Below are 144,179 nucleotides of genomic sequence, written 5' to 3' on the forward strand. Positions count from 1 at the left end.
ATGAAGTTGACTGAATTTTTGAGAATTATAAATCAGTTTTGAAGCTTTTGTTTAACAGGCAACTTCAGCAGAATACGGTCAATGGATTTGGTCAGTTTCCTTCTCTGGTTTGCGTTTATCACAGAAGTTGTATTTTAGATTGTTTTATGATAGGAGGTCCAACATCTAGTATTGCTTTCGGTAATAAAACCGGATGTGTGATATTTTATTTACATTATACTTTTTATTTGTTTGCATAAATCCATTACTTGTAATGCTAAAAAAAATTTAATCGATTCTGGCAATAAATCATTTATAAATAAATAAAAACTTGCTAAGTGGTTGAATGTTTCCTGTCTTCCCCTACAGAAATTTTACAACTCTATTGCACATTAATTTTGTTTAATGAATCAACAATACTGAAGTCATATAACTTATATGAAGTTAAGCATATATAAAAATGCAAAAAATTAACTTTATGAATATAAATTTATAAAAAGAGAGTGTAAGACCATATAAATTTACATAAAAACCATATAAATTTTACATTGAAATACTCAATATATAAATGCTCTAAATAAACCACGAAAAGATGATATAACACTGTATATACTACATTACTATAAGACTCAATATATAAATGCTATAAATCAATCATGTTGGATAACATAATATGTAAAAATATGTTAATTTTACTTGCTTTTATCTACACCAGTAAAGATTAAAGTGTCTGGAACAATAACAACCATACAATATTCAATTGGTTTTCCCATTGATTTCGCTAAAGCTTCCAGGAGCTCATTAGCCATCTTCTCCTGATTGAATGACTCTTTTGAAACATTGGTTTCTATTCTGAGACAAGGCATGGTAGTTTATTAAGTAGTTCTACAAAATAAATATGGTAACTTTTATTTAACTAAAAATGCAAAATTTCCATAATCTTTTATTTCATTTAACATGAAATAATAACAGAAATAGTGTAATAAAAGCAAATATATATTTAAAAAGAATAATAAAATAAAATTACAATAAAAAAAATTTTCAAAATAAATAAACATTTTTTGAATTGTCTGAAATAATGAAAAATATTGAAATTTTCAGCAACTTTATTACATTGGTTTAGGCCATTAAAAAATAATAAATTCTGCCTTGCTACGTTTTATTGGTGACATGTAGTAGATTATTCAGACCGCCTGAATTATTCCTTTACCCTATGAAAAAACTCAAAACGAGATTGCGCTTTCGGGTTATAACTGTTAGAAGTGTACCTAACACGTCCGTACTGTCTTATTGAACTTAAACAAGAAGAAAAAAACCTTAAGAGGTCAAGTATTCTAGAAATCAAGTTTACTTGAAAAGTAATATAAGAAAGACGATATAAGAAAAATTAATACAAAATAAACAAATTAGTTATTTATTTACATAAAAATATTTTACAAAAACTTTTATTATTTGAAAGCGTATGTAAAAGTAAAATTCAGAAGGATATAAAATATCTGTCTGAACTATTTACCTCCCCTTGTAAATCGCTCTATAAGATAGTCTGATCTTTATTAAAGGATAATGATTGAAACTATACAACTATAAAATAATTAATAATTAGTTGATAGTTGTATAATTATTATTTAAACTAACTGATTAAATTAGTCATATAACTATGTAAAAATAATTTATAAGTATCTGTCTGAATTATACCCTCCCCACCCACCCCCCGAGTAAACTACTTAACTTGCGTCTGAATTATCTCTTTCCTCCTAGTAAATCATTCGAGAATTTACGAGGATTTTTAGGAATGAGCTCTGAAACATTTGAAACGTCACATACCAAAGTATTAAATATTGTTAGAGTCAATACTACATCCATTTCCTGACGAGAATCTGGTATTTTACTACGTAATTTACAATTTATTTTTAACGCTGATAGTTTTATACTTTTTTTTATAGTAATTCACCGCGTTATCATATTTGTTCCTTATTATAATATGAATTTATTGTTGCTGTTTGTTATAGTACTGTTGTTGTTGTGCCTAATAATAAAATGAGTAGTTTTGTAATATTATGTTATTTGTTCATCACATTAACCTCAACACAACGATGGCAATCACAATTAATTTGGTTTTAACATTTAAACTACTTATAGTTATTCCTGATTTCTTATTAACTTTTTTCTACCTTATATATCATTATATTTTTATACCTTATATATCCGCCTATTAATGCAAATTTTTACGTAAACACAAGAAACAAGTTCTGTTATTTCTTTCTTGTAAGCGGGAAGTTTTGGGTTGAAAGTGTAATATCTTTTTTTCCCATGTATCAAATTTACTACGGGCCTTAAGCGTTCAAATTATACAAACTAATTTTAGATTAAAAGAATTGGACTGTACTGTATAAATTAGTTAACTAAATAGGATGTGATTCAGACAGTATATTTGTAACTCATTTTTACATAATTTCATAACTTATTGATATGTAGTTGCATAATTCCTATTACTATCACTTTATACCATTGTCACACCGTCTTACATTAAACAATTTACTAGGGGAAGGAAATAATTTAGAAACTTAAAAAAGTATTTGTAAAGTATTTTCAATTAAATATACAACTAAAAGTTTATAGTTGTTTACTATTTATTATATCACTCAATACCATTATCACATTATCGTTTATTGAATGATTTACTAGGAGGAAGGAGATAATTCAGACGCAAGTTTAGTAGTTTACTCGGGAGAGGATATAATTCAGACAGATATTTGTAAATTATTTTTACATAGTTATATAACTAATTTAATCAGTTAGTTTAAATAGTAATTAAACAACTATCAACTAATTATTAATTATTTTATAGTTGCATAGTTTCAATCATTATCCTATAATAAAGATCAGACTATCCTACAGAGCGATTTACAAGGGAAGGTAAATAATTCAGACAGATATAATTTATATATGTCTGTTTTACTTTTCTTAATTTTACTTTTACATATACTTTCATATAATAAAAATATTTTTAAACTATTTAAATGTAAATAAATATTTAATTAGTTTAAAGTTGTTTATTTTTTATCACTTTTTCTTATATCGTCTTTCTTATATTACTTTTCATGTAAACTTGATTTCTAGAATTCTTGACCTCTAAGGTTTTTTTCTTCTTGTTTATGTTTACTAAGGCAGTACGGACATTTTAGGTACACTTTTAACAGCTATAACCCGAAAGCGCAATCTCGTTTTGAGTTTTTCATAGGGGAATGAATAATTCAGGCGGTGAGAAAAATCTACTACAGTTAACCAGTCACTTTGTAGACTTTTTGAGTTAACCAGTTCATTTTGAAGCCATTATTTGTCTTCTTTGAAACGAATTTTAGAGTAATTACATGTATGCTACTTTTGTCGAAGATGCTTTATGAAATCAGACAAGTTATTATTTACAGTTAAGTTCATGTCATTTAAAACTGCATTTATTATTATAATTATTATTTATTATAAATTTTAAACTTATAAAACAGTATAAATATACTGTAAATATTAAGATCGGCTAACTTTAAGTTTTCTTTTATTATATACAAATTAATATCAATATTTTTTATTTTAACTATATAAAAATATGATTTGCATTTACAAAACTATATAAATAGGTATTTTAAGAAGCATAAATATTAAAACAAGTTTTGTAACACTAATCTAGTCTCACTGATACCGAATTATTACATAACCATTTAGTATAAAATACACATGATTTCGTCACATAAAATCGGATACATAATTTAGACCACGCAGACAACCGCAGATTATAATAAACCACATCAGAGTTGCTAGATGGCATTATAGAATGCAAGTTTGACATTTGGCTCGTGGCATTATGTCATTATTTTGGCATTTTCAAAAGGTTTAGACTAAAATTTGTAAAAACTTTAGGTAAATGCGAAAAATTCTAAAGATAGATTTAAAACATTTCATTTATTTTTCATTCACGTTGATCTAACCAGAGCCCTGGCTAGGCTCCCCAATAGGAGAGGGAACCCAACAAATTTACGAGCATCATCTGCAAATTTAGGGGCCCTTCTGCAAATGTAACAAGCTTTTTTTTTTTAGTAATACCTAATGGAAATGTTTGAGGATTTTGGGGCCTTTATGACAGATTTTTTATTTGGAGGAGGGGGAGGGACTTGGGACCCTGGAACTCCGTCACTGGATCTTAGCCAGCGTAGATAAGGAGAATAGGGGAGGGGGTTGCCGCCTTAATGAGGCAGGGGGTTGCGTTAGAAAAATTTCAGTCAATAAATGTTTTTGTGCCATTAGTCGACAAATTGAGACCTTTTTGTAACTTCAGTCGGCAAATTCTGGAATTTTTTTTTTCTTAACTCGGCAAATTCTCTTACGGTACACTTTTGGAAAAAGTTAGCGCAAGGCTTCCTCGTCCCCCCGTAGTCGTAATACCTAATATGATAACAACTATTTCTAACTTAGTAGATTAAAAAAACTGTTAAAAAAACTATTAAACCTTAAATGATTCCATAAAAATTTGTAATAAAATATAAAAAGGTAGCTTACAAAATTGGCATTATTTTTGACATTTTACAACCAAACCTTTAGCAATTAACATGTAGAAAGTTATGGCGACCCGAACCTACTTGATATCAATAGTATATATACTGAACAATCTGTTTCAATATATATACAATCTATACAGTCTGTTGTAAATTATTCTTTCAAGGAGTTTAGATAGTATAGGGAGATTTGAGATTGATCTATAATTGCTCATAACAGATGTTTATCCACCTTGATATAGATACGTTTTTTGCTACTTTTAATTTGTGCAAAGTAATACAATAAAGTAAAATAGCATTACAATTTTTATTTTGAGAAGATAAAATGAGTGTTAAAAACCAACCTTTAATTATGTAGTCAAGGGTAACTCGCCGAAAACTATGTATATACATACAAAACTGTATATACATTAGGGTGGAGCGATTTTGAAAATTTTTGAAATTTGATTTGCCTGAGCAGCAAATCAATATCTTTTGGTGAAAAAAGAACCTTACTCTTTTTTTTTTTTAGTTTAGATGAGTTCTTGAGGTTCCTCTTTGGATTCTAAATTTTTGATGGGTCCTAATATTGTTTAAATTTTTTTTTTTAAACTATATCAACTTGATACTTAAAAGAAGCAAAATAATATGCTGATTTTGAAAATAATATTTGTTTTTATTAAAAAATTAAAATTAAAAAAGTAGAGTTGTTTTTTTCATTAAAAACCCCCGTCCTCAACAAAACGGGGGTTTTAAGGTATATTTTTGCAAGTATTTTTTTCACTAATAAAATTTTTTAATAAAATTATTATTTATAAAACAAGCATTTTTTTCTGCTTTTTTTGAGTCCAAGGTTGATATGGTTTAGAAAAAAAAAAATTCAAAAATATTAGGAACTGTCAAGAATTAAAATTCCAAAGAGGACCCTCAAGATCTCATCAAAATCAAAAAATATTTTTTTACTTTTATCTTATAATTAATAGACATTGATTCGTGTCTCAGTAATATTGGTTTTTAAACTCTTTTTTTTTTTGCTATGAAAATCGCTCCACCCCACAGTGGGCCAGAATGCACTTTTACTGGACAAAATTCATAACTAATTTAATATTAGAGCTATATTCACTAAAATTAGTATGAGTACTAATATGATGTCTGCGCTTTTTATGAAGGTAATATTTTTTTATTTCGTTGCTATGGATACCTTTATTTTGCTTAGCAACAACCTACTTTTCTTATCTGCAGATATTTTATAAGTGCTATATTCACTAAATTTGGCACGAGTACCAATATGAGATCACACTTCTTACAAAAGTTATAATTTTTTAAATTTAGTTGTTATGGATACTTATATTGCTTAGTTACCAGATACTTTCCTTAGTTACAAAGTGGTAAATTGATATTTGAATATCTTATCGGATTTTTGACCCACCTATATAGAATAAAAATTGAGTATTTAGGTAAATAATGTTTTAGGAATAATAAAAGCAAAAAATAGTGCAAGAAAACGTTATCAATTTTAAATTACATCAAAAAAGTATAAAACAATAATATCGTTTGAAGATTGTTTAAGTAATTGTAAAACATCTGAAGGAAATGCTTTATGATTTGCTTGGTGTGATGTTGATTTACGCAATGATGAAATAACAGGATCACTGGAAACTAGGAGTCTATTGATAAGATCAGTATTTGTTGCTTTTCTGGATGTTTTTCGGCTGAAATTTTCGCGATAAGATTTAAAGTCTTTATTTCTAGCCTCTTGAGCTTCCTCTGACATAAGTCCGATGGGTAATGTAAGGCTTTTAATTATGTCATGTCCATGTATCAATACTTTGTGAACTGATTGAGCCATGTAATACCATGGATAAAGGGACACATATAGTCTAAAAGTGTCAAAACAATAATCCTTGAACTTTAAGCAGTCTATTTCATATCCTGAAGAGAGCGTTACCAAGATAATGTAAAATCTGAATATAAGGTTTTGGTCAATACCCAGAATTTCAGCTGTTTGTTCATATGCTGCAAAAGCACGCCCTGAGGTATTGCCATCATTACTTGTTCCAGAACCACCAATTTTAGGGAAATCAACAACAAGTCCCATTTTGTTCATAAAATCGGTCTGAATCTTTTGTTTAGCTACAGATGCCTTTTCTTTGTGTTCTTTAGATCTTGCTTGCCACTTTCTTGTTTCTTTTTTATATGCAATGTGCAATAACATCTCAAAAAATCGAATCCATGCATGAAGACTGGAAAGACCATATTTGAACTCTCTGTTAGTATAATCTATATTAGGGATATCAAGACTATTCATATTTTTTGAAGAGACACCACACACTGAACAGCATTGGTATGAGTTATTTTTTTCAGATAATATTGTTTGAACCTTCCCATCAATCATTGTAAGTTCAATAATACAATTCACTTCAATAGAAGATCCGCAAACCTCTAATAAAATCATACCCAAGCTTTCTATCTCACTTTTAATGTACTGATCTTCTTCAATCACAGATTCCTTGGATTCCATTTTGTATGCAAATCTTATGGGTCTACAATAGGCTGTGGAGGACGACTTTTGATTTCTCCAAATAGGCACCTTTTCGTTGCTGTTGTTAAATCCAGTCAAATCCAATGGGACAAGACAAGTAATAAATAATGATTCTTCACGCTTTAAATCTCTGTTAATGTCGGGTTCTGATAAAACTTGTTTATAAATGCTTTGGCCAGTAGCACCATCAAAACCAGCCTTACACGTTAGCGTCATTGTTTTTATTGCTTTGTCGTTCAATATCAAGTGCCTTAACACAGGTTCCTAAACTGCACAGATTCTTTGCAAAGTATGAGTCATTAAATCTTTTAAAGGAACTGAAGCTGAATAGTCCTCCACTGTTATGTTTGCAGGATAACATTTCAATTTTGCATCTCTGACATCATTGTAAGCGGGGTAGATGTTATATTCTTTCTCCAAGGCTCCGCTTCTAATCAATTGATAGGAAGCTTTTGTCAGACTTGCATCAATTATTAAAGCCAGTGCTTCGTCTGCTGAATATTTAGTTGCTTTATCTGTATTTGATATATTTAAAACATTCTTGGCAGCAATAACAACAGATTCATCTCTAAATTTTTTATTAGCAGCAAAAAATAATTCATTGGATGAATGAGATTCAATTAAACAAGATACACGCCGTTTTTTAGTTTTATTAGAACTATTATCAAATGCAACTGGTTTTCGACCACGTCTACTTGCAGTTGGTTCATTGTCTTTTTTTCTGACAATTAAATATTCATTAAGCCAGTTCACAAACTTCTTTTCAAAATTTTTCACAGTATAGTTTGCAGATTTCCACTTTTTTTTATACAAGTAAACAAATCGTTGAACATGCTGGTCTAAAATCAACGTCTTTAAAATCAGCAAATTTTGGCTGAATAAATTTTAATATATCTTCAGTAATATTTTGTTTTGAAATACTAAGATTGTTTTTTTGGAGAAAATTATGAATGTCTAAGTTTAACAAAACCATATCTAAATAATTATTGTAACAAGTATTTTGTATTTAAAAGTAAAATGTTATAATATATATGCCGCCTGGACTACTAATACTTGTTAGTAATTAAGTTACTACAAGTGTTAGTAATTAAAATTAAAAGTAATTAAATTACTGTCAGTGTTAGTAATTAAATTACTAACAACTACCGAAAATATGTTGTTGCTATGTTATGCAAAGTAAGGTATCCATAGTAACCAAAAAAAGTTAACCTCATAAGAATTCTGAATCTCATTTTAATACATACCCCCAATATTGTGTATTTAGCGCAAGTAAAATACTGTTAAAACAACGTTAATGTAAAAATGAGTTGTTGCTATGCAAAATTTAGTACCATAGCAACCAAGTTAAAACATACATAAAATCTGAACGGGGATTTAAGGGGACGAGCAATCAATTAAAACTCAATTGAAGCATCATATAGCTCAAATAAATATAAGACAACACATGGCAAATTGTGGTAATTATTAGTTATTGTGCGGCAAAAAATAAGTTTCTTAAGAAATTTTTTTTTTAATCTGTGATTTTCAAAGTATAGCTGAGATAACATGCTATGACAAATTTATTTCACACATTGGTTTTTCTTATCTCTAAATACTTTAGAATAACATGTACTAATTTTTTGTTTCAAAAACGTAGATGTAATTGAAATATAACACAACGTTGATGTCACCGTTAATTACTTATTTATAATTTTTATTTTATTTTATTTTATCTCAATATTCAAATGCTTAGAGTCCTGGTAACTAAGGGATTTAATATAAATAAATTATCAATAGATTTCTCCTAATATATGTAGATACTAAAATTAAATAGGTTTTCAAGATTAGACAACTAAAATTTTTCCCATTTTGTCCACCTACTGGCCCACTGTGCACCCTAATATACATACTTGCTTATATATTTAAGTTTTGGACTATTTTTTAATATATTTTTGGTATTTTAATTACTCTTAAGATATTAAAAAATTTCCATATAATTGTTAATATCTAAAATAAGATTTTTTAGACTAGCTTTTAAGAAATTAATATTTTTCAGAAGAGATAGTTAGGAATTTTTCACAATACTTTGTTATACAAGCAAGGATTGCGATATGCTATATAGAATTCTGAAAATTTTATTTTTTTCAAGGGTACTATATATAGTTTTCAGCAGTGTTGTATAGAAATGATTACCTTTTTCAAATTAATGGCAAAGTAATGATTACTTTGTGTATGTGTGTTTATATATATATATATATATATATATATATATATATATATATATATATATATATATATATATATATATATATATATATATATATATATATATATATATATATATATTGTATTTTTTATTTATTCAAACAATAATGTTGAATACAATAAATGTTGAATGACTTTTTAATTTTAAACACCGTTTTTAACATGCTAAGCCTCTTTTAAATGAAATGAATATTCTTAATATATCAACTTAATATTTTTGATGTATTGTGTTTTATGTTTAAATGTAAAACATTTTTATTGAAAAAAATAGTTTTAAAACTTTTTGATTTTTCTAAAAAATTGAACCTTTTCTTATTTAAAAGAAAATATTAGTTTAAAAAAAAAAACAAGTAGTGGATCAGAAAAAATTTAGGAAAATCTACCATAAAATTTTGGTAGACACCCTATATAAATATTTACATATATAATATTATACAACTATATAATATATATAATTATATAATATATATATATATATAATATTATATGATATATATAAATATTACTTTGTACAGACACTTTTTTATGCAAATTTTAGTTTGACTTGTTTGTGTATTTTTTTGTATGTGCAACAAATATTATACATCTTTCTGTTATATTCACATGATTTATATGTATAACAAAGATTTGTTAAAAGATTTATACAAAGATTTATACAAAGTTTATTTTTATATATTGATCAAATCATTATATTTCAACCAATTTGAAGAAAGCTTTGTAGAATACTGTCTCTGATTTACCTGATTTTTTACCTGATTGGTTTGTGGCATATATTGGAAAATGTAGTCATTACTTTTTTTGGAAAGTAACGAGTAATGGTGATATTAAATTAGCCATTACTTTTGTTTTGTCCCCTATTTTTGGAACCCTAACTCTGGTTAATATATTTCTCATGTCATCATTAATACTCCTGATCCAAAGACCATTTGATTTACATTACCATTGTGATAGCTAAAGCTATATAAGGTATTTAAATATATTTAGTAAATAAATATTATGGCAATGAAAGTTTCATCGAGTGGTTGTGATAAAAAATGGGTCATGGCATACTAAGGGCTGTTTTGAATTTATTTTATCTGCTACACTTAAAGCAACAGACAATGTTGCTGGAATACGCAAGCTATGCTTAAAGTCAAAAGCATCTAAAATATCTGGTAGAGTAGCAGTGTCATCAAATTTCAGAAATCATTTGAAGGTCAGTTACACGTGTTTATGCTATTATTTTTATTAACTAAAACCATCGAATTTTTGTGTACATAATTTTATTTAATGTTATTAGTTTAATAAGTTCTTTAATATTTGCAGTTGAACTAAAATATGAGACTTGAATTAATGTGTATTAATTATTGACGGCTTTTCTTTAATTGTAGACTGCACATCAATTGAAATTATTTGAATTGGAAATTAATCTGAAAAGGAAACGAACAGAAGATTCAAGCAGAGGTACAATCAGCAACCCAGCAAAACAATTTCGTCTAACAGAAATTGGAAAACCAACAGTAAAACATGTTTCGCAACAAACAGTTAACAAACTCATTCAGGATTTTATAGTTGTAGAAGTGAAATCTCTCCGTACTGTCAAATGTCTTTCTTTCAAAGCGCTGGTGACTGGATTGTGTCCATCTGTAACTGTGCCTAGAGTCACGTTGATAGAAAGCATAAGTCCGAATATGACACAATGTGCCTTGCAATCAAGGAACATCTATGCAGTATTTATTATGTCTGTACTAATGCTGATATCTGGAGCAGTCATAGCCAAAGTTTTCTAGGAATGACATGCCACTGGTAAAATCCTGTTACTTTGGAACGAAAATCTGTTGCTTTGGGTTGTTTGCGATTTGAAGGAAAACATTCGTTTGATCATTGCATCAGCAATACATCAAGTGCATGCACGTTATGCTGTTGAGCAGAAAGTTGTGAAGACGTGCACGGATAATGCATCAAAAATAATAAAAACATTCTGTATCTTCCAGAGTGTCGATGTTGGTGAGAAGAACGAGAATCCGGGACCTGGGGAATCAGTTTTGAACTTAAACGGAAATTCGAAATCAGAGAATGACGACGAGGACACTAGAGATTTTTTATGAGGAAGTTGCATGTTTTGACAGTGCTTCCGATTTAATTCTTACCTCAACAAACGACACTGATGTTACATTGTCCTCACACATTAGATGCTGCACACATTCTTTGAATCTGGTGTCAATCACTGATGCTGCAAAAGCATTAACAGATAAAACTTATAAGCGCATTCACAATCAAGCAATGGCAAAAGCAACAGATCTATGGAACTTAACAAGTAGTAGTAAAAAGACTGCAGATTTAGCATATGATCTGTTTCAATTTCGGTTCAATGTGCCTTGTGTAACAAAGCTGCTACAAACGTACTACAAAGCTGTCAAGAAGATTCTTAAAGCCGAACAAAAACTGAATATCGTCTGCTCTGCATTAGAACTTCCAGTATTTTTGCAGAAAGATATGGCTATTCTGAAGGAATATGTTATGTTGTTTGAACCTGTGGCAACTGCTATAATAATTTTTGCAAGGTGAAGCCAATTGCTACTTGGCATACGTACTTCCAAAAATCCAGTTAGTTCGAACAAAGCTCCAAAATGCAGAGATCAGATATACGGCACCACTAAAAGAAGCTCTTCTACAAGGAATTGCGAATCGCTTTGATTGTTACTTTGATGATCTAGAATTTCTCCTGGCTACAGTTTCACGTCCAAAATTCAAGTTAGCCTGGACACAAAATATAGCTGAGAAGGAAAGGTCTATGCATTTATTAAATGCATAAGCTACAAAATTTGAAGAAAAAATTAAAGAGTCCCTAAAAGAAAAAGATGATCAGAACGTTGAGGTTTTATAACGTTGAGTTATAAAACCTCAAATTATTATAGTTTACAAGTTTCAATGTTTTGCTTCATGCATCTGCACTGCAGATGTCAGCTTCGTGATAAGCACAAACAGTCCACAGACATACATACTTTTATTAAATACCTATTCTAATTATATGGCACAGCCATAGATGATAGAATATTATATGTATTATGTATTATAATGCATAATTTTTTTTTAATTCTTTTATAATTGTTTTAATTTTTTTCGTGCGTCTTTTCAGCGAATAGTAATGGAAAAATAATGATTACATGTCAAAAGTCATGGAGAAGTAATCATTACTGCACCAGTAAAAAGTAATAAAGAAAGAAATCATTACTTTTCCAGTGAAAAGTACTGGCCAAAGTAATGGTACAACACTGGTTTTTAGTTGCTCTAGTGCTAAACTTATTTATATTAGTTTTAAAAAGTTATTTATAAATTGATTTGGAAGATTTCTCATTTTATGTTTGGACATAAACAAAATATTTTGATATACATATTGATTTGCTTTTTTAAGGTATGACTCTTGAAGCGAGTTTCTGTCGTCTATTAAAATAACTTAATTTAGTTTTATGGGTACTTGCTCATGCTATAGCAGTGTACTATTGGCGTATAACAGATAGCTGTGTATGAGGAAATTTCTTTATTAGAGATATAACACATCGATAAAGTTTTATATAATATTGACAAAGTTTTTAGTTATAAAGTTGTTGTCGGTGTTATTTATTATTTTATGTTCCACAAAATAAGCTGTGATAACGGTGATACTTTTCCGTGGTTTTTTGTAGTTGTTGTTGTAATAAAATTTTTGTGGCTAGCTTTAAAAAATTTGAAGTATTTTTTTAAGCATATGACAGAGATTTTGATGATGAAGAATTTTTATTATTATACAGCACAAATATTTTTTAAAATTAAACTTGTCATTTGAAACTATAAGTCTTTTGATCTAGATAATTGTTTAAAAGCCGAATTTCACTTTCTAAATAAAAACATTTTTACTATGTGACATAAAATTAAACGTAGTAATGGGTTTTAAGCTTACGGAGTTTCTGTTAAAGACTAAACGCTTTGCATACCCATGCAGTCAATACGGACATTCCCAGGAAAAAAAGTTAAAGAATTTCTATAAACTTTTGAAACAAATGGCCAATAAAATTCTATAGAAATTTTATAAAATTTTTATAAAAAGTCTATTAATTTCTATAATTAATTTCTATATTAATTGCAATAAAACTTTTTTTCTATCGAAAAAAAAGTAGAAAAAAAAGGTCTATAGGAATTTCTATAGAAATTACCAGATTCTATAGAAATTCTATAAAATTTCTATAGGCTATATGTTTCAAAAGTTTATATATGAAATAGAAATTCTATAGAACATTTTTTCCTGGGTTATGCCGAGAATTAGGCATTTATTCACACAGTTAAATATATTGAGCAGTATGAAGCAGCGGAATTTTTGCTACAAAAGATGGGGTGAGATACTTAAACAATTAATCAGCAAAGATTCTCTCTCTTAAAGTAGTCCATATTTGACTCCTAAAAGAAGTGCTTTACTTGGTCGTTTGGAATCAAATAACAATAATCTTCAACCGTTTAATATTTCTTAAGGAAGTAACTAACTTAAAAATCACCTTTTTTGGGGGAGGGGTGAACCCCCATTCTCTTCACCCCTAAAATTGCCTCTGTCTATATGATATACCAAAATGTCTTTTTTTTTTAAATTATTCATTCCTCTGTTTCGTTAACATCATTTTAGTTTGTTCCTCCTTGTGCAATTTATTTCTTTGCATTATCAAGTTACTATTATTAAAGTTTTTAATATGTTTTGTTAACCCAATATCAAGTTCATTTTCCTTTGAAGGGAAATCGGAGAATTCCACTGGCTTTAATGCCCTCCTTTTTTAAGTTATATATATTTTATTTTTTCTCCAAAAGTTTAAAATACTTCAAACTGTTTGGTTGTCTACTCTCTCTATAGGCTTATTTATATAATTCAAATTTTCAGCAATTTGTTTCCAAATCATACAGAAGCCATGTCTTAACAATTCTAATCTAATGACAAGTTGCCCCATTGTGCTTAAAAATATTACATTTTGAATCCTTCACGAATATTTTTTTGAGAAAGTTGTGACATTTTCGAAAGGAATTAAAAATATTTTCCATCGTCTCCTAAGATATAAAAACACATCTCAGCCTGTAATAAAATTTAAAATTATGCAGCATCTTAAAACAATTATAAGATGTTATTTGTTATTGGAAAATTATTGTCCTAGCTTGATAATTAAATTGTACTTTTTAAAGTAAAAGCAAGATTCATTTGCATTTTATTTAAAAAAGTTTTTTTGATATCAAGAGACCTATTGGAAGATGCAATAGGAAAGTTTCTCAGCGGAGCAATTTAATTTTAATAACTTAAAAATGTATAACATCAGTTGTCCGTTTTTGAAATAAAGGTTTTTAAATGACTCAAGAAATAATTCTAAAATAGGATGACGGCATGCAAGCTAGAGAAGTGTTTTTACAAATTTGGATTGCAAAAGTATTTATAGATTTTGAATCTTAGATTCTTAATGAAACTGAATTTCATCAAACCATCTATGCTGCCTATTTCTACAGTTTCAACTCTACTTATGAAAGATGCAAACTAGACAATATCTTATTTTGCATCAGTCTGCTTGTAACAGTATTTCTAATTTTGAGAACTAATATAAAAAATAATATTAATTAAAGTCTCAAACAAGAATTTTTTTTTAAATGCTATTTTATTCATTCATATTTTCACTGTTGTATAGGAGATACCATTGTTAAAATAGTCTAAATTTGTATTAGTAATGCATGACTAATATAAATCACTACCAATACAATGGTGGTATAGTGATAGAGCGCTCAAGTGATTTACAAGGCGCCTTTAGAGCAAGAAGTTCCGAGTTTGACCCTACCACGCCCCTGGTTGTACCGCACTTAACTTGTTTCTCCGCGCAGCAATCTTGTTTGTCACGCATCGTGTTTTGAAGTTAAAATGTTGAGAGAGGGTTGTAATCACAATTTTTTTTAAAAAAAAGGAGCCTGCTTAACTGTAGAGGCCGTCTTGATTTCTGCCGAAGTTTTTAGTTAACTTGATACATAAAACTTTGGGTTTTTAATATTTAAATATATTTAAATTTGAATATTTAAAATTTAATGTTGTTTATCAACAAAATAAATATCGTTGAAACAATATTATTAAGCAACATTATTGTTGTTTAATAAATAAATAAATTTATTGTTAACTATGAAAATTTTGTTATTGATGACCCCTACCTTAAAACCATTAAGTAAGAAATGTTTATTTCTTACTTAATGGTTTTAAGGTAGGGGTCATCCATAAATGATGTCAGTGTTTTTTCTCAATTTTTGACTCCCCCTCCCCCTTTTGTCAAACTCTGTCAATTTTTGGCCAACCCCCCGTTATATATGATGTCACTTTTATGTACTCCTCCCCTAAATTATACATTTATATAATAGTAGATCTCACCAAATTATATTATATAATAATCGATACGTCATTAAATAATCAACTAAGCAAATAGTATTATATACCATTAGTATAATCTTCCCATGGGTTGTTGTAGTGATCATTGATTGAAACAATTGGTAGTGAATGTTCTCCGCGCTCTAAGAGGATACCGTATTCTTGAGGTACAATCAAATTTGTTGCGTCAACTTCATTTTCTTTTAACCATTCAGCAGTTTCCAAATTCTTCTGCAATGCGATGAATGCCAAAAATTTTGTCTGACGCTTGGCAGCGATACGAACAGGTTGGACTCTTTTGATTAGAGGGACCTTATAGCAGATGAATGGATAGAAGCGTGCTTTTTCAACATAGCTTTAGAGGCAAAGTAGATATTGCACTTTTTACAGATTCTATCAGCTAGGCTAGAGTGAATTGATGGACAAAACGCATCATACGGCAAAATTGGAAATCCTTTGGCAGTACGAGGAAGAATACTTTCAATGTTTGATGCAATGAGCATAAAGACGGATAATGGAAACAATTCTTTTACTCCTTCTGAGATATCTACTGCTTTCAGCCTGTCTCTCGTTTGGTTGACAGGCACAGGTGGTGGAAGAAATCTTGCTCTAATTAGAGTAAAGTAATAGCTTCTAATAGTCCAACAACAAGAACGATTTTCACATTTCACAATTTGGGTAAAATATTGACTTGTACGAAGATGATCGGCAATCGAACGTTGATCTTGTAATAAAAGGCTCCTTGACTCTAGCTCTGATTTGTCTAGATCAATATACTCTGCAATGGTTGGATAACCGTCAATTTGTAGATCAGACCAAATATCAACCAAAGCCTGTCCAGCAAAATCAAAGTTCTGTTTTTCTAAATTTTTATCTATTGTCCTGCCTGATATAAAAAGATATGTTGGTTATTATAGGTTAAAAGTTATATTAATATTTTTATAAATTAACTTTTGTCAATGTAATTACCTTGAGAATCAAGATGAGTTCCGTAATGTTCGTGCGGAAGAATCACCCAGATAATTCTTTACTTAGAGGTGCCATTCGTCGCTCAGCTCCGTTGAATGCACTGCGGCCTGGAGCGTTCGTCATGATGAAAAGAGCGTCATGGTTATTCTTCAATAAATGGTGAATCCCGATTTCAATTACTTTCAGGTATCTGGGATTTTCGTCGGGTCCTCCATCGACGCTAAACACAACGATAGGCTTAACCATATTAGTTTAAGGATCTCTGGTAATAGAGTCGAATTCTTTGATATCCAAGAGCCGCTGAAAGTCTAATCCATGAGCGAAGGCGGTCGAGGATGCGTGTTTTCCTGACCAAACAGCAATGTAGGTAGGTCCAGAATATGTAACAGCATCTGTTTTTCCGAGACCATCTTTTTTGATCGTAGTTCCCGCGTATACAGATGGTATAAGCTTGTGTTTAGCAGCCACGACCCAGTCGTGGTCCGGGAGAGTTACCCGATACTCCAAATGCATCAACAACGGCGCCTGTTTTTTGGCTGCTATGATTCCAATTGACACTCTAGCCTTGTCGTCTTGGCTAATGAAACACACTTTATCTGGCCCTAAAATAGAACAAATAATTTCCTATAATTTATAGTTGAACTGCAAAAGATCCCGTTAACATGTTTTAAATGAGATTCATTTTGAGGACTGATCAATCTAACAGGGACTGTTTTGACGTACCTTTTGCCTTCTAATGTTCCGTAACTTCTCGGAAATAGACGATCATAGAGGGCGCTCTTGCTGATTGCAAATCCAATTTTGTTCATCTCGGATATCAATTTGTCGGGAGTTTTAATGCTCTAAATAATAAAGAAATATATTTGGATATAATTAACTTTTTTACAGAAAACGGGATTTATTTCGTAAATTATATTCAAATCAAATCTTGAAATTAGTTGTTAACATTTCAAGGATACTTACAATAGTGCAAGTACTAATTAAGAGTAAAATTCTAACAAATACAATATTAACAAACATAGCTAACCTATCATTACCCGAAGAACCTCTGACCGACGTCTTTCATCAGCGGACGAACCATGGAGAGCAATATCCATAATCGCCTTCAAAAGAAGAGGTTGATCTACTTCTATTGACGGTCGACCAGGTTTCTTTCTGACTTTTAGTTTTTCTTTGACTTCTGGATGCTCTAAGCAGATTTCCTCCATTCTAGCTTTTTTCAGTTCTCTAGTTTTCTTCTGTTGAGCTTGATCATACTTTTTTTTGGCCAGTTCTTTACATAGATGAGCTAGTTTCTTCTTTTTCTTTTTCAAATCATCCTCTTCAGCTTCAGCAATGAATCCACTTCTCTTTCTAGTCTTCAGTCCAGCAACTTCACAATTTAAAGCTGTAATCGTAGAATTGAGTCGATATTGAGCCACTGTTCTTGCATTTTTTTGATTTTTTGTGGTCAACAAACTCAAAGTTAATGCGCTTTGTTGATCATCAATAACATATCGCTCATTGGTGGGCTCAACAAACTGTGAGGAATTCTTGTCAAATTCAAGTGGAGTATACGTAGGGGCAGACTGTTTTGGAGTATTGGCCCAAAATGATAATTGCTTGCTTTTGAACTTCATTGCCTTTTCATTAAATAAATTGATTAAATACATTACTCTTGATTCAAGATCCTTATGCACCAGTTTTTCTTCTTCTAATGAATTATATATACTATGGACTTCTTTCTGGATATTAGCCTTTTTTTATTTATCGGGATGAGCATTTCCATACGAGACCATCAATAGGTTAAGTAATGCGGTTTTATCCATATTTTAATATTGATTTATTAGTATTGTTAACATCGCAATCAGAATAATGATTTTGCTTATCGTTAGCGCAAGCTTTTTAAAAGAGTTTCTTCAACCCGCTAGGGAGAAATTAGCGTTTCGAATTATCAATAGACTTTATGTGTTTGCATTGCATCACGTTTTACCATCAACTAGGGAGCAATTAGAGTTTCGTATTTGAAATAACAACAATTTAATTTCAAAAAATGACAAATTTATGAGTTTACTTTTATGAGTTTACTTTGAACCACATTTTATAATCCGCTAGGGAGCGAATAACGATTGTGAATTTTATATACAAAGAGTTAATATTTCTAGCATAATTTGATTCGCAGTCAAATGGTAATATTAATAAAACGATATTAATAAAACGATATTAATAAAACGATAGTAATTTTTATTTTACGTTAGTAGTTGTTAATTATTTAATGTCTCTGGAAAACTTATTATATTAATTTATAATATTATATTATAAATAATTTAATAAAATATAATATCAAACTCCCCGCATTTTCCCACAAACAAAACATCATTTCTATACCAATTAGTAGATGTAAATACCGTTAAAACCTGCTCATTAAAACTAAAAAAATAATTTAAACTGACATCATTTATGGATGACCCCGTAGCTTATAAATATAAGGTACTAATAATAATATTAATAAGCTTATACTTACATAGTAACTTATACTAGACTATTTTAAAAGAACTTTAGTTTCGCAAAATAAATAGTAAATACAAAAAAAGACAAAGAAGCAAAAAAATGTATTGTAATATGGTTTTAATTGATAATTTGACAACTTTCGGAAATTTCTATTATCGCATTCTGTAAGCTCTTGATATTCTCCAAGAGTTGGGTTCCTCGTATCTAAAAATAAAAAAAATATTTCATACAATATAGATCATAAAGGTCGACAAATTTTTTGGTGTTTGTATTCTACTCTAGTCAAAGAAATCCTATAAAAAATTTTAATAAAAGCTATATATGACATTACTTTAAGATATTGGAACAGGATTTTGTACTTATAACCTTATCGAATAAATCTTATAAGAATTCTTTTAGGTTTAGGAACTGTACAAAATTCTTTTTTCAAGTTTTACAGAATTGTCCTATGATAAATGGTATTTTTGTATTTTTATAGAACACCATATAAAGGAGCAACCAATAAGTTTGAGTTAGATTTCTCTAAGACCAAAGTCTTAAAGGAATCTATCACAGTCCTGTTCTAAATTCTAAAGGAATTATATATTTATTTTACATCCATATATAACTTGCAGATTATAAATTGTTGAGATATGGACGTAGAATAATTATTTTATTATAAATAGTATATTTATCTATATAAATATATAATAATAATATATTTAGTTATATATTACTATATAAAATATTTATCAATTTATAACAGGAGGATCTATTTCATTTATAAATACTGCATTAGATGTAAGTATTATAATTTTTTCTTTATAACGTTTGGATTCATTATTTTTCCCTCGCTAATTTTGTTATAAACATTTCTAGCGAAAAAAAAAAAGATGTTTTAAAACGTGAAAAATTTTATAGTGTGTATAAAATGGACTTAAAACCCTATAAAATTTAACAAGTTCTCTAATCAAGTTGTTCATAAATAGTTCGAAATATCTAGCTTTTTAATTTATTTTTATATTTTTAAGAATATTTCTTTCATTATAAGTTTAGTTTTTGTTTCGTTGTTAAGTTTTGAATTAATATCCGAATGTAAAACATTTGATGTTTTTACTAAACTATTTTTTTTTTACTGAATCACTCAAACACTCACAATTCACTTAATTATTTAAGTCAGTTGTTAACAGAAAGTAAACAAAAAGAAAAAAAAAAGTTCACTGAAGCGGTTAACAGAAGACTCATGAAAAGATAAGGACGTGAGAAAATTCCGAAAATTAGACTTAAAACGAGATCTTAGAAATTTGATGATTAAAAACTCAAAGACCTTTCAAATAATAAAGACTGATTAGAAAATAGTTAGAGGTGTCAGAGTGTTCTCCAGAACCACAGATGCAGTTTTCTAACAGGTAGGAAAGCAAGATTCAGTCAAGCACTTATTGAATAGTCTAAAAAGAATTAAAGAAAGGTCTTGGGAACACTTTTATAAGATGATGACAGGAATGTTGTCTGGAAAAAAAAGGTAGCACACTGAAAAAAACCTTGTGTCAAAAACCAACACTTAATCTTGTGTTGCTTTCATTAGACACAAGTTAATGTTAAATTTTAAAAATATTGTTTTAAAGCGCATGCATTAAATGCAAATACTACTTTTTTGCTGAACAAAGATTTGTGTTAAAAATTTCCATAAAATGCATGCGTATAAGCTAAGAGATGGAGTTTTGAAAAGTCATTACTTTAAATCAAAAATTTGGATACCTTAAAAATTGTGTAAATTATAAATTAATGTTACTTTATAAAATTAGGAATAATAATAAATATTTATATTATATTTTATTTTATTTTTGAAATTTATTTTGATGCAAACTATATAGTTTTAGATTGGATATTTATGTTCTAGCGTTTTCCGTTAGTATTTTTTTCTTTAACAATAGTTTATTTTTGTGTATTTTGTGAGTCAATTTTAGAATCAATATAGACTGTAAATCATCTTTTGAAACATTTTCATTATCGCTATGGTATTTCTTCAGCACAAAATTGTAAAATTCCTTGCAGACAAGGTGGTTGTTGCAGAACATATGACAATGCCCATGCCCTTAAAATTCATTTATATAGAAAACACTATGTTCCTTATATGGAACATGGAAGTATAAATATTGATCCTGTGACAAGCAATAGTGAGCAAATAGATAACCAAGATATATACATTCAACAGCACATATTGATAAAAAAAAACAGTAAATATATTTTTTTGAGTGCATTAAATGAGGAAAAGATGAAAGAAATGATTATAGATGTTTTAATGACTGTCAGATTAGTAAGTGACTGAGGCCCCGGTCCGACCTAAAAATAAGACTTTTTGCGAACCCAGCCCAGGTCCTCGAAAAATTACAAGATTTAGCAGGGGTTAATAGCTGGGGCAAGAAAAAAATTTATAATACTTAATTTATTATAATTTTATGCTTACATTTACTATTTATTAAATACTGGCATACATTTGTATATTTTTAAACTCTAAATTACTTCCAACAAAATTGCAAGCAACCACTATTAAGTTATGATTTACTTTAAAATAGAGAATACGTTAAAATACTAGAAAATATATAACTAAAGACTTAAAAAGTTGTAAGTTGCATAATAAAGAAAACATGAAGATGGGTAAGAGTTATAAGGTTTTTTTGAAGTTCATGGAAAAAAAACTGGAACAATAGTTTTTATAGCATGAAGGAACAGATACAGTAAAAAGGATGCAACTTGTTGAAAAAAAAGCCAAGCAAGAATGAGTTTTGGTTTATCGTTGTAAAGATGATATCTCGTTTGAGCATAGATCATGATTGTATTTGTAGAAAAAAGCAACCTTACAACAATGGGAGAGTGGCTCAAGCTTGGCTGATAAAGCAGATCTAATTAAATTTACAATGTGCTTTTAGACATTGTCTGAGAGTAAGAGGGTTGTTATTTGTCTATATAGGAGTGCCAATGATATTGCAATATTTTTTGCAGTAAATAAATGAGTTTTGTTGGCTAAAAAAATATGATCAGACCCATGAATTAGAGATTAAATGTTAAACTTACTTTAGTTAATGACACTGTTGAAGACTAACTAAAAGTCTCTAGAACCTAACATCTGAGATAAGATACAAAATTTAGTAAACTGAGAATAACAGAGCCTAACATCAGACAGAACTTTTTTACATAAGCTTCTTGCAATAATAAAAGGACATAAGTTCTTAAGAGAGATATTCTTGTAAAAAAGATGAAAAAAATGATTAATTTTTAATAAAGCTGGTAATTTTTAATCAAGATGGTGAAAAATGTGGAGTAGAATGAGACTTGACTTGATGTTGAATGAATGAGGCTTGACTTAAAACTGAAGAGAAGTAATAAAAGCTTCTAAGATGCGCTTATAATATATGTAAACATATATGTTTGCTATATATTTATATATTTAGCAAACATATATAAACATATATGTTTGTTATTTATTTAGATGCTGGCATACAATATCTTTTCATTGTTATATAAACTTTAGCACTTTTATTGTGAAGTATTTGCCGAAAGAGAAGATGATCAGATGGATGTGTGGTGTGACTCTAGCAAGATAAGAAAAGGAGGCATACTCTTAGACAGATTAAAAAAAACCTCATATCAAACAACATTTGATGGAAAAGATTAAAGTAATTTAGGTACCAGCATGTATAGAGGTACCAGCATATAGATAGGTAGCAGCTTTAGTAGAAAATGGTAGAAGTAAGAAAATTTTCAAAGTTTTAAAATTATTATAATAAGATACAGGAGTTGCACAAGGAGATGAAAACCATGGAGTAGAATGAGGCTAGACTTAAAATCAATAAGAAATAAAAGCTTCCATACCTGCTAGAATCCACAAAGCTAAGTAAAAAGCACAGTTATTAGCAGAGAGATGAAAGATATCAGCTTAAGGACCATCACAAAAAAAATTATGAAAAGAATTCCAGTCAGCTTCAGGGTAGTAGTAAATAGTGTGATGAGTGAGTTTGAAGAAGAGATAGAGGATTTATAGAGATCATTGCATGGTCAGAACCACCTAAAGAAGAACAAGGAAAAAATTGAACACATGCTAGGGTCAGTGACAAGACACAAATCATATGAGATAGAGAAATGCAATAGTTATGAGCTTAAGTATCAGGAGGGTCAGTGGTGCTAGAGCCAAACTATTCAGTGTAATGAGCATTAAAGTCACAATTAACAGCAATATTGATAAAATCTCTCTAAAAGCTACAGAGTTCAGAAAACTTTACTACCAGCCTGCCTAAGAAACATTAAACTGAGTTTTAAAGTTGGACCCTCATTAGGAGATACAGGAAGAATTGCATAGCTACTTAGCTAACACTACACCAGAAGTTCAAATATAAGAAAAAAATATACATAGCAACTTATGGATGAGAGAACACCATGCCAGAGGTTCAGACAGAAAACATGCATACATATATAGTAAATTACAGGTGAGTTTATACAGCAACTATATAACACCTCCAACTATATAACCGACAAAAAATGGATATCACTGTAGACATAGCAAGTTTAGGGATAGTGAGAAAGGGCTGGATCAATTCAATCAGAAACAGCATTGAAAAGAGAGAAATCTTAGAAAGAAAGAGGACAATAAAGAACAAAAAAAAAAGAGGTGATTGAATGATAAGGCGCTAATGGAATCAGTCTTTCTGAAATCACAGAGTTCTAGAAACCTCAACAACAGGCGGCCTCAGAACAATTAAACTGAGAGCTGTCCAAGAGAGTCCAAGAGAAGATTTCATCTAGCATTCAATTATTCTTACATATATCAAACTGTTTTTGCTTCCTACAATATTAGATACAAACATCTTGAAAAGCAATACTGTCCAGACTTAATTCCACGCTTATATTTAATTTAAAAGAAAATATAAAAATTCCTAAAGTAAAACTCAAAAAACTAAGTTACATTTTAATCAAGTTTGAAATAAATAACTTCGAAACACGTGTATATCCTTTGAATACTGATACTTTAACCATAATTTTTATTTTATATAATATATTTTATACAATACCTTGTGTTTTTACTAGTTAAAAGCAACTTATGTTTTTCCTTAAATCAAATTTTTTTAGAATTTTTAATAATTCATTTAGTTATTTAATTTTTTAATTGAATCAAACCAATTTATTGTTAGAAATTTCCAAACCAATTTATTGCTAGAATTGCTTTTAAAAAAAGCAATTTTAACATTCCACCTTTTATACATGGTCTGATCTTGTTACCACTTTCAATGATGAGGCAGAACAACTTGCAAAGAACTTTTTCACTAATTCCATTTAATGAAACTGTTCCTTCAAGCTTAAAATCTTTTATATAGTTTTTTCCTCAAATATTGTTACATCAAAATTTTCTCCTGTCCTTATCTTTTCATGGGTCTTATAATTTACAGTTTTTTAAGGCTTCTGTTAACATCTGCCTAATAAAAAAAAAAAAAAAGAAGCCTTTACAAGAGTCCTAAGACTAAGAAGGGGATGTTTTATGTTAGAGTTAACTTGTATTCTTAGACTAGAACAGCTAATTCTTACAGGCAGCAGGACATAAGGAAGGTTGTACTAGATTATAAGTTATGAGACTGATCATGAATCCTGACCTGATGGTAAAAAAAGTAAATAGAAAGCAGTATTACTGGAAAGAAAAACTGGAACAAAGTAATGGACATATTTTTGAAACAAGTTACAAAGATATACTAATGGAACTAGATAACTTAGAGTTGAAATGTAAAGTATTTGATGTTTTTATCACACTAGATTCCTTAGTTTGTTTAAATATTTCATTCAATATTTAAATGCAATAAAAAACTTTTCAGAATTTAAAATCAAAATACAATTATGATATTTAACATTGCTTTAGTAATTTTGTGTAATAATTTCAACAATTAGGTAAATACAAGTATTTAATCTACAAGAAACACAGGTAAAGACCAGGTTTTTAAATATATGTTGTTTAAATATAGAAATATCTAAAAACCTATATAAACACAAACATTGAGGCATAAAATGTTTAAACTCTAAATTTTCTTTGACATAAGTAAACGGGTTATTCTGAAACAAATATAAACTTTAAACATCTAGTTGACAGTAGTAAAAATTTTTCTGATTCTATATTAAAAACAAAACCAAAAAACAAACAAACCACGATTTGATTTGGAAACATTGAAAAGATGTGAAATAAGCGGAAATATATAGTGGAAATAAGTCTACATTATGAAATATTAAATTGTAACACACCTGTTGAACAATGGTTCAATCCTTTGTTCGCGTTTTCTTTTACTTAACTTGTTTTTATCAGCAAATTTGTAAAATGCAGGAGCAAATTCAACGAGCCATTTAGGATCAACTGATGTTACTTCTCTCATGTATTCTTTAGTTGTCAAAACAAGTTCGTGATAAACAACCCATTCTGGCTGCCTGTTTCAAGTAGAAAAAATATTTTTTATGTTAATTCACCTCCCAAAAGCCGAGAAAGCCACTACAGATGAGGAGGCTACTTTTAATTGTGGTTATTTTATTAATATTAATATACTATTAATAATATAAATAATCTATATAACAAAAAAAAACCTGTTAAATAAGGCACTCGAAGGATGTATATAAACTGCCTGGTTATCAGTTTGGGTTTTGTAACCCTCTTGAGGATCTTTTTTAGCAGCATTTCTGAAATAACCACTGACAATAGCTTTTTGAGCCCTTACAGTATTTTTGCCGCACGATACTATATCAAGCTTGTGTCTATAAATAAATAAACATTTATAACAAACTTCATATTTGATAGAAAAAAACTATTTAAAAAATATATAAAATTACCTATCCATTATACCAAGTAATTGTTTTCTAACATCCTGTGCACGCTTCAGAGATCTTGCCTGAACAAAGTTTTCAAAGCACCATGCATTAGAAAATTTGCTATTCTTCCATGCATTATATACGGCCAGCAAAGTCATATGATCACCTTCAATTTGATGAAATTTTGCTTTCTTTTGATCAGCAATTGCTTGCTTTTCCTAAAAAAAATTAAACCATATAAAAAAAATGACTTACTAAAATTATGTTAAAAAGAATGAAGTGTGTATCAATAGTGACGGGGGCCCCAGCCCTAGTTAAAAATAGGACTTTTTACAAACCTGGCCTGGGTTATCTACCCCATTACCTCCAATATGTTATTAACAATAAATGTTTTAATTTTGCTGGGTTTTACAATCTCGGCAAAATTATTACATTTAGCTGTACTGAACACTCTTTTTGGCAACCAGCTGTACATCTTATTTTTGACAGCGAGCTGTACACCCTTTTTCTGGCAGCCAGCTGTACACCTTTTTACTGACAGCCAATTATACACTCTTTCTTTATTAAACTGGTGTAAAGATATCTTTTTATTATCTATTTTTGGTTTAAATATATAATTCTTACATTGATGCTAAGTTTTCTGAAATTTAGGTAACTCTTAAAAAAGCTCAAGAACATCAACCGTAAACATTAAACACCAACCATAATTATTTTTCTAAATTTTAGTAGCAATTTTTTTGTAATGAAATTTTCAAATTAAATTGAAATTAAATTGAAAAAACAAATCACTTTTATTAAGATATAAAAAAAGTCAAATTAAATCAAAGGAACACAAATTAAAAAAATATATTTTAATCATAAAAATTGAAATAGTAAAAAAGCTTATATAAGTATGCAGAATAAGTAACTTAGCTTACCTTTGGCCGGTAGAACACATTTTGAACTGATAACATAGATACTATAGAAAGAATTTCATCACTACATGCTAAGTGTACAGACTGAATGAGCATCTTAGATAGCTGAGGAGGTAAAGGAAATTCTGCCATTCGTCTCCCTAGCCGAGTTAAAAGACCTTCGTCATCAAGTGCACTTAAAGAATGCAAAGCCTCTAAAGCAGTTGTCAATGTCTGAATGTAAAAAAATCTGAATTTACACATTATTTTCAAATAACTCAAATGTAAAACTTATATGTATAAATTAAACATTACCTCCATTGGTGGAGGATCCATAAAATCAAAAGAAATAAGATCATTTATCCCCATAGCTTTTAAAGTGAGGATAACACTAGCAAGATTTGTTCGCTGAATTTCAGGAACGTTAGTTGAAAGCATTTCATCTCTGTATGCTCTTTCAGTATATAACCTTAAATAAAACATATAACAAAACTGATAATAAACTAATGATATAACAAAAAATAAAGGTGCAAAATATTTTCTTAACAATTAACTTTAAATCTTTTTTTTGTAGAGTTTTATGCATTCAGACTATGTATGTATGTATGTATGTACAGTGTTTTCAAAAATAATAGGCACAGTAAAAAATTGAGTATATTGTCTTTTTCAAAACATCTTAAAATCCCATTCATATTTCCAAAAGACTAAATTTTTTTTTGAATGACAGGAAAATTATTTCTCTACAACTAACATGTCAATAACAAGTTTATAAATAGTTTTTTTTTACAATGTTTTTATTAACTCCTTGTCTCTTTTAACATCAAATCTTTTTAAAAAAATCATGTGGAAAAAATAAATAGAAACGTGGACCAGACAAAATAAATAGAAACAAAATGTGGACCAGACAAAATAAATAAAAAAGAGAAATAACTTTCAACATGTAAATGAAACATGTTCTATTTTGTAGATGAAGTATTGAAACTGTATTTTCTTAATCTTAACACCCTGTTTAAATAAAAAGAAGCTAGCGATGACCTTATTTAAAAAATAAGTGGTATTTTTATTTTTTGTTGGTTTTATATAACTTTATGTTAGATGTTCGATTATGTTTTATATGAACAAAATTATAAAGGACAGTATTATTATCTGGTGATATTTAAAAAAATACAGGTTAGTTTTTATAAAGTTTATTTTACTTTTAAAAAATTTTTATAAACTTTACATATGCTTTTTTATTTTTTAATATTTTAACAATTTTTGTTGTTGTTCAAAATGTTTAAAATTGAATAGCATTTCTATTTATTTTGTCTGGTCCACATTTTGTTTTTATTTATTTTGTCTGGTCCACATTTCTATTTATTTTGCCCACATGATTTTTTTAAAAAGATTTGATGTTAAAAGAGACAAGGAGTTAATAAAAACATTGTAAAAAAAAACTATTTATAAACTTGTTATTGACATGTTAGTTGTAGAGAAATAATTTTCAATGTTTATCGGAAAAAAATGTTACAATTATCTAAATATTATTACTCCAGTTAATGTTTAATAAGCTTAGTTACAACTGTTATAACAAATGTAATTAGCTAAAATAGAATCTGCTAATGTGTAATTTTTATGAAAATTTTTATGAAATTGGTTTAAATTTTATTTATTAATTTATTAATGTGCAGAATTTAAATATTTTTTAGTTATATTCTTTATTTTTTTTAATTAGTTTTTATTTTTATTTTCAGTTTGCAGTTTGTTTATTTTTAAGCAATTGATGATAAATTTTCTTCAAATTTTGCATACATACTCTTGCTTGATGACAATTCAATATTCAATAACTAGTTTTGCAATAAGTCATCTAATTCAGTTAATTTTAATTAATTTTATTTTTTATATGGGAAGAAGAAGAATTTTTAAAATAAGTATATTATTTGTACCTGCTTATACACACATTTAGTTTATTTGGATAAGGCGTTGACTTAGTAAACGGAATGTCTGTGGTTTGAAACCCGACTTTTCCTGATTTTTTTTTGTTTTTTTACACACGCATACAACCGAATGTTAAAAAAATAAAATGTTTTTAAATGTCTTTAAAAACTCGCTTTTAATTTTACTAGTTACTAATTTAGTTTTTTCAAAAGAATACAAAAAATATACCAGAAAAGATTGTAAAGAATAATAGGCACACAAATTTTAAAATTGACTTCCATTCTACTTTCTTGTCAACCTAACTGTTATTCATAATTATTTTATTAATTTATATGTTAGTTTGATAATTTCCCATAAAAAAGTAAGCTGAAGGTTTCTGAAGAAATCTGTTTTACGGCACTAAAAAGAACTGTATGTCCTAAAAAAATATCCAATATTACATAGAAAATTTGCTTTGGAATTGGGATTTCAAGACAGATCTCTCTCATTTTACTCACATTTTTATTGTGGAATTGTTTTCTGCTATCCTTCCTAAACAATTTTATTTCTATATCAAGGGTAGATACAACAAGCTTAGCTTCATTTAACATTGCTTTCCAACTGTCACAAATAGCTACTAATTGTGAATGTAAGTTTTCTATTTTTGAAATTTCTATCTCTAAAGATGCGTTATGACATTGTTGCAAATGTCAAATGGAATTAACATTCTGTGCCACATGAATCTCATTTCTAGTTTTTGGAGTAAGATTTAGCTGGAGCAAGTCTAAAAAAGCCAGCTTTACTTCTGGAAGGTGAGCTACAAATGGTTTGACACTCTCTATTCAATCTGACCACCTGGTGCCAGATATGCCGGGAATAACAAGATTCATGGCGAACTAGGTAACTTAAATGTTGTTTGCTCAACATATGTTTTTATAATGTAAAATAAATGTTGTTTGCTCAACATATGTTGAACAAACTGCATTTACTACTTAGGATCCTGTCTTTTATAAAATTATAAAACTTTGTTCTCTGTAGCTAATCATTAAATTAAAAAAAAATTATAAAATAAAAGTAAAAAATAAATAAATACATATTATCATATTTAAAAAAACTAATGATAAAAGTTTTTTCCATTTTTAATAAATTCTATCGAAATTATTGATAATCCCAACAGTCTTTCTTGTAAAATTATTGACCTCAAACAATTTTTATTTACTTTTAATTTCGAAAAACTTCGCTCGCCACTTACAACAGACACTAGAAGCGTTAATAGTATTCTTAAAGAAATACATATATTTGGTTTTTTTACATTAGTGTGATTTGGTTTTTATTGAAGGTTTAAAATACTTTTTTGCAAAATTTTAATTTATTTAATTCTATTTAGAAACTTTTCTAAAACAAAATTAAAAATTTTTTATAAGATGTAGTCCAAATGAAAATCATAAGATCCTAAGATACTATTTTAATCATAAGAGGTTTTAATAATAATAGCTATTTTATAGTTTAATTATAATTTATTTCATATTTTTATTTTTACATTATCTCAATCAATCTATTTTTTTTATTACGTCAAGAATACATGTTCAGATTGTACAAAGTATATATATATATATATACAGTATCGGACAAAACATGGTGGACAAACTTAAATTTAGAACAAAAGTTGATCAATAACTAAAAAAAACTAGTAAAACAATTAAACATATTATTTTTTAAATAGTTTATTATGTTCTCAACAAAATTTAAAATGTTTGAGTTATACTAAGAATCAAAAAAAAAAATTTATAACACATTTTTCTCAACAAACTACATTTTTCCTTGGACAAAACAAGGTGGACAAATCAAAACGACTTTATTCAATTTACCATATTCTTTTGTTTTCACTTTTATCATAACATTACTCTAAAATAATAAAATAGATTTTGGAACATCTGACCAATTATTTTTTCAATTTAACTAAAAATAGATTTAACTCGTGATATATGGCGTATATTGCAACTTAAAATGGCTTACGACAAATTAGGAAGTGTTTTACCTGAAAATATTATTAAAGATTTGAAAAGCGGAAAAGGAAAAATAATTGGCAAAAAGATTGAGCGTACAAATGTGAAGACCAGTGAGGAATTATTTGAACAAGTCGAGAAGGCCTGGCGAGAGATTGATATGAGAATTGTTGACTCATTAATTGAGTCTATGCCTCAAAGAATGAAAGCAGTAATTAAAAGTCGAGGAGGTCTAACCAAATATTAAGTTAATTTTTTGAAGTTTTTCGAAAAATAATAAGTTAAGTTTTAAAATTATTTGAATTTTCAGTCGATTTTTTGAATGTCCACCTTGTTTTGTCCAAAGAAAAATGTAGTTTGTTAGGGAAAATGTGTTATAAAACTTTTTTAGTGATTTTTAGTATGATTCAAAAGATTTTAATTTTGCTAACAACATAATAAACTATATAAAAAATAATATGTTCAATTGTTTTACTAGTTTTTTTTAGTTTATGATCAACTTTTGTTCTAAATTTGAGTTTGTCCACCATGTTTTGTCCGATACTGTATATATATATATATATATATATATATATATATATATATATATATATATATATATATATATATATATATATATATATATATGTATATATATATATATATATATATATATATATATATATATATATATATATTTCAATCTTTTTTCTACAAATACAAATATTTATAAAATAGCATCTTCTGATTACATATGAGTTAGCGCAAGCAAAACGAAATTTTAAAACGGTGAAAAATAGACATTTTTCATAAAATCTTACGAATGTCTATTTTACCTTTGTTTCAGCAAAAATGTTCCTATTGTCTGAAAGATAATTAAACAAGTTTTCCAAGTCTGAAGCTGCAACCAAAAACCAGTTGAAGACATTGGAGCATTTCTGAGTGTTTGCTGCAAGTAACCATGCGCAATGGTGGATTGTATGCCTAGTCCTCCAAGTAGTTGAAAGTTCATGAGAAAAAATCTGATCAGTGTAGTAAGTGACCAGGGTTGATATTTGACAGGGGCCGGGTTTGATAAAATATAGCTAGAGCCGGGGCCAGGTTTTTAACCGGGGCTGCATAAACATTTTATACATCCTAATGTATATTTTTTTAATTCAAAATTAATGTTATATTTTGTATATATATGCTTATATAAACATCATTATGATCAACATGATTATCATAATTGTCATTATTATCATCTTTATCACAAAGATAATCTTCATCATTATTATCATCATGATCATGATCATCATCATCAACAGCATAAAAGAGGAAGGCTAAAGCCATGCTGATCATCATCATCATTATCAACATCAGGCTTTAACCTTCCTCTTTTATGCTGCTTCTCTAATATAAACAATCTAGAGCATTTTGTTTTTTAGCTAAAGCTCTATCATACAATATGTAAGGCATTCTTCAAGTTTTCTTACTTACTACTTCCATTTTCTACTGAAGCTGCTACCTATGTACATGCTGATACATAAATTACTTTAATCTTTTCTAACAACTGTTGTTTGATACAACGCTTTTTCTAATCTGTCTAAGATTATGCCTTCTTTACTTGCCTTGCTAGAGTAACACCACACATCCATCTAATCATTTTCTCTTTTGGCAAATACTACACCATATAAATACAAAGTTTATATAACAATGAAAAGATATTATATGCGAGCATCTAAAAAAATAGCAAACATGTTTATTTCTATAATATGTATACATAAAGTGCATCTTGGAAGCTTTTATTCCTTCTCTTCAATTTTAAGTCAAGCCTCATTCTACTTCACATTTTTCACCATCTTGAGCAGTTGCTATATTAAACATTCATTTTTTTCGTCTTTTTTACAAGAACATCTCTCTTAAGAACAAATGTCCTTTTATTATTGCAAGAAACCAATGTTAAAAATCATGCCTGATGTTAAACTCTGTTATTCTTAATTTACTAAATCTTGTATCTTATCTCAGATATTAGGTTCTAGAGACTTTTGGTTAGTCTTCAACAGTTTCATTAATTAAAGTAAGTCTAACATTTAATATCTAATTCATGGGTCTGATCTTTTAATTTCTTCCCAGAGTAAAGCAGAGTTATTTGCAAAGATATCTTACTCTAATTTGACTCTTGAATATAATGGTCATACTCTTTCTGACAGCTAAACAGATTAACCCATTGTTAAACATCAAAATCACTTTGGCTTTCAATGCTAAAGTTAATTCTGAATTAAACACTTCTACAATTTGTGTCTCAGAATAGATTTCCATCATAGTCTTAAAAAAGTGTTCTCTAGAACTCTTTTCAATTTTTGCTAAACTTTAAAAAAATGCTAAATAAGCGATTCCAATTTTTCAAAACACTTTGATCTCTCCAACTATCCTACAATTAGTCTTTAACCTGTTATTAGTTTCTTTATATAAAGATTTTGAGGTTATTAAATTATTTCTTTCTAACTGCAGTAGTAAAGTTATTCTTGAAGGCCTACCCTCTTCTTTATTTCAAGTAACTTTAAGGGTACCACAAGGTTCTATCTTTGCTCCTGTATTGTTTCTTATCTACAATAACGATCTTCATGAAATCTATAGTGGCTCTATTTGCTGATAACTCAACTTTATACTCTTTTTTTGACTAAAAATTTTCACTTTTTAATTGCTTAGAACAAGCAGCCGCTTTTAAATCTAATCTCCCTCCTGTAACAACTAAAGACTTGCAGTGGCTTATGGATTTAACTTCTGGACTTAAAATCCACAATTTTTGTCAGACAACAAAACTCATTTATTACTGCAAAAAAAAAAGTTGCAATTTTGTTGGCATTCCTATATTGACTAACAACCCTCTTACTTTTAGACAAAGTCTAAAAGCACATTTAGCAAATGTAATTAGACCTGCCTTCATGCTAAAAAAACTTTTATTAATCCAGTTTTTTTCCTTGAACATCAAAAAAACCTAATAACTCTTACCATCTTCATGTTTTCCTTTTTTATATAACTTACAACTTTTAAGTCTTAATTTATACATTTCAAAGTATTTTAACTTGTTCTCTATTTTAAAGTAACTCATAACTTAATAGTGGTTGCTTGCAATCTTGTTGGAAATAAATTAGAGTTTAAAAATATATAAATGCTATAAATATATAAAACCAATATTTAATAAATAATAACTGTAAGCATAAAATTATAATATTTTGAGTATTATGAATTTTTTTCTACCGCCGGCTATAAAACCCTGCTAAATCATAATTTTGCCAGGGACGGGGCCGAGTTTGCAAAAAGTCTCATTTTTAGACGGTGATGAGGCTCTTCACTTACTAGATCAGTGCAAACTTTCATTACATTCTCAAGAGAAGTCTGGGTTCCTAGTGCAGGATAATGATTGATGATGAATTCATAAATAAGGCTACAATTTTTAAAGTAATAAATGAACATTAGAGAAACGACTATTTAGTACATGATATTACATAATTGGAAAAAAAATTGCGTTTTTTAACTTTAAAGCTACATTTTAGGCTAAAAAGTTGTAAACTCAATAGTTTATGAATTAATGTTATACTTAATTTGATTGTGTGGGAGCAATTTTTTGAAAATCATAAAAACACCCATTTCCAGCATTTATATGATTCAACCTGGTTGCAAAACTTTGTAAGAATTAGGGAAAATAGGGAGGTGCAAGGCTTCAGTGAATAAATCAACTGCTATAGAGAGAACATGCAAAGGAGTTGTTGCTACATTGACTGAGGATTTAGGTTAAAGTAGCAATAAATTTGTTCATTATACTTCAATGATGAATGCTTTTTTAAACTTTTCAATAGTTCTCAGAAAGTTGATTACATTAGCAGCTGTAAAATATCAGAGTATTAACAGTGCTGTGTTGTGTATGAATGTTGCATTATTAAAGCCACTGAGCTCTCTGTTACAAATTAATGTTGATTAGAAGAAATTTTTCAATTTGATCAAAAATAAAATCAAAAAGAATGCAGTCTTGGTAAAAAGAATTATAGTAAGAGGATTCAAACCGGTTTCACAAGAAATAGGTGAATTGATACCTAAGTATATGCTGAGACCAGGACCAAAGTATGGTGTACTACTTACCCTAAGAAATAAACCATGAAGTAGTCTAATTTCTTCTAATTAACTTAAATTTGTAACAGAGAGCTCAGTGGCTTTAATAATGCAACATTCATACACAACACAGAACTGTTAACACTCTGATATTTTACAGCTGCTAATGAAATCAACTTTCTGAGAACTATTGAAAAGTTTAAAAAAGCATTCATCATTGTAGGCAAGAAACAATGCAATGCAGGTTTACATCAACACTAGTCTTTTAGATGAAATAGAGGTGTGAGTCTGGCTAACAAATATTTTCTGTTTACTCCTAAAGTATTTGCTCAAGAACCTTTTTTCAAGAAAATAGCTGGATGCATTTTACATCTATTTAAAATGTCGAACATTTTAAACCCGATCTCTAGTTTTTACTTAACATAGCACTTGTGGAGTATTTTAAGTCAGAGTTTCTTAGAAGTGAGGCATACAATTCAGCATACAATCACATACATGATTGATTACAAATCTGATACATGGCAGTTTTTAATGAACTGCATGTTACCAGTCGAAGGATGTTCATAACAGTCTTGAACTTACCTGAGGTCAAAACCATAATCCTGACATTACATGTATGCAAGTGAGTTAAGATGTGTATGTTATTCTTAAATATGATGAAAAGTTTAATAAAATTATTGGTTTATTTTTGTGCATATCCTTACCAAAACACAATAATTTATTTAAATTATTAAATTTATTTCAATAATGTAAAAAGTGCTTTTAAAGTATTTTTTTTTAAACTTTTCGATTTCATTAGTGTTTTTATAAATTAACGAAGGTAGGTGGGTAAATTCTAGAACATTAGTAATTGGATTAAATAAAGTAACTAAAAAATCCTGAATTATCATGTTTCTCTAAAATTCCCTAATATCAAATGTATTATCTTTGTTTACCGTAAACAATATGCAAAGCATAATAATTTATTTACTTTATAAATATAAAATGTCAGACAATGGCTCAGAAATCAATACTTTTTATTCTTATCTTTTTCTGTTGCGAAACATTCGCCAGCTTTTTTTTCTGCAACTTTTTGCATGATCAATAATAGATTTTTTAAACTATTTTGCACAGTTTTTGTGATTATTTCTTTTTCCGTGTTGAATTTATATCAAAAAACGCTTCCTTAACTTTTCTGTTTTTCCAATGGAATTCCATTTTTTTAATAGTGTTTGCTTGCAGTTTGCAAATGACCACAGTTATTTTTGTTAACTGAGTCATGCAATATATCCCATATTTTAAAACACCCTAGCACTGTGGTCTTGTTTGCTAACAATTGATATTTAACTGAAACTATAGCAGAGTATGTTAAAGTATCAAGATGGTTTGTCTTTTTTTAACTATGGTGTTCATCATGCTGAATGATTGCTCAACGTGAAGACTACTGAATATACTTAGGCAAGCCTTGATAATTTTGCTAACCTTTAAATATTTTCTACACTTGAAATTTTCTGCCCACCAATATAATGATGCTTAGTGTTTTAATACATCTTTATTAACATTTTAGCAAAAAAAAAAAAATCATACGAGTATATAAAGAACCTTTTTACTTTTTGCCGAGAAGCACTCATCTATGTTGAGAGAAACTTTTTTTTATCTTAAATCAAAAACGAGCTCAGCATGAAATGCTTCATCAATATTACTGGCAACTTAAGGGTCGTCCATAAAGTACATACGCTTTTATTTCGACCACCCCCAGCATTTTGCTTATACGCTTTTTTGAGTACTTGCCACCTCCCTAAAAGTATCTACACTTTTAACATACCTACCTAACATTTTATGATATTTTTTTAACTTAGCATCTTCTTACTTTTATAATAGATCACCTGCCCACTATCTCATATATGCCATTAGCAGACCCCCTCTCTCTCATCCAAGCGTATGTACTTTATGGACAATCTCTTATGAGAAGCAGTTATTCTAAACATTTTAAAGTTTATTGAAACACAATGATTTTAGGATCTCTAAAACATATATAAGGTTTAATGATAGGCTTTACTCCATTTGTGAAAGTACTGTCAATATGCACGTTATCCAGAGTGCCGTATGGCAATATAAGTGTATCTATTTGTTTTTAATTAGTAAAAAATGACAACAATATAGCTTCGTTTGAATTAATCTTTGCTGACTTAATCATCAACTTCTTACGAAATGGAAACTTAATGGAATTTTAAGTGAATTTCCTAAATTCTGGGAATTCCTGGAAAAAACTCATCTAGATTCACAAAAAATTAAAAGATTTTTGACATTTTTTGATGTTGAATGAAATTGTTTTTGTTTATAATATAGAAGTTGAAATTACAATATGATTTTTTAAAATGACTTTTTATCTTTTATAGTTATTTAAGATTTTTTATAGTTTTTTCATATAAGATTAGCTAGTCATCTCTATCTGGTAAGAATTCATTTTAGAAAATAGAAATAAGATAGTATGCTTTTTTAAACTTTTCAATAGTTCTCAGAAAGTTGATTTCATTAGCAGCTGTAAAATATCAGAGTGTTAACAGTTCTGTGTTGTATATGAATGTTGCATTATTAAGAATTCATTTAAAAAAGTCAAAATAGAAAACTTCAATATCTGTTATTTCTAAAGTGCATTTTTGTTTCTTGCGTGTAATATAAGTAACTTCAAATTTAACAATCAATTTTTGAAAGAGAAGAACTGTTAGTGTTCTTTTAATGAGTTTTTTTGGAAATATTGATATAAAATAGTGTTATTATAATGATTATTCATGAGTAAGGGATATAGGCCATAACTTTTTTTTACTTCCAGTAAGCCTTACGGCCTTGGGTCACAGGTGGCCACTACAAAGTAGTCACCCAAAGTTGTTGGGTAAATAACATTAAAAATAATCACCCAGTCTTTAAGTAATTAAAAAATATAGTAAATATAATAATTATGGTAAAACTCCACCACCTTTTTTAAAAACCACCTATCTTTCTTAAAATAGTTTTTGAACTAATATTAAACCTGTAACATTTTCCTGGTCCAGTTCTTCCAGCACGACCAGCTCTTTGTTTAGCTTGCGCCTAAAACATTATTGCATAAATGTCAATAAAAATATGTCAAATGTTTTTAGTTTATAAAATCTAAATACATTGTTTATTAACACTTTTGCATGATACATAAAGCTTTGTTATCAAGATATTTTTTAGTGCATATACATGGGGCCACCCCACTTTATTTGAAATCTAAAAAGTTCTAAGTTATGCTTCTTAGCCAGGGGATTGATCAAAAAAAAATTATTTTTTAATCCTATTTTGATACTCAGAGAGCGCTGCCATGGCAAGTTATAATTAGAAAACGCTTTTTGATGGTCTAAAGTAAAGTTTTGCTGCTTTTATCTTATATTGTTTTACAATCCTAGAGGAAATGCTTTTCTATAGGTTCAAGTAGATAATATTGTTTGTTACTTAAGTACTAAATGCCATGTTCAATTAGTTTACTCTCAATGTGGATTTGTTAATAGATGACATTTTGCATGAGGCTATCAAGTCTTGTACCTAGAACCATATAGTTTGCTTGTACCTAGGGCCATATGTTTGTTTCGCTGATAAAAAATTTGTTTGATCCTAAAGAATTTGTTTGTTTAAAAACTAATGTAGATAGTGTAACTCTTGTTGCAAAAGCAGTAATGAAGGATGGATTTCCGGTTAGGACTACAGCACAACATTTTAGTATCAGCAGAACAACACTCCAAAGACATATCAACTTTTGTCTGAAGAATAGTTCTAAAAACACTGAACCAAAATATCAATATTTTAACCGATGTGCTGTTTGGAATGTATTCTCTAAAGATGAAGAAAAAGTCTTAGTTGAGTACCTTGTCATTGCGAGCAATATGCATTATGGACTGTCAAAGCCACGGCTTAAAAAGCTTGCTTTTAAGTATGCAAAAGCCAATGCTAAAAAATATCCAACCTCCTAGGATAAAAATAGTAAAGCTGGTGAGCAATGGTATTTTGATTTTATGAAAAGAAATAATAAGTTTCTTTCCCTAAGGAAGCCGCAAGTCACAAGTTTAGCAAGTGCCACCAGTTTCAACAAAGCAAATGTTTCATTTTTTTTTTCAAAATATCTTGAAGACTTCTCAAAATATATGTTTTTGGCTGAATGCATCTTTAATGTGGATGAAACAGGTATTACAAATGTGCACACACCTGTTAAAGTTGTAGCCCCTAAGGGCAAAAAACAGATTGGGAGCTTAACATCTGGTGAACAAGGAACTAATATAACTATTATTAGCTGTGTGAATGCATTTGGAAATTCCAAACCCCCTATGATTAGTAAGCGACCGGGGCCAGGGTCGGGGCTAGGTTTGATAATACATAGCCATGACCAGGGCAGGGTTTATGATCAGGGCTGCATTAATATTGATAGATCCTATAAAAATGTTATTTTTAATTAAAATTAATGATATGAACTTTATTTTAAAAAAATATTTTATAGGATCTATCAATTTTAATGCAGCCTCGGCCGAGTTTATGACCGGGGTTGCATTAATATTGATAGATCCTATAAAAGTATTGCTTTTAATTATAACTCATATCATAAATTTTAATTAAAAATAACATTTTTATAGGATCTATCAGTATTAATGCAGCACTGATCATAAACTCATCCCCGGTCGCAGCTATGTGTTATCAATCCTGGCCCTGGCCATAGCTCCGGTCGCTTACTAACTATGATGATTTTTCCAAGAGTAAACTTCAAAAATCATATGCTGAAAGGAGCACCTCCAGGAACTAAGGAAACAGCACATATAAGGATGGTCAAATGTCGAAATTTTTTGAGAGTTTTTGAAACATTTTATTTACCATATCAAATGTTCTGTAGATCAGCCAGTATTATTACTATTGGATAACTATGAAAGTCATGCCAGTATTGAAGCGATTACTTTTGCTAAAGAAAATGGTATAATAATGCTTACTTTTCCTCCAAATACCAGCCATAAGCTTTAGCCATTAGACAGAGGTGTTTTTGGACCTTTAAAGAAATACTACAGTATAGCTTGTTGTGATTAGATGCTGTCAAATCCAGGAAAGCCAATCACCATAAATGAGGTTGCAGAAAAAATTGGCAAATGTTATCCTTTGGCTTTTACTCCTTTAAACATTCTAGCAGGTGTGTCTGGTGTATGGCCAGTTAATCAAAACATATTTACTGATGATGAATATTTGAGTTCAAGTGTAAACGACAGACAAGATCCAGCATTAAACTAAATCTAAATAATTCTATTTCTGACAAATTTATTATATATTTCAACAATGCGATGATCTCTATAAATCTTTTATCTCATACTTCTTTTTTGGACTTGCCCTATCATCTCACTACTTATTACTACCCTAACAACGATCCTTGGGCTGATGTCCATTTTCTCTCCACTTATAAATGTGCCTCCTACATAACTTCCTGGATCCAAGCAAGAACGGAAGCTTTTATTCCGTCTCATCTGTTCCAAGTCAAGCTTCATTCTACTCCATGGTTTTCACCTTCTTGTGCAGCTGCTATACCTAATTATAATTTTTTTTATCTTCTTCAAAAGAACAATTCTCTTGTCAAGAAACAACTATTTATTATTGTAAGAAATCAATGTAAAAAGGTGCTGTCTGATGCTAAGCTCCATTATCATTCATGAGACTGATCTTATTACCTCTTCCAAGGATAGGGCTGAACTATTTGCAAAGAACTTTTCTACTATTTAATATGACTATTGAATCTTATGACCATTCTCTTCCTTCCATTCCAGTAAAACAGGCTTATTGATTGTTAGACATTCATATCACTCCAGCTTTTGTTGCCAATGTCATTCTAAATTAAACTCTTCTATGGCTTGTGGTCCAGACAACATTCTGGAAAATAACATTTGTGGTTCTAACTTTTAAAAACTTTAGTGAACATTCTGACCTCTCAATATCGTCCTCAACATCTAAATATCGTCCAACCAGTATTATATCTTTCCTATCAATGATCTTCCTGACAACCTTACATCTAATTGGCTTTATTTGCTGATGACTCAACTTTATACTCCAAAAAGCAATCTTTTCGATTGCTTAAAACATGCATTCAACCTTGAATCTGATCTAACTTTTGTAACAGATTAGAACTGGGTTATGTGATACCAGTAGTAGGGTGATCATAATGATCCTGAACTTGACCTGACCTAGAATATAAAGTGTGATGAATATGAATGAAATATCATGGATATGTATGATGAAATATGGAATATAAAGTGCGATGGACATATCATATGTACCTATGTAGTACAATAATAATTATATTATTAGTATGAAAACTCAAACTGCGCTTTTTTAAAAAAATTATAAAATTATAAAATAAAATTCTTGTAAACTAACTTGAGATATTGGTGTGACAACTAACTGATCAATACCACTTTTTGAATTGTATACATTTTGCTTTACAAAACCTGGATCTACCACATAATGAATACCATCTATAGTAAGAGAAGTTTCAGCTATATTTGTAGCAATTACAACCTAAAGAGAAAAGGTAAAATTAGTAGATAAAAAATTAAGAAAAACAGTCTTTTCTAAATATAAATAACAGTAACCTTTCTACTGCCAGGAGGTGCAGGATCAAATATTCTTGTTTGCACCTCACTAGGAAGTGATGAATACACAGGTAGAATAACAAGTTCTGGTACATCAGGGCCTAAAGACTTCATACGTTCATATAGAATCTCACATGATGTATCTATCTCCTCTTGACCTAGAATAACACAGAAAATAGTTTATTGAAGGTAAGTAAAATTGAAAACTTTTAATGTCATAAATATTATACAATCAAGTTTCAATGTTTTAAAGTTAATAAGAGAAACTAGAAACAAGCCAAAAATAAAGCTGATGTTGATGGTAGCACCAGAAACTACTATTTTGCAGCTTAACATGGCTAAACCGAATTTAAAAAATAACCTGTTAAAAAAACAAGAATATCTCCTGGTGGTTCTGTCAAATGAATCTGCATAACAGTGATTAAAGCTGCATCAAGATAATCAGTCTCAGCTTCTTTTGTATATAAAACTTCTACAGGATAAGTACGACCAGGAATAGTAAAAATAGGAGCTTCAAAAAAGTATGTAGAAAATTTAACTGCATCCAATGTTGCAGAGGTTACTATAAGTTTTAAGTCTTTGCGTTTAGAAATAGCTTTTTTTAAAAGTCCAAACAAGACATCAGTGTGTATTGTTCGTTCATGTGCCTCATCCAACATTATTAATGAATATGTTGAAAGTTCACCATCTAACAGACATTCTCTTAACAACATACCATCTGTCATGTATTTTATCTTGGTTTCAGGACTAGTACAATCTTCAAATCGAATTGTATATCCTACTTCTTGACCAAGTCTACAACCAACTTCTTCAGATACTCTTTTTGCCACAGACATAGCAGCTACACGACGTGGTTGTGTACAACCAATAGCACCTAGGGTAGTATAACCTTCTTCAGCAAGATACTGAGTTATCTGGGTGGTCTTTCCAGATCCAGTTTCCCCAATCACAATAAGTATTTGGTTGTCAGAAACAGCCTAAAAAACAAAATAGATCCACAAAAAAAAAACTAATAATAAAATAAGTTAAAAACAAACCTTTAAAGAACAAAAAAACAAAAACAAACAAAGCTGAAAATGTAAAAACTTTACCTTGACTAACTCATCTCTAAGTTTATAAATTGGTAGACTTTGACGCTGCTCCACAATGCTCATTGTTGTTTTTCTGCCATAAGAGCCACCCTTTCCACCAAATGTAGCTTTTTTCCATTCAGGAACTTCCTGAGATAGTACACCACGCATGTCTTGTGCAAATATTGATTTTTTATCTCCCTCACTTGCTAAAATAAAATTAAAAATAACTAAAAATGCCAGCATATTTTTTGATATAAAAAACATTTTTTCTAAAAATTGAGATGTTTTATAAATATTTTAAAGCATATAGTAATTTAATAAAATCTACAACTGCAAAAACTTTCTTTATTTGTTAACCCATACTTGGTGACTTACCATGTTGAAGCAAAACCTAGATCCAAATCTGTAAAATTAATATTGAATAATAATGATGTATCTATTTTGTTAGAACCTATTAAACTTCAATGTACCGTTTTTAAAGACTTTAGGAAAAAGTACAATAAATCGAATTTGTTATTGCTGGTGTTATTAACAAACCAGAGTTAATGATATTTAACTTTTTAGCAGTATCGATTAAAAACAAAACAGACAAAATAGAGCTCACATTTTTGCAGATCTACTCACCACCCACCAATATATCTTAAAGATTATCTCACAAATTAACCTCACAATATTTACATTACAGAATGGATTCCTAGCAAGCTTAAATCCTTAATCTATAATTTGTTATAAACAAAAATATCTCATTTGTTTATTTCAAAAAATGGGTGAGCCATTTTAATAGGAGTCCTGAACCCTATAAACACTAAAAAAACAAAATCATAAACAGCTAATCAACCAAGAAAACCAGGTTTTAAACAGTTTAGTTGAAACACATTACAACTGCTTGCAACTGCAACTACTCGCATCTACAAAAAAATCTAAATATATTATTGTCTACATAACTCCTTCACACTAATGTACTTTATTAATTTTTACAATATTTAATTATAATTATTACATAACTATATTTTACCGAACTTTATACATAATCAATCAAAACTTGTTAATCATACTATTATAACACATCTATTCCTAAAATATCTGTTACCCATATGCATGTTACCCATGTTACTGGTCAGACTAACATCTAACTACAGGTGCCACTACAGTAAAAAAAATTTATTTTTTTGTTGACTGTGAACCTCTCTTTTAAACCTTTAATTTAAAAAACAACAAGGCTAAACAAGGATGAACAAGACATACAAAGAAACTAATTAAGTGTGCTCAAGGTTGCTACATTTTAAAAATACTTTAGTAAAAAATAAAAGTACTATGAAAGAAACAAAGTAAAAATAAAAAGTACTACCAAAATGCATACATAAGTAAAAAAGTACAGTCTGTTGAAAGTACTTTTTAGTTACAAAGTAAAAAGTACTTTTGCTGGTCGCAAAAGTGAACACATCAAGAAATAAGTTTTTAAATCATCTTTAAACTTATATTCATCAATCATCAACTATCAATCAATTATTCAGTTATTGCAAAAGACTGGCAGATTTACACTAGATTATGAGGACTTTTAAAGTAGCTTAATTTCTTAGCAATTAGCTTAGTTTTGTTCTATTTAGAACATGTGCCGTATTTATAAACATGTGCCCTTTAAAAGACATATATTGTAATAACAACTGCTGTTTAAAATGTTCATAGATGAACATTTTGACCTAGAATGTCAGATCACTGATTTTAGTGTGGTTTGGCATAAGCGAAGAGCCATAAAGGTCATCAAGTGATAAATTGGTGCTACTGATGAATCTTGAAATAATATCAGCAGCAGTTCAAGTGTCATGTGGCAATCTAACTTGAAGAATTCATTTTTAATTTCAGACATGGCTGCTTCATATGTTGAATTTGCACTTGCACTGTCACTTTTTTTTAACCACCTGCTACTGCTGTTAAATCTTGTTCTCCAGGAATTCCAGATTAATTGTTTTTGTTCGCTGTCTTTGAACTCTTTTTAGTTTGTTGTTGATCAAAACTATCCTTCTGAATAGAGAACTGCTGCTGTTAATAATTATACATTCATGATACACTTGTTGAATCTGCTACCTATGGCAGCATCCTTATCAGTTATCAGCCTGTTCATTCGTTTCACAGACAAGTGCATTGAATTTCAACTCATTTAATTAGGCAAAACAAACTACAGTTTTAATAAAACTAATGATTTATTAATAACTTCTGTAGATGTATTACTTTGTGACTGTTTGATTCATAACACCTGACATTTTTTTAACGTTAACCAATTTTTGTGAATGCGGCATCATAGTTAGCAGCTACAACATTATTGGTAGCTATTAAGTTCATTAAGTGGCATGCAGATCGAGGACAGGTGCAATAGCCTAGTTGTGTTTTATAAACATTTTTGAAAGGTTTTCCAAGCCGTACTAATTTTGGTTTTGTGATATTGTGGGTATTATACAACTAATTCAAAAAAATTTTTTTTTCCGGAAGTAATTTGTTACAAAGTAAAAAAGTAAACCTGAAAAGTAACGAAAGTAAAAGCACTGCATTGTAAAATCATTACATGTAGAAGTACTGCAAAAAAAAAAAAAAAAAAAAAAAATAATTAAATGTACTACATTACACCCCAACCCTGATGGTTCCCAACTTGAACTGGTTTTCATCTTGTGTCTTGAACTGGTTTTCATAATGTTATTTTTTCACTTGATATGGCATTATGGAAGAGTTAAAGGCAGTTTTTACGATAAGGATACACTTTCTAGCATTCTTTGCAAAATAGTTTCTTAGACTATTTTAAAGACCACAACTGAGTATTGTTTTTAAGATACTACCATTAGAAAGATTACCACTCAAGGTTTATAGATTCTTCCTACACTCACCATTAAATTTTATATATAAACTTTGAGCAGATTTAGGAGCAAAATCTTATTTAATTCTGATTGTCTTTATCTAAATTGTAAGTATACTAGCTCTAACATACCATTTATTGTAAGTATACAAGCTCTAACATATCATTTTAACTACTACTCTAAAATATTACAACTAAAAGATAACACTGTAAGTAAACTTTTTAAAAACTCTGAACAAATATGTGTGTTTACCAACCCTTGGAATTAGGAAAAATGAGGTTGGTAATAATTCACTAACTTTAATCTTTTTGAGGTCGGCAAAACAAATTTGGTACAAAGGTCTTACCTTAAAACATAGAAACAAGGTTGCCAATTTTTTGCCAACCTCAAATACCTTTAGGTGTTGCTGAATGCCAACCCTCGGAAATTACGAGGGGGTTGGTGTTTACTCATACTTATCATAATTACTTAAAAAATAAAAAATTACACTGTGGAACAAAAAATAAAAAATTACACTGTGGAACAAAAAATAAAAAATTACACTGTGGAACAGGATCAATCCACATTTTGGCAATATCTTTTGGAATACTTTCTGTGTGAGCCTCTCGTTCTTGTTGTTTTATCTCTCTCCTTTCTTTTGCCAGTGCGGACTGCATCATTGCAGCACGAGGAAGTGTACCATCAGGATTCTAATGTGTAATTTTTGAAATTTATCACAATGCAAAATGTTTTTTTTAAAAATACACAAAAACTTTTTTTAAATATAGATAACTTCAAATAAAAAAGTTGGTTTCATCCATTAGCACAATTATACAATATTTAAGTATTATCAAAATGAAATTCAACAAATTATCAATCTACTTACTTTAACAATTTTGATTGGACTGACATTGATTGTAAGTTTAGTTTGTCCTTGTAAAAATGGAGGTTCTTCTTCTACTAATTCAATTTCCACTTCATCATCTAATAACACAATATCATAAAGTAAAAACTATTTCCAACAAAAATAAAATAGGAATTATTTTTTTCCAAGAAAATTAAAACATATTTTTTTAAATAAAATTATTTATTAACTATTCTCAAATGAAATTATTTATTCTGCTTCTTAAGTAAAATTAATCAATCATAGTATATTTACCTTCATCATCTTCTTTTGGTAGAATTCCAGTTTCTTCATCGAAATCTGGATAATCAGCCTTGTCCAGCACACCAGCTGATATTAACTAAAGTATCAACGACTCATCACACAAGCAAAATGTTTTTATTTCACTTAAAGAAAAAGATAAAAAAAAAATAACTGATAATTACGCAGCAGCTCATTCCTATTTGCGTAATTACAAACAAAATAACATACTTGCTTGATTTCCCATCGCTCTGGAGAAGAAATCCTTTTAAACTTTTTTCTTGTATTATCATCTATTGATTCTTCATATGTTGGAACAGCTGTTGTTGTAGAAGGTCTAAAAAATTTGAATTTAGATTGAATTGTAAATCAATCTAAATAACATCTTAATAAAATTTATATAAAATGTTTTTTTAGAGAGGTTCCAAGTTCCATCCCCACCACGCCCCTGGTAGTACAGCGCTCAACTTGTTTCTCTGCATAGCGACCTTGCTCGTCAAGGTACGTGTTTCGGAGTTATAGAGTTAAGAGAGGGTTGTAACCACAACCTTCAGTTTTCTTTTAGATTAGAACTTCAGTTCAGAAATTCAGTTTTCTTTTGAGTTCTTATAACAATAATAGTTCTATCAGTTTTGCAAATTAAAAATATTTATATATTTACTTAAATTAATATTTAAAAATATTTATATATTTACTTAAATAATAACAGTTCTTTCAGTTTTGCAAATTAAAAATATTTATATATTTACTTAAAATTAACATCTGCAAATCACCAAATATTAAAAGCTTTGTGCAATACTTACTTACTTTTTCATTTATTGCTTTATTTTCATTTATATTTTAAAGAAAAAAGTATATGTAAATAAATTAAAATAAATGTAATATAAAATTTTTATTAAAACATGAAACTTTGCATTAAAATTCTTTTAAAGAATACATCATAACATATACCATGTTTAAATTTTTATAACATTGACAAAAAAAATGTCCACATATTATAGAATGCTTTAAAAAAAAAATTACTTTATTAAATTGTTATTTTTAGTTTAAAGGACAATAGATGAACAGCTTCAAACAATAGACAATAGATGAAAAGCTTTAAACATATTCTTGACAAACTTTTGATTGAGCCATTTTCTGAGAAAACCAGTTGAAAGTGCTCAAAGGTTGGCTCAAAAGTTATATCCTTCAATAATGCTTAATTTTTTATGTAGTAATGCTAATTGAGTAAGAAAGAAGCTTGCAAATTTTTTCCCTCTAAATATCTATAGTTCCTGAATATCTTCTAAATATCTATAGTTCCTGAGTTATGGTCAGTCAAACTTTTAATCTTTTAACACTTGGAGAGTCATTTTTAGGATTTAGTGATTTTTAAACTAAATTTAAAGGGTAAGGAGACAACTGCATCCTAAGTTTGCTTTTATATTAGGGATGCATAGATAGAACTATCATAAAATAAAATAAAATCATAAAAACTGAGAAAAACCCTTCCTTAGTCCAAAAATCATAAGTCGAAATCACAGATTTTTGAATTTGGAGCCTACTTTAAATACATTTCATTTATCTCAAAACATAAAAGATTCCTCGAAGGTATTTTATTGTTTTTGGAAAGGTATCTCAAAGTAATTTTAATGGTTTATTTGAGTCATCAAAACTGTTTTAACTAGCGCTCAAAAATCAGCCATTGTGAGAAATGGTAAAGGTCCCATGATTGAATGTATAGAATTAGCTACTACTCCAAAATACCATAATTTAAATAAAAAAAAAAAAAAAATAAAGAGTTTTGTTGTGGAGTTATTTCATTGTTGAAATAACTCCACAACAAAAAGTTAAACTTTTGGTATATTAAAAAAAAAAAAAAAAAAATACAGCAGAATTACTCATATTACTTTTCTTAGTCATTGTACGAGTCAGTAGATCCTTTAAAAATGACATTTTTAAGCATTATGCAAACACCTAACATAAATATGTTCATGCTTATGTCAACTTATTTAAAACTTCTTTTTAAGTTTTTAAATACATTTTTTACACAGAGCAACTGTTATGTTCATTAGCTCTTGTAATTCGTATTAACATTGGATATTGGGCAATACATGAGAAACAATTTCAGACATGCATAAAATGCGGTAAATACATTTATTAAAGAAACTTTATTTAACTTATTCGTTATTAACAAAATTTATTAATCAAATAATATTTTTTACAAATAAATAACAATTTATTTTCTTATTTTCCTATTATAAGTATTGAGAAAGACATTAAAGCGAACAAACGTAAGAAAAAAAATTAACAAAATTTCTTATAGTTCCAGCGATATTATATGGACTGATAAAAATCGTGAATAAATTGCATATCGAAACTTTCAATTGTTGTTAAAATGTTATAAAAAATGATGTTTTTTTTAACAAAGACTCTGAAAAAAAGAATACAAAAGTTGTATAAAAATTTCATAAAAAAAAAAAATATACTTTTCAATTTACTTTTTTAATGATTATATTTTCTAGTTTATTTAATTAAACTTGATGTTTCGTTACAATTTTGTTTCTTTTTTTTAGAATTTTTTTCTTAGTAGATAAGTTTAGGTAACTTAGATAACTTGCGGCTTTTTGCCGCAAATTATTAAAACGTTTTATAAGTTAAAAGATGCAAACTGCTGTGGTCAGAAGACGTGCAATCGCATGCGCTTCCCGGGAAGATTTGCATAACTTACTTAAGTTTGGAGTTGCACAAAGTTTGAATGTGTCATTGCTAAAACATCTTTATTTAACCATCTGACAAAAGTAAATTTAAATAAAATTTACTTTTGTCAGATGGTTAGTTCACCTAACCATCTGACAAAAGTAAATTTTATTTAAATTTTAGTAACAATCAAAATGTTTGCTTAATGCTCGAAAGATACTTATTTTCAAATTGAATAAAAATCAAACATTTTGGCAATGGTCTTCCAACCAAAATCTAGATTTTTCATCAAGGCTTTTAAAAGCAAAAACTTTGAATTTTTCTATAGACAATCACACATTAAATTTTTTTATAATTAATGATTATAAAATATTTCTGAATCATATATCTTTTTCAGCAATTTCATTATCATAAAACATATCCATGTCAATAAAACTATCTGATGCTAATCTTTTTAGCTGAACAATGGATTTGCTCAAAATTTTACAACCATTACAAATCCTACCATTAGGTGCTATTTAAATCTGTTCAAATCAGTAAAATTACTTAAATCAAATATTGGACAGTGGGAGAGTAAAGGTTACACTTCAGTTGAACTAGAAGTTAGTTTTGTAATATCCTATCAATGTTCAAACATATTACTTTTTGTTCTCGAACTTCTAAGATAAATTTTGTAACTTAAAGAAACTATTTATATCTACAGCAGTAATATCATAGAGTACCGCTAAAAATTTTTGTCAAGATATTTTAATTGCATGAAGCATTTTCTTTACATAAACTGCTATCAGATTATAGATAGTAACTCTTCTTTGCTTCTTTCTCTTCTGCAAACTTCATTATAAAACACAAATGTATGATGCATTTCAGCAGTCAAAACTCGACGAGATATTTTCGCCATTACACTATTTGTAAACTGCATAAATTATTTTGACGATACATCATTTGAGTCAACTTTAATTTTTGTGACTCATTATGCAACAACTTGGAGAAAACTACTATTAAATATGAAATTTAGGATACATTCTTTTGTATTTGAAGCATGCATAAACTTTCATAACCAAGTTTAACTAAAAACAGAACAATATGTTTACCGGAAGAGTCACTTTCTTCATAAATTTCAACAATTTTTTTAGATCTTCAGGTACCATATGATTGTTGGAAGTTTCCAAAGATTATATAAAACATTTGAGATAAAATCTTCACTCTAATTTGATGTGGATTGCTTCTGTTAACTTGTTACCAATAGATGCAGCTACTTCAAACATTTCTTTAGAATGTTAAGTTTCTTACAGTTCAAAATTGAAATCAGTTGTATCTTAAACTAAATATTTGGTAGTGGTAGTACTTGCTTTAGTTTGAGCACACCCGAGCTTAATCCAACATCAGCATTATAAGAGGGTACTCTATTCTAAACAATTCAGAAGTAATTAACTAAAACAAAACAAACAGATTTAGCATCATTTTGATGTAACATTATTTCAGTATTACAATATCACCCCAAAAATTTTTTTGCATTAAAACAATGGTATTATGGAATAATCAAAAATCTATATAATCTTGAAACCTTTCTCATTTTTCATAATGGCTGATTTTTGAATGCTAGTTAAAATAATTTTTGACAGTTTGTAAACAATACCCCCTCAATTTTTTTAAACCATTTAGATTACAATGAAATACTTCCTTCCAAAAACAATAAATTACCTTTGTGGAAACCTTTTATGTTTTGAGATGAATATATTTAAAGTAGGCCTTAAATTCTAAAGTTTGTAATTTCAGCTTATAATTTTTAGACTAAGAAACGGTTTTCCTCAGTTTTTTTTATTAACTTTTTTGAAAGTTCTAAAATCTCTAACTTCTCTAATATAAAAACTTAGAATACAGTTTTCTTATTGCCTTTAAACTGTGACAAGTGATAAAAGGTCAAAAGTTTGACCTTTAGTATTACTATATAAGAATGGCTCAGAAAATGGCTCTTAACTACTACATTTTTTTTCTTCTTCTTAACCTTTCCAACCACTCAGCCAGATTTTGATGACTCATCTAAGTTAATGGTACTGTTATGGAATTTTGTTAATAGTAGCATCAATTATTGTCATTATTATCTTTGATTGCTACTATTTCGTTCATAAAAAACTCGACTAAATAATTTTCTAATATTTTTAAAATATAAATTATTACCGCTTTGAATGACAAAATAAGTCATAACACAAATAACTTTGAATTGTAGCTTATTTTTAAAAAGATTTGAACTACTCTTTTAATAAAAGCGTTCTTAAGATCCAATGCATTATAATTTTCTTAAACCTTTCTTTAACCATAAACCTTTGTCATCAGCTGGTATTAATGATGCTTATCTCCAACAAGACATTTGTAACCATCATATTTATAACTATCATATTTTCAATAATTTTCAATTGAAGTTTGTCATCATTAGTTTTTCTAAACTCTTTTTATAAAATCCACATAAGATTTACAAAATTTTTTAACATTTGTAAATCTTGGAATCAATGTTTTAAATAAATGCCAATAAGTTTTAAGTCTGAAATTCTTGTCTTAAATTATTTTTTTAAATTTTAGAATAAAATTTAAAAAAATAATTTAAGTGACAACTAATCTATAACTCTAATCAAATGAAACTCAGAGCAAGATTCAGAGTTCACTAACTTCATTTTTATCTATAATTCATCATTAAAAATATCCTAATCATTTGAAATTCAACTTAAAAACAACAATTTGTAAGGTAAATTATCTTGTTAGATAATTTATCTTGCAAATATACACTTTTACATAAATTACTTTTTAAATAACCTTTTCATAAACTACTTTTTTAAATAACTTTTTCATAAATTACTTTTTAAATAACTTTTTCATAAATTACTTTAACAACTTTTTAATTAACTCTAATTTTTTAAATATTAAAAATATAGACAAATATAATGTTATGTACGTTATTATGATACCATGTATCTATGTTACTATGATATTGGAATGTTACTATGATACCATTTTGCTCATTTTAAATCTTGCTTATTTTATTTTGTTTATATTATATTGTTGTTATACCTGTGATGCTATTAATTTTTAAAAGGTTTCAAAATTACGACTATTACAAGAACTTAAAAAAAAAAACTTAAAACTTAAAGATACAACTTGGAGATTGAAGTCTTCAACTTGAAGATTCCAAACATTTTTAATATCTTTTAAATTAAACTTGTTGATAGAAGTTTGCTTATTTTATAGATTTCTTAAAAGGCATTTTTTAGAAAAGATATTATTTTAAAACTTGAACTTTTACGATAAACGTTATTTTGTTATATCTTTTTACATAGATGTTTTTAAAAAACATGTTTTTGCCACACAGAAGATTACTTATATTTGTTGAGAAAACTTGTCTTGAATTTTATTTTGAATATTAAGTATTGATTTTATTAGTTTTTAATAAGTTATTTTTTTATCCTTTATATTTTTATTCTTTGTTGCAGAGTAGTACTACTACCACTTTAGTAGTAGTTAAATTCTAAAAAAATACAATTTCATATTTTTAGAGATTTATTTTAATTAAATTGTTTTGAATTGTTCATTTTAATTTGTTAGTTAATAATAACTTTGAGTTAATAATAAAATAATAAAATTGAGTTTCAAATATTTATTTCACTTCTTATTGAATATTTAATCTTATATTTTTGTCAAGAGATAAATTTTAGCAGTTTAGTGAAAAGCATAACACACGTGTTATCATACAAATTTAAGTACACATTTAAATAGTTTTGAGTGTTTAAAACCAATCAGCCATCACAAGTTTTAAACAAATCTACTTTTAAAATCTGAATGTCACACACATGACACACACAGATTTTATTTATTTGATTTTTACTTGTAACTAAATGGAAAAATAAAGTTTGCGAACAAATAATAAACTTTGATTCATCTTTACTAGAAATCACTTTTAATTAAAATTTACAACTAAAATTTACATATAGAGGTTCACTATTAACCCAATATAAAAACAAATTTTGAAAAAAATCTTTAAAAAAAGAAAGAAAAAATGTTTAGAAATTTAGACTATATATAAAATAAATTTTCTTCAAAATATTCACCTATCAGGATTTCTTAATGGAACTTCACTATTAACTGGAAGACGAATACCCTGACCAGGGTTTAAGTCTTCACCTGTAGCTTGATCTACATCCTGTAGATCAAAAAATTATAAATTATTACAAATTCAATTTAATGAAAAATAAAATTAAAATTTCAAGAAAAAAACCTATAAAATAACTACTTCATTATTCAAATAACTTACCTTCATTGATAAACTGATTTTTTTTCCAGCAATAGAAAGAACTTTAACTTTTACATTCTGACCTCTTGTAACCACCTCCTTAACATCATTAACTCTTCCTTCTTTGCGCAACTATTTATACAAAATAAATTTTAGTACTACAAAAAAGTGTTCATGAGTTTTATAAACTTGTTTTAAACAAGTTTATAAAAGTCATGAACACTTTTTTGAGTATGAACATTCTTTTAAAGAATAAAATTTTTCATTATAAATATTAAGTTGACATTATCACGCATCAATTATTTACTGTGCTCATAAAACATAACCGATAATATGAAAAAAAAGTTTACAGAACATATCATTATCTTATAAACATATCAACTAAGAGTTTGAGCAGGCAGTATTTAATATACATATATTTATATATACATATATTTAATATATAAACATCAATAAATACGAATTCTCTCTATACTATTTTTTAATTTAATCTAAGAAATTTTTGCTAGATTTTTGATACTAGCATCTTCAGCTTTAATTACAATTTGTAGTTAAAGCTGAAGATGCTAGTATCAAAAATCTAGGGAAAATTTCTTAGATTAAATAAAAAAATAGTATAAAGAGAATTCGTTCATTGATATTTATACCGTCGCCGTGGCTAATGATGTATTTTAAAAAAATCCTCCTCGTTTTTATACTTTATAATTATCATTATATCTTTATAACGATGTATTTAAAATGGAAGTTATATTTTAATTTCCACTTTAAATACATGGTTTGTATTTAAAATGGAGGTTAAAATACTTAATTATTTAATTGTTGTCTGACACATTTAATGTTTATGTAAAGCTAAGGAATTAAACGGACTTGAAAGGAATGAATAATGCCTGTAGATTGCCTATTTAAAAGCACTATTAAGAATATTGTTGTTGTTATTAGTTTTACATTTTATTAAACAAATTACTATTGATCATTTGCAATTTAGTTGAATTAATGCCATAATAAAATCATTTGTGGTACTTCCGGTCCTACGATTATTGAAGGGCTAGACAGTCTAAATTAACTAAAAATAAAATAAAAACTCTGGCGTAGGTTATGATATAATTGTTTAACTATTATTTGCTAGACTTTAATAAATGACCTTTTTTGTCAGCATGTATGAATTATATAATAACATAGAAAAAGCTACTTTTAACGGAAACAATTAAAAAACAATGGCCTTGTTAGGTGTAATTAACTGCATCTCCAAACAATATTAGACATCCTTATTTTACAAATATTGATTTCGTGGGAGCACGTATGCGTAGCGTGCGTACACGTAAAAATGGTGGCATGCACACGTACCGCATGTAGGCGCGTAAACTCAAAGTTTCAATTTCGTGGTGGGCAAAAACAGCAATGATGGTAATGTTAAAGTTAAAAATAAAGAAATCAACAGCAGCCAATATGAGCAAAGTAAAAGGCTGTGAACGGTTCAATCATCATGGTTTAAAGAATATACTTAACTTCAATATAACAAAATACTAGAATTGTATACGTAAGAGATAACGAAAAAAAGCTGTCTGGAAGAACTTAATAATAAGGGCAAAAAAACTAAAGAAGTTAAGTCGAACAATGAAATTCAGCATGTTAGGATTTGCTTGAATTGCCATGAGAAGCATTATCACACTCACCAATTAACAAAAAGTTACACACCAACAATAAAAGAAATGAAACTACATCAATTTGTGTTTGGTACTATATTATATAGACTTGAGAGTAAGCATTGCAAACTGACAAATATACAGCACGCCCTCGTGATGCTCAAAACAACTATATCAGAAACCTTAAAACCACATTTGCAATTTTTGTTTCAAAATATATATGGCGTGTTGAAAGAAGGAAAGCCATTTTCTTGGATTGGATAGGATTTTGGATTAGCAATATCATATGTTTCTTTAAATGAATTCAGAATGCAATTCTCAACAGCTAAATTTTTTAGCATTATTGTGGACAAGTCTACTGATGCTTATAGACTGGAGCAAATGGTTGTTTACCTATATTACTCAGTTAATGAAAATATTATCATTAGATTTCTGTCAAAAGACAGTGTCACACGACCAAACGCCATCCAACTTACAGCCTTTATGTTAAAACTTTTAAAATCAGAAATGAAATGAGATCCCCCAAAAAATCCTTTAGGAATAGCTGCAAATATTGATGATGTAGAATCAGATGAAGTAGTACTAAAGAAGACAAAATCTGCAATAAGTTTAAGACTATAATGAAAAACAGGATTTTGAAGGTTTCATGAGGAAGAGCCGGACGAGCATAACAATCAGTTATCAGTACAAACAGAAAATGAAGCGCCTCTCATGGTAGGCATAATAACCGATAGTACAAATGTTTTAACTGGACGAAGGCATAGTGTAGTGCAAAAGCTTCAAATTACTTAATTAACTTCCTTACATGTACACATTGTTTGTCTTATTGATTGCAGTTGGCATTAAAAGATGTTGCTAGCACATTGAAGGAGCTCAAATCTTGCAAATATTTTGTGAGCAGCTCTATGTCTATCATAGAAATTCAACCATTAAATCTGCAGTTTATCGTAACGCATGCAAAGTTTATGCTGTAAAAGGTATTTAAATAAATAAGTTTTGATGTAATACCATGATGATTTTTACTTTAAATTTAGTGTTTTTTTAATAAATAAATTATAATATTTCTATTTGTCTTAGCGATATAGGCAATTGTTGAACAATAATATAATTCATTATTTTGTCTGTTTATTTTTTTGCAGGCAAGTGCAGTTTAATATGTGTTAACAATGCTAGATGGGTGGCACATATGGTAAATGCGTTAGAGAAAATTTTTAATGGTCTTAAAGCACATATTAGTAGTTATAATACCATCAACTTGAAAGACAACTATAGAAATCAAGGGTTATGTTCTTTGCAAAGAAATTACAGGATCAGCATTTTATGTCAGTAGCGATATATACTCTTGATGTGTGTAGAGTAATTAAAGTTTTTTCAAAGGTATTAGATTTAATTAATTCGAAAATTGTAAACTTGTTTTGTTGCTCTCTCGCTTTGAGTTTTTTAAGCATTATTTTTTCATAGTCATACTTTGGTAGACTACACACACAAAGGATTTTATTATTAGAGCTTTCATTATAGAATAAATAAAAATATTTATACTATATACAGTTCTAACTTTTATTATATTTATATTTTAACTTTATTATTAAATACTGCTTAATGATGTACAATAACAAATGAAAAAAACAACAATAAAAGTTCATTATATTTTAGAGAACAAATAATTAAATTTTGTGCATAAATATTGGGACCCTAATGATGGATTTTGGGCGGGCCTCTGACATCCTAGCCACTGCACTGGCCCCCCACCATTTTGAATGGCATTACCTCGTGCAATCAGGATATTTGCCACTATAGTTATTTTGCATAATAAAAAGTTCCTCAATTTTAAAACGGCTTTTAATTCTTAGGTGGCTTCCCGACATTTACTTGTGATGACTGTGGGTAAAGACGGCACTGATACTATACAGTATTTAATAAAAATATAAAAATATTATTTAAAGGAAAACTTTAGTGTAATAAAAAATCAACTGTTTTCCAATAAATTTAAAAAGCAGTTATATTAATAAAATATTTACAATACTTAAAAAATAATATTGTTTATGATTTTATTTACAGGTAACACAAGAAAAAAATGTATCGATGCTTGAAGTTTAGCCTTTACTCGATGAGGCAGTTGTTAATTTAGAAAGATTTGAAAAAAATCCAGACTCTGGTTTTTTCTGGATGAAGCGCTTGTTATACGGAGTTGTAAATTCAAACGAAGTAAGAAAATACAAAGCTCGAGTTCGTATTGCAACATCCATGAAAGAGTTTATTTTAAAACGATGCTCACATGCACCCGAGGTGTTTGCAAAGGCAGGCAATTTGCTAAACATGGCTGAATGGACAGATAATGAATTCTTCACGACTGAAAACAATAAAAAGAAACTTAAAAATGTATAAGACAATAACATTCAAGTCCTTATTGACTTAAATTAACTTAATTATAAACAAGTAGATGAAGGAAAAATCCCATCCAAATGGATATCTTTAAAGAAAATAATGGAAACGTGGACCATTACTAGTTCCAAATCATTTCTGTCGCTGTCTTGGGCAGAAATAGCAAAACAAGTCAAAGTAGATAAATTTACTAACCTGTTTTCACTGATTGATTTTTTATTGTGCCATAGTTTAAGTTTGCCTGACGCAGAAAGAGGTTTCAGCGCAATGAAAAACATTAAGACAAAACAAAGAACATGAGTGAGTAATAAGTTACTATCGATACAATTGCATATCAAGATAGATGGTAATGAAATGGAATTGTACCATCCGACAAAAGCAATTGAAAACTGGCTATCAAAACTGTCACGGAAAAATAAATCAGGCACTACTAAAGGTAGAAGACTTAGTTACATGGATAACAAAAATCCCATTGTCTCAGATAATAAGCCAAAGAAAAATCAAAAAATTTTCGAAAAGCGATGAAAGTGAAGATGACAATGAAAGAACCATAATAATAGATAATGATAAAGACAATAATTACTTTTGAATTTAATTTTTTCTTTACTTTCTCTAAAAACATAAGTATTTGTGAACTTCTGTTTCATTTTTATAGAAACTTTTTTTACTGTTTTTTTTTTTAAAGTTTTGTTTCGAAAGAAATTTTGTTTTTTATCATTGTTTCAAAAAAATGTTTAACTTGCACAACTATATCTGTTTGGCGAACAAACTTTCTTTATAGTCATACAAACGTAATTTAGCAAAAAAAATAATTTTGCATGTTGCTACTTCTGAAAGCGCTACTTTCGTATGTAGCAAAATAGGTTCATTTTGTAATTCAACCTGCAAAAAGCCAAATTTTGGAAATGAACATCAACAATTTTGAATGTTTTGTATTTAATGTTGTTTTTGTAATTTCTCATTGTCAATCTTCTTCCAAAAGAATTTTATTTTTCCGAAATTGTACAAAATCATTCGGCTAACAACTCAATAACAATGTATACAAAGAAAACTAACTTTGCTGTTTTAGTAGAAGCTCGTCTTTTTCATTTTAGCAATGGAAATTAGTCTTGATAATATACGCGTTTTTAAAGATGCAATCTACAGACTTGATAATTTATTTTAGCGCATTTAATTACTAACAGTTTATGTATATGGCGCCACAAGCCTTTAAAGCAAGTGAAAAACTAAAACCATGCATGCTGACATGCACTTTTTCTGAAAAAAGAAAAGTGGATGTTATCAATAGTTTATTATAATTATTTTGGTTTGCGGAAATATTTTTTAGTTTACTAATAATGCTATATGCAAAAATGACCAAAACTGTACAAGAATTAGGCTAAATGCAATTCCTTTTTGAAAAAATGTTGATAGGCAACTCAAAACATTAGCGAGCAACCAACATTACCTGAATTTTTAATCTCAGTCAACCGAAATGCCAATGTACACTACTGTGTATGTATATATATATATATATATATATATATATATATATATATATATATATATATATATATATATATATATATATATATATATATATATATATATATATATTTATATATATATCCATATATCCATACATGTTTGTTTAATCAGAAATCAATAATATTTTTAACAAATTTAGTCCAACAAATTTAGGTGCAGCACCAGGCACCTCCTTGCTGAAAAATATTGGAAACACATTGTTTCTATATTTATACTGTTAGTGGGTCGAACTGACTTATGAATGCGTCAGTTTAAAAGGAGTTAACAGCGCTTGTTGATAAAGCATTCCATGCATTGACTACGCGATTTGTGAAGAATTTTTCTCTTTCAACAAAGTTCTTGACTAATGGCTTAGTAAGTCTTAAGCTATTGCCACGAAGGTTATACTGGGAAAGCGTTTGCACGTAGACTTGAGGCACAAAAAGTTCAATTTTCTAAACATCATGCGCAATCTTATATTGCTAAATTAAATTATTTCTAACTCATCTATCTTCTAGTTTGGTTAGGCCTAAAATTGTAAGCCTTTCTTCATATGATTTATGTTTGATGTCCGTGATCAGCTTCATTGCACGCTTTTGAATGCTTTCGAGAGCCTTGATGTCTCCTTTCAGATGTGGCGACCACGATTAGATGGAAAATTAAAGGTGTGGTCTAACATTTTCTAAAGAACTCTCTAAAGTATGAGACCTCTGCTCCTAAAGGATTTCTTAATACATATATATACATATACATACATATATATATACAGGGCTTAATTTAACAGTCGGACATCGAACATGTTCTGGCTAAAACCTCAGATTGTCCGATCAATTTACAAAGCAATCGGACATTTTGGACCAAAGGAAATTAAATTCTACAAAATAAATACTTTATTATATATATATAAAAAAACTAAAAAAAAATTAAAAGTAAAGTAAATTTAAAATAAATTAAAATCTTATAAATAAATAAAAATAAAACTTTAAAATAAAACTCAAAAAACTTGAAGTTAAAATTACTTTTTAATACATTTTTAATTGCGTTTGAAAAAAACTTATCTTTTGAAATGTTTTATTAAAGTTATGCAATACGCTTTTACAAATTACTTCTATTGATTGTTTAATAAATGAACTAATTTTATTTAAATTATTGAAAAGTGAAATTAAATTATTGAAAAGAAAAAATATATAATATTATTTAGTTGTATAAACATTTTTTCAAAAAGTTGCAAAAAAAAATTTTTTTTTAAATAATGTCTTTTTAAAATAGTAATTTTAAATCATTTTATGCTTTGATTAGTAAGTCAGGTTAAAAAAAAACAAAAAAACTTTGAAATGATTTTTTGTAAAATTGGAAACAAAAACAAAAACAATTAAATCATGGGAAGATTTAATTTAACTTAATCATAATTTAAAGTAACTTAAAAAAAAAAAATCTATTAAAAGTTTTTAAGAAAGACTTTTTATGATAAATTTAAACATTCAAAACTATTATAAAAATAGTTTCAAACATTTAAATTTATCATAAAAAATACATTCCTACTAAAAAAAAAATTAAATGTAACATTCAATTTACACATAATGCGTTTGTTTTAACCGATCATTAAAACTAATTTTTGATTTTATTTAAAGCCTTCGCATAAAACAAAAACTTTAAAAAAGGTCAACGATTTCTTTGTAACCGAAAGATTTTTTTTTAATTTATTTTAAACCTAAAGATTTTTTTTTATTGCGTTTAAACTGTTAAAACACGTCAAAACCGCTGTTGTCAAGTAGTAAAGAATAAAAAAATAATAAGTGTTATCAGTTACAGCGTGAAAATTTAAGTCTATCTAAAAAAGCAGACAATATTAAATTCGAACTATTTAATTAAAAAAATGCAAAAATCTGCGATGAAATATTTTGAATAACTAATATTTAATAAACTGAATAGTATTGCATAACTTGGTTCCGTAACACTGTAAAAATTATATATAAAAAATTTGATTGGACACCCAAACAAGTTTAGTTTGGACATTTTGTCCGGGACTTTATAAAAAATTAAACTGAGCCTTGTATATACACACACACACATATTTATAGATATATATATATATATATATATATATATTTATATATATATATATATATATATATATTATATATATATTATATATATATTATATATATATTATATATATATATATATTATATATATATATATTTATATATATATATTATATATATATATATATTATATATATATATATTTATATATATATATATATATATTATATATATATATTTATATATATTTATATATATATATATATTATATATATATATATATATACATATATATATATATACCAGCTTTATACCCCTTCTTTATCTATTAGGCTGGCATAGATGTAATTATAATACATAATTTCCAGTTTAGGATGTTGAATGTTCGATCTTCTTGACTCAATTCATGGGTTTTGCTTGTGTTTCTGTATTTATGACTGGGCAACTTATTCAATTATCTCCTAATGAAAATACAGCTCTCAAACTCAGTTTTATGGTTTTGAGGTCGGCTGGTATTCAGGTTTCATAAACTCTGTGGTAGCTAGAGACTGATTCTATCAACAGCTGTAAAATATCAAAGCAACATTTCCATGTTGCGCATAAATGGTGTCCCTGTTTGCACTTTTAGTTTTGGTGTGCATTGTTGAGGTCATGTTTGGAGCCCCTTGTTACAGCTTAGGTTTATTATTTGTAATGAGGCAATTGCTTGGACTATTAGATAGTGTACTGAGTACCATTTGTGCTTTGAGTCAAGTTCTTTAATCTATTAAAAAAATGATTTAAGTTTAAAAAACTTTAAAACAAAAAAAACCATTGTCATAATCAAGTTTTAATATTCATTAATATTTGAGGAGACATTTGAGTTGGAAAAGGATCTCACTTCTGCTACAGCAATGGACTCTTCTGCTACAGCATTGGGCTGGTGAACTTTAATTCAAATAAAACCCAATTCTTTTTAGCCAATCGTTATTGCAATAATCTAGATCTTCCTATATTTATGAACGGTAATGTACTTGATGAGTCATCTACCCTTTGATCTGATCTTTCTTGGAAACAATATATGAAATCCATTGGAAAACTAGCATCTGCTAAAGTTGCATCTCTATATCGTGCTTACTACTTTCATACTCCATATTCTTTATCTCTATAAATCAAATCAAATCTGTCCCTGTATAGAATACTTTAGTCATATCTGCAGCAGATCTTCAAATGATGCCCTTTCTCTTTTAGATAAGATGCAAAAACGCATTGTAAACATAGTTGGACCTGCTCTTGCAGCCAACCTTCAACCATTGTCACGTTGTCGTAATGTTGCTTCTCTTTTCTATAAATACTAAACGGGTACTGCTTCTTGTGCCATCTACTAAAATTCATTCTCGTGTTACTCATCATCCAATTAATTCTCATTCTTTTACTGTGACTGTTCCTAAAAGCTGCAAAAACTCTTATTTGTCTAGTTTTTTTTCTTGAATATCAGTTCTTTGGAATTAATGGTTATCTTGCTCTATAAACTTCATCTTTTCTTGCCCAGTAACTTTCAATTCTAATAGTGATTACTTGCATCCTTGTTGGAAGTAATGATGTTAAAAAAAAAAAACATTTATATATATATATATATTAGGGATATGACTTTTTAATTTTTTTTCAAATAAAATGTTTCCTGTATCATAAATCGATGAACTTTTACCTAAAATCATGAAAAAAGGCCCAAATAGCTTTCTGCAACAAAAAAAGGTCACCCCAAAATAAAAATTTGATTTACCATTTTTATACATTCATTTTTGACCGATGTTTTAATCTTAAGCTTAATTCTCAGCTTAATTCTATTTATTTCATTATTTTGTTATGAATTTATAAATATAACGCCACACGTTACCATGGCAACGAAACGGCCGTGTGCCGGCAAATACTTGGAATTGTTATGTGATGACGTCATTGTGTTACCACGGTGATATAGACGACTGTAACAGACTGTAGAAGATTATAGAACTTAGTAGAACATTCTGGAAGCTCTAAATAATTATATAAGCGAGCTGCTGTCAGAGCTCAGTGTTGATAATGTGAATAGTTCTATGAAGTACTCTGCGTGTAACTGAGCTAATAAGGAACTACTGTAGCGAACTAAAGACGCTGTAAGTGTACGAAGTATAAGTAGTTGTAGCATTATCGTTAGGATACGGACTGGATTATCGAACTGTTATCAACATTGACTGAATTATCGAACTATAATTGGATTACTATACAGTTAAAGTATTTTATTAATTAAACGACTTTATTAAACGGATATTTACGCTCAGCTATCCGTAAAGTCGTAACAATATTATATGATGTCTCACAAGAAAAGTCATACCACAGTAACAAAGAACAAGAAGACTTGGACTAAAAATTTGGTGAGATTTCAAGAGTCACACAGAAGAAGAGGAAGCGTGGCTGTAGAAGAACATTCACTCGATGAAAAATCCAGAATACCACTTCAATTGCAGATCGTAGGAAGATACCAGTTTCTCGGAGCATATGTTAAAGGAAGAAAAGAACGAATAGACCAAATTTCTAAGGAAATTACAAAATTGTGGGACAATAAACTGAATTTTCCACGTGTGTCTGATCAAGTGATAAGAGCAAAGCTTATGAAGGTGCTGAAGGTCTATGATGAATGTGTCAAGCGTGGAAAATATGATGTTCTCAATGCATTATTTGACATCACGAAAGTGAATGGCCAGTGGTTATCCTCGGAAGATAAACGTCTATACCACCTACAAAAAGAAAGTAAAGGACAGGTGGGGTACTCAACAGGACAAGTGGCAAGTAAAGAAACCATTCACCCTTCCAAGAGAAGGAAAGTCCAGTCTGGAACAGCAATACCTTCCACATCACAAGTCCTGTCTACCACAGACAGTGGTACTGAATCTGAAAACTGCAAAAGTAAGAGTGAAGATGATGAAGACGACGACGGTGATAAAGACGATGATGAGGACACTCAGAAAAAAACTAGAAAGCACTACAAGTAAATTTGCTGTAAGTATGGTTACATCAAGTGGAGTTTCCACAAAGAAAGCTGCTAAAATATGCAATGTATTATCACAACAAGGTATTGATATTCCAACTCCAAGTCAATCAGCAATTTACAAGTCCATATTCAAAGAGGCAGGTAAATTAAAAAAAGAAATGATACAACAACTTAAAATGGAACAGTGGTCCTTACACTTTGACGGCAAACGAATAGATGATAAGGAATATCAGGTAGTTGTACTTCAGAATGAAAGAACTGACGTGAAACTTGATGCACTGCGTTTAAAAGATGGCAAAGCTGAAACTGTTGCTGAAAAAATTGCCAAACTTATTGATGAATACAATTTGTGGAATTCAATTAAGATGATCATTACTGATACAACAAACGTCAATACTGGGAAGAGAAATGGAGTTGTTGTGAAGTTGCAACGTATGTTTAAATTAAAGGGTGTCACAATACCACAATTTATCGGTTGTCAGCATCACGTACTAGACAGGATTCTCCGTCTGGTGATGGACGAAGAACTTGGGGGTGATACCAAATCTCCAAACAATGAATACCCATTTGTGTCTGAACTGTTGAATAAGTATGATGAACTGAAGGATAAGTTTGTGAATGGAACTGTAGAAATTCTTGATAAATCAGGGTGGAGAGACGATATGAAGTTTTTGTACCATTTAACAAGAGTGTTTAGGTTCTATGAAGAACAAAGAAACTTCCCTCTGATTCACTTTCAGAACATTCCTAATATGAGCAATGCCAGATGGAACTCAAGAGCCATTCTCGCCATTCTGGCGTTCATTCTTATGCCTGAAGCGAGAAAGAATTTGGAGAAGGTTTGCAGGTTCATTTCATATGAGTGGGCAGAACATTGGTTTAGTAGTCAAAAGTACAATGACAATGACTTCAAGAATTTATCTGATGTATTGAAGCCTTACAAAAAGGCATTGCAGTCATTCAAAAATCACTGGAAGAAAGAGCCATCCGTCATCGACATACCACGAAGTAATCAGATAGCTGAACGTGCAATCAAGGTGATGCAAGACCTGTATGCTTCCTGCAGAAAGAAAGACAAACTGCAACTTCGATTCATTCTAAGTAATAAGCGCTAAACTCTTTATGAGACGTGAGCATCATGTGACCCATGTACTAAACACAGTAGGCCTATAGACACAGACAGTTATGTATATTGTTGTACTAGACGCTTTGATACTGTTAATTTTGTAATACTTGTATAATTATATATCACATAATGTTTTTTGTTATATCACAGTACATGTTGCATAAATAAATAAAATAACAACAGGAGTATGACTCTTACAACATCTTCAGCCTTTAATATTCATTTACTGTACAAAAGTGTACCTATTGAAAATTCGATTTTTTGGTTTTGGGGTGACCTTTTTTCAAAATATGTCAAAATGAAACATCTATTCGTTCTTTTTACATAAAAGTTCATTGAATTACGATACAGGCCTAGTAGGTTGCAAAAAAGTCATATCCCTAATATATATATATATATATATATATATATATATATATATATATATATATATATATATATATATATATATATATATATATATATATATATATATATATATATATATATATATATATATATATATTTATATATTAGGTTGGTGCAAAAGTAAACTTGCATAATTTCAAAGTTAAATATGATGCACATGCATAGTATAAATGCAAACAATATATATATTAGTTGAAAGAGCAATCTTTTTTGTACATTTTAAATTATAAATTCTAATTTTTTAATAACATTGTATATATATAATTCTTTTTTAGAAAATGTCCATAGAAAAAATACATTTTAGACATTGCATGTTGTACCTATTTCGGCAGGGTAAAAATGCAACAAAAGCGACAGAAGCGATTTGTTCTGTTTACGGTTTGGATGCTCTAAATGTTCGCGTTTGCCAGAATTGGCTTGCTAAGTTTCACAGCGGAGATTTGGATCTTGAGGACAAAGAACGTTTAGGAAGGCCACGGGAACTGGAAACAGACAATTTAGAGAAATTGCTCGAAGAAGACCCACGACAATCAACTCGAGAATTAGCATAACCACTTGGAGTTGATCATTTGACTGTTTTAAGACGATTACACGACATGGGAAAGGTTCAAAAGGTCGGAAAATAGGTCCCACATGACTTGACTTAAAACAACAAAATGCAACGTTTGAGCACCTGTATTTCTCATATGGCTAAGTACAAAAAAAAGGACTTTTGTGGAAAATTGTAAAGGGTGATGAAAAGTGGGTTTATTATGACAATCCTTCAACAAAAACAGTGATTGAGTCCTAGTCAATCAGCATCTGCCTCATCTAAACCCGATATTCATCGAAAAAAAGTAATGTTTAGCGTAAGGTGGGATATGAAAGGTATAATATACTATAAACTGCTGAAACCGAAGCAAACAATTAATGCTGTATGCTAATTGCAACAATTAAACGTTTGAATCAAAAAATCTTAGAAAAAAGGTCCGGACCAGGTCATGGAAACCGTAAAGTCATATTGCTGCACAATAATGTTTGGTCCCATGTTGCTATGAGAACCAAGGAAACTATTTTAAAAATAGGCTGGGAAGTTTTGCCGCGTCCTGCGTATTCACCAGACATGGCACCATCAGATTACCATTTGTTCCGATCAATGAAACATTTTTTACGGGATAAATCATTCAAAGAAAATCAAGATTTACAAAATCAGAATCTACAGAGATGGAATTTGTCAGTTGGTCACAAAATGGCAAAAGGTCATAGATAGCCAAGGAAATTATTTTGATGACGAATGACTTCTTAATTTTAACTATATTTAATAAATAGTGCTGAAAAAAAAAAACGAATTTTCTTTTGCACCAACCTAAACAACCTGAACAAAAAAATATCACTTAAAATGTTGTGGTATGTAGTTGGAAATGGTTTTGAAACATTTTGAAAAAACAATAATATAACTAATAAATTTTTACTCACTCATGTTTATACTAAAATTAAACAAATTTTACATATAAAACTTTTTAAATTTACCTGGGAGATATGAACCAGACCTTCAACGCGCGAGCGAATACCAAAAAGTTGAACAAAACAACCAAATTGCATTATGTTTGTAATTTTCCCATCATATATCTAATACAAATAAAAAAACAAAATAAAAAATTTACACCTTACTTTCATCGAATTGATAAAACTTTGATTTGGATTTGTTAAGTTTATTTTTAAGACACTTTGGTTAATTAGGTTAATTACTTTAATATATAAACAAGTATTATAAAATAAAACAATAAAAAGTATACAAGCACACTACATAATTGAATTAGCATTATTAGTTATACTAAAATGCAATATAAATTTTACCTGTCCAACTTCAGGAGACTCTGGAATCTTACTACTATCTTTGCGCCTGTCTGATTTTCTCTCTCTTTTTGGAGAGTGTGACCTTCGTTTTCTAGATAATGAACAATTCTTTAGGTAGTAAAAAAGTAAAACTTATATAATTATTTATTTATATAGTTATACTCGGAGCGAAAAAATTTTTTTGCTATTTTTAACAGTACTTGACTGCTTTCAAAGTGAATATAGAATGTATTTTTGCAACAGACTGCTTTCAAAGTGAATACAGAATGTATTTTAGCAACATACTGTTTTCAAAGTGAATATAGAATATATTTTTGCAACAGATTGCTTTTGTATAATGAGAACTAATGTGAATAATGGAATGACTCAACTGAATTATATTTTTAAAGTAGCAATTATTAAAGGAATTAAAGCTTTGCTAAAAGTATTCAAATGAGCTATTCATTATCTTTGCTCAAAACACTTGATGCTGCAGAAACATCATTAAATTAAGAAAAATTGGAACTATTAGTAAACACCTGTACATGAATTTAGTAATAGATATAATAGTAGTTATACACTGTGTTATACTTTAAAAAGCATTTAGAGTAGTTATACACTGTGTAAAACTTTAAAAAGCATTCACTTTTTTAATCAAACATTTTTATTTCAACAGTTTCTTATTAGCCATAATTTAGAAGTCCAATATTTAAACTTTTTCACAATGTTTTTTAACAAGTTCACAAATTTAAATATTATCTTGTTTAAAATTCAAAATGAAATTTTAATGCAAATCTTTTGAGTAGATTCCCAATCAAATGCCTATAATAAAAAAGATTTCTTCTTAAAAAATCTTAACACAATTTAATGATTTTTTTTTAAATTAATTATTCAATATTTTCAAAAAAATAATTTAAACCTGCTTTTCTTTTTCTTTTTACAAAGAGATCAATATGTTTTCTGAATAGATGTCATATAAGGTAACTTAAAAAAAAATTAACAAAAAAAAAATGTCTCTTGTTATTTTAGTTTTACAGTGCAAACTAAATTTTAAAAAAAAAAAGGCAAAAGTGTCAATAAACATTTTTTCACATTAAAAAAAAAAAGGGCATTTCATTGTCAATGTGGACCAAGGATCAATGACATAAGGTATACTCATATTTACATACAAATACAAATACATTCAGTGATTGCAATGTTTATTTAACTATTTATTCTGTAGGTTCAGCAAAAAGTGAATTCTATATCTGTGGAAATAACTAATTATTTAATTTCAAGTCTAAAAATTGTAATAAACATGTGCAACTACAATCATTAGGGATATGAAACTATAAAAAAAAAAAAAAATGTGTTACGACTCAAAATAAAAAATTGTCAAAAAATTGTTCAGCAAATAACAAAATTTTAAGGTAAAAAAGAGTAGAAACAATGATGGAGATAGTAAAATAAAATTTACTGGTTAAATTATATTTTACAATCTTGATCTAATTGTATCTGCTTAATAAGTTTTTACTATTAGGAAGATACAATTAGATCAAGAGGTGGAGCAGAGATAACATCAATTGTAATAGTGACACCAGGGCAAGATCAGTTTTGAATCTATTTCTAAAATCAAGGTGAACCTCATGATGTTAACAATAATCAGTTAAGTATCTAGATTAATACTACTATTTTTCAAACAAATATTATAATTTGTCAAACGAATATTACTATTCGTCAAACGAAGATTATGTTGTAGAATATTATGTGTTTTTTTTCAGTTGTGTGGCTAAATAGAAAAAAAGTTGTTTGAAACAATTTTATATTTCTGTTTTGGATATATGTATTTAGTTAGTTAATTAAGTTACACAAAGCCATAGCCTTGTTAAACTCATTATCAGCTTAGTATACGCATCTATACCCAACTCGTATGTTGGCCACTTTTGTGTGAAATTTACGGTAAATGATGAGCTGTAATAACTATTATGACTGAAAACTGTCCAGTAATTGTTTAAATTTATGAGTTGATGCTGCCGTGATGATATTACCCGGCAAAGCATTCCAGTCATTGACTACACAGTTGTTTAAAAACTTTTTTCTGACTTTGCAGTTCCTGACAATCTTGCAATGAAATCTGATTCGATGTTGAGCTCTGGGTGCTATGCTACAAGGCTTTACGTGCCAATCAAATAGGTTTAAATTGTTGAGAGGCTTATATTGTTGAATAAGATTGCCTCTTTTCTGTCTGTCTTCAAGAGTCGTTAATTTCATGATTTTACATCGAGTTTTGTAGTCTTTATTTTTCAAAGCCTGAAAAATTGAAAAGGTACAATGCAACGCATTGTACCTTTTCAATTTTTTTTTATGTAACTATCAAGGTAAGAATTCCAAACTTGTATGGCAAACTCCAGATGTGGTCTAATATATGGAGTATAAATTTTTTTCCAAATGTCTGTCTCTTGATACGAATGTGTGTTTAAGAATTCTGAGCAGAGTTGTTAATAAGGCCAAAAGTAGCAAGGCCACATGTTACAAGGCCAAGGACAAGACCAAGACCAAGGCTAAATATAACAAGGCCAAGGCCAAGAGTTTTAAGGTTAAGTCCAAGAATGAGAGTTTCAAGGCCAAGGTCTATGTGAACATTTTCAAGATCAAAGACTTGAATTTTTGCCTAACATTAAGGCCAATTATTAACAAAACTGTAGGTAACAATTGCTGTGACAATAAACCACATGTTGTAAAAATAAACCATTGTTTAATTTTAACTAACATTATAACTGAAGTTTATTGAGTATTCAGTATTCGGCTTTGTTTAAATTTAATTGGTAAAGTTAAATGAAATTTATTGGTGCTTACACCAGGTTTAGAACATTGCTTAAAGTTTAATTTAAAATTCAATAAATAAACCTAATATTATATAGACTTGAGGTATGACTTTTTTATAATTGAGGTATTTATACTAGTATTAAACTTAAATCAATTTAAAAAAAAAATCATTTACGCAGAAAAAAAAAGCAACATATTAATCTAAATTGTAATTGAAAAAAATATCAATGTTATATAGTATCAATAATATCATGAACATTTTTAATCAGGTAAAGCAAGCCAAAGATAATGTAAACTATACTATGCAAGGTTGTTGCTGAATATAAATTTTATATTAATAAAAAATCAAGAATTTCAAGAGCTACATGCTTGATCACACAAAATACATTGAACTTACAGTTCAAAATATGAAACTAATTATGTTTCTAAAAAACTAATTTAGCTGCTTTTTTTCAAATTAATGTCTACAGAATATATTAGTATAATTAATGTCTACAGAATATATTAGTATAATTAATGTCTACAGAATATATTAGTATAATTAATGTCTACAGAATATATTAGTGACATGTATTAAATTTATGTATATATTAAAACCTTGTTATTTACCTTCTTTGATCATAATCGTCTGAACCCTTTTTGTCATCTCTATCATACCGTGAGTTTTTTTTATGTTTTTCTTCATCTGAGTCAGAAAACCTTCGTTTTCTAAATTTTATATATATATATATAAATATATATATATATATATATATATATATATATATATATATATATATATATATATATATATATATATATATATATATATATATATATATATATATATATATATATTAGGGTGTCCCACATTTAAACTGACCAAAATATTTTTGTTAGCACTCATTCTTAATCATCATCATTAGGTCCCAGGACCCATCAAAAAAAAGTTTAGACTTCTAAGTACATTGGTTCAGGTAGAAGCAGGTTTCATATGAGAGGTTGCGTGATTATTCATAAATTTTACAGAATTCTTTCAATTTTTAGACATTTTTGGTCTAAAAAAATATTTCAAAACATCAAATGGAGAAAATAATATTATGTTCTAAACTATAATGTAATTTTAATGCATTTAAATGACCTTAAACATGTTTTTTTTTAATAAAATTTTAATTTTTAGGCCTGCTGAAAACAAAAAAATACCAATACTCATTATAAAATTGTATCCTATCATATTAAGTATTAAAACATCTGCAATTACTAATTCATAAAAACAATGTAAACCTACTTTTAATTTTTTAGACTACCCACAATGGGAGAAGTTTGTTGTCGAATATATTGGCTAAGATCAAAGAACAATAAACAAAACTTATCCTGTGCACAAATGTCAAGGTCATGATTTATGGTTTGCAGTGAAGGGGAGTGTGAAATTAAAAACAGAGGGGAATTCACTGGTGTATGTATACTCAGAGAACTGTTAAATCTTTGGGACAGGGGTGGTTTTGATTCAAAATTTCGGTTAACAGAGCAAGTAGTCAAGGCAAAGCTTGTACAATCTTATGATCGCTACCAGAAACTATGCAAAGTTAGAACCCTTTATGAAAATAGAGAGAAACAGGAGCAATTAAATAAAAAAAAACAGGATTTTGTAAATGAGGCAAACTGTACATTTCAAGTTTATATAACAGATATCTTAAATCTGATCAAAAATGATGAAAATAGAGACAAAGATGCAAAATCAGAGGACATTGAGTTCCTGAAGAAAGCATTTAGAGGTGAAATGGTAAAGTTTGACAACAGTAAAGACAAATCTTATCATGACAGAATAAAAGATGGAGAAAAAAGAATGTTTGATATGATAGAGAGAATGCATAGAGAAGATGAACGGGAAAAGAGAGACAGGAAAGGTCAAAGAAGAAAACAATAGAGGAAAAGGAAAGAATGAAAAATTTTGAGATGGAAGTATCATTTTCATCAAGTGGAACAAGTGCAACTGATAATGATAGTCATTTTGAGCCTTCACCAAAAAACAGAAGATTAGTAAAGATAGAGTTTGCCTGCAGCTTTCAATGAATGACATTCTTGACAAATGGGTTCCATTCTTGACCAGGTATAAGGTAAGCGTTAGAGCAGAAACCTCACTCCTGGCCTCACTTTTCAGTATCGCTGGTGTTGATCTCAATACAATTCCTGTATCAAAGTGGTCTGCATAGAAACAGAAAGATTGTTATTGAAAATGAAGCAGAAATGGTCAGAGAAGAAAATCTAGACAAAGTACGAGATTTAAAGGTTGTCCTTCACTTTGATACAAAACTTGTCAAGCATTATAGAACTGAAAAAAAATTGTCTGAAACTGTAGAAAGGCTAGCTCTCAGTCTTTCATCAACCCAGGTCAATGAAACCCTAGATTTCTTGCTCGGAGTTTTAGAAATTGAGTCATCTAAAGGACAGGATCAAGCTATTGCTATTCAGAACATTTTAGAATACTATGAGCTCACTGACCAAATCATTGGTTGTAGTGCAGATACAACTGCCTTTAACACTGGAAAGTACAATGGGGCTATAAAGTTCCTGGTGGATCATGTGCTTCAACGACCAGTGATTTGGCTCCTCTGTAGGTACTAAAATATTTATAAAAATCATTTATTTTGTCACATACATTTACATTGTACAGTGTACAGTTTTTCATATTTAAATTTTTTCAGGCACCACATATCTGAAAGGCACATATCACATGCAATGGATTATATTCAAGGAACAACAAGACAAGCTGACAAGCTTTGATCCTCCATCACCTGATGAGTTCAGTACAGAACAACCAGATTCATTAACACATATACTTCCCATGTCAGTTTTGTCTGATTTTGTTACAGAGGAGTCCTGGCTGATATTTACTTACTTAGGTATTTCTAGAGAAATAATAAAAACATGGATAGATGATAACTTTAATGTTTCAAATGTTTCATATACAAATTTTCAAAATCAAGTAGCAAACCTTGCAGTGTTCATTGATAGGGCTGAGCGCCACGTTCGACTTGTTCAAGATTTTGCGGCTCAAACCCATGATGAAGGATTACTACAAGACACAATGCAAGTTGTAACTAAAAACAGAAAAGAAGTTGGAGAAGATATGAAAAAAACTGATTTTATGTGATTTTTTAAAGATTTTGACCTTTTTATTGTTGCTATTTTGTGATAAATACTCATTTGTGATTTTTTAAAAAGCTAAAAATTAAGGAAATATTTTTTTTAGATAAAAAATGATTGAAAAATGAAGATGTTTGCGATATTTTTTTCAATAATCACGCAACCTCTCATATGAAACCTGCTTCTACCTGAACCCATGTACTTAGAAGTCTAAAAAAATTTTTGGTGGGTCCTGGGGCCTAATGGTGATTAAGAATGAGTGCTAATGAAAATATTTTGGTCAGTTTAAAAGTGGGACACCCTAATATATATATATATATAAATATATATATATAAATATATATATATATAAATATATATATATATCACTCTTAAACAAACAAGACACTGTGTCTTGTTCGTTTAAGAGTGATTAACATAACATACATTTATATACACACACACATATATATATCTTATGAGTTATTTAAGAGTGATTAACATTACATTCATTTAAATAAACACACACACACACACACACACACACACACACACACACACACACACACACACACACACACACACACACACACACACACACACATATATATATATATGTATGTATGTATGTATATATATATATATATATATATATATATATATATATATATATATATATATATATATATATATATATATATATATATATATATATATATATATATACACACACACGAGTAAATAAATACACAAGCAATAAAATACCTGTCCAAAACGGATATGGCGGGCAATGAGGGCAATAAGGATTTTCGCAGATTTTATAGATATTTAAATTAAAAAGTTCATGGTAAAAATAAAATTGATTATGTTTTGTAATAGCTCTTAAGTTTTACACTTTAATATTTTGTATCATAATTATATTATATCATAAATTTTTTATGATATGATACAAAATATTAAAGAATTCTTAAAAAGAAATATTAAAGAAGAAAGATGTATTTAAAATACATCAGAAAAATATTCGCCAGTAATGTTTGTTTTTAATCTTAACGTTTTCTAAAAAAATTTGTAAAAAGAACATTGCATTTGACCATATTTTTTATTGAAAGGATTTATTTTTTTATAAATTTCTTCTAATTTTTATATTTAAAAAGTTCCTTCGTAACTTTCTTCATCTTTAAAAAACTTTTTTTTTTATATAATTTTTCGCTTTTTATTATTATTATTATTGTATAATTGCATAATATTTTTTAAACGATTAAAACTTTATTTTAAATGACCTAAATATTTTTTACTTTTTTGTTTATGTTTATTTTTGTTTACGGTCAGGTCAGGTTATCCTGCTATTGGTAACATGTAACCCAGTACAATCTGCTTCATGTCCTGCTGCCTTGTAGGCTACGCCTTTTTAGGCTAAGGCTAGGAGATGTTAACTCCAACTTAAAACACCCCCTGCCTGTATATATATACAGCGCTAGAATATGAGAAAAAAAAATAGTGGGATGGTATTCGTTAAATTAAAAATACCATTTCCCCTAATCATTGTTATATATAGAGATTTATAAAAAGGTGGTGGGATGGTTTATACTATTAAAAAAGGTGACTAATTTTACCCTAAAAAATTGGATTAAGAGTAATTTAATGTCAACATAGGTTTTAAAAAAAGCGCAATTATATAATTTAAAATTTTGGCATATAAATTTGCTAAATGGTCACAAACCAACAGTGAATGTTTGAGGGAAGAATGAAATGAATAAAGACAAAAGAAAATTAGTTTTCAAACAAAGCAAATTTAGACAGTTGTCCAGACAAAAATAAAGCCTAAGAGAAAAGTAAAAATAGAAAAAGCACTTGAAAACTATATAAAATAAAACACACAATTATTTATAAATACTAATAAACAAACAAAACAATTATTACTCATAAAACGAAAACAAAATAATAAAAAAAAAATTAATAATAAAAAATGAATAAAAATCAAATTTAATAATGGAGAATTATGGGTAAAATGAAAAAAATTCAATGTTTATGTATAAACATAATTTGCTTAGAGGTAAATAAACTTGTACTCACAATCACATATTAAAAAACACCAGCAAAAAAACGCTAAAAAAAAGCTCAGTAACAATAACTAGTTAATAGTGCCTGATCGTGTCAGATCATTTCCTTATACAATTTACACCTGTTTCATACCGCAGTAAATAAGACTTTGCTACGAATAGTATAATATGAACCTAAAATCTGTAAAGTAAAAACTTTAAAAAAAATAAACATCTTCAAAAGCAAATACTTTTGAAGATTTTTTAATTTGGTATAGATAAAACAGATAAATGCAATATAAATAATTCTAAAATATTGAAAAAAAAATAGAAATAATTTACCATACCACTATAGAAAATTGGTAAAGGAAAAAAAATTACTCAAATTAACAATCAAAGACAAAATACCACTAATACAAACAAGCTTACAAAAAATTAAAAAATAAAAAACACTAAAGAAGGTACTTGAATATTAATAATCCTAAGACAAAAAAAAATAGGCCTCAACAGGAAGTCAAACAAAACATTACAAAGTCTTTAATCAAGCATAATGTTGTCACTATGGTAACAATTAAAATGTAACTAAATTAACAGCAAATAAATTCTGAAGCCATTTTGAAAATTAAATAACAGTGATAAATAAAAGTGGAAAATAAATAGTTTAGAGACCAAAACAAATATTAGCATAAAAGGATATATAAATACAAATGTTGTAAACAAAAATATAGAAAGAGATGAAAAACCTTAGATGTTTTGTAAAAGGCAAAAGTTTTGAGTGAAATTAAAAAAATGCAGAGTAACAAGTATGAAAATGAGGAAGAAATGAGGAGGACTGTAATTTGTAAAGTTATATAAACCAAACACAAAACTAAATAGCTAGATAATAACTAAGATAATTTCATTTAAAAAATATCTGTAATACAATTAAAGTTATTATTATAGCTAATTAGAAGGAAATAATGCAAAGCCAAATGTTTATGATTGAGATGAAATTTTAGCAATCAACAAATAAATGAACAGTACAAATAAATGAACAGTAAAACTAAATAAACAGTACAAATAAATAAACAGTACAAATAAATAAACAGTACAAATAAATGAACAGTACAAATATATAAACAGTACAAATAAATGAACAGTACAAATAAATAAACAGTACAAATAAATGAACAGTACAAATAAATAAACAGTACAAATAAATGAACAGTACAAATAAATAACCAGTACAAATAAATGAACAGTACAAATAAATGAACAGTACAAATAAATGAACAGTACAAATAAATGAACAGTACAAATAAATAAACAGTACAAATAAATGAACAGTAGGGGAGACCGGGGCTAGTTGCAACAGGGGTAAGTTGCAACAATGCGGTTTAAAGAATGGTTTTTGTATATTTTTCCTAAATTTTTCTTAAATAATATAACTATAACTTTAACACGTCAGCTGTAAAAAACTTACAGTTATTAAATAAAAATTTCAAAAGTTATTGATATTTTTTTTTTCTCGATATTAAATTCTAAATTTTGGTTTTGAAGTTTTTTCGGGTTTTACTTTAAACTTAGAGGTATATGACCATAATAAAGTAATGGTAAGTTAAAAAAATCTTTAATGGTAAGTTAAAAATTTTTTTTTCAATAAAAATAATTATATACAATGATTAGAGTGATTATGATGCCTATAGGGTAAGTTGCATCAAATTGCTTGGGGTAGGTTGAATCATAAATTAGCTGCGGGTTTTGTTGATTTTTTTACGCACTTTACTAGTTTTTTTTAAAATAATGGACGCTTTTTTTAATGTAACAGCGTAACAATAAACAAAAACAAAAGTTTTATGATGAAGATAAGTTTAAATAAGTTGTATATGTTTATATGTTAATGTATTACATATTATGTATATATACATGTATTTTATATGTATATTATGTTTAATATACATGTTACATACATGTATATATATACATAATATATAATAAATGAATATATATATATATATATATATATATATATATAAATTTATACATAATATACATATAACATATATGTATATATACATAATATATAATACATGAATAATATTTAAAATATATATAAATACGCTTCATATATATTATATACATATACAACTTATATAAACTTTTTTTTTTTTTTTTAATTATCATTTTTTAAACTTATCTTTATCATAAAATTTTGTTTTAAATTTATATATATATATATATATATATATATATATATATATATATATATATATATATATATATATATATATATATATATGTATATATATATACACACACACACATATATATATATATATATATATATATATATATATATATATATATATATATATATATATATATATATATATATATATATATACATATATATATACACATGCATACATATATGCAAAGATACATTAATCATTCATATATAAATAAATGATGATGTAGGTTAAGTTGTATAAAATGTTTTTTCATTTTATTGTTATTTGATTAATCTGCTATTTTGTGCTTAAGTAAAAATTGTAAATGAGAACTTACAAGAGAAAAACTGAAAAAGGACTTTATCCAACAGCAGTGGTAATAGAGGCAGCAAACCATGTTATTGATGGAAAAGAAATACCGATTAGAGCATCAGCAAAAAAGTATGGAATCCACTACTCAACTCTTTTCATTACATAAATAAAGTAAAAAAAGCTATTAATATGGGAATGCCGCTACCTATTCCTGGTTATAATAAGTCACGCCAAGTTTTCAATTTAGAACAAGAAAAAGCTATTGCTTCATATATATCAACAGCTTCTGATGTTTTGGACCTTATGAAGCACAAAAACTTGCATTTGAATGTGCTATCAAGTATAACATTAATTTTCCAAAATCTTGGTTAAAACTTTCAATGGCTGGTCCTGACTGGATGAGAGAGTTTTTAAATCGAAATTCAGGATTGTCTATCAGAACTCCAGAAGCAACAAGTCTTGCACAAGCAATTAGTTTTAATCGTGCTAATGTAGGTGTATTTTTTCAAAAATTATGAGATGTTTTAGATAGAAATCATTTTTCTGCATCTAATATTTACAATGTTGATGAGACTGGTATCACTACTGTGCGAAAACCAAACAAGGTAATTGCTCGTAAAGGTATTAAGCAAGTTGGAGCATTAACATCTCAAGAACAGGGGACACTTGTGACAATGGTGTTAGCTGTAAATACATGTGGCAATAGTGTGCCTCCAATGTTTCTATTTCCGAGAAAGAAATTTTTTGATCACTTTATTCCTGATGGACCAAATGAATGCATTGGTGCTTCAAATGGGTCAGGGTGGATGAATGAAGAGTGCTTTGTTACTTACTTAAACCACTTTATTCGGCATGTCAAGCCCACAAAAGAAAGTCCTGTGTTATTACTTTTAGACAACCATCAGTCTCATTTATCTGTTCAATTAATACCATTGTGTAAAGATAATGGTATAGTTTTGCTTTCCTACCCTCCTCATTGCTCACATAAGTTGCAACCTCTAGATAGATCTGTATTCCGACCATTCAAAAAATGCGTAGCTAATGCACAAGACTCATGGATGAAACAATGGCCAGGAAAAACAATAAGTATATAAGATTTGCCAGGAATTGCAAAAATATCCCTACAGCATTCTCTTACACAACAAAACATAACATCTGGTTTTAGAGTGGCAGGAATATTCCCATATGATAAGGATATATTTTCAGATTTTGCTCCATCATTTGTTACTGATCGTCCAGCAACTCAATCTAAAGCAGGTATTGATATTAGTATATCAACTTCAATCTCAGATGCCATTCCATCTCCGGCATCATTAGAATTTACTCACTAGATCAAAGAGAAAGTATGCAGAAATTCTTACAGATACTCCAGTAAAACAGCAACATATGGATGAAAAAGAAGTTAGTTCTAAAAATAGAAAGTCTAATACTTCCATATCAACAATCAAAAAGAAAAACATTAAAGGTGAGTTAAAATGGAATTAATGTAATTTTTAGCATTAAAAAAATTGTTTTTTAAACAAAATGTTGTTGTGTTTTTATATTCTAAAAACAGAAAAAAACAGAACTTCCTAAATACTCCTTTTGTCTTTTTTTAAACTTGTTGTTTATTTGACCAAAAGAACTTTTTTTTTTTTTTAAATAGTTTTTAGTTTAACTAAACAAGTCATGTTATATGTGAAATCTAGTATAATAAATGTATTGCAACTCAAAGAAAATACTACTTTCTTTTATTGTAATTATGAAATTTTTTTAGCCAAATAGAAATTACAGATTGACTAGTAATTTTTCTGTGAACTCTACAAGGCTTATTCTTTTAAAGTAATGTGTTGCAACTTGCCCCGTTCACTGTTGCAACTTGCCCAGATGCGGGGTAAGTTGCAACATTTTTTATTCATTTTTGTTTCACTATTGCAGAATAACTAAGATATTCTGCAATAGTGTAATAATAAATAAGAAAGTTTTATATTAAATTTATCAATGTTGGATTAAAATGCCACTAAGATCTATTTTATAACCCTGAAAAAAAAATTTTCAAAAATATTAAAGTTTAAGGAGATAAATGCAGTTTTTTTAATTTTGTTGCAACTAGCCCCTTTGCTTAAAAATAATAATACTTATTATTGCTTAAAATCTTCATTGTTTATTTTAAACTAATCATAGGAATAGTTTTAAAAAGTTTAAATAAACTCAAAATTAGTTCTATGTGTTTGAAAAAAAAATTTGAATAAATTTTTAAAAACAAAGTAAAAAATAAAGTGCCCTTTTTTGATTCGTGCCCCAGTCCTGTGTTTTCATATGATTTTTAATCAGGATAAAATTCATAATCAGTAATAAAAAAAAGAGGAGATGGAGGATTTATGGAGATAAAGGTATAACTAGCTAATTTACAAACTAAAGTTAAAGAGCTGAAAACTTAGACAAGATACTGTAATTCAAAGGTACACTTAAGTATAGGGAAAGTTGAAAGTCCCTTCATAGACCCAATGTGCCTATTGCATTGTTTTAGATAGAAACATTTTTTCATTTTTATGTAAGTATTGATAGGATTATTGACATTTTAAGGTAAGGCAAGCTGAAGATAATGTAAAAATTACTATGCAAGGTTTTTGCTGAATACAAATTTTATATTTAAGAAAAATCAAGAATTTCTAGTGCTGCATCCTTGATCATACAAAATACATTGAAATAACAGTTCACAATGTGAAATTTTATTTTTTTTCTGAAATAGTAATTTAGCAGCTTGTATATTTATGTATATATTAAAACTTTTTTACCTTCTTTGATCATAGTCATCTGAGTTCTTTTTGTCATTTCGTTCATGGCGAGATTTTTTTTTATACATTTCTTTATCTGAGTCAGAAAACCTTTGCTCTCTAAATTATATATATAAATTTATATATACAGGTTTGGTTGGGAAGCGGGAGCGATCGCTCTCAATTTATTATTTCCATGGTCAAATTTTTTGTTTTACAGACGTACATAAACTTAAATGTTCTCAAAATGACAAAAAAATCTGGCCAGTTTTTCCAAACTAAATATTATTTCTATGGTCAGTAAGATTACTGACCATGGAAATAATATTTAGTTTTAAAAAACTGGCCAGATTTTTTAGTCATTTTGAGAACATTTAAGTTTATGTACGTCTGTAAAACAAAAATTTTTTATTTTACAGACATACATGGAAACATACATAAACTTGAATGTTCTCAAAAACATCGTGGTGTGGAAGAATAAAAAGAACATTCACAAACACTAAAACCCACCAAATCTACGAACAAACTAATTCTATTGGTTCAAAAAATACGCTGACTAAGCAAAATAAATTTCTAGAATACTCTGTTGAAATGTTTTTAAAATTATATCATTTGAGATTTGTTAAGTTTTAAGATTTCTAGCATAAATTATTTCAAGACTATATTATTAAACCAATTACTATTTTAATACTATTGCTCATTCTTGGAGCCACATCTGCAAAGTCATAAATCTTTTAAACTATTATTATTTGTTTACAAAAAAAAAAATTTTAAATATATATTTTTTAAATTGTCAAAATTTTGAAAGTTTCTTATATATTATAGATTTTATTAGTATATTCTTATTTTTCATTAAAAAAGTATAAGAGAAGTGGGTGGGGCGGATGTTTATTATTTAATTTTTAGAAAACTTTCCCATCCACCCTAAGCTCGTTAAGCCCCCCCCCCTCCTGTTTATTTATTTTTACTTGTTATCAACAAAAAAATTATTTCTCAAAAACCAAAAAAAAATTTAAGTGAAAAGCCTTAAAAATTAAAAGACATACTAGAAACTGATAAATAATGAAACTTCCAGTGTAAATTCGGACCCCTTTTCTACTTATATGCTTTTATACTTTTTTCTGTTTTAAATACTAATTAAAATTAAAAAGTCCACCCACTTAACATCATCAGCGATATTGTGAAACAGTAGCGCTTCCTCTTCATAAAGTATTTTTAACCTTTTTAGTTGATTTTTATTTAGTTAATTTAACTAGATAAAAATAACTCAATGATTTATTTACTTTATTTGTTCATCATACTAAGAAGAATTGTTTCAAATGTTAAACTTTTCAAACTACGTGAAGCATAAAATAGTTATTAAAAAAATTAACTTTTTTATTTATAAAATAATTTAGCTTAAATAAAACTAAAACTAGTGTTAGTTTTATTAGTATCTTGTTGGACTTTTCAGGGCCAGGGGCTATTTTTATTTTGGAGGCCTTTTTTTATGTGCCAAAGCATAAAAATGACTTTAAAAAAGGTTTTCTTGACTATTTCAAGGCCCCTAACATTGCGGGACCCGGGGCTATAGCCCCCTCTAACCCCAACCCTCCTTAATCCAGCACTGAAAATAAGACACAAGTATATAAATAAAAATTATATTATACTCTTGGATAATTAAAAGAACATTTGTTTCTGTATTAAGCAATCGTTAGATGCTACTTTATATAAAAAATGTTGCTTAATTTTATAAAAAAATTTTAAAAGAGCGATGTTTTGAAAATATTTGATCTAAATGTAATTTATTTTGCTTTAACTTTTTTTGTTCCTAGTTTATTTTTTTTTTGTAATAACTTCTCATAGGTCCAATTTAAGGGTAAACAGATTCTATCTGTTGACCAGCCTCGCACCCCTTTTTCATCTATTAGGCTGACACAGATGTATTTTTAATACATTGTTTCCAGTTTAGGATGTTGAATGCTGGATCTTCTTGACTCAAAGCATGGGTTTTGCTTGTGTTTCTGTTTTTATGACTAGGCAACTTATTCTATTATCTCCTAATGAGGGTACAGCTCTAAAACTCAGTTTTACGGTTCTGAGGCCAGCTGGTAGTCAGGTTTCCCGAACTCTGTGGTGGCTCTCAGAGAGACTGATTCCATCAACAACTGAAAAATATCAAAGCATTAACAGTGCCATGTTGCGCATGGATGGTGTCCCTGTTTGTACTTTTGGTGTGCATTGCGGAGGCCACATTTGGAGCCCTTTGTTACGGCTTTGGGTTTATTAGTAGTAATGACACAATTGCTTGGGCTATTAAACAGTGTACTGAGTACTATCTATGCTTTGAGTCAAGTTCTTCAATCAAATTTAAAAATGAATAAAGAACCAAAAACTATAAAACACAAAAAACCATCATCACCACCAAGTTCTGTAAACCTATAATTCACTAATATTCATGGTCTTCAAAGTAACTTTTCTTCTGTTGAGTCTTATCTCTTGCAAAGTTTACCAGACCTACTTGCTCTTTGTGAGACTAATTTGAGTTCAGCTGTTTCATCTTGCGATCTTAGTGTTGATGGTTATCCTCCTTTAATTTGTAAAGACTCCAATAGTCACATGCTTGGCCTGGGCATTTACATTTGTAAGAATTCACCCATTTGTCATGAAACTAGGTTTGAATCCACAGACTATTCTTTTATGTGCTTTCGTTTAGCACCACTTCACTCTATTACCTTTCTCTTTCTTCTATATCGCTCCCGTTCATCTCAAGACTGCACTCTTTTTGATGTTATTTCTGATCATATTGACAAAGCCCTCTCGCTTTATCCATCAGCTAATATAGTTGTTGTCGGTGACTTTAATGCTCACCACTCTGAATGGCTTGTTAGTTCTATGTGTTTGAAAAAATTATCGTACCTCTTACAACTATAGTAAAGCTGACTGGGATTTGTTCCATGATTTTCTTCGTGATGGCCCTTGGGTAGAAATCTTCTGACTTCCTGTCGACAAATGTGCATCTTACATAACCTCATGGATTCAGGCTGGCATGGAATCTTTTGTTCCCTCTCGACGATTCCAGGTCAAGCCTCACTCTCCTTCATGGTTTTCCTCACACTGTGCTGCTGCGATCAAAACTGTTACTTCCATATTTATCAGCAAAACCGTTACTTCCATATTTATCAGCAAAACAATTCTCCAGAAAAAAGATGTCTGTTTATTACTGCCTGAAACCATTGTAAAAAGGTTTTGTCTAAAGCCAAAGCCCGTTATTCTCATGTCACAAAATTTTGTTTTCTCATCTTGAATCTAATAACTTACTTTCTGACCATCAATATGGATTTTGATCTTCTCGATTTATAGCTGATTTGCTAACAGTAATAACTGATAGGTTTTATTGTGCATTAGATAAAGGTTAAGAGGTTAAGGCCATTGCTCTTGACATTTCTAAAGCTTTTGATAAAGTTTGGCATGCTGGTCTTCGCCATAAGCTTTCTTTTTATGGTGTATCTTGCAACACCTTTAAGGTTATTGAATCCTTCCTTTCCAATTGTAGTATAAAAGTTGTCCTCGATGGACAGCACTCTTCTTCTCATTCTGTAACTTCAGGGGTTCCTCAAGGTTCTATCCTTGGCCCTATACTCTTTTTATTTACATTAAGGATCTTCCAGATATTCTCACATCTAAGGTGGCATTGTTTGCTGATGATACTACCATTTATTCTTGTCGCGATGAGAAACCAACACACTCTGATTGCTTGGAGGGGGCACTTGAGCTTAAAAAGGATCTCACTTCTGCTATACCATGTGGCTCACAGTGGCTGGTGAACTTCAATACAGATAAAACTCAATTTTTTTCAGCCAATCGTTATCGCAATAATTTAGATCTTCCTATATTTATGAACGGTGATGTACTCGATGAGTCATCTACTCTTCATCTTCTAGAATTAACTCTTACTTCCAATCTTTCTTAAAAACCATATATCAAATCAGTTGCAAAATTAGCATCTGCTAAGGTTGCATTTATCGAGCTCGACACTTTCTTACTTCGGATTCTATTCTCTATCTCTATAAATCTCAAATCCGGCCTTGTATGGAATACTGTTGCCATATCTGGGGCGGATCCTCTAATGATGCCCTTTCTCTTTTAGACAAGGTGCAAAAACACATTGTAAACATAGTTGGCCCTGTTCTTGCAGCCAACCTCCAACCATTATCACATCGTTGTAATGTTGCTTCTCTTTCACTTTCTACAAATACTCTAATGGGCATGCTCTAAAGAGCTAGCGTCACTTGTGCCATCTATTAAAATTCATTCTTGTGTTACTTGTCATTCAATTAAGTCTCATCCATTTTTTGTGACTGTTCCTAAGTGCTCCAAAAATGCTTATTTGTCTAGTTTTTTTCTTCGAACATCAGCTCTTTGGAATTCGCTTCCTTTATCTTGCTTTCCTGATTCATATAATTTGCAATCCCTTAATCGTCCATCAATCATTATTTTGCTCTACAATCTTCATCTTTTCTCTTCCAGTAACTTCCAACTTTAATTAGTGGTTGCTTGCAGCCTTGTTGGAAGCAAAAATGTTTAAAAAAAAAAATTAATCTTTTTTGCGCTTTTTTTTTTGTTTTTTGAAATGTTTTCAAAACAACTAAAAAATCTGGCCAGTTTTTCAAAACTTTTTTGCTGACCTCATTTTTCCAAATTCGAGGGTTGTATGTATATGTGTATATATATATATATATATATATATATATATATATATATATATATATATATATATATATATATATATATATATATATACATATATATATATATATATGCATATTTTGCACACACAAAAAAAAAAGAAACAAAATAATTTACTAAACCTATTTTAATAAATAAGTATTATAAAATATTTATATAATGTTAAAAATATACAAACCAAATCAACAACTAGCGTTAGGCCTTAGGAGAATGTATACTGTTGCGAGAAACAAAAAATTGTAGCTTGTTTCTTTCTACAACCATGATATTATTTGTAGAAAGAAAAAAATATGCTATGACAACTCTATTTGGGAGGTTCATGTTAGGCTGCTAAAGCAAGCCAAACATGTTTCCAACACATAGTCTACAAGAGAAAGAGCGTTATTTAAATCCTAGACCAGATGACAGCAGTATTTCAAAGAATGACAGAAAAAGTTAAAAAAAAATTGAAAAAATACTTTTTTGGGGGTGACAACTCTGTTTACATTTAAATATTTGAAGAAGTGAAAAAAACTTACTCAGCCTTTGGAGAAGATTCGCGTACTTTATCAATCAACGCTTCTAACTTAAAAAAAAAATTAGAATACTTTAAAAACAACATTTATTTTAAACCTGATTTAGAGTCATAGTAATGAATTCATTCATATAAACTTTAAAAAACTTTTTAAATTATCCATTATATTTCATTTTTGTATGACTTTATTCATTTATCTTTCATTGAATATAAACAAGATTGTTTTGTATTTTATTTCTACAAAACCTGTAATAGAATAAAGGTCTCTTAATCTCAGTTGATGTAGCTTTGTCCTGACTCTCATGCATTATTAACGACACTGAGAACTCTTCAAATCATTCACAACATAATAATGTCAGAAAACAATATTTTGAAAATTTTAAAATTATATAGAGTATTCTTATTATGCTGAATTTTCAGGCTGTTGTTAAACTTGTGAACGTTAGTGTAACCAGAAAATATCTCTTGAATAAGCAGATAAACACCTCTTAAAAAAAACTGGTGTACCAAAAAAGTTTTTTTTTTTTGCAAAAAAAATCTTTAAACTAGTTCATATTTCATTTAACTATGGGAATCTTTACAGAATCCAAGATATTTAAAGCAGTTAAAAGATAAACAACAAAATTGCTACATATTGTAGATAAAAAGACTACACTATTTTTGAGAGTGCAGGATATGGAAAACAGTTAAAAGATGAACAACAGCATATTGATGAAAAAAAGTTAAAAACTGAATTATAATATATTACTTTAACTATTTTATTACATTATCTTTAATACATTATAATTATATTCAAATCACATTTGAAATTGCTTTTATCAACTATATAATTTTGTGTCTTTCTGTTCACTGTGTCAGTAACAATAGGACATTAAAAACATTTTCAAGAATAAAAACATTTCCAAGCAAGATTGTTCTGAAAGATTATTTCTGACATAAACAAGGTACACAACTTTAAATGTGTAATATAATATTATTAATATTATTCTAATATTAAAACTAAGTATTAACAACTAAGTATTATAACTAAGTAATAAATAAATTAGTGCACCATGAAAAAGAAAACCATTTAAAAATTTGTGTTATTAAAGCTAAAAATTTCCAAATGTGCTTGATTATTAAAATGACTCCACTTTAAATGGTAAACTTTAGCAATAAGTTCTGCTGTTACTTTCCAGTAGAAAGTTTAGCAATATGTTCTGCTGTTACTTTCCAGTATATAGTAAATAGTAAAGTAAATAAAAATTGTTAACAACTACAAGAAAAGTCTGAATAAATAGCTACGAATTAAATTTTTGAATTATTAACGACAGCTTATATAATATATAACTAGGAATTCTTTTTAATATATATTTTTATATATGTAAATTAAAAACTTTTATTTAGAGCTAAATTGATGTAAATTTGTGTAATGAACATAGAAAATCTTTTTCTATGTACTATATTTACACACAAAAAATTATGAGAATAAAAACAGTAAAAACTACATAAAGCAAAAAAAAAATTAAAAAAAAAAAAGTTTCTAATTATTAGTTGGAGCAAAATTCAAGCGTTTAAAAAATTTTCATAAAAAAAATTTGTTTACTAATCATTGACACTGTTTAAAATCATTGTTTTAAATTAACTATTGGTATTTAGGAGAAAAAAACCACATGACAATAAACAATATTATGGATATCAAAATTAACTATTCATTAAATTCTTAAAAAAATGCAAACATTTGTAATATCAAATAAAAATAGTTAAACAATTAGTTGAATATTTATTCAACTAATAAGTTTAAACTGTAAAGTTAAAAGTAGTTTTTTTATTTACACTCCTTTGAAATATTGTATATGAAGAGTTAAATCCATAAAAGGATTTATATTTATAAATCCTTTTTATGGATTTAACTCTTCATATAAAATATTTCAAAGGAGTGTAAATAAAAAAACTACTTTTAACTTTACAATTCAATTGCACATTAATGTTTGTAAACACAATATTTTCGTCTGTCCAGTATTATCTTGTTCTATGCCAACAAAAGACGATTTTGAGAAAAATGCGATTGAAAAATTGAAAGACCAAAAAATAATTTAAATCAACATTACATTAATTTTTTCTTATTATTGTTAAGGTCAATATATAATAATTAATATTATATTAATTATTATATATTGACATTATTATCATTATATTGGGGTTCCGAGTTCGATCACCACCAAGTTGCTGGCAGTACCGCACTCAATTTGCTTGTCCGCGAAGCAGAAAGGGTTATAACCACAATTAAGTGGCTCCTCGTCCAAAATAATTATTTTTCATTTTTGAGAATAAATTCCTAACAAATAATGTTCTATGTTGTTCTAATTTTGTTGTTTTTATTGTCCAAAACCATTTATCTTTTTAAACATCAATATTTGTGTACACGTTATAGATTTATTAAATGCTTTATGTAATTAATGTCGGCAAAACATATTTTATTTGTTCAAAAACAGCAATTTGTTTACATGAAACATTTATATTAAGATATTGACATGTATAAGAAAAGGGCACATCACATAACCAAACACAGTGTTTTTTGGTCTGAATAGACAGTTTTGGGGCAACAGGATAGTCTGCAGATTTCTCCTTTCTTCATGATTGTTTACCATTCATCTGCGAAATATTGAATATTTTTTGATGCCTAACAGACTATTCTTATCAAACTAAGCGAACTGTATACCTCAGTTTTTTTATTGATCAAAACAAAGAATAGGATTTCTGGATCTTATTTGCGCTCTTCTTTTAAAATTATAATGGAAAAATCTTGTCAAATAATTTTTTTCAATTTTAGTTAAAAAATTTGTGACAAAAAGATTATATTTCATACTTTTATAATTACTCATTGTTATCTTTGATTCAAAAGCAAATTTGATAACATTTGTTAAGTAATCAGTATATTTTTTTTTAATTTATTAAAAACACTAAACCTCAGAATTTAAACACCATGAAAAAAAAATTTAATAATATTATGGATCTTTTAAATGTTAAAAGGTCTTGAGCAATCCTTACAAATAACTTTATTAAAAAAAAATTTAAATTTATAACATTTTATGCTATTTTATTATATAGTACACATTTGAATATTCAGTACACATTAAAGGGGTACTAGCAAATACCTTTTAATGCATCTGCTAGTACCCCTTTAATGTTTACTTTTTAATGTTATTTAGCTTGAAAATATTTATAATGAAATAAATGAATCAAACCTCATCTAAAGCTGATGCAGCAACTTTTTCATCGTCTAACTCCCACTAAAAAGATTTAATTCAGTATAAATTACATTTGTTTACAATGTGATAAACTTACTTTAAAAAACAACACAAAACAAAAAACAAATGTTTAAAAAATTATGAACTGTTTAATAAATCATTTATCCAAAACCATAATAACTATTTGTTAAGGTGAATATCTATGCATGCATGTATATATATATATATATATATATATATATATATATATATATATATATATATATATATATATATATATATATATATATATATATATATATATCAGGCCTTGTTAAGAAGCGTTACGCAGCTCGCATTTTGCTTGCGAAAAGGCGATTTGCCTACGCGCTCAGCAGTTTTGCGCTACGCAAAAACTTATATCTTTTAGAATATTTAAATTATCTTTTAATTATCGTTAGCGTGACGTTTATTCAGAAGAAATAAAGTAAAAGCATTTAACCGCAATTGTAAACTAATAGATTTTTTTGTTAAAGAAACAGTTTGTTTCATTTTTTTTTTTTTTTATATTAAAAATTAGTTAAAAAAAAATAAAGTGTTTAAGTTTTATCTTAAGGAATTAAATATATAAATTCCTTTTAAATATAAAAATTATTTTTAGTCATAATAGTTTAAAAAATACACGATTTATTTTAATGTAAAAATTTTATTAATAACATATTTTGTTTATTGTAATAAATAACGTAAAGTTTTAATGACGTTCATTTAATTCATGAAAATAAATTATGATCACGAATATGTTATCGGTAACTGATAAATAACAAAAAAAAACTCTTTGGTTAAAAACATTATTAAAAAGAGTTCACAAATGAAATAAGAAAAAATTTATTAACAATTGATAAAATAACCAAAAACCAAATGTAAAATCATAAGAAAATAAACAAATATTTTACGTTTCATGAAAAAAATATTTTTTTCAAAATAAAATTTAGTTTATATTTGAAAAAAATAATAAAAATGATTTTTTTAATAAGAACTTTGATTTTATTTGTAACTTTTGTTATAGTGAGAAAAAAAAAACTTTTTGTATGATTTTTAACGTGTTAATAAAATAACTTTAATTACAATGCGGTACTTGTAAAGACGCTAGTGACGCAATATAACTTCTAACGATGCAAAATATATTTGCTGAGTTGAGTTACTTAAAAATGCGTTACGCGTTTTCGCTACGCAGCAAAATCTCGTAACAAGGCCTGATATATATATATATACATGTGTATATATATATATATATATATATATATATATATATATATATATGTATATATATATTTTTATATATATGTATATATATATATATGTATATATATATATGTATATATATGTCTATATATATGTATATATATATTTATATATATCTTTATATATATCTGTGTCTATATATATATATATATATATATATATATATATATATATATATATATATATATATATATATATATATATATATATATATATACGTAAGTGTATATATATATGAATAAAGAAAATATCTTTATATTATCATGTATAATATTGTATACTTGAAAGAGTGCTCAATAGATAAACTAGAGCTATATAATATATATGTTACTGTTACCCGCAGTACCAGGAATTAGCTAAATGCTAATGTTTATAATATAAGTTAATATTGCAACTCTGAGTTTCATGTGTTATCACAATCATCAGGCAAGTAGTAAAAGGTAGCAAAATTAAACTTTTACTACTTGCCTGATGATTGTGATAACACATGAAACTCAGAGTTGCAATATTAAATTATATTATAAACATTAGCATTTAGCTAATTCCTGGTACTGCGGGTAACAGTAACATATATAGTATATATATATATATATATATATATATATATATATATATATATATATATATATATATATATATATATATATATATATATATATATATAAGCTTGGCTGAGAATAGGGGGTTGTCACCAACACCTGTTTCCGCACCAGCGTCAGCCAGTTTGAGTGGGCAAAAAAATTCTTATGAAATGGAAATAAAAGTTAGATTAACATTTATTAGACTTTGTTGGATTTTATGTTTAATTTTATGAGTAAACAAAAATAGTGTTTTATATGAAACAAAAAAAAAAGTAAAAATGCAATATTACTTATTCAAAACAATGAGTTTTACAAACTATCATGTAATTATGCAATAATCACAACAACAAAAATAAAGATTTTTTAATTAATGTGTTTTTTAGTTAATGTGTAAAATCTAAAATGTGCATTATTTGGGTTTTAATTATTAATTTGTTTGCTTTCAAGTAAAAATCTTTTCTTGAAGTTTTATAGTTTTACTTTTTAATTGGTTGTACCAAGGTGTGCAAAGGGTGGGTTACTTTGATACTAATTTCTAATTTTACTTTAAATAATCTCACAAAGTTAATATGCTATCTTTAGGTAATTATTGACTTTAATTTTGTAGGTACAAGCTTAATATTCAAGTTGCACCAATCTCTTAAAATTTGTGTTAAAAAAATAGTTATAATGCAAAAATCATGGTGCCCCACTCTCCCCTACAAATTTAAATCTTTCTAAAGAAACTAGTTTTGAATGTTTTAAAACATGGTTATTATTCTCAATCAAATCCTGATGCTTTTATTTGATATGTTGTAAAACTAAGAAGTTATTTTAATAATTAATAAAATAATAATCAATGTGTAAAAACAATTCATCCATATCTGATTGCAAAACATCATGCCCGATGTTTTGCAATCAGATAAGTACTTGAAAAAAAAACTAATAAAGCACTAGGAGTTTTATACTAAAAAGACTTGCCAGTTCCTATATTAAGTAATAGATAGATCTGTTTTTTTTTTATTAGCTTTATTTCTATTTCTAAATTGGTTTTATTGTTCAACTAAAAAGAATAAATTTTTTTATCTTTCTAATTAACAATAATTGTGACCAATTTTATTTGAAAAAATATAAATATAAAATATATAAAAAATAAATATTATATAAAACTCATTTTTGTTTTGTTTTCACATTGTATTAAAATATCATCTTTTAACGAAATAAATCTTAGAAACAAAATACTTTTTTCATCAAAATATATTTTGTCATAAGATCAAATCAACCAAATCCAGGCTATTTTACTTTTTCACTTTCTACTTTAGAAGCATTTTGTAAAAGTATATATATATATATATATATATATATATATATATATATATATATATATATATATATATATATATATATATATATATATATATATATATATATATATATATGTATATTAGGGTGGTGGTAAAAACAACTTATTTTAAAAATGTCAGCTGACAACCCCTAAATGTGTTTTATATAATAAAATAATACTGGATTTAAAAAATTTTTGAATAAAAAATATTTTTACGGGTGCCACAAAGCCCTTATACATCAAACAGGTTCCTAATATTATAAAAAAAAAAGTTTTTCAAAAGTATGTCATGTTGGGTCTCAAATGATGCAAAAATATATAAAAATTTCAAAAATATGAATCATTTTATAAATATATTATTTTAGATTTTAGTAAATAGAAAATGACATTTTTTAATTTATAACAAAAAAAAGGGAATTTGACAATATTTTTTTAATTATAATTTTTTTATCTCTGCTTTTTATAAAACAATGATTATTTTTGAAATTTTTACATAATTTTGCTTCATTTGAGCCCCAACATGATATACTTTTGAAAAACTTTTTTTTTTATAATATTAGGAACCTGTTTGATGTATAAGGGCCTTGTGGCACCCGTAAAAATATTTTTTATTCAAAAATTTTTTAAATCCAGTATTATTTTATTATATAAAACACATTTAGGGGTTGTCTGCTGACATTATTAAAATAAGTGTGTATATATACATATATATATATATATATATATATATATATATATATATATATATATATATATATATATATATATATATATATATATATATATATATATATATATATATATATATATACACACTTGTAAAAAAAAACTAAAATTCACTCCACCCTAATATATATGTATATGTATACATACATATATATTAGGGTGTAAATAATAATAAATATATATATATATATATATATACATATATATATATATATATATATATATTTGTATATGTATACATATATATATTTGTATATGTATACACATTATTTGTATATGTATACACATTATTTGTATATATATATATATATATATATATATATATATATATATATATATATATATATATATATATATATATATATATACAAATAATGTGTGTATATATATATATATATATATATATATATATATATATATATATATATATATATATATATATATATACAAATAATGTGTGTATATATATATATATATATATATATATATATATATATATATATATATATATATATATATGTATATGTATATGTATACATATACATATATATTAGGGTGGAGTGAATTTTAGTTTTTTTTTACAATTCGTTTAGCCTGGGTGTGCGAAAGTTGTCTATTCATTTCAGAAATACTCAGGAAAAATATCAATGCTCTAGGAAATTATCTTGAGGTTCCTCAAGACCTTTAAAATTTTAATGGGTCCCTAATATTATGTAAAAAAAAGTTTTTCAAAAGTATGTCATGTTGGGTCTCAAAAGAAGTAAAATTTTATAAAAATTTTAAAAATAACAATTATTTTTAAAAAAAAATTGTTATTTTATAGTTTATTGCAGAAAAAATGACCTTTAAACTAAAAATGAAAAAAGTTTATTTTTTTTAATTATAATTTCAAAAAAATCTTAAATAATAATTTTTCAGGCTAAACGAATTGTAAAAAAAACTAAAATTCACTCCACCCTAATATATATATATATATATAAAAATATATATAAATATATATATACATATATATATATATATATATATATATATATATATATATATATATATATATATATATATATATATATATATATATATATATATATATATATATATGTATATATATATGTATATATATATATATATATATATATATATATATATTTATATATGTATATATATATATATATATATATATATATATATATATATATATATATATATATATATATATATATATATATATATATATATATATATATATATATATATATGTATATATATATATATGAATCAGTGTTTTTTAAAAGGGCTGATTTGCTCAAAACCCGTTTTTGAGAAAACTAAAAAAAACTCTTTATATCTTTTAATATTAAATATACAGAACTTGTGTAATATATTTTTAAAAAATATATGCAGGAATAACATCTTAGTACACTTTGATAATTGTTATAACATTTCGTTTGTTAATAATTAATGTATGAAATTTCGAAAAATTGGCCCTTTTAAAAAAAATCGAGTATTTCAATAAGGAAAACAAATTAAAACTCCGTAAGAACTACAACTATGTACTTTAAAACAATGTTTTAACGTCCCAGTAATAAACACAATACATATATTTAACTAAATTAGCTATCAGTAAGAATTAATCTAGTTCCCCCTCAAAGTCACTATCAGGGATATTCTCACATTCATTAGTTGGCCAGGAGTACAGCTCGTTATAAAACTCGTTGAATTCTTCAGGAACGAATTGTTTTAATTTTTTAAGGTCTTCCACCTTCACTTTTTTCAGAGTAGCTTTGCCACTTGTATAAGCCAAACTATCCACCTGTAGAACAGTACCCGTATGTTTGGACATAAAAAAAGTATGACAGACCAAACCATTAATATTGGTGAATGCCTTAATGTAGCCTTTTTTATCATGCTCATATACAAAATGAAACAAGTTACTAATTGAAAAGTGAACCTTCTTTTCTTTTGGGGTATTTTTACCCTTGGTTTCTGAAGAAAAAAGATTTTTTGTAATGTTTTCGGCTCCAAGCTTTAAAATCAAAAAATTCAGTTGCATCTACAATTTCTTTCACCGCAAACTTTCATGATCTGGAGCTGCTAATAATAAGCTCGGTGAGTTGATGCATGTGATAAAGACGGTCATGCGTTTTTAAAACACTTGAAATTATACCAAAGTCCCTATCACAAGGGAGGAAACTATGCCCTCTCATAGGAAAGAACTGTTCAACTTAATCAAACCTACCACTGTCAGTTAAGTATAAACAAAAAGGTTTGATTTTTATTTTGTCCACCACAGTTGTCACAAAACAAATGTAATGTATTATACCATTGTCGAAGTGAGCTCAAATAATCTTTTAAAAAAGTCGCAACTTCAATAGGCCCTTTTCTTCCTTGACCTTCATGGTATATATATATATGACTTTTTTCTTCTTTAATGTTATGTATAGAAAAAACATTACCTGATAGCTGTCTCATGTAATAAAGTTGTTGGACAGGTATTTTTGGCAAGCTTATCGTCTTCATATAGTCATATGCCAATGATAGAATGTGCTCCTCCTTTGAGCTATCTTCTGATGTTTCATGTTTTAAAGCATTGTAAAATTTTTTACTCCTGAGCTTATGAGCATCTAAATCAGTCTGCGCTGCTCTTTTAGCTACATCATTGAGATGTGGTGATTTCAATCTAAGATTTAATTCTTCGCACGTGCAACAAGTGTCCACTTGTGGGTGCCCAAACCGATAGTTAAAATTTGTTTTAAAATGGTTCCAGTAAAAAGACTTACTCACTTTTAAATCTGGATTTTTATCACAAAAAAGTTGCCACATTAATTTTACATTTAAACTTGCATTGAGGTAATATACTTTTTTGCCTGAGTAATGTGATTCCTTGAGTGGAAATGATCTTATGTGATTACTAACAATGTCATGAACATTCTGAGAAAGATAATTAGTAATACCTTTTCCTCTTTTATCTTCAGGGGTTATTCCAATTACCTTAGGGTTCCTTATTCTCCTTAATCGTTTTTCACTAATACTTAAGACAGATAAAAGTGCCCTGCAACATATTTCTACGCGTATATTGCCTGCAATCACATGATAGGAGAAGCTATTTGGCTGCTTTGGTTTTTCAAGATTCTTTTGATGTGCCGTTCTTCTTTTAACTTTAGTGACATCTATCAATCCTTGAATATAAAAATCTTGTTTGTCTTTGTTTTTATATCATAAAATTTGGAAAAGATATCCACACAGTTAGCCTCTCCAAAGTTTTCCAAACACTTTTTATTGCACCTTAAAAAAGAAATCAGAAAAATTGATATACAACTAATACAAGCTAGAAAACGCTTTTATTAAAATACACAGCATTATCTGTAATCTTAAACAGAGAACAACATTGCCACCAAAGTTGTAGGGAAATCGACCAAATCATATTAAGTGTATTTGACTTTTTAGTGCTTCCACCTATGTTATACTCTCAAGAACTATATAAGCCTAGGCTTACTATAACAAGATAACTATTCAGTGTATGTTAACTATCTGAAAAAATAATCATAACAAAACTTAGGCATATCAAACTACTATTCAAGAAAAGTTTAATATGTAAAACCTGTAAATTATTTACTTTAAAGTCATTTTACTCATCATACCTGTATAAAACAGGTATACCCATATCTAAGTACTATAGCTGGTTTGAACTTAGAGTTAGGTTTTAGGGTGAAAATATTTTGAAGTATGCTATTCTATAAATTTTAGACATATAAACATATAATATATTTAAATTATTTTAAACTTATGCTTTCATGAAATTTGATTAATGCTTCAAAATCTTATAGTATAGTATTTTTTATAATTTTAGTAGAGTTTCATGTAAACATTAAAGTTATGATAAGTTTAAAACGATTTAAATATACTATATGTAAATGTATATATAGTGTGTGTGTGTGTGTGTGTGTGTGTATATATATATATATATATATATATATATATATATATATATATATATATATATATATATATATATATATATTACATTGGATGTTTGAAACTTACCTGCAAGTAAACTTAGGGTACTTTAATGGGACTTTATTTCCTTTATGATTTATGCATGACTGTCCCATTAAACGCGCTTGTTTTATTTTGTTATGTTTGTAATCACAAGGATAACTTTCTTTCCTCTTTCTAGCACTTGGAATTACAAGATCCATCAAAATTTTAACAAAATAACAACAACATACATGAAACTGTTTACAATTTCCACGTATTGCGCCTAAAAATACGAATCAGCTGGAGAGTGAATATTTTAAAAAGGGCGTATTTGAAGCAAACTTGCCCTTTTAAAAAAAATCAAAAACTTTCAGGTGGCTTTATTTGTGTAAGAATATAAAATTTAAATACATTTTTGACATAAACTGATGAAGCTATCATAGAAGGACACAAAACACACAAAAAGTGAATTTCAAAAAAAATGTCAAATCAGCCCTTTTAAAAAACACTGATTCATATAGTCTTGCATGGTAGTTTTTTCCATAAACTATAGTTTTAAAGAAAACGTTAATAATCCAGACTAGAAAAAGTTTAAAAACTTAAATAATTTTTTTTTTTTTGTAAATAATACATTGCTTGCCCAAAACCAAACCCTCAGTCAATGTAGCAGCATTTCCTTGTAGCACCAGGCTAAAAGATAGTCGATGTTGCAGCACTCCCTTTTAGCAGCAGGCTATAAGATTGTCGATGTAGCAAAACTCAGCGCATGTTTTGTAATTATGTTTTTAAAAAATAAAAATACTATTAATAAAAAAAAACTTTCTAATCATTATAATTGAGGTTTTTTAAAATACAATAAAACTTTATGTATTTCCCCAATATTTTAACTGTTTTAAATGACATTAATGCATAGGTTATTTGTTGAAGCCATTAAAATGTTGTTAAAAAAGACTTTTTTTTACCATCAACGTCTCTTTCGACAACGAGATAAGGATATATATATATATATATATATATATATATATATATATATATATATATATATATATATATATATATATATATAGCTTTAGTTCTCGCTTCCTGCCCACACTCCTCTAAAATAGTTTACTGGAAATTTATGGTTCTGTCATTAAGTATAATTCTCTCGCCCACACTCCCATAAATTGGTTTACGGGAGAAATTTATGGCTCTCGCAAAAGTGTAATTTTTTCTCAAAAGTATAATTATCATTGTAACTTAAATAAAAAACTCAAGCATTTTAATAATTATTTTTAATAATTATTAAAATGCCTGCATTCTATAACAATAAGAAACAATAAAACTTTTTTTATAAGCAGTAAAAACAACGCTCATCTAAAGAATTTTTTTCATGCTGCAATAAATGACACATGTTATCTATATATTCTTGTAATATTAATGTAACAAACATATGCTTGACATGGCACAATAAATCTACGAAAGTGCAAACTTTTGTTGAAAAAAAGACAGAAAAATGAATGTCATGTTTCTATATTTTTGCATATGCAAACATTAGGGTTTGCTTAAAATTTTTAAAAATACACACGTTAAAGAATTTTTTCCAAATAATTATACACCTGATTCAAGCAAGAATGATTTTTGATTTATAGTCTCATTTTTAGAGATGTTAAATGTTTGAGCATTGACCATGATTATATTTGTAGAAAAAATAAAGAAATACGACCTTACAACAATGGAAGAGTGGCTCAAGCTTGGCAGATAAATCAGGTTTAATTTTTTTTTTTAATGCTAATTCACCTCCCCAATGTTGAAAACACCACTACAGACAAGTAGGCTACTTAACTGTGGTTATAACCCTCTCTCAACTATATAACTCTGAAACACGAACCTTAACAACCAAGGCCGCTGCATAAAGAAACAAGTTGAGCAAGGTACTACCAGGGACGTGATGGGGATCAAACTCGGTACCTCTCGCTTATGACGCGAGCGCTCTACCACTACACCACAACTGCATAACCATTACAATGTGCTTTTAGACTTTGTCTGAGAGTAAGAGGGTTGTTATTTATCAATATAGAAATACAACAAATAAATGAGTTTTGTTGTTTAACAAAAATTGCAGATTTTAAGTCCAGAATTTAAATCCGTAAACCACAGCAAGCCTTAGGCTGTTACAAAAGAGAGATCAGAATTAAAGTCAGCTGCTTGTTCTAAGCAATCAAAAAGAAAAGATTTTTTTGTCAAGACAAGAGTATAAAGTTGAGTCATCAACAAATAGAGCCACTTTAGATGTTAAATTTTCATGAAGATTGATATTGTAGATAAGAAACAGTTAGACTCACTTTAGTTAATGACATTGTTGAAGACTAACTCTAGAACCTAACATCTGATATAAGATACAAAATATAGTAAACTGAGAATAACAAAGCTTAACATCAGACAAGACCTTTTTACATTCAGGCTTGGTCGGGAAGCGTGAGTGATCGCTCTCGATCACTGACTACGGAAATAATATTTAGTTGCGAAATACTAGCCAGATTTTTTAGTCGTTTTGAGAACATTTCAAATAACAAAAAAAAAGTGCAAAAAAGATTATTTGGAGCGATGAGAGACAATTACAAAAAAAAAATGAACTAGGAAAAGAAAATAACTTTTAACACGAAAAAACTTAAAGCAAAATAAATTACGTTTAGAACAAATATTTTCGAAACATTTTTTTATAAAATTAAATATTTTCGAAACAATTTTTTTATAAAATTAAGTGACATTTTTAACATAAAGTAACATCTTACGATTGCCTAATATGGAAACAAATGTTCTTTGTTTAGAAATCAACTAAAAAGGCTAAAAATACTTGAAGAGGAAGCAGAACAGCTTAACAACACCGCTGATGATGTTTGTGAGTGATGATGATGATGTGAGAGGGCTTTTAAATTGTATTTAAAACAGAAAAAAGTAACTTCAAGTTTAAGTAAAACGAGTTTGAAAGAATGGCAACTGAAGCAAAAATAATTAGAACTTGTAAACCAATATCTTGGAACTTTTCTTACTTGAGGGAAAGAATCAGTTATCGGGCACATAGAAGAAAATGGATTATGTTTGTGTTGTGAAACAATATTGTCTAATGTTGGATATAGCTCCTTAAATTGTAGTTTTGTTGAGCTCCCTCCTTATAGGATGCGTCATTGCTGTTTGCCCACTACTCTGTAGTTTGTGCACAGCAAAACAGTTTTCTAGTATTTTTTGCTTAGATTTAGCCCCATAAAATCATTACATTAACAAAGGGTCTTAGAGGATGGAACAATATTTTCTAATGAGTCCTTCATACAAGGGGGGATGGAAATGAAAGTGTGGGTGGAAATTTTAGTACAGATCTAAAAAACCGGGGGAGGGGGACCAAAAATATCAGTTATTAGTATGTTTTTTAATTCTTAAGGCCAATTTTCACTTAAATTTTTTTTTTTTCTTTTGAGAAATAATTTTTTTGATGATAACTAGTAAAAATTAAAAAAACAGGGCAGGGTCTGGCTTAATAAGCTTATGGTGGATGGAAAAAATTTTTTTTAAATATGTTAATAAACATCCACCCCCCCCCCAACCACTTCTATTAAGTAATCGAGAGTACATATACATATATATATATATATATATATATATATATATATATATATATATATATATATATATATATATATATATATATATATATATGTACATTTGTGTTCTGTCGTGTGGCTCCAAGAATGAACCACGAAATAATAGTTTGCTTGATAATATATTCTTAAAACAATTTATGCTAGAATTCTTATAAACTTAACAAATCTCGAATAATACAAATTTTAAAACATTTCAACAGAATAATCTAGAACTTTATTTCACTTAGTCAGCGTATTTTTTAAACCAATAGAATTAGTTTGTTCGTAGATTTGGCAGATTCTTAGAGTTTGCGAATATTCTTTTTATTCTCTCGCACCAAGATGTTTTTGAAAACATTCAAGTTCATTATGCTTCCATGTATGTCAGCAAAACAAAAAATTTTTGTTTTATGGACATACATAAACTTAAATGTTCTTAAATCGACTAAAATATGTGGCCTGTTTTTCGCATCTCAATATTATTTCCGTGGTCAGTAATCAAGAGCGATTGCTCCCACTTCCCATGCCAGACTGACATTGGCTTCTTGGAATAATAAAAGGACATTTGTTCTTAAGAGAGATGTTCTTGTAAAAAAGATTTAAAAAATGATTAATAAAGCAACTACTCAAGATGGTGAAAAATGTGGAGTAGAATGAGGTTTGATTTAGAATGGAAGAGTAGGAATAAAAGCTTCCAAACTTTTAGTCCAGAAGGAATAAAAGCTTCTGAGATGCGCTTTATGCATACATATTATGGATATAAACATATATATTTGCTATTTATTTAGATGCTGGCATACAATATCCCTTCATATTTATATAAACTTTAGTATTTATATGGTGCAGTATTTGCCAAAAGAGAAGATGATGATGATGATGATGATGATGATGATGATGATGATGATGATGATGATGATGATGATGATGATGATGATGATGATGATGATGATGATGATGATGATAATGAAGATGATGATGATGATGATGATCATGTTGCTCATAATGTTTATATATACATATATATACAAAATATAACATGAATTTTGAATTATGCAGCCTCGGTCACAAACCCAGCCTTGGCCCCAACTTTATTTTATCAAACCTGGCCCCAGTCAAATATCAATGCTAGTCGTTTACTAAACATGATTATTTCTTTCAATAGCATTACTGTTTAGTGAAATAACTAAGTATGCTATCAAAGATAGTAGTTATGTTTTAGCATGGTTTTTGCATGCGTTAACAAAAGCATGCAAAAATTTACTTAAAATGAAAGCATTTGCAATTACTTTAAAAGAAACCATGCTTAAACATAATGATTATTTTTTTATAAAGCGTGTTTTTTTTTTAACTTTCTAATTTTTCTTTAAGTGAAGTAATGTTTATTTGCATATTAAAATCACTTTTAATATGTTTGAAAACAATATTTAAGCTTTGCCGAAAAAAATACAATCTAATAGAATATATAGAATTAATATGTTTATTATAGTTTTTAGTTTTATTGTGCATTTAACAACATTAATAACATGATTTTTATTAACTTATTATTAAATGCTTAATACAATATTATTTTAAAAAGTTTTAAAAAAGAAATATCTAAACAACTTATTTTATTTTTAGCTTCTTTTATTTTAATTTCTTTAAGTTTTTACATTATTTTATTTGTATATAAATTTAGCAAACTAAATTGAAAAAAAGTCATTATTTAGTATAAATGGATAACTATTTACAATTGTTAGGACTTTGCAAATGCTTACAAAATTTTTTTGCAGAAATAAAAATTAATTAAATTTAATAAGCATCATTGATAAAACTCATAACTTGTTGACTAGAATAAAAATTATTTGAAAATAAAACTTCCTTATATGGCATATCTCTTAAATTAGACGTTCGTCATTAAATAAAGATACGAACATCAGCACTCATTTAAAAAAACAATTTGTCGAGCCCTGGGCTTGTATCAAGTAAAAAACTAAAATTTTGTTTGCAATTTTTTAAGGAATAAACAGATTGCTCTCACAAAAAACAAATGCTCTTCCAAGAAACTGTTTAGAGGAGCAGCTTGCATAGCTCGCCATATTCGTTTTAGGAGAGCTTTTCGCCGCTCTTGCACTCTTTTTTTTTTAAAGTTTTCAAACATTTTCCGGTCTTTATATATATATATATATATATGTATATATATATATATATATAAATATATATATGTATATATATACATATATATATATATATATATCATATATATATATATATATATATATAAATATATATATATATATATATATATATATATATATATACATATATATCGGGTGATGCGGAAGTTATCAGACAAATCCTAATTTCATTATTTGAGCATAATAATTAGTTTTAGTGGTTTTATGCGTAGGCATAAACGCTCTATATAATATAAACTTTATTATTTTGAAACACAATTATTTAAAATGAGGTTAAATGCAGTTGAACGAGAATCTTTTCGAAAGCAACTATGTTTTTTGTAAATAAACCTAATATAAAAAAAAAAAATTGTAAATCATTTTGAAAAGGAAGGATTTGCTCAAGTACAATTTATGATAACCTAAAAAGACTTGAAACTGTTCAATCATTTTCTGATAGAAAGCAACCTGGTCGTCCGACATCCTGGACTAGAGGAAAGAAAGCCGAATTAACGAGACTTGTCAACAATCGAAACGGGGTCAGTCAGAGAAAAATAGGTATTAAATTCGGTGTAAATCAATCGACAATTGGTCGTCAGTTAAAAAAATTAAATATTAAATATAGAAAACGTAAAAAGACTCCGAAATACACTATAGAACAACAAATAAAGGCAAAGAAAAGAAGCAGGAAACTAGTTAACCAACTCTATAACACAAAATCACTTCTAGTCATCGATGACGAAAAATACTTTTGTTTTGCAGGGGACAACATGCCTGGAAATTCTGGATACTACACAAACAACAAAAAGACATGCCCAGAAAGTGTTTGTTTTATTGGAAAAGAGAAATTTCCAAAAAAATTATTAATGTGGATAGCCATATCTGACCGTGGTATGTCTGAGCCATTGTTTCGCACTTCCAAGGCTGTAGCGATCAATTCATCAATCTATATTAATGAATGTTTAGAAAAACGACTTCTTCCATTTATTCACAAGTATCAAGGAGACTTTAACTATTTATTTTGGCCAGATTTAGCAAGTTCTCATTATTCTAAAGATTCTCTAAATTGGATGGACCATTATGTCTATTACGTTGATAAAGAATCAAATCCCCCAAATGTGCCTCAAGCACGAGCAATTGAAAATTTTTGGGGACATTTGGCACAGAAGGTTTACAAGGGAGATTGGCAAGCTTCAACAGAGCAAGTTTTGATTGATCGCATTAAACTAAAACTACAGAGGTCAGAGCAAAATTGAGATCAACTGCAGATGGTGGTGTTTTTTCATATAAAAAATAATATATTTTTTTTAAAAGATAAATGCTTTATTTAAAAAAAATATAATAGTAGTTTGTTTTTTTATTTATAAATAAGTTATTGACGTTTTTATTTTGTCCGATAACTTCTGCATCACCCGTTACATATATATATATACATATATATATACATATATATATATATATATATATATATATATATATATATATATATATATATATATATATATACATATATATATATATATATATATATATATATATATATATATATATATATATATATATATATATATATATATATATATATATATATATATATATATATGAGGCCATGAGATGCATGGAGGTATAAGTCACTTTTTTCAATATTTTGAGTTATTGTCACCAATGGTTAGCATTTTGTTTATTCTATTACATGGCAGAGTGGTATAAGTCTAATGATATCGATAATGATGCTGGAACTGTTTTTTGTTATGCTCCTCACTAAACAGCTGTTTTTGTTCACAGCCATAGTGATATTAGTCAGATTTCTCAAAACTAGATATGAGTGAATTATACCACTATGCATCACAGGGGCTCATATATATATATATATATATATATATATATATATATATATATATATATATATATATATATATATATATATATATATATATATATATATATATATATATATATATATATATATATATATATATATATATATATATAGGGAATTTAAAAAGTATATCAATAAATATACTTACTTTGACTGGTTCATCAGGTATACATAAGCCAGGAAACTTTTTCTTGCGTAGAGCTAACTTGGAATCCTCTTCGACATCAACAACATTTTTTTTAGCTAAATAATCAAAGATGTATGCTTTTAAACACAGAGCCTCTGATTATAATAATACACAAACACATGCTTAAAAAAGTACATTTTTTACAATAAAGCTTAAAAAGTCCAAACTTTTGTTGATCTGTGAAATTTGATAATTAAACAATAAAGTTAAATACATAACTCTAAATTATATATATATATATATATATATATATATATATATATATATATATATATATATATATATATATATATATATATATATATATATATATATATATATATATATATATGTCTATAATAGTAAACATTCCATCTATAATAGTAAACATTCCATCTATAATAGTAAACATTCCATTGTTATGTTATCAAAAATAATTTTAATATAATGATACATTTATTTTTAAAGAATAACTTTGAGAAAACTTTGATTGAAAGCTATTTTATTTTTCCATTATCATTCATTCAAAATTGTTCATTTACGAAAAAACTTTTTTTTCTCTCTTTAAAAGATTGAGTGCGATAAAATACGAAGATGTTTAAAATGCTAGCTCAAATGTTTTTAAAAAAAACTTTTTTTAAAACTCGTTAAAGTTGCAATTCTTATTCATTAAAAGTTTAATTACATAAAACGTGAGGCAAATATTAATACCAAGACATTTTTAATGCTACTTCTTAAATGCATCACTAGTTTTCTTACAGTAAATATAACATATCATAACTGCTGAAGTTAAAAAAATATAAACAATCTTTTTTATAATTTTATATTCATAAAATATGAAAATATAATTTTATTCCTAGTGAAAGCACATTCTTAAAAACTTGTTTCAGACATGAATATGATGATTTAAAATATTGTCAGGCGACCAAGATTAGTTAAATTAACACTCTGTTGCCTGCCGGATGACCGACCAAAATCCGAGTGTACACCACTGTATGCATATATATATATATATATATATATATATATATATATATATATATATATATATATATATATATATATATATATATGTATATATATATGTATATATATATATATATATAATTATACATAATTATATATATATATATGATTATATATGTATAATCATATGTATATACATATACACATATGTATACATATATTATATATATATATATATATGTATGTATATATATACATATGTATATATATATATACATATGTGTATATATATGTATATACATATGTGTGTATATATATTCATATATATATATATATATATATATATATATACATATATATATATATATACATATATATATATATTTATATATATATATACATATATACATATATATATATATATATATATATATATATATATATATATATATATATATATATATATATATATATATATATATTTTTATATATATATACAAGGCACAATTTAACATTTGGACATCGCCGCTCCCTGGAATATTTTTGATATCTGATTTATGGGGGCAACTAACCTTTGTTCATTTTTACTAAAAAAATCAACAATAGTTTGTTGCCCTCCTCTAGCAGGTCTCAAGATTGGTCTGAGGGGCGGCGATGACAGACCGTTAAAAATCCTCAAAAACATTTTACGGGAGCAATTTATGGCTCTCTATAATTTTGTTTTTCTCAAAAGTATAATTGCCATCGCAACTAAAATGAAAAACACAAAGTCATTTTTATAAAACACATAACACTTTTTTTTTATAAAAAATTAATTACATAATAAACTGCAATGCTTCTTAAAAGCTAAGGTTATTGCAAAATAAATTGAAAAAAGCGTCGATTTAAATGCATAAATTTTGTAGTGGAATTTGTAATTGTTGTAACAATTCTTAAAAGGCCTGCATTCTATTACAATAAGAAAATATAAAACATTTTTTATAAGCAATAAGACCTTTATATAGATCTTTGTCAGATTAATTTTGTTAATAAATAAATGGATTGCTAGTGTGAAAACCCAACGCTTATTACAAAATATTTCACAGCGCAATAAATGAGGCTTCTTATGTATATATCCTTGTAACATAAACGTTATAAACATATGCTTGTAACAAGTGTAAAACAAAATTTTTTATTTAATAAGCAATTTTTTTAATGAATAAACAGATAGCTCGTTCAAAAGCCAAAAGCAGGCCTTGTTCGAAAGCTTTACGCATAGAGCGATTTATGTACACCTTAAGCACGATTAAAAATATATGATTTAATTTAAAACTAATTTAATAAAAATATATGATTTTATTCTGATAAAAAATATATATGATTTAATTTAGATTTTAAAAATATATAATTCAATTTTGATTTTAAAAATATATTCAAGTTTATTTAAATTAAAGTTAATGCTTGGGTTTAACTTAACTGTTAAATTTATTTAAAAATATTACTAAATATTCAATATTTAAATTTTATTTGTTCTTAAAAAAAATTTACTCCTTTTTATGTTCACAATTGTTTTTTCAGTTTTCGCTCCTAAACAATTTTTTTTTTTTTCACTCAAAGTTAAATTTTAAATAAACGGCTGCATCAAAAATTTGCACAAAACGTAAGTTAAACTATATAACACAAGTTAAATCGCAGCGATTACTTTTTTAATAAATGATATATACAGCGATATAATTTTTAATAATAAAATAATAAACTAATAAACTTTTAATAAATAAAGTAAATTAAATAACGTAATTTTTTTATTTGATACTCACTAATTTTTTTTAAATAAAAAATCATTTGTAGTTGCAAATTTATATACAACATATTTTAAATCTTTTATGCAAATGTCAAGAAAAGAAAGATATTTGTTATTATCAAACATTTTTAAAAAAGCAATATTAAATTTAATTATTTAATATTAAGAAAATATAAACATTTCCTTATAGTAACAATAAAAAAGCCATTAAATAACATTTAACTCGTTTTGCGGTAATTAATATTTTTTCAGTAATTTAAAAAAGTTAACTTCTTTAAAAAATTAAAAAATAAAGAGAATTTTATGATGTCAAATATTGCGTTAAGCTAATGCATTAAGCATTTTTTATTTAAAATAAGGCCTGCAAAAGCTCTTGTAAGAAGCTATTTAGAGGAGCAGCTGGCATGGCTCGCCATGTTGGTTTTAGGAGAACTTTTCTCAAGTTGCATTTATTTACTCCCGCCGAGGCCTGTATATATATATATATATATATATATATATATATATATATATATATATATATATATATATATATATATATATATATATATACATATATATATATATATATATATATATATATATATATATATATATATATATATATATATATATATATATATATATATATATATATATATATATATATATATATATATATATATATATATATACAGGCCTCGTGTGTGTGTGTGTGTGTGTGTGTGTGTGTGTGTGTGTGTGTGTGTGTGTGTGTGTGTGTGTGTGTGTGTGTGTGTGTGTGTGTGTGTGTGTGTGTGTGTGTGTGTGTGTGTGTGTGTGTGTGTGTAAATTAGTAGAGATTCATACAAAATTTTTTTTTTTTATTTTACAGTGTTTTATCAATAAAGACTCATCAGAAATCATTTTTGATTTCTGATGAGATTTCTGACGAGTTTTTATTAATGAAACTGTCAAATAAATAAAAAATTTTAACTGATTTTCTACTAATATTTAATTGCTCTGTTCTTTTAAGAACATGAGCACTCTATATTGTAGAATACATTTTAAAATTGTTTATATATATATGTATGTATATATGTATGTATATATATATATATATATATATATATACATACATACATACATACATACATACATACATACATACATACATACATACATACATACATACATACATACATACATACATACATACATACATACATACATACATACATATATATATATATATATATATATATATATATATATATATATATATATATGTGTGTGTATATATACAGTGTGTAAAAAAATTGTACGTACAATATAGAAAAATATCTATATATGATAAAAACAACATTTAAAAGTATTTAGATACTTGTAATTAAGAGTTTTTAAAGAAATATTATAATATTAAAGTAATTTTAAGTGTATTAGTTAAAAATATATTAATATATGAAAAGTTATATAAATTTATTTGAAAAGAGTTAAAAGTTTAAACAAAAAAATTGTCCGTTTACTATGTTAATTTTTAAATTAAAATTAGTTAAAATTAAATTAATATCTTGTTGGACCACCATCAGCTTCAATAACTGCTCTACAATGATTTTTCATTGATGAGACGAGTTTTGACGCAATTTCTTGATTAATTGATGACCAAACATCTAAAACCAATTCTTTGAGCTCGTTTTTATTCTTTGGAGCTCGATCTTTCATTCTTTTTTCCACCACCGACCATAAACGTTCTATAGGGTTCAAATCGGGCGATTGTGCAACCCAATCCAACACGTTAATGCCATTTGCAGCAAGATATCTGGTTACAGATCCAGCTTTGTGCTTTAAATCGTTGTCATGTTGGAATATAAATTCCGTTTTAAGTCCTAATTTTCCTGCCGAAGCCACCAAATTCCGTTCTAATATGGATCTATATAAGTGTTGATCCATTTTCTCATCAATAAATTCAATTTTGCCAACACCAGACGCACTCATGCAACCCCAAACCATAACATTTCCACCACAAAATTTAAATGTTGCCTTTAAACACTTCACATTATATTCTTCTCCGATTCTTCTATAAACTTTTGCACCACCATCAGCTCCATATAAATTAAATTTACTCTCGCCTGACCAAATAATCATATTCCAGAATGTATCATCCTTCAGAACATGTTCCTTTGCCCACTGCAACCGTTTTCTCTTGTTCACTGTGCTGATGAAGGGTTTTCTCCAAGGGGTCCATGCAAAAATATTGGCTTCATGCAGTCTGTTCCTAATTGTTTGTGGCGATAATTTAATATTTAATTCATTTTCCAGCTCTTTTGATACTTCTACGCATTTTTTCTTCTATTCTGCTCGATTTTCCCAACTATGCACCAATCAACTCTTGACGTTGCTGATCTTTTTCTGCCTCGTACACCATTATTTGCCACTGATTTTGTTTTTAAATACTTTTCCCATATATATTGAACAGAGCGTGGTGGTATTTTCAACATTTTTGCAACTTTTCTAATTGATAATCCATTTTCCCTATCAAAAATTACTCGTTTACGTAAGTCAATACTATATTCTTTTCTTTTTCTTTCCATCATAGCCACATAGTTAAGAAAAGGTTTATTTTTATTTATTATAGTATTATTTAACCTAAAAGTACAGGATATTAATATAAAAATCATTTATAAACAAAATTTTACCTTTTAAATCAAATGTACGGACAATTTTTTGGTTTTAAAATTTTTAAAACTTTTAAATAAGTTAATTATAATTTAAATTGTCGGGAGGAAATTAAAGATGGTGCATCGTTTTTATATATTTTCTTGTGCGCTATCTATTGGTTTAATTTATTTTTTTCTATCATTTAAAGTTTTAGAGCTTTTTTCAAAAAACCTTATTTTTCATTAATGTACCAACAATTATTTTGGCCACTGTATATGTATATATATATATATATATATATATATATATATATATATATATATATATATATATATATATATATATATATATATATATATATATATATATATATATATATATATATATATATATATACACACACACATATACAGGCATTGTTTTAAATAAAAAACGGCTTAGCTAATTAGCTTGTCATGATTTTGACTTCATATTGCGGAATGTACATATTGCAGAATGTATATTTTGTTTCTATTTTTTTTTTATTTTATTAATAAATAATTAAATTTAATATTACATTTTTTATTATCATTTAACATAAAATTATTTGTTTCTTTCCTTAACATTTGCATAAATTAATTAAAATATTTTAATTTTTTTTTTCACTAATTCTTAAAAACTTAGCAAATAATGATTTTTTACTTTTAAAAAGTTATTAACAAACAAAAAATATTAGTTGTTGCAAAGAAAAAGAAAAAAACTCCAAGTTTTTTTTATTTAAATAACTATTTTATTCAAAACTCTTTCCAAATTATATGGAAATTTCTGGTTTCACATTTTTGATATCGCACAATTTGTTAATTATATAAAGCTAATGTAACTTTTATAAATATTATTTTCTAAACTACTATTTTTCGCTAAAATTAAAATTTATAAATATAAACAAAGACATTGAAGAGTTATATTGCTTCAAGCCTAAATTCAAGCAAAAAAATTTATAATAGAGTTATATTCATAAAAGAAGTTTATTTTTAATTATAAAAAAATAAACTCTTTTTAAGTTGTTTTTAAAAGTTAATAATAATGCTTTTTCATTTTTTTGATAAAACCAGTCATTATTGGCCCTTGGGTAGAAATCTTTCGTCTTTCTGCTGATAAATGTACTTCTTATGTAACTTCTTGGATTCAAGCTTGCATGGAATTCTTTATTCCCTCTCAACAATTCCAAGTCAAGCCTCACTTTTCTCCATGGTTTTCCTCCCATTGTACTGCTGCAATTTCTAATCATAACCATTATATTCATCTATCAGCAAAATAATTCTCCAGAAAACAGACGCTACCTCAAAAATTAGACATTTCATTTCAAAATTTAGGCTCTCGTGACTTCTGGAGATTCTTTAACATCTATAACAAAGGCAAATTTGTTATTCCACCTCTCTTGTATGATTCAGATATTGTCCCCTGACCTTAAGACAAAGCTGAATTGTTTGCTAAAAACTTCTCATCAATATCATCTCTTGATTCCACTAGTTGCATTCTACCTGATATAGCTGACAAACAGGTTTATCTATTGCCTGACCTTTGTATTACTCCAGCTAAATCCATCTAAAGTGATTTCCTGCTTAGACTCTTCTACAGCTTGTGGTCCAGACAACATGCTTGTTATAGCCTTGCAGAAGTGTTTTCCAGAGCTATTGTCTATTCTGTTTATCAGAGTCTTGTTTTTTAGCCTACTGGAAAGTGACATCTGTTATGCCTGATTTCAAAAATTCTGAAGAGAAATTTCACTTGTCTAACTACGGTCCCATGGTCCTACGGTCTTCTTACTATCATAAGCAAGTTATTCGAGTCTTCAATTAAGAAACACATAATCTCTCATCTTGAATATAATAACTTATTTTCAGATCATCAAAATGGGATTCGATTTTTTCATTCTACTGCTGATTTATTAATGGTAATAACTGATAGGTTTTATCGTGCATTAGATAGATGTGGAGAGGCTATCGCTCACGACAAATCTAAAGCCTTTGATAAAGTTTGGAATGCTGGTCTTCTCCGTAAGCTTTCTTCTTATGGTGTATCAGGTTACATCTTTAAGATTATTGAATCCATCCTAACCACTTGTAGTATAAAAGTTGTCCTCGGTGGGCAGTACTCTTCATTTCCTGTAACTTCAGGGGTTCCTCAAGGATCTATCCTTGGCCCTACACTCTTTAATTTACATTAACAATCTTTCAGATTTCCAGATTCTCACATCTAAGGTGGCATTGTTTGCTCATTATACTACTACTTATTCTTGTCTTGATAAGAAGCCAACATTCTCTGATTGCTTAGAGGGGGCATTTGAGCTTGAAAAAGGTCTCACTTGCTACAACATGGGGCTCTCAGTGGATGGTAAATTTTAACTCTGATAAAACTCAATTTTTTTCAACTAATCATTATCGAAATAATCTAGATCTTCCTATATTTATGAACGGTAATGTACTCGATGATTTATCTACTCTTCATCTTCTAGGATTAACTCTTACTTCCGATCTTTTTTGAAAACAATATATTAAAGCAATTGCAAAATTAGCATCTGCTAAGGTTGCATTTCTTTATTGTGCTCGCAACTTTCTTACTCAGGATTCTATTCTTTATCTCTATAAATCTCAAATTTGTCCTTGTATGGAATACTGTTGCCATATCTGGGGTTGCCCTAAATTTTAATTGTAATTATTTAGGAATTTAGTAAAATAATTAAATTTTTTCAAAAAGAAATTGCATTTTAAAAATTATAAATAAAATACATGACAAAACAGTAAAAGATATTTGAGCAGCTTGTGGGCTTCAAAACTTCTAACTAAAAACACATTCAATAGAGCTTTTTTAATATCTGTAGTGGAGATTTTCTTTCTATCATTAACTAGCAGGCAAAAGTAACTGAACAAGAGCATAAACTGACATAACTTTTCAATGTCCAACTTCTTTAAAACTTTCACTGGAACATCAAAAAATTGATTTCAAAAGTAAAAACAAATAAACTTTTACTAAATCTAAGCAACCAAATCTATAGCGTACACTTTATTGAAATCTCAAAAAATTGGCAGACTATTGTTATTATACAGATCATAAAAATAAAGCAAATCTCAAAAGATTGGCGGACTATTGTTATTATACAGACCATAAAAATAAAGCAAATGAGAATTATGACGATATTAATGATATACCAAAAAAAAAGAATGTGAAATAACAGATAAAGAAATTAAACCAATAGAATGCAATCTTATTTTAACAAATTAATCAATATAGTAAAAGATTCATTGCACATGCAAAAGTATTTGGATAATAGTTTCTACATCATTGATGACAAACCTATTTTATTGAAACTACCATCTTCATTAAGCCTTAAGAAAACCATTACAAGAAAATATTTAATATTATCTATGTTATGTGTGAGCATTTTTGGATATTTAAACTAAAAAATATATATAAATAATAATAATAATAAAAATAATAATAATAAGATAAATAAGGTAAAAAAAGTAAATAAATTAAATCTTATTAAAATCAAATCAAATAAATTAAGTTTAGTTTTAATAAGATCCACTAAGTATGCATACTTAGCCTACATGCTAAGTATGCATAATATCACCAGCAAACACTTCAAAAAAATACATCGAAAAAATGAAATTTGTTTGCTGGGATGCATGATTAAGAAAGATTTATGATTTCCTATACAAAAAAATATGCAAAAAAAAAAAGGAATAAAGAAAAAAATTATGAAACTTATGCATGATTCACTTTATACGAACCTTTCTTCTTTGATGAGGTAACAGGCTGTAAAGCTTTAATAAGACGATATAAATTTGAAATCAATGAATCCTAAAAAAATATGTAAAAAAGAATACTTGATATACAAGGTAATACATAACTTTTCTAAAATTTTAAAAAGATATACTTTGTAAATAAAGCATACTCATTAAGGTGGTCCAAAAAATTGAAAGGTAGAACATTAAGTCGGTTACATTTGCTTTTATTCTACCCCAAATATGGACCATATGGGGTAATTTTTATTATTTTCAGAAATATTCAGAGATTAGAAATTCGGAGCAATAAATGTTGCTGCATTTGAAAAAATAAAAAACAATATAAAATTTAGTTTTATTTTCCAAGAAAATTGTAACAAAAATAAAAATGAAATAAAATATGATTTAAAGAGGTTCTAGTTTTTCTGAACTTAACTTACATATTGTAATACATTGTTATTGCAAATGAATACCTTGTTAAGAGATACTTTGATGGCTCTGGAAAGAATTTTAGATGAGCTATTACAACCTGCAAGAGGTATTGCATACACTTTTTGTCATTTAGATTTCATTATAGGTAAAGACCTTCATGAATGCAGGTCTTCAAATGCAACCCCTCTCTCTGCACAGTCATTAACTGCTTTCATCTGCTAGGCAGTTTCCTTGAATTGAATATAAATTGACTCCATTTGCTAAAGTTCAGGCAGCATAGAGAGAAAAAACTATGAACTTTTTCAGGACTGTTGTCAACAAGAAGATTGAAAAGATAAGATATTGTCGATGTAAAGTTTGATTCCAGTGGGTATTTCAAGTTGAGTGTTATAACTTCAATTCTCTTTTTCAACATATTTAAGATTCTTAACCATGATGGCTTTTGTAGAAACATCAATGCAGGAGTGAAAAAATGACCAAATTTTTTGAAAATTATTATAGATGTCTTTTAAAGGCTGCCATTACTGCATCTCTAGCAACATTGTTGCAGGTTTAATTATTTAAAAATCACAACAGTTTCAAGTCATTATATGGGGCTCTTTTTGCCAAACAAGTTTTATGCCATAGACTAAAGCAACAAATAGACTGATGTTAGAAAAGGCTTTTATTTGATGAGGTTTGAGTCATTTAGTTCTTGAAAATGATTTTGATGGAACCCACCTGACACAGTGTATGGCTTCTAAAGCTCATAAACTGGGACTGCAATTCTAAAGCTCATAAACTGGGAACACAATTCTGGACAATATCTGCTAGGAGTTTTCCATCCCATTGCAACAGAACTAGTGTCTAGGTTGAACATGATTTTTGGTTTTTGATATCTTTGGACTCATGTATAGCAATTCTAGAAAAACAGATAGTGTTGCGAGAAACTGAATTATTGTCCTAACTTTAACAGCTTCAGCAATAATGTTCTGAATGTAGAGTTGAAGCAACTAAGGTTTTTTCTTGCATCTTCAGCATCTTTTTTTTTTTTAATACTTTTTTTGCACAATTCGTATTTCGAGATTCTTGTTGACGCTAAAACCTTATCCATACCTCCAAAACTGAAACTGGTAAGATATTGTTGTTAGGATACAAGAAATGTTTTGCTTTCCTCATTATGCATAATCTGCAATGTATCTGATCTGACTGGCCTAGTGAGTATTCTTACACTTTCCCAGTAACTAAAGACGGATAATATTGTAATGCTGGCACTTAAGCTCTTTAAGTCTGAATCATACCAACTTTTTGGTTGATTTTCCAATAAACAACACACTAGTAGAGTTACTTCTTGTTGGTGCTTTAGCCATTTTTACCTAAACAATAAACCTAAAACAATTGTCTAGTTAATGTATTATATAGTAAAAGTAGTGAATGATAATTTGAGAAGACATAAAGTATCTCAGTGAGAGTATTGCCATTCATCAATATAAGAGCATCAACAATATAACAATAATTGTTTGCAGTAAATAACTGAGTTTTATTGTATTTAAAATTCACAAGCCAATTACAGTAGAGAAATCAGATTCAAGATTGGCTGCCTGTTTTAACCAATAAGATATGATGACTTTTTGTCAAGACTGGAGTATACTTTGTGTTGTTGACAAAGAGAACCACTTTAAATTTAGATGTAAAAAAGAAAATCATTAACATAGATGAGAATCAATACAGGACCAAGGATAGAACCTGGTGGTATCCAAGAAGTTACTAGAAATAAAGAAGAGTGTTAGCCTTCAAGGACAACTTAATTCTAGAAAAAAATTATTTAATAATCACAAAAGCATTTTCAGATACACTATATGAAGTAAGCTTATGGAGAAAACCAGCATGCCAGGCTTTATAAAAAGCCTTTGATATGTCAAAATACTCAGCCCTTGCTCAGCCACCTCCATTAATGCATAATAGAACGTTTCTGTGTAAACTTTTATTATTTAAAAATCTACTTTATTGATCTTTTATAGGCACTGTTTCAGTTGCCTACCCCTTTTATTTTATGATTGATTTCAATAAAGAATTTCATGCTGATTAAGAATCATATAAAAAAAATTGACTTGAAAATTTGAGAAAAGCACTCTAATTTGATGCTGAAATTTCAAAAATTACACTAAAAACGCCAATATATTCGTCAGTTTATGTGTGTATATATAATTGTATCAATTCCTATTTGTCAGTCGATGTATATTTAATTGTGCCTATCCCTATATGTCAGTCAACATGTGTACTTCTAAAATGTCATAAAGATTTTTTTATTTTGAAAAAAATACATAATCATTAAAATATTCAACGGAATTTAAATAAATTTCAATTATGACGACAATAAAAACCAGGTTGGATAATTAAAAAGAAAACCAATAAAAAGTTGCTTTTATAAAGATGGTGAGATTATTATGATTTTTAAGCTTTATTTTTTAAACTTTAACATCAAATTTGAGTACTTTCTTCAAATTTTTAGGTCTATGTTAGGTTTATATATGATTCTTAAACAACATAAAATTCTCTATCATAATCAATCATAAAATGATAGGGGAACTGAAACTATAGGGCAACTGAAACAGTGCCAATTTATAATATTACTATTGTTAAAAGATTTATGGAAAATAAACAGCTTGTTGTTCATCATTAGCCAACTGTCAGGGGGTTATTAAAAATTACACAATTTAGATAATAATAATTTTGTTTACTAGTAAAATTAGTAAACCAGTTATTATTGTTAATTGGAAACTGCTATTTTGTGCTACAATGTTGTTTTAGTCATGTTAACTTCAGCAAGTTTTGTTGTGCTTACAGTTTTATTGTAACCATTTAAAATATGTCTTTTGTTTTATTATTTTTACAAGAATACCTTGAAATGAATTTTGCATAAAAACTCAAAGTTTTTATTTACAAGTCAACTCTTTCCACTTGCAAATGCTAATATAAAAAATAACTTACAGGAAATTCAGCGCCATTTTTATCTAATCGACTTTTAAAACTTTCAACTGTTTTGCTTTTACCAGCAAGCATGATGATAAACTCAGCTAAATTTAAAAACACTTTATATTTGATATTGGAAATTTTAATGTCCTAAACAATATTCTATCATTCCAGAGATATTATTAATAAAAATTGTTTAAACAAACAATTTAAGTATTTTTTTTAAATACCAAGTGTTTTATCATTCATTCCTAAATGGTTCTCCAGTTCAGTACAAACTTTAGATACCAAAGACAAAAATTCAAGCTGTTGAAGTTCTTCCATGATTGTTTTTTTTTTAATGCTAATTGTAGAGTGACTAAAATTAAACAATAATTTTTTAGAATACAACTACATATATATTTTACATTCGATATATTAGAGTTAATTTACAAAAAACAATTTTACTATGCAATATATTATTTGCAACAAAACGCAAATAAATTTAAAAAAAAATTTTAATGGGTATAAAACTACTACAATTATTATTAGTTATATTTAACCCACATATTTTTTGCATTAACTTATATTTATTATCAGATATTCTTTCCTGTCTTGGTCTCGATACAATAATTTATCGACTATTGTTTCATATTTGGTTCAAGAAAATATATTTAATTATTTAAGTATAGTATGGAGTTGCCGTTATAGGACTAAAATTTATAAAAAAAAAAAAAAAACATATTATAAGTTGATTTTTCTGGAAATTATTTCGAACTATTTTGATAAAAAAAAAATTAAAAAAAAAAAAAAAATTACTCTGAAATGAAAAAAATAAAGCTGAGTGGTCAACCGTCCGGAATTTGTATACCGTAATTTTGGGTAACTTTGCACAACCGTGGGTAACATTGCACAACTAGAGTCAAAGATATTTTATTCTCAAGCAGTTAAAAATTTTAACTATAACTGCAAAGCACTTTTGAAGTCAGCTGTTTATTCTAGCTTTAATAAAAAAATAGTGTTAAAAAGTCATTTTAACGAGTTTTCTTTCTACGCAAGTAATTTTACTTAAACATGGAAAAAAGTCACGCAAATAATTTCTTGCAACTTTTATCTGTTAAGCAGATCAGAATTAGACCCTAAGGTAAGTAAACAGCATAACATGCTCATCATCACTAAACTGGGATAACTTTGCACAATGTGCAAAATTACCACAACTGTCTTTAATCATCTAAAAACAATACTTTTTAAAACTTGAAGTAAATTTTATATATAAGCATAATTATTACATATATTTTTATTGTTTTTATTAACATTTTTTGCTTATTCCTAAATAACACTCATGTTTTTTCCAGATGTCAAGTTGTTACAAAGCCAGAAAATATAAAGACTATACAAATAATGACCTATCCAAATGTCTTGAAGAGGTAAAATGTAAAAAGCTGACACAAAAAGCAAGCTGCTGCTAAATATGGCATCAGTCAAAGAACAATTTGTTATAAATTAAAAGGAAAACACAACTTAAAACCTAGTAAGCCATACTTCTTTTCCAAATTTGAGAAGGCTGCTTTTGTGAAGTGTATTATTCAATTGAGTGATTTTGGATTTCCAATTGGTAAAGAAGATTTACGTCATATTATGAATAATTATCTAATTAGTTCAGGAAAAAAAGTAAAAGAGTTTAAAATCTTTCCTGGGCCTGATTTAGTTAACTCATTTTTACAAAGACATCCACAACTTACAAGTAAATTTGTGCCAAACTTAAAAAAATCTCAAGCAATGGTTAATGAAAAAATTTTAAAGGATTATATTCAGCAATTTTCAAAAACTGTACAAAATGTACCTCAAAGCAACATATATAATTACGATGAAACAAATTTGAGTGATGATCCAGGTTTAAAAAAATGCTTGGTAAAGAGAGGTAATTTATACCGTGCTGCAGGTGAAGTTCTACCACCGTTTGTAGTTTATAAAGCTGTAAATCTGTGGTCAACTTGGTGTGAAGGAAGTCCTAAAGGAGTCAGATACTTAAACACTAAAAGTGGTTGGTTTGACGGAGCAGCTTTTGAAGAGTGGTTTTTTTCTATAGTTTTACCTTCATTAAAAAAAATTCAGGAGTTAAAGTTTTGTTAGGCGATAACTTATCCTCTCATAACTCTCCAAAATTAATTAATGCCTGTGAAAAAAATGAAATACTATTTGTTTGCCTGCCACCTAATAGAAAGCATATAACTCAACCTCTAGATGTGGCTTTCTTTAAACCTTTAAAAACAGCTTGGCGTAGAATTATTACAGAGTACAAAGATTCTCCTGCTGGCTGCACAAAAACATCTCTTAAAAAACAACATTTTCCAGAACTTTTAAACAAGTTATTGATTGCTATAGAAACAAATCAGGCTAACAATTTAAAATCAGGTTTTAGAAAGTGTGGTATTTATCCAGTAAATGTCAATCAACTTCTCACACAAACCAAACAACGAAAAAAAAACCTTTCTGTTCCTGCAGGGAAAAGTGTTGGCACAGAAGATTTAGAAAAGTTTAGTAACAGTTTTGATATTGGCTCAAAGCTTGCAAAGAAAAAAAAACTGAATAAAAACACGAAGAGCATAAAGTCAAAAGTTCAATCTGAAGAAGATCCGAAAGAGTGCCATGATCACAGTTCTAGCTCAAAATCATTGAGTAGCATTGAAAATAAACTTGTAAACAGATATAATAAGAATGAGAAATCAAACTCAGAAAATTTGAAACATGTGAACTTTTTCCTTGACAAATTACAAATGCCAAGGAAAACAGTGCTTATATGAAGCCAATGGTAATAATATTAAATGCTTGTTTGACACACAAGAAAATTTTTATGAATAAGACAATACTTGTTTCACATTAAGAAGCTTTAAAAATAACCTAAACCAGAGAACTTTTAACTAAAATTATGTTTTAAGTTAACCGGGGTTTAACTTAAGTTAAACCCCGGTTAACTTAAAACATAATTTAGACACCCATAAAAAGTCCTTCTTAAATAGTTAAAAAAATAAATTCTAATAATAACAGTTTTTGAATAGTCCAAAGAAAATTTTTGGAAAAGTCCAAAATTTTTGGACCAAAGAAAGTTTTTATAAATATTAGAGATGTTTTAACCCAATTTTTAGAAACACAAAGCAAAAAATTTCAACTTTTTGCGCAAAGTTACCCAAAGTTACGGTACGGAAAATAAAAATGCGAAATTTTCGTAACTTTTGTTTACGGCGAACAACTCTAGTATGTATGTATATGTATATATTTACATATATATATATATATATATATATATATATATATATATATATATATATATATATATATATATATTTATATATATTTATATATATATATTTATATATGTATATATAAATATATATGTATATATAAATATATATGTATATATAAATATATGTATATATATATATATGTATATATATATATATATATATATATGTATGTATACAGTGACCTAGAAAGGTTAAGAAAGTTAGGGTGCAGAGGGGGGGTTGAAACAGAAGTTAAGGGGGTTTAACGCAGCTAAAATTTAAATAGAAAAAACTGAAACTTTGAATTAGTTTTGAGGGAAAGAGCAATGCTTCCTCCGCAACATGTCTCTATGCCAGTGTTTATATAGGTTTATATTTATCAAGTTTTCCAGGTGCAAAGACCCAATATCATATAAAAATTTAGTATTTTAATTACTTAATTAATTATATGTATTTGATTCATAAAACGTAATTAAATCTATTTATTATGCCGCGTTTCGTAAGTTTTTTTCCAATAAAAACTGTTTCGCTAGTTGTGGTGCGAAAGAGTTTTTTTTCGAAAAAAATTTAGTTTTTTATCATTATTTTAAAAAATAAAATGTTCATATGTTGCAATACTGAAAATAAAATTTTATTATAAACATTTTGGTATATAAAAATTTTCTTTTTCATAATTATATCCGTTTGACCAACAAAATTTTTCTATAGACTTCAAAACGTCGTTTAGCGAAAGAGCTCGTTTCGCAAGTGCGGCTTCCGTAAGCGCTACTTTCGTATGTAGCAAAATAGTTTTATTTCGTAATTCGATTTGCGAAAGGCTGCATTTCGTAAGTTACATTTGCGAAATGAACATTGACGGTTTTTTTGTTTTGTAAAATTCGATACGAAAAAAAAAGAATCCTGATTCTCAATATCCTTCCGAAAGAATTTTATTTTTCCGGAACTGTACGAAATCTTCTGGTTACCAACTCTAACTTAAACCTAATGTTAATTGAAATGGGATTAATGAAGTCAGACAACAAAATCGCAAAATATTACACAAAATACCTTCTTTTTTTAAAAAAACAAAACAAAAAGAAACTTTTTAGTTAAATCCGATAAAAACAAAAATATAAATGCATTAAAAGCTATTTTTTTGTAAAAAAAAGTATCAAAGTCTGCGTAAATCTAAATAGAACAGACATTCACATTATCAAATTTTGGTTGGCCCAAGACAAGTTTTCCGTAAAAGTCACAAAAAACAGAAAAGTGATCCAAAATCTTTCACCACTTTTATTTTTATTCCCTTTGATGCAAATATTTATTTAACAAGAAACGGTAGATCTTTCATATTTTTTTATTAGGAGATGAATCCGTTTATATATAAAACACTATTATTGTAAAGTTATTAGATTTTTATACTTTTTATGCGGAAATTTTTATTTTTTGCTAAACTCGTGACGTAAAAAAAGTTTTATTTTTTGCTAAACTCGTGACGTAATGCCCAATTTTAAAAATTGGGCATTACGTCACGAGTAATGCCCAATTTGTAAAATTTAGCATTACTATAAATAAAAATAAAAAATTTTTTTCCTTCTTTTTCATTTGATTTTTCAGAGACTAAATCAAAGTTTCTGCTGGTTACATTACAGGGAATATATTTTATAAAGTTTATTAAAACAACAATTACTAAAGAGGAACTAAAAAAAAGCAAGAAAAGTTAGCTATCAAGTCACTTATCTTGAAAACAACAAACAAGTTATCAACCTTATATTGGCAATGTTTGACGAAACAACTGCAGCTGTAACATTGAGTTATTTTTCTGAAAGAAATAACGCAGCACAATTTTAATCATTGTTTTATAAGTTAACTATCACACTTAATTTAAAACAGAAACTCAATTCATCCAACCAACTCAGCAATGTGAAAGATAACAAACTCAAACTTTATAGAGAGATTGCAAACTTTTGAAATTGGCCTTGAGTAGGTGAAATTCGATCAAAAGTAAGTATTTTATATTAACCAAAAAAATTCTCATGCTCTAATTACAACACTACATTCTACTGTATCTCTTATGAATGGTTTGCTTGAAAAAGGCTATACATTTGCTTTTACTTCTAGTTTACAAAGTGATCTTTGGAGCTAGGTTTTAGTAAGTATTGTTAAATAACAAGTGGTAGACTTTTTGTGAGTCTTTTAGAAATATACAATAGTGAAATTTTTTGCAGAAGTCTGCACTATAATATTTTCTAAAAAAATATTCTGGGAAAAAAAAAATTTATCATACTTTCATACTTTTGATAATCCTTAAAAAATATTATGCTAGATATTTCTTAGTCGTCTACATAATTACTAGTCACAGCTTTCTGAAGATAGCATAGATATACTATCAGAACCCCCCAAACCCCCCTCCTCCTCCTTCAAGAAGATAGTTTTCAAGTTATAGTCGGTTTTTTACGAATTTAGTCGGCTTGTCGGGTTTTTGACACAAACCAGCCGGGTAAATTTTCGTTTTGAAGACCTTTTTTTTTTATTATTATTTTTTAAGAAGCCGGTCGGGTAATTTTTAGAGATTCACCCTCCCTCATTTTATTCGTAGAATCACCTCTGTATACTATAGCAAGTTACATTGGTAAAAAGTAAAAAAAACGTTTAGATGTTAAACTTATGATCAAAAAATCTTTTTTCATGCAAAGGAGAATCTATATATCCTATTCAACCTGACTGATTTTATTTGCCATCTTTTTTGTATTCTATATGTTATTTCTCCTATTCTAATCAAACAATTAAAAATTTGTAGAAAAAAATTTTAAAGATTTGTTTTAGCTATGTTGATTTTGCTAGTGAAAATCACTAAAAGTGGGAAATTAAATGTAGATCTTGCATTGTTTAAAATGTTTTTATAATAATTTGCAAAAAGAAATTACATATTCAGTAAAGAAATTCTGCTACTACCTTCATTAAATTGTAACGCAGAAAAAAAAACATATGATTACTCAGCTCTCGCTGACTATGAGATCAGATCGAAAATATCACTTCATAACACATCATTCCACACCAGTACGGGGTTGTAGCTCTTTTGAATAAGAGTGATGTTACAGAAACTCATATTTCCCATGTATTTCTGCTAACTAAAGCATAATATATAAAATAATAATATATAATATAAAATAAAAGCAAAAAACGTAAATATTATCGATTCATCAGAAAAGGTAGTTTTAAGCTACCGAAGATTAAATCGTGTGTCAACTGACATTTAAACAGGGCTAAGCAGGGAGGAAGAGCAATAAAAACACCTGTAAAAACCAATAAAACACCTGTAAAATGAAAACCACTCGATTAATAAGGTTAATAAGACTCAAACAACATAAGAAATGAAAAGGGAGGATTTAAAAGATCGGTTTATTGATATATAATGTTAAATCATGGTGTTTACACTAGTTGAGCAGATTTGTAACAGGTTCCTTAAGCTGAACAGTTGTTCTAATTTTAAAAAGCGCTACTCCGCATTGTAGGGAACTAGCATTTTAAGGTCTGGTAAACCGTAAGGCGTGACAACTATTATTAAATTTAGTAGCAGGTTTATCACTGCAATAATAGACGGTTTAAATGCAATGTTTAAAAGATATTCTATTATGGATCGCAGTTCGGTTTTTATCTGGAGGAACGCTGAGAAATTTTTTCTTATATTTTATTTTAAAAACTTAGAAATAATAAAAAAAATATTGTTTTTGAGACTGCCGATAGTTGGATTAAAATGCTACATTTGGCAGGGTGTAAACAAACTGGTTGTTGCTTACTTCAGAAATCGGCGGCCGAATGTGGCGGGGTCTTTAAAATCTGTTTAAAACTAATTGGTACAAAGTCATCTAAAATGTTATAAATAACTTTGTACTAAAAATTTACTTTTACTAAAAATACTGATAAAATACATTAAACATTTTTTAGATGAAATAAAAACGAACTAATGAATTTAAATTTAGTATCAGATAAAGAAAAAAGTATTTTCTTAATCTTATTGCTCTCACCGCTTGGCCAAAATATTTGGAGTTTTTTTCCAAGGCTCCAACTATCGCTATTTTTTGCAAAACATTCTGTCATTCTGTTGAGTTTAGAGTTTCCACAATGCTTGAAAGTGTGACATTTAAAAAATTTCCTTGTTTATTTTTAAATCAAAAGCTCTATTTATCAATTGAACAAAAAAGGAATAAAAGTTAAAAAATAAAATAAAATTTGGGTCGATAATGCCAAAATTCGAACAAAATTTAGACTCATAAAAAACCTGTGCTTCAGAATAATTGTTAAAATTTTTATTTTTTTATCACAAGAAATTTCATTTAAAATACTTTAAAACTTCAATATAGCTTTATTTTTGAGATTTTTTACCTTGAATTTTACTTTTTTTTTATTTAAACAATTTAAAACTGTCCCAAAAAAAATATATATATAAAGTTTTTTTACTAGTTTACCATCTTAAATTTGTTTTTTGTCAAAATTTAATTTTTATTAGATTATTGAGAGACATTTTGTTAGAGCAGGGCTCGTTGAGCAATTTTTACTAAACCTAACAGATTCCATTCGGGAAGCGGAATGAGGGCGAGTTTCATAAGTGTGAACTGGCATAAATGCGAATTCACATAAGTGCGCCAAATAAACTTGCAAATTTTGGCATAAGTGCGAACTGGCATAAGTGCAAAGCAGTTAGCAAAACTTGAATGAAAACTGGAGTGCGAAGCGGCATATGAGCGAATTGGCATAGTGCGCTGAATAAGTTTGCAACATTGGCATAAGTATGTGCGAAGCAGTTACAAAAAGTGGCATAAGTGCGAACTGGCATAAATGCGAATTGGCATAAGCGTACCGAATAAAATTGCAAATATAAAGATAAATGCAAATTGGCATTTCAATTTTTTGCAAATCACACTTATGCCTGTTTGCACTTATGCCAATGCTTACAAATTCCTTCGGCGCACTTATGCCAGTTTGCATTTATGCCAGTTCGCACTTGTGCCAGTTTTTGCAAATGCTTCGCACTTATGAAAGTTCTCACTTGTGCTAGTTCGCATATAGTTAGGTTTTAAAGAGAACAATTGGACTTAGGTAAGAACGGCTAATTATAATTTAAAGTCTGATAAATTGATAAGATATTACCACTTAAGAAGCAGATAAAATAAAATTTATAAACATTTAGGAGAAAAGTAGCAATAATTCTTTTTTTTTATTATTTTTTGGTCCAAAATAGAAATAGTTACCGTACATCTTATATGACTGGCGTCCGACAACCTTTTGTTGCACATTGTGTTACCATTCTAACTCCCTACCTTTCATCCATTAAAGGTTTTGACATGCAATGCGTTGTTTTCAAGCTATTTTAATTGCACAACTTGCCTCTATGCTAAACTAGCCCCATTCTACCCTAAAGTATTAAGAATGTTAAGGTGGTTCATAGGTTAAAAAACACTAAAAAATCAAAATTTTCTTTTTTATGTTATTCAATTTGAAATTTATTTTAGATAAAGCATATACCCTAATATATAGAAAAATACAGAATTGTTTTTTTTTATTGCACAAAATTTTAAATGGATTTTTTTTAAAAACTATAAAAGCAATCAATTTAAAATTTCCAAGCTGGCTCCTTAATTTCCAGGCTCCTTAACAATTACTTGAGGAACTGTGCTCCAATTGCTTGAGGAACTGTAGCAGAATTACATAAAACTCATGAAACAATTTTAAGTTTTGAATAATTATCTTGAAAAAAGCAATAGAAAAAAAAATTGATTTTCGTTTTGCTTCCATTATTTTTATCCGCCATTTTTGATTGAAAAACTTTTATAATAAAATTCTGCTACACCTCTTTTGTGTTGGAAACATAAAGATATTCTGAAACTTTAAGTTCATTGGATGTATATTTTAGGAGTTACAACGTTTGAAAAGTGAAAAAAGCAAATTTTAGTTACTAGATAAATAAACTCTAGTATTAAAAATCTAGTAACTAAAATTTGCTTTATGTCTTTGCTAGAAAATTCTCTATACAATTTATCGTTTTACAAATTGATTAGCCAACCATGGGTGAGCGGCATTGGAGGCGGAGTTACAATCAATTTTCTTTAAAAATTTGAATTTGAAAAAAAATCAATTATCAAAAAATAACGTCTAAAGTAAAAAATATAGAATTTAAAAATCCGTGGATAACAAGTAATCTTATAAAATTGTCTTATATTTACATTTATTTATTCATTCATCAATAATTATTATTTATAATTTTATTGAAATCATACACAGTAAAAAGTTCGTGGTAAGAATTTATCTAAAATGCATATTCTAATTATTGACGGAGAGAGGCAGAAAAAAACCCCTCTTTTCTGACAACATTTGCAATTATAGCTGCGCCAGCCATATTGAAAAGCGTATTATTAAAGTCTACATTTAAAACAGTTGAGTGATGGTGCGTTTACTGTGGTAGGTAATAGGGAATTCCAGTTTTTAACTACTCGATTAGTGAAAAAATTACGTCTTTTATAATGTTTCAACTTTTTTTCGACGGCTATTTCAAACGCATGGCTCCTTATTCTTAAACTATGCTTAAATCGTCAATACGCTGGTTAATTTGTGGCTCTACAAAATTGATTGAATCGATTCCATTAATTATTTTATAATACTGTATAAGCTCCATACGCGTACGTCATTTATCAAGCGCAGTCAAATTAAGCCGTGTTAAATGTTCCTCTTATTTTAGGTGACTTATTGACTAAATTTATTTTGTGGTTCGATGATGAATTTTTTCGATCGTATATATATCTCCTATGAAAAGCGGAGACCATACTGGGACGGCAAATTCTAATAATGGTTGGATATAAGTAGTATACAGGAAACGTCAAAGAGTTAAACCACGACTTCTGAATCCTTTTTAAATTTTCCCAGCACATTATTTCCAGCTGCAGCTGTGAGATTGTAACTTCACTTTAAGATTTTTTTGTGATTCCATTGTATATATATATGGTTAGACTCATTTTTTTTTTGCTCATGTGCATTACTTGGCATTTTTCAATGTCAAGATCTTTTTGAAGACATAGTGTATCTTTTTCAGACTTGATAATACCTATGATCTTTCTGTTGTCTGCATACATTTTTATATGACTCAAAATTTAGTCCGGTAAATCGTTAAAGCAGAACACAAAAAGGAGCGGACCTAAAACCGAACCCTGAGGTACTCCGCTAAACAATTTTCTCCATGGTGATAATGTATCATCTATTTTGACACGTTGTTCTCAATTTGTCAACCAATTTTTATCCAGTTATGTAGTTGACCGTGAATGCCATATGCTTTCAGTTTATTAAAGAGTCTTTCGTGCGGTACCTTATCGAACGTTTTTGAAAAGTCTATATAAATTACGTCTGCTGTAAAACCCTGATTGATGGCATCTGTAACAATATCCCTTAATTTTAATAGGTTTATTGTGCACCCCTGTCTTTGACGAAGCCATGCTGAGCTGGAGTAATAAGTTTAATTTTGACACAATGCTACATAATACAGTTGTGAATTAAACCTTCTAACACATTTCAAGGTGCCGAAGTTTTGGAAAACTTCTGCTTTTCTCCATTGATCTGGAACAAAGGATGTTAAAGTAGAAGACTTAAATAACATGGTTAAAGGGACAAAAAAAACTTCTGCTCAGTTTTTCAAGACTCTAGGATGGATTTCATCAGAACATGTTGCTTTTTAAGAATCAAGTTTCAGCAATCTGTTTTGACTATTTCATAAAAGATAAAATTAACTCCTTTATCGCAAGTGGCTGGAGATCGGTTTAAAAATTAGGTAGCGGTCATTGCGGCTCTACTTTAAATACAGTATAAAAATAATTATTGAGTGTATTACATATTCTAAATATGTTATCGGTCACCGATCCATTGCTGTCTTCAATTACTTAGATTTTATAGTGAACTTTGACTTTGCTTTTGACGTAAGAATTGAGTTCCTTTGGGTTATGTTTAAACAAAGAAGTTAGTGCACCTTCGTATTCAAATTTTGCTCCTTTCACCACTTTTGTGACGGTTTTTGCTGCTTTGTTATATTCTGCTCTAATAAGTTGGTATGATCCTGGACCTGCGACACATTTTTACCCGAGAGTTTACATTTTTTTTTACAGCTTCCATGACCTCACTAGTAACATATGGGTTTATATTTGGCTCGTATAGTTTTGTGGTACTTGGTATATAGAGTAAAGTAGCTTCATTACATTTGTCAATTAAAAGTTTGTATTTTTCGGCCTCAGATTAAAGGAAGCAAAAACTTTATATAGAATTTTTGATATCAAAGGATAAAAGCGTCATGATAAAAATTTTAGCTTGTCTAAAATTTTTTTATCAAAAACATGCATGTCTAAAATTTTTTTATCAAAAAAATTTTAGACATGCTATTGGCTGATCCATAAGGAGAGGGGACGTTGGGGGCGATTTTCATTAATTTTATTCTTTGATTTCAAAAATTTTATATAAAGTTTTGCTATCTTTTAGACGATTTTATAAGGTTACTTGTCATCCATGGATTTTTAAAATCTATGTTTTTTTATTTTAGATGTTACTATTGGAGTTTTTGAAAAATTTTTTTTTCTATATTTATAATTTACCATATTATTTAAAAAAGTAGGAAGTAAATTAGTTCTTACAGGCAGACTGTTTAAAACCGATAAAAAATCGCTCCCTTTTTGCGCCCTTACCTGCCCACAAATCATATAATCTAAAAATCTCCACCTTCAAAAAAACATGAAATTACCCCCTTCCCTAACGGTTTGCTCCATGTCTGGAAGTTAGTTATCTCAAAGTCCAAAAAATGCAGTTGGCGCCCCACTGTTCCCTATTTTGACCACCAGGATAAAAATTGTGTCACTCAAACAAATAATGGTTTAACATTACACTTATGACCATAGAAGTTGTTTCCAATTGTTTTTAAAATTAAAATGACCGTGGCACATTTTTGTCTAGCTTAAACTGTTTTATGTTTTAATATTTTTATATGAGTATTTCTTTTTTACACAAAGTGAAAGGTTTTATTTAAATCTAATGATAAAAGTAAGAAAAAAAAATCATTTTGACCATTAAACATTTAATTATTAAACAAACAAAAAATTCAATATGAATTTAAATATAGCAATTACACTCAATTTCTTGGCTTTTTTAAATATTATTACTTTGCGCCACTTTGTACAAAGTGTTCTGAAAAAACAGTTTTGTTTTACAAAATTTTCGTTAGAGTATTTATGATTTATCTTATTTTAATCTAAAACTAAGATAAGAAAGATCGAAAAATCTAATAGATTAAACAAAACTGCTAGACAATTTATCAGACAATTATCTGTTCAAATTGTTCAAGAATTGCAAAATGTTTAGAACTCTCACTAAATAAAAAAAAAGATATTATAGCAGTTCTAAGAAAAGAATAAAAGATCATCCATTGAATCAAATATTTTTGAAAAACTAAATGAAATTGAAGAATCCGTCTCAAAATTTTATGAAGTTGAAAAGTTAATGAAGTATATAAGTATTGGCTAGTTACAAATAACCAAAGAAAAATGTTTTTTTAAATAACATTTATTATTTAGATTAAGTTCTTGGGGATTAAATATAATTGAACAGCAGAAAATGGATTTATTTAGTACTCTTGTACGTTTCTCTTTAGACTCAGGGGGTTCATTCTTGAAAGTTATTGTATATATATTTGATCCTGAAGAGAATAATGTAAACTCTGGAAGGTTTTTAAACATTGGAGTTCAAAGATGCCAGATACTTGGAATCACAGAAGATGTTCCAGAATCAAATTACCATTTACGACTTATTCTAGAAAAACTAAACTTGGAGAATATTCAATTCAATATAGCCTTTGATTTCAAATGTGCTAATTCTGTATTTGGTTTCATCTCATGCTGGTTTGCATTTCTTTGGTGTGAGGGACTCTCAACAACAGAATCAGGAAAATTGAGATCTCTAGAAAGCTTTGATTATTAGTACTTCAAATATGCTGAGACTGGATTCAACAAGGCTCTTATAAAAGATTGTATGAATGTAATAAATCCCAGAGTTATCTACTTAGAAGAAAATCCTAAATCTTTAATACAGTACCTTGTAGCTCAATTGGTTACCAAGGTGGAGGTTGGGATGGCTACAACTCAAATGCTATTATTAAAATCTTGATGAATGAGAGCTTGCCATTAAAAGCACTCATTATCATCTCACTTCTTTTGTTGAGTGTCTTAAAAAATTCAGATCTGTTAAAGATGCTTGCTTTGGTAACACTTTAGAAACTGGGTTTGAAGATACTATTTCCAAGTTAAAGAACTTGTTTATCTCTACACAAGATCTAGCTTTAATCTTTGGTAAAAAAAACAAAAAACAAAATAATATGAATTCTCCAAGTCAAAAGTTTGACTTGGAGAATTCATATTATTTTGTGCCATTTAGTTCCATTTGTCAAGTATCATAAATGCAGTTTTGGAAGATATGTTGAACAATGTGGTGAAGCAATACATGCTAATTTTAAACCAACCTGGTCTAGACATAAAAGAAGTGAAGGACATTCAGAGCATAGCGATAAACTTTTGGCAGCTGATAACATTTTGGAGGAAATAGAATAACCTAATGTGTGTGTTTTTTTCTTTTTCAATTGAAAAAATAGAACTTTATATTTATTGTTTGACTATATTATTACATGGTAAAAAAAATGACAATCAAAATAATTTAGAAATAAAAGCTAATATTTTTTTAAAATTGTAATTTTAGCTCCAAAAACGATGGTTGACTTATTGTTCCACCCACTTTTGATGCATAGTTAAAAAGAGGCAACCAATTATAGTTTAATAAGGGCAACCAACCAATTATGGTTGGTTGCCCCCACTCTTGTGCAGACCAGAGAAGCCATAATTTCCGACTACTAGTTCAGTTCTTTAAAATAGCCAAGAAAAAATTTAAAAGAGCTGTGCCATGGTCATTTTGATTCTAAAAACAATTGGAAACAACTTCTATGGTCCTAAGTGTTATATTAAACTATAATTTGTTTGAGTGACACAACTTTTATACTGGCGTTCAAAATGAGGAACAGTGGCCCTTGATATTTAATCACCCTTGTATAACTCCTGTATAACTAGGGCTGCTAGTTTGAACGTGTTTAAGTTCGAACGTTCGAACTTTACGCAAAAATTTCAACGTTTAAGTCCGAACTTTTTTCTCCTAATAGTTCGAGCTTTTACATTTTTAAAAAAGATATGTCTTTTCATTAATTTTTATAAAAACAGCTGAAATATAAGTAAAAATTATGAACTTGAACATTTTTGCTTTTTTTTGTTTATGTTTGTCTGGCAACTCTAAAAATATAATCAAATTACATCACCCGTAGCGCCATTGCATTTAAGGTAGGATCAGTTTTTTCTTATTGAAAAAGTAGTTGAACAGTGGCTGTTACTTTTTCACCATTTGACTACTGTTTATTTGCGTTTGAAATTAAAATTATAAAGGGTTTAAATTTCAAACAGAAAATGGCTACTCAGCGTTAGCACATCTTGAAGATCTGAAGTTTAGGAATATTTTTATTTGTTTCCAAAAGCTGCAAAGAGCAAAATAAGCCTCATGCGCACTATTAAAAGACACTTAAAAAACACAAAAATAGACGTTCTCAAATGTAATAACATCAATAAAAATTAAATTGATAAAAAAATAAAGTAGTACATAAATATGATTTGTTAAACCCAGTTGTTTTAAATCAAGGTAATCAGTTTGAGAACAAAATAAAAACAAATAATATAGATTTGCAAATTAATCTTATTCAAAGATTATTCCAGCTTATAGAGGTAGACTCGATGTTAATAAAAAGTCAAAAATGGTAACAATATTAGAAATTGAAACAAAGAATTGACTCAAGCAAGGAACCAAAAATGTTTTATTAAAACATATGAATTTCAAATGTAATTGACTAATAAGAAATTAGGTATGATCTTGTGAAAGGGCTTTCCACCCTTGGATTGTTTTCACAAACAAAACAAAAAACTGGTTGCAGGATGATCCTTTGCATTTACTTTTTAAAAAGAAATAAAAAAGCCTTTTCGAATAAATAAATAAACAGTTTTGAATTTAACTTGTACCCTTTTTGTCTTCAATTTTAAATAAATAAAAACTATTTTAAAAAGTTCGAACTGGCAGCCGTGTAATAACTATATAGCAAAAAGTTTTTAAATGATTATTCAAGAACTCTACTTGTAAAAAAAGTTCAAATACCGAAAAATATCAAAACAAAGTTGTGAGACAAAAAACGGTTTGATTTCCGTCAAAAAAGAGAAGTTTAAATCTTTAAGAGATTTGCAAAATCTAAATGTAGGGAGTAATGGTTGTCAACAATCTCTAGTTCAATCTATAAATGATTTATGATATGACCTACAACACGTATAAAATTAGTTTTCCTTTACAATTTAATTTTAGTATATCACATATTGCATTTTTACAAAAATATTATTTTTAACGTCAAAGTTTTTTTACAAATAAATTATTATTAAACAAAGCTTTCAAATCAATTAAAATATTTACTTTCACATGAGACATTCTTAATTACATAAAATGTATTTATGTTTCCCAAAAGTTAGTGTTTTACGGGTAATCAAATGTTTACTAAAAGAAGTATGTGAAGCAAAAATGTTGGTTTATTTTGTAAAATTATTTCAATAAATAACGCCAAAAATTCAACCGCATAAAATTTCAGTACTTGGCGGCGCCTCTGATCTATAACAATGCGTTAAACATCCATTTATGTATTCGTCCTTGGTCCAATTTATTGTCATCTCACATATGCTACTATATTGTGTGCTAATACTGTATTAGCACACACTATAGTTTTTTTCTTAAACAAAAATCAAGAAATGGGAGTGATTTATATAAAGTACCTACTGCAAATGATATTTTTGATTCAATGTCACAGATTCAGGTTTGTAAAACTTGTAAAACTTGTAAAGTTTGTAAAATTGTATTATTAATGCATACAAAACAAAATCGAACCACAAGGTTTGCAAAACCATGCTTATATTGCAGTTCATTATGTAAGTAGTATGGACAATCTTTCAAATGTGATGGCAAATATGAGGGTCTTAAACTTGAAAAACTTAACTTATATCAGATTCTTATTTTAATGTTCAAATATAAAAACAATATGCTACCGAATTCTTTTTTAGACATTTTCGTCATCATTTTCTTATAGTTATAATTTGCAATCAAATAGTTTCCATGACGAATTTGTTAGAAAAACTAAAACCCGGTATTCTGAATTTTTAATTATGTCACAAGGCCTGCCCCACCGGGGTAATATGAGCAAGAGTGTGTGGTAACTTGAAAAATCAACAAATAAATAAATATGTATGGTTCGAAACTTGGGTGATTAATAAAACTTTCACTAACAGTAAGCAAACAGCAAGCAAGCAGTAAACTTTCACTAACAGTAAGCGTGTGAATAACAGTAAGCGTGTGAATAACAGTAAGCGTGTGAATAACAGTAAGCGTGTGAATAACAGTAAGCGTGTGAATAACAGTAAGCGTGTGAATAACAGTAAGCGTGTGAATAACAGTAAGCGTGTGAATAACAGTAAGCGTGTAAATAGTTTACACAAACACTGTTAGTGAAAAACATAAACTTTTTATTTTATACACTTTAATGACGTAAGTAAAAAAAAGAGAAAAAATTACATAGTAAGAAAGTGTCATAAAATATAAAAATACAATTTTATACAACTATCTTGAACTTTAAAGCCCGATTTAAAAATTACTAATTTTAAAAATATATATAAATAATGCACAGCTCTATTATTTCTCATCAAAGTTGTTTCTTTGTGTTTGATAGTTCAGTTTTATTTTTTTTTTCAAGGCTGCTCAACTTACCCCTACTAGACAAGGTAACGCATTAGTTAGGTTTTAAAAAGAATAGTAAGACTCAAAAAAAAAAACAGTTAATTTTAATCAAAAGTCCGATAAATTGGTAAGTTATTAACACTTGAGTGATGGCAGATAAAAAAAGTTGATAAGCATACAAGAGAAAAATAGGAAAAAAATTTATTTTAACTTTTTTGGTCCAAAATAGATAAAGTGCCCATGTATCTCACTCAATAGCTTTTCAGAAATCTTTTGTTGCGCATTGTGTTAACATTTTAATTCCCTAACTTTTATCCATTAAATGTTTTGTCATGTGATGCGTAGTTTTTGAATTATTTTAACTGCCCAACTTGCGCCTATGCTCAACTAGCCCCGTTAACCCTAATAGTGATAATACCAAAATTTTAGATGTTATAGGTTCACACATAGAAGTCACGCACGGAAATTAAAAACTTGTCGATTTCATGAAGTTATTTTTATAAAAATAAATTGCTTGTGGATATTTCATGAAGTTATTTTTATAAAAATAAATTGCTTGTGGATATTTCATGAAGTTATTTTTATAAAAATAAATTGCTTGTGGAAATTTCATGAATTTATTTTTATAAAAATAAATTGCTTGTGGATATTTCAAGTGAAAAACTATATCTAAAATTCATATTTAATTTTTTGATGAGTAACAGCACTCATCAAATGTTTCTAGCTTGAGTATAACATTTAGAAAATTATCGTATATTTTTTGCTATTGCGTCATAACTACTCAAAAAAAAAAAATATATATATATAAATATTCAGTGACGGATCCAGGGGAGGAAGTTATGCATCTAAGGATCAAGGGGTATGGGGGTTATGCATCTGACCCCCCTTCCCCCACCAGAATCTGAAAGTCCTAAAATACCTTTGATATTGAGGATCTTGTTTTTTTTTTAAGAAGATGGAAATGTGGTACAAAACACACACACACACCATCAAAAATTCCCAAACTGCCGCTGTATATATATATTTATTTAAATATTTAAATCTATATATATAAATAGGGAGCCTTAAAATATAAAAAAATATTTTTGTTAGAATTGTTCTTTAAGAAAGTCATAATCGTATGCATATTGCTGTAAGTCACAAACTAAGAACAATAAAAAATCACGCACAGAATGTGAAATATCCAGAAGTTATTTTTTTAAAACAACGTTCATCTAAAACCATTTAAATTATTGGGTATATGTTATATTTAGATTGAAATATTAAGTTTTATAATTCAAAAAACAAATTAATTTTTTCAAATTTTCCCAAGACGTCATGACGATTGTATTTAGACGTTGCTAGTAAAAAAACAAATGTTTGCAAGTTTACGTTTTACATTTACGGAAGACGTCATTAATACATGCTATTTACTTCTCTAAAGCGAAAATTGTTTAGGTCAATTTTGTGATTGCATGGTCAAAAATATCTATTCTTATATAATATTATAGCTTTTATGACATCATACATTTTGACTATGGATGTCAATTAGTTTTTTTTTTTGTATATAAGTTCCATTTCACTTTTTTTAGTAAAGTACTTTTGATTCGACAAGAACCTTGTGCTGTTAGATATTTGATTCGAAAAGAATTTTGCGTTTTGACGTTAAACTTTAGCAACTTACTTTTTACATTTCGAACTTGTGATATGGATGGTATGTTCTAAAATTATTAATTTACTTTGGATGGCGTTATATGTATTTTCAAACTTAACTCATATAATTTATTTTTAGGAAGAAAACTTAAAGAAGGAGGTAAGTCTACAATAAGCTAATTAAATTTAAAAAGACAGAAAAATTGTAAAAGGTTTCAAAATTCAAATTAGTTGACAAAATTATTGGACTTAATAATTAAAAGATTATTTTTTGTTTTACTATTAATAATTTATTTATCATTGCCAAATTGTTTTTTTACTAAAAACATTTGGCAATAATAATTTAATTTATGTTTAAATTATTATTGCCAAATGTAATCTACGATTTCTTTTAGCAGAAAAAGCGAAGGAAGGGTGTATGTTTTTTTGTATTAATCTAAATTACGCTGTCTTAAATATAAATAGAATTTAATTTTAAACTTTTTTTTTCGAACTTTTTATATATTAAAATTTTTATTATATTATTGAAAAATGTTGTAGATTATTACTTATTTTTTTTCAGGTACCGATTTTGTGAAACAACATGGTACATCTTAGTTTTACTAGTAAAATATTTTATATCAAGACATAACAAAGTTTAACAGCGAGACAAACAGAAACATTTTTTTTTTCAAAAACCAACGTTTTAGTCTAATTATTGAAATTTATTATATATTTTTAGATGGGAAAATAACCGAAGAAGGTAGGTACTGTTTAAATATATAGGTAACACGTATTTTTATGTTTAGCAATGTTTCTAAACTGTTTGCTTGTTGATGATTTTGCCAAAACTTTAAAAAACAACTGCTTTTAAGCAACAGTCAGTAAACTTATAACTATCAAAATAATAATAACATAGTAATTTAGTGTTCTAATAAACACAAGACGTGTTTTAGACGTCTAAAAAATATTTTAAAACGTTTTTAAAAAGTTTGTAGACGTATTAAACACGTCTTGTGTTTACTAGGAAATGGAGATATGGTTCTCGAAACCAAGAATTATAATGTTAAACCATTATTTTTAGCTAAACAACTGAAGGGAAATGTAAGTTATTTAAATTAAAAAGTTTATTTCTGTTATTTTCAAAGTTTACACAAAACAAAAGATACATTTATATATTTTTAAAAGTGAAATTTTTCTTTTTTATACAGGTGCCCGAACCAACAAGAAGTTAAGTAAGTTCAATTAATAACTTTGATATTTTATTTATTATTGGAATTTATAATTAAAAAAAAGAATATAATTTATATTTATATCTTATTAAAACGCTTTTTTTAGAATATAGAAAAAGCGATTTTCCGATTGTTTCTTGGTCTTGATTAAATTATTTTGTTTATAAACCGTTTTTTTTTTTCTGTAAATAAAAATATCTTACTTATTTATGTGTTTTTCTTTTTGTTTATTATATTTAAAGTTTAAATATGATAAAGTTTCCTTTAATATATATATTTTTTTAACTTCCCAATGCTTTTTCAAGTTTGCTTCGTTTAGTAATTTGCGATAGAAATTAAAACGTGTACTGCGATCTTTTTGCAAAGCAGAATAACTTCAAAATAACTCCATAAATCACGAAGTTTATGTTTTATTAATAACAAACTAACTTTTTTGCCTCTATCTCAAGATAATATACTCTACCACTAATAAATAATATTATAAGGCTACTTTACGATGTCTTTGTATATTTTATTAAACATATCATATTTTAATCAAAGAAATAATTGCCGTCTTTATTGTATTGTTTTTGCAAAATTAATGCGTATAAACAATAAATAATTATTATTAATTTATGTTTTTGCATGTTTTATTTATGGATCTTGATTTATAGTGATGCCCAGGACCTTAAGGCATAGCAGGGGCCGGGGGAAATCCCCCCAACCTCCCTGGCCAGTCCGACCCTGATTAAAAGTATGAAAGGCATTGACGTCACTGAGAATGACATTTCATAATAAATTTAAAAAATAAAGTTTTCCTTGATTTTTATTTAAAAAAAGAAATTTGTGTAAACGTAAAATAGCAAACAAAATAGTAAAGAGTATTCAAAAGAAAAAATCAATTACCCTTTACCCTTTTTGGGAATGGTTTTGGGCATACTTCTTTTTTTTTCTTTTTTATACGTTATCATGCGATATATATGGGGAATTCCATTTTTAACTTACGTTACACGCGCAACGACTTTATCAAGTATTTGTCTATTTAAACTGTAATTTTTTGTACGAAAGCTATTAGTCTGAAGAATAAAATAAGTTAAAAAGTTTTAAGTTTGGTCAAAAGAGGGCGAACTTATAACTAAAAATGCCACTTAACTTACGTTACGCTGAAAAAAATTGCTTCAACTTTCACGTCGGATTGCTGCGAATCAGTAAAGCGGATTGTATTGGAAATTTTTACAAGATGCTGAGGATTCTATATATGATAAAAAAAATATTTAAAAATTCTTCAGAGGTAAACGGCTAAAAAAAAATTATTTTGATACTCTATATTTAACTTACAATACATCACATAGACCACCGAGCTATCATTGTCGTGGATTTTTTATATCTATTATTAAGAGCCATTTTCTGAGAAATTTAGGCAGAAAAAAAAAAATTGCGGAAGTGATATCTTTAAATTGTCCTCATTTTCAGATATTTTGTAAAAGAAAAAAAAAGTAGGCCACTGGTGAATTTTTTTTCGAAAATTCCTATTTATTTCGGAGATATTGGGTCCCAAAATTTGGCCTATTTTGTGAAAATATTTGCGCATGGAGTGCAATTGCTACTTTTTGGGGCAATTTTAACAACATGAATGTTAAAGACATATTTATTTTTATTTTTTTCTTCTACTCTAGGTAGATTTTTATCGTGAAAGTAAAAATTCAACATGGTTTTTGGTTGTCTAGAAATCATGGTCTGAAACCACTAAATTAGAAATTTCACCCTAACTTTGAGCTTTAATATCTCTTAAGCCCATTACTTGCACGTAAATTTCTTAGGTAATTTTGAAAGACACTAAGGCGTACATTGATTACATGGAAAAAAATTATGTGCATGCAAAGAACTGGGAAAGAGTAACATACCAAAAATCAATTGCGTTCAACGCGTTTTGTTAGATTACTCTTGATAACCGTTAGGGCAAGTCGATTTTTAATTTTTTTTTAGATTTTAACGTTGGACATGTTGAGATGGGTTTATACTAACATAATGACAAGTAAAAACAAAAAATAAAGGTTTTTTTGATAGCCATTTTTTGAGGAAATAAAATTTAGTTTTACCATAAAAGCTGATATGAGGAGGTTAATAAAAAATAATTAAAAACAGTAGTTAATTATAGAAGCTAATGCATCAAAACAAGCTTCAATTTTAACTTTGTTATTTTACTTTTTTAAATATTACTGATATGTTTATGCCTTGCTTCCATTCCATACGCTGTATGGCAAACTTCATGTGTCATTTTCACGAGTATGAGAAGGCAGAACCGGTAACTCAAACTTCGTTCCATTTAGCAATGATTTTTGTAAATACTAAGATAATATGTGTTCAGTAAGACCTGGTTCACAAATACCTGTTTGAGAAAGGTCTGCTAAATCCGACCAATGATATGCATCAGTATTTATTGCAATGATTTTTTAAAATCTTGTTGTAGGCACCTTCATACATCTAAAAAAATTGAATTTAAATTCTAAAAATAAAAATCTTAACTAACGTTACGCTAAATTTTTCCAAATTGTGACGACAATTGTATTTAGACGTTGCTAGTAAAACAACAAATGTTTGCATTGTTACGTTATGCATTTATGAAAGACGTCATTTATACACTACATAGTATTTATTTTGCTAAAACAAAAGTTATATTGGTCAATTTTGTGATTGCATGGTCACAAATATCTATTTTTATATATTATTGTATTTTTTTATGACATCATTTTGACTATGGATATCAATAAGATTTTTTTTTTACATATGTAAACTTCATTATCTAAACAACGCTGTTCTAAATATAAAAGGGATTAAATAAACCATTATTTTTTGAACTTTTTATAAATTAAAATTGTTGTTATATTATTGAAAAATGCTGTAGATTACTACTTTATTTTTATTTCAGGTACTCATTTTGTGAAACAAGAGGCTACATATTAGTTTTACTAGTAAAGTATTTTATATCAAGACATAACAAAGTTTAACAGAAACATTTCTATTTTTTTTTGTCATAAACAAATGTTTTTATCTAAGAATTGAAATTTATTATATATTTTTAGATGGGAAAATAACCGAAGAAGGTAGGTTCCGTTTAAATATATAGGTAACACGTATTTTTATTTTTAGCAATATTTCTAAACTGTTTGCTTGTTGATGATTTTACCAAAACTTTAAAAATCAACTGCTTTTAAGCAACAGTCACTAAACTTATAATTATAAAACAATAATAATAATAGTAATAAAGTGTTCTAATAAACACAATGTGTTTTAGACGTCAAAAAAATATTTTAAAACGCATTAAAAAGTTTGTAGACGTATTAAACACGCCTTGTGTTTACTAGGAAATGGAGATATGTTTCCCGAAACCAAAAATTATAATGTTAAACTATTATTTTTAGCTAAACAACTGAAAGGCAATGTAAGTTATTTAAATTAAAAAGTTTACTTCTGTTATTTTCAAAATCTTGACAAATCAAAAGTTACATTTGTATATTTTTAAAAGTGTAATTTTTCTTTGATATACAAGTGGCAGAAATAACTTTGAAATTTAATTTAATATTGGAGTATATGATTAAAAAAAAGAATATAAGTTATACTTTATATATTATATTTTATATATTATATATCTTATTAAAAAGCTTTTATTAAAATATAGAAAAGCTATATTCACATAGTTTCTTGGTCTTGATTAAATTATTTTGTTTATAAACCGGGTTTTTATTTCTGTAAATAAAAATGTCTTACTTATTTACGAAGTTTTCTTTTTACTTATCATATTTAAAGTTTAAATATAATAAAGTTTCCTTTAATATTTTTTTTAACTTCCCAATGCTTTTTCAAGTTTGTTTCGTTTTATTGTGATAGCAATTAGGGCTTCTCATTTCCCGCAATTTTCAAATCCCGGGATTCCGGGATAAAAAATTTTGTATTCCCGGGATCCCGGGATCCCGGCAATTTTTTATAAGCACAAATTAAAAGGAAAAATTATCTTATAAATATAAAAATAATACAAAAATCAGTTTTAATTCAAGATCATAAACAAAAAATAAAAAATAATTATGAAAATAAAATAAACAAAATAAAAACAAACTTCTTGAAAGTTATTATAATTAATTATTTTTAAAAAAGTTTTTTAAAAAGCACAAATAATTAATAGAGTTATCACTTAATGATGACCGCATTTTTGTGACAAATAGACCAGCAGCAGAAAAAGCTCTTTCAGATTCAACCGAAGTCGATGGGATGGTCATCAAAGCATTAAATAATTTGTCCAAACTACTGGTGCGCTTTCCGGTAATTTCGAAAATATTCATTTCTTTTATGATGTTTTTAACATCATAGGAAATGTATTCTGCACTCTCGATTCGCGTTACATTCAAAATTGCATCATCCAATTTCTGTTGGAGGTTAAAAGACCTAGTTAAGTGAATTGGCTCTTCCAACATTAAAGCACCAGCCTCATCATCACTACTATTAATTGTGCGGCCGTGGCGCAGTGGTTAGAGCGCTTGCTTTATAAGCAGGAGATCCAGGTTCGAAACGAGCTCTGGACAAATTTTCGCGTCACGGTAAGGAAGGAGGCGTGAACTTCCTGGTTAAATGCACTTCCGCGGTGCTCTGTGACAAGACCGTTAGGACTTCTTGGGGCACCTAAAATAAAAAAATAAAAAAAAAAAAAAAAAAAAAAAAATTATTTCTTCGATATCAGCAGAAGTACTTCTTATCCGAATCCGAAATAAAAAGTTTAGCAAATAATTTCTTCGCTGTAGAATATAATGCAGATTTAGAAGGCAATGTCATTACCGAATCTATTTCTGATGGATATTGATAATTTTTCGGATTATTTAAATATTTTACTAAGCCAACTAAATTTTTATTCCGTCGTTCGACTACTCTCTGTCGCACAGATTGAAGCATTTTAGAAGAAAAACTATTTTTATTCTTGCTCAAGTCATCCAGTATGAATAATAATACACCCTCTGCTTCAACTAGTGTGGCGTTTCTTCGGCCAAGTCTTTCAATGTCAATTTTTAGTGGTTGCAACGCCGTTATTACAACGTTAATTAGTAAATATTCTTGCTCCGAAATGTTGTCAATATTAAGAGTTCGCAATTTTAAGTCCATTAAGGCTTTCAATATACAAGTTTTTAAGGCAATAAATCGTTCGAGCATTGCAAGAAGGCTGTTCCACCTTGTTTTTACATCCAGTATCAACTTAAGTTCTTTATTGTACTCAATTCTAACGTATTTTTGGAGAATTTCATTTTTAAGTGATGATTTACGAAACATTCGCACCATTTTTCGGACTTTCTGAATTATTTGAGCAATACTAACATTATCTTGTAGCTCATCATTGAATTCTACGTTTCTTAAATTAAATAAATCGCCGTATTGACTTGATGGACAATCAAATTACATCAAGTTACATACTCGCTGTCGATCTCTTCATTCTCGTTCTCACTCTCATCATCTTCACTATTACTGTCTTCTTCCAGATTTTGACTATCAAATTCGTTATCCTCACTATCTGATGCATCTAAAATTCTAGCTTTTTTGTAGAGAACATCACAAACTGATAAGTGCAGACCATGTGCATAACATATTTGGTGCTCAATACCGCTTAATCTTCCAAATTTTTTCATAACTGATGCACCGTCAGTTACACTAGAAATTATATGGTTCTTTGTAGATAAATTAAATTCCGATAATTTAGTTTCAACCATGTCAACTATTTTTTCCGCAGGAAGTGCACCGAATATTCTAATCATGCCCAGGTTCCAAAACTTAGTTAAGGAATGCACATTTATATTCATATAGCGACGGTTTTTTAACGAAGTGTATTCGTCCATCGAAATAGAGAATCTTGCGCCATCTGAAATTAGCATAGTCATTTCCTTAATCACAACTTGTTTTGCTAAATGGTATTGGCTTTTTACCATACTCATAACATGTGAAGGGTTTTTAGGTAATATCATACCTTTATCAGATAAAGTTTTTCTTATATATTCGGATTTTGTAATGCTATTAATAGAAAATCCATCGACAGCAGCCATCTTTGAAACAATTTCTTCAATAGATTTCTCTTTTACAAACGAAGTGATTTTACGTTAGACATTTCCTAATTTAAAAGCTGTGTTTTCTTCATGTGGTCTTTTTTTATTAACTTCAATTTCAATTTCCTTGTGAACATTTTTTAAATGACGAAGAAGTCCACTTGTAGAGAATCCTTTACACATTATTGTTGCTTTGCATTTATTGCAAATAGCTGATTCTGTTTTTTTTTCGCGTGTAAATTATTTCCAAGCTTTTGATCCACTTTCACTTGCCATGATAGGGTTATCTAATTTGATATTTTACATTATAGCAATGAAAAATGAATTAAATACTGCATTATAAAAAATTTGTTATAAAAAATTTAACAACTTACTATTTGCTTTCTGATCCTGAAACTTCGATTAAATCAATAAATCAAGGCCAATAAATCAATTAATTCTATCTAGCTAATATATAAACCTAAACGAAAATTTATTGCCATCTATATTATGTTTTTTAATTAAGCGAAAATCCCGGGAAATTTGGGTCGAAATCCCGGGATTGCGGGATGCAATTTTACTACCGGGATCCCGTTTGAAAAGCCCTAATAGCAATTAAAACGTGTACTGCGTAATTAAATAATTAAACCTAGCAGATACAGGAGCTTTATTTTTAGTAAAACATTTAAACATAATAGAAATCAGCTTCAAATAATATGGGATATGTTCCTTTCCTTATATTAACTTCTAGTAAATATTGCATTTACTGGTATTTTTTAATAACAATTTTTATAGTAATTAATTATAAATAATTATTATAAAAACTAGAAAAACACTAGGATGCATTTAATGGTGATTAAATATTACTTATTATTTTTTCAGAGCTTCTTAAATAATTATTTAAAAAGCTCTG

At 27.8% G+C, this 144,179-nt stretch overlaps 2 protein-coding genes and 1 long non-coding RNA gene across 3 annotated transcripts in view; 1 reads left to right on the forward strand and 2 right to left on the reverse strand.

Annotated features, from left to right (window-relative positions):
* Positions 1–892, reverse strand: part of LOC101239707 (macrophage migration inhibitory factor) — a 7,009-nt gene extending 6,117 nt beyond the window's left edge. Inside the window, exon 1 of the mRNA XM_065810856.1 lies at positions 680–892. Within this exon, the coding sequence (XP_065666928.1) occupies positions 680–845 (166 nt within the window). The 5' untranslated portion in view covers positions 846–892. The remainder of the gene's footprint in view (positions 1–679) is intronic.
* An 18,335-nt stretch (positions 893–19,227) lies between these two features.
* Positions 19,228–118,337, reverse strand: LOC101234472 (ATP-dependent RNA helicase DHX8). Its single transcript, XM_065810857.1, has 28 exons — positions 118,070–118,337; positions 117,502–117,629; positions 117,290–117,375; positions 113,894–113,963; positions 104,741–104,835; positions 89,054–89,098; positions 85,831–85,877; positions 80,606–80,704; positions 70,772–70,870; positions 67,379–67,469; positions 67,052–67,150; positions 53,447–53,557; positions 53,244–53,335; positions 46,699–46,804; positions 46,483–46,567; positions 46,210–46,307; positions 45,886–46,033; positions 42,517–42,704; positions 41,787–42,402; positions 41,426–41,583; positions 41,211–41,351; positions 37,825–37,883; positions 27,157–27,310; positions 26,866–27,075; positions 25,970–26,166; positions 25,727–25,894; positions 25,394–25,573; positions 19,228–19,339 (listed from the first exon to the last, which is right to left on the reverse strand). Exons 2-28 carry the CDS (start codon positions 117,593–117,595, stop codon positions 19,288–19,290), a joined length of 3,588 nt encoding a protein of 1,195 aa, XP_065666929.1. The 5' UTR covers positions 117,596–117,629; positions 118,070–118,337; the 3' UTR covers positions 19,228–19,287.
* Positions 118,338–135,926: 17,589 nt separating this feature from the next.
* LOC136087243 (uncharacterized) lies at positions 135,927–137,437 on the forward strand. The gene is made up of 8 exons (XR_010641661.1): positions 135,927–136,081; positions 136,160–136,180; positions 136,416–136,436; positions 136,583–136,606; positions 136,742–136,762; positions 137,084–137,103; positions 137,211–137,234; positions 137,338–137,437. It is a non-coding gene; the product is annotated as an uncharacterized LOC136087243 (long non-coding RNA).
* The last annotated feature ends 6,742 nt before the right edge of the window (positions 137,438–144,179 follow it).

The sequence above is a fragment of the Hydra vulgaris genome, chromosome 11 (genome assembly GCF_038396675.1).
Source record: "Hydra vulgaris chromosome 11, alternate assembly HydraT2T_AEP".
Taxonomy (NCBI): Eukaryota; Metazoa; Cnidaria; class Hydrozoa; order Anthoathecata; family Hydridae; genus Hydra; species Hydra vulgaris.

Coding starts and splice junctions, on each gene's coding strand:
- LOC101234472 (XM_065810857.1), bottom strand. CDS start 117,595: ATGGAAGAACTTCAACAGCTTGAATTTTTGTCTTTGGTATCTAAAGTT. Junction 89,099..104,740: donor TACCTGATGAACCAGTCAAA/GTAAGTATATTT, acceptor AAATCTTTTTAG/TGGGAGTTAGACGATGAAAA. Junction 42,403..42,516: donor TTAGAGATGAGTTAGTCAAG/GTAAAGTTTTTA, acceptor TTTGTTTTTTAG/GCTGTTTCTGACAACCAAAT.